We start from the raw sequence: 134,279 nt of genomic DNA, 5'->3' as shown, positions 1-134,279 counted from the left end.
TTTGTACTGTCTAGGTGTGGTTTTCCTTGGGGTTTGTTAAGCCTCATGAAAACCCAGGAGTTGATGATTTTTATAATATGTAGAAAATGTCACCTTTTTCTTTGGAAACCTTCTTTAATCCAACTTCATTCATTAAAATTTTCTCAACTAATTTTTATTGATATGATTTTAGGTGCACTGATCTTTTCTTCTACAGTATCCAATCTAAACCCCAACACATTTTTTTAATTTCAAAAATTTTATTTTTCAATTTGGTAATTTTCATTTGGATCTTTTTAGAATTTCTATTTCTCTCCTAAGATATCCCCTCTCTTCACACACTATACCCATCCTCTCCTGTAAATTATTTTAACACATTTATAAAGTTGCTTTAATGTCTTTGCCTTCTAATTTCAATAACAGGGTCATCTACAAGTCTGCATATAGTGGCTCTGCTTTCTTTTAATTATGGATCAAATATTCCTGTTTTCATGTCTTAATTGTTTATTGTTTTTTATACATTGTGTATAAAAGACAGTGATGATTGAGTGTAGTATTTTTGCTTTGTTTTCTACCTAAATTCTGTTCTTCACAGCTTCCTGTGTTCACCCCACTTTGCTAGGCCCATGTAAGAGAATAATTATATCCAAAGGTATTTTATACAAAAATCTCAAGAGCTCAGCTGCACCATTATTCTTGGGTATGTGTGTCCTATTCTGCTGAATTGTATAAGAACCTTTATATATAATCAACAAACCCTAAACACTAAACAGTCTCTTAACTAAGAGCTTAAGAGACAACTAACAGCTGCAAGCAGTGCTTCTCACTAAAATCCATGGGAAATGATAAACCTCAGTGACAAAAAAAAAGAGAAATTTAAAAGTTACATTCAATTGCATGCTTGAAACTAAGGACAGAAAATAACATAAAATTGATGTTAAAAGGCCTTTTTAATATTGTCATATTGAAAGAAACTTAAAAATGTTGAGCTAGTTGTTGACAATTAAAACTTCAGGACAATTAGAATCATTCACCTTCAAGATTTGGGAGTCTAACTGAATGCTTTAGTAAAACCTCTTTAAAATGTCCCACTATTTCATGGATTTGGTTCTTTATTGAAAGTCAAATTATGTCCTACAAGGATCCATGGACAGGCATAGAGAGATTCTATTTCCCATCAAATCAGAGACTATAACAGAGAAATGCCATGGCTCTTCTAAGCTCCCCTTCCCACAAAACGGGCAGAGACAAAACCACCCCCACCCCATGATTTTCAAAAACATTAATTCCAACCATCTACAACTAACTAGCCTCCTGGCCTTTTTGTTAGCATATAATTACTACTTAACTAGTTAGGAATTTTCTCACTTCTGCAATATAAAATTACTGCATTTAAATAAACATTTCTGAGCACCTACCACATGCTGCTAGGAATGTGAGGGTAAGTGGATGCCCTCAGTACATTTGAAGATTTCAGGACTCTCGTCTCAAGTTTACATCTGAACTTTCAACTCTTTGTAATCCACTCCTCTTCCACGCTCCCAATCCCCATTGCCCCCGTTGCCCATCCCCAGCAAGCCTTACTTCCCACTGGTGGCCGCCTCATGGGTCCCTGCCTCCTGCTTGACACTGGCTCCTTCCCCACCCTACAGGTGCTCCCTCTGAATTCAGAGACAGTCTAGCCCCCAGATCCAGGCCTTCAGGGAACATCTCCTCCTGATTACACCCAGATGAGGTCATTCCCAACCTCAGGTGCCCTCCGGTAAACACAAGTAACACACATCCCGTGCATTAGGCCTCCTAGTTCCTTGAACACACCCCAAAATGTAACACAGGAAGTCAGTGGCTTGTATCACCCATTCAGAACCAGACATTCTTTCTTAGTCCCTTAGTCTAGTCCTGCTTACTTCCTGTCCTGATTTTCTCTTAGGACAGAAAAGAAATGGGAACAGATCCCATATATCTCTCGTGTGAATTTCAGATGTAAAACAGAGGCTCTCTTAGATTATAATTTTGCAAGGCACTCTCCATTTCTAAATTTTGAGAAGTGGAATTGCCTAGTACTTGTGGTAAATTATTTAGGAAGACAGACACAAAAGAATCTCCCATCCCACATACCCTTTGCAACTAGAGCTTTCCACTACTGTCATAAAGCTACAGAGCCTCTCCGTATCTGCACTGGCCCTGTGACTTGATTTTACTAAAAGAATACAAAAGTGGAAATATGTGGCTACGCATGCCAGGCTTTCAAGACCTTGCAGCTTCTATTTCTATGTTCCCAGAACACTCCCTGTTGGAATGCTGCCTTGAGAATACAGTTCAATAAGGAGGGCTTAGCTAGTCACGTGGAGAAGCCACAAGAAGAATCAGGATGCTCCACTTGAAGCTCGACTGAACCCAGTCTTGAGCCAATCTGCCAACTGAATGTAACCACACGAGTAGCACGAGGCAGCAGAAGGACTACCGACTCAGCCCACAGAATCATGAAACAGAACTACATATGGGGATGGTTGTTACAGAGCAACGAAAACTGAAACAATATTTAAGACAAATATTTAAGGGACAAGACTCCCTGGATTTGAATCTCACCCTTCTACTTACCAGCTGTGTGACCTTAGACAAGTTAACCAAACAGTTATTTAGAGAGCTAGATGTCTACCCCTTCTTGGCAGTACTATAAATTTCACTTGGCACACAACTGCCCGACTAAATTTCCCAGCCTCTCTTAGTAATCATGTGATGAAAGAATGGGAACAGAATAAATATGTGTCTTTTCTTGGTCTGGACCTTAAGACATTGGACATCTTCATGCTCTCTTCCCTTTCTGAAGGGAGGGAACATGGATGTGCCCATAACCTAGCTCCAACCAAGCAAAGATGAAAACAACATCCAAAAAAAAAGTGGAAAAACAAGGTGAAAAGAGCAGGTTTCCTGAACGACCACATGGAACTGAACTGCCCACCTGCCTAGACTCACTAGACTACAGCAGGAAAGAAAGAAGCCTTTATTTTTTTATTTAAGAATAGTTGATAAACAATATTATACTAATTTCAAGTATATAACACAGTGGTTCAACAGTCACATATATTATTAAATCCTCATCCAAATTAGTGGAATTACTGTCTCTCAACACCAAAAGATGTTACAAAATCATTGGCTATGTTTTCCATGCTGCACTTCCATCCCTGTGACTAACTTATATTATGATTGAGACTTTTATGCCCCTCTAACTCCCTCACCCACCCATCCCAGCCCATCCCCCTTGATAACCACCAGATACTTCTCAGTGTCTCTGAGTCTATTGTTGTTTTGTTTATTTTGTTTTGGTTTTTGATTCCACTAATAAGTGAAATCATATGGTATTTGTCTTTCTCCACCTGGCCAATTTCACTTAGCATAATACCTTGTAGGTGCATCATGTTATTGGAAATGTCAGCATTTCTTTTAATGGATGAATAATATTCCATTGTGTGTATGTACCACATCTTCTTTATACATTCATCTATTGATAGACACTTTGGTTGCTTCCATATCTTGGCTATTGTAAAAAATACAGCAATAAACATAGGGGTACATATACCTTTTCCAATCAGAGTTTTTGTTTTCTTCAGGTAAATTCCTAAAAAGTGCAGTTACTGGGTCATATGTTACTTCTATATTTTGTTTTTGAGGAACCTCCATACTACTTTCCATAGGAACTGTACCAATTTAAGCTTCGGTGCTTTTTTAAGTTATAGTATTATTCAGTTTATTTATTAGCCTTTATCCTTACTAATTTACCCTCCATGCCTTAGTTTTAAATAATGTTTGAGGTCAATTTGAAATTGGTTTGATTTTTTTTCAGGAAGGTGAAGTGATAGAACATTATAAAACTATTAGGGTCTCTTTCAATATTCTCCTACAAGAAATATGTCTTGCTGAAACTGAACACTGTAAGATAATCTAAACAATGCTGTGCAAGAAAATGTCTTAAAATGTATTAGAAAGCACAATGTATTCAAGGCTATAAAAAATTTTTCTGCAGTTATGACCTCAATTGAAAAGTATTCGAAGACAGCACCCAAAGTATTCAACCTAATAGGGCTAAGATTAATTGCTCATGTTAGCAATGTTTATTTTTGAAGTGTGCCATCTCAATACTTGAGCAAATGAAGGTTCCTGTTTCAATTTGGATATTCAATATTTTTAAATTTATTAACAGCAAATGAGATAATTGATTTTTATCGGGATTAATATACCACTTAGCAACATAAAACATACTTACCTTTCTATTTTGTGGACCATTTCATTATCTTGGGGGTCCATGATGGAGATGACATGAATGAAGTAAGTTTTCCCTCACTGTTTTAACCCAATGGAGTTCATTTGAAGGTTAAATAACTACAAACACAGGACTAAGAAGCCAATATTTATGGGAGGGAATTAATCACAAGTGCCTTGTTTCAATATTCATGCTTGAAAGGACTTCTCTCTGAAATTTTCTCATTTAGAGCAGTCTTTATACGGCAGGAATTTCAGTAAACCTGTTGCAAGTTTTCAGCAGATGTGGAACAAGGCAAAATGTGACCCAACGTTAGCAGAGTCTGAAAAACCACAGAGCTGTACTATTTCACTCTAGCCTGCCAAAATTCATACTCGATGAATCATTACAAGTTTATAAAATAAAAATGGATGAAATATGCATATTTACAAGCCTACACAGTATTTTTTTTCACATTTGTATTGTTGTTACAGAATTGTGTTAAAACTGATGATAACAGGCCTGATAGAATAACCATTTAATTGAGAATAAAATAAAAACAAGCTCAGTTGTACATTTCTTCAAATTTATATGAGAGGACTTTTGCTGTTCTAAGGCTTGTTTTGGCTTTCCAAGATTGGTTAAATACAGGGCATAAGAGACATGGAAAAAAGACAATACCCAGTTCAAGGATATTAGGAATATTAGAATTTTTGTGAAGGGGAAGATATGATAATGGTAATTTATGTAAGATAATATGAATGTGTACTCAATAATAATCAGGCAACCTCTCTTTAGAATTGGATTGTGAGGCAAGTTTCAAAGACTAGCTGTTTTCTTCTGCCTACCAAAATGGGCTAGAACCACATCATGAACAGGATCTCTGACCACCACCCTTTCATCTCAGCCCCATCGTGTGATTGAGAGGTCTAAACAAATGATTATTAGAAGCTGAACAAATCAATATTGCTCCCTGTGCCAGATTCAGTTACCTGACTCTAAGATTCCTAATGCATCTCCCTCCCATGGATCTGACAATTAGCAGACCAGGTTTTGAGTTATAAATGTAGCCCTAAGGGAAAAGTTTTACCCTAAATTTTAACTCTTTCATATTACTTAATATTATAAAAGGCCAAATTATAGCTTTATTATGAGGAAACCTGAAAAATACCACTTTAACCAGTGACCAAAGTTAACATCACCAGTTATCAGGTAAACTGGCATCTTTTGCCTCCTAACATGATACACTGAGAACATCACAACCCTAGCTTTTATAATATTTCTACCAAAAATGCATAGCCTGAATATGACGCTGAGAAAGATTCAGACAAACCTAAAGTGAATAGCATTTTGCAGAACATTGGTCCATATTCTGCAAAAATTACATCTTGAAAGACAACTATAGGCTGAGGAACTGCCCAAACTCAAGGAGATTTCAAGAGACATGATGACTAAATGAAATGCATGATCTTAGGTTAGATCTTCTGTTTGGGGAGAAGAAGAAAGGGATTGCTATGAATAAATTTAATTATAGTTTGCAAATTATAAAATGGTATTATAAAGAAGTTATATCCTGGATTTGGTAACTATACTGTGGCTATAAATGAGAATGAGCTCATTCTTAAGAAATACATGCTTAAGTATTTAGGAGTAAAGGAATGCATCTGCAACATATTCTCGAAAGGTTCAGAAAATACTATGTGTGTATATAAAGAAAGATGACATGATAAAGCAAATGTGGCAAAATGTTCATGATTGGTGGATCTGGATTAAGAATTTATAGGAGTTCTTTGATTTATTCTTGCAACTCTTCATTAAATTTAAAGTTTTTTTTTTATTTTAAAATGCCTGAACTTAACTCTTAAAACACGAGGTTAATAAGACTGGAAAGATAAGAAAAGTTATCATTGTGCTCAGTACCCACTATCTTAGTTAATAACTTTGGTGAGTTCTAGAAACAACAAAAAAACAAGTGATGTTTATCTCTTAAATTATAAATACAGATTATTATAGCTATTCATTAAAAAGACAGTTTTAAGTATTCATGTACTTGTTTGAAAGGGATATTTTTCATTAACAGTAGTTTCATTAAAAATATATGAGGAATGAGAATGTTTTCAGTGGACATTACTAACAACCCAATATCCACAAAGCTAAACTTTGTGAGTCTGTACTATATATACTGTACTCCAAATACAAAGATCCATGGCTCCTCTACAAATTCATCTCTTCAGCGTTACTGGGCCCCCACTATGTATCAGCAACCATTTTACCTGCAGGCCAATTCAAAGCACAACTATACTTTCTAATACACTGCTACTTCCCAGATGCATATCTCCAAGCCAGACCTCTTTCTTGAGCCTCAATTCCACATGGGTCCCAGCCTACTGTGTATCTCACTTACATGTCTCACAGGCATCTTAATCTGTACCTGCACTGCTAATCTTCCCCTCCAAATGTGTGTATCATCCAGTCTTTCTCTGTTTCAGTAAATATTGAATACTTCTAGTTGAATCAGGAAGTGGTAACATGGAAGTCACCTCTGCATCTTCCACCTTCCTCACCACCTAAAGCCTACCTGTTATCAAGTCCTCTTGATCCTACCTCTAAATACATCTTTATCTATCTCCTTCTTAGAGAGGCAAGTGAGTCTAGTGGTTAAGATCATGAATTATGGAGTCAGATTATTTGGATTGGAATCCAAGCTCCAATACAGCTGTGTGTCCTTGAACAAGGTATTTTATCTCATTGTCCCTCAGTTTCCTTATCTGTAAAACTGGGACAAATAATGGTATCTATTTCATAGGAGTCTTACAGTAAATCCTCAACAAATGTTAAATATTACTTCTCCTTTGTCACCACTCCAAGTAACCATCATCTCTCAAAGTAGACCAGCCTTTATTGACCTCCCTGATTCTATAATTGTACCACTCTAACCAATACAACTAGAGGATCATTATCAAAAACATTGATAAAAGCACATCATTCCCCTGCTTAATGTGTTCCAGTGGCTTTCCACTTCCCTTAAATACAATCTAAATATTTTTCCAAAGACTACATGTTCCTGCCTGACCAAGCCTAGTATTTCTCCAGCCTCAGACACTGAAGACCACATGATGGGCAATCAGTTGACACAGTGCGATAAATTTTAGGTTAAAGAAAGAAACAAAGCCTCAGCCTGATATTAAATAATAAAAATATCATTTAAATATTAAAATCATAATGGTTACATATGAGAAATAGAATATTGTTTACAAATTTTCACAAAGGCATACAGCTCCACATCACCTTAGATCCACACATGAGTTTTCTTATATTTCTAATAAACTACAAAAGCCTAAATCATAACTGTAGATATCAGGAATGACAATCAAGGATGGATCTCTCAAATAGCTCATAACTGAATAAAGTAGAGGATTTTAAAAATCATAGGATGATTTTTCACTATAGGTGACTTTCTGTCAGATGCCAAGTGAAGGAACACATCACACACACAAAAAAAAGAAAAGTTAGCCTTTTGAACCAATTCCAAATCCATTCTGACAAAATCCAATTCAAACAGGTTCTACTACACAATTAGGTAAGTTTTTCTAATATACCCCAACAATACATAATTATTTTTTTCTAGGACCAGCAAAGAACATTATGTGCTGGTAAAAAAAAATCAATCTCTCAGCAACAGCCCTTTACTCTGTAGGTCACTCTCTAACAAATCCTGTCATTTCACTCTCAACATTAAAAATCTTGATATGCTAGGTTTCAAATAATAAATCAGGCTATTTGAGATTCTGATATCATTAAGATGCACCACTTAAAAATGATTTCAGTGACATAAAGTTGTCATTATCAGATCATCATGAAGAAATACTTTTATCTCTTTCCTCATTACAAAAACTTGTGAACACATTTCCTCTCACCAACAATTCTCCCTCTATCTCCTATATCAAATTTTTCCTTGTTATTATTAGGTCATTCCCATCACATTAAAACTATACTGTTATTCCTCTCTATAGCATCTTACTACACTGATGGACAGTGACTGCAATGGAGTGGGTGGGGGAGGACTTGATAATATGGAAGAATATTGAAATCACAGTGTTGCTCATGCAAAACCTTCATAACATTGTATATCAGACAGGAAAAAGATGGTGGTGTGAAAAGTGAGGCAGAAACCTTCTCCCAAAATTAAAAATAATATGAAAATACAGAAAATACAACTAATCCTGAAAAAGCAACCCAAAGCATGCAGAAAAGACTGACTACAGCTGGGGAAAAGAGAAGACCTCACAGAAAAGGGTAAAGTAGCAAAGCCACGATCAGGTGAGACCCAAGCCCTATTCCAACCCAGCTCACAGACAGAAGGAAAAAAAAACAGAGCATGGTGGGAGTAGAAGCCCAGGGCTGGGTGTTTAGCAAACCCAAATTACATAGTGCTCTGGAGATTAGTAGGGTTGGAAAGCAAAGACAGGCAGAATACTAAGAGAGACTGAGATTCCAACTGCTTGCGGAGAATAGGTACAAACAACCAACCTCTCAAGGACAAAAGAAAGGTGGGCACTTTAAAGACTTCCCAACAGCAAGAGAGCTACTAAAGGGGTAAAGATTACACAGAGCTTGATGCTCAGGAGAAAGGGCAGGTGGACAAAATCGTCTCAGCACATTCATCCCAGTATGTTGGGAACTATCAGGAGCTTCAGATGCTCCATCCCCCTGGCTGGCAATGCAGCCCTGAGTCCTCCCACTGAGATACACAGCCTGCTGCTCCTTCCTCCCAGCAGGCACCAGTCCACACACTAGCTGCCCCTGCCATTATGCCAAGCCAGCCACAGGGTAGCCCTGCCTACAGCAGCTACAGGAGCATAACACAGAGGCTCCTCCCTGTACCAATGGCCCACTGGACCTGGCAGTGGAGGCAGGCACTGCAGTCTGGAAAAAGGAAAGAGATCTTTCCTCCTGGGAAGTGCAAGTGCCACTCACCTGCAACCCCCAGCATTGTTATAGGTGCTGGGCAGCTCCAGAATGTAGAGTTTCTGGGCACCAAGGGTACTGCCTACACAGTTATTATTTCACAGAAATCATTAGAAAAATGAAACAGCAAAAAAAATTTTATGCAAACAAAAATAGAGCAGAAGACTCCAGAAAGAGAGCTAAGGGAAACAGAAATCACCAATTTTCTTTCAAAATAAAAACCATAAACATGCTCACAGAACTACACAAAAATATTCAAAACCTCAGGGAGGAATTCAAGAGAGAGAGGCTTTAAAAAATACAGTATCTGAAATGAAACATACAATGAAGAAATTTAAAAGTAGATTAGATGAGGTAGAGGAGATGGCAAATGAATAGAAATTAGAGAACAGGTAAACAATGAAGCTGAGGCACAGAGAGAAAAAAGGACCTCTAGGAATGAAAGAATAATAAGAGAACTGTGCACCCAATCTGAATGGATCAATATTTATATTATAGGGATAGCAGAAGAAGAGATATAAAAAGAGATAGAAAGTCTCTTTGAGGAAATAACTGCTGAAAACTTCCCCAGTCTGGGGAAGGAAATAGTCTCTCAGGTCACCTAAATACAGAAGTCTCCCAACACAAGGGACCCTAAGAAGACAACACAAACACATATAATAATTACAGTGGCAAAGATCAAAGACAAGGAGAGAGTATTAAAAGCAGCCAGAGAGAGAAAAAAGATCATGTATAAAGGAAAGCCCATCAGGCTATTATCAGACTTCTCAGCAGAAACCTTACAGGACAAAAGGGAATGACATGATATATTTAGTGCAATGAAACAGAAGGGCCTCAAACCAAAAATACTCTGCCCGGCAAGATTATCATTTAAATTTGAAGCAGGGATTAAACACTTTCCAGATAAGCAAGAGTTGAGGGAATTTACCTCCCAGAAACTGTCTCTACAGTGCATTTTAAAGGGACTGCTATAGATGGAAGTGGTCCTAAGGCTAAAGAGCTCCCACTAAAGAAAATAAAATCACAGTACAAGAAGTAAACCAATTAACTACTAAGCAAATGCAAAATTAAATCAATTACCCACAAAGTCAGGGATACACAAAGAGTACAGAATATGACACCAAACATACAAAGAGTAGAGGAGGAAGAAGAAGAACAGGGGGAAAAAAAGAACCCTTAGATTTTGTTTGAAATAGCATAACTAGATGAACTAAGTTAGATTGTTAGGTAGTAGAGAAGCTACCTTTGAGCCTTTGGTAACCACAAATCTAAGCCTGCAATGGCAATAATAACATATCTACCGATAATCACCCTAAACATAAATGGACTAAATATGCCAATCAAAAGACAAAAAATTACAGAATGTATAAATAAACAAGACTCATCTATATGCTGCCTACAAGAGACACACTTCAAACCCAAAGACATACACAGACTAAAAGTGAAGGGATGGAAAAAGATATTTCATGCAAATAATAGGGAGAAAAAAGTAGGATTAGCAGAACTTATGTCAGACAAAATATATTTCAAAACAAAGTAACAAGCAACAAGAAGAACAAGACATAATGATAAAGAGGACAGTCCAACAAGAGGATATAACTACTATATCAGGAGCACCTAAATAATGTGAAACAAATACTAACAAATACTAACAGAATTAAATGAGGTAATAGAATGCAATGCATTCATTTTAGGAGACTTCAACACACCACTCACTCCAAAAGACAGATCACCCAGACAGAAAATAAGTAAGGAGTCATAGGCACTGAACAATGCATTAGAACCAAAGGATATAACAAATATCTACACAACACACCACCCAAAAGCAGCAGGGTCATCCACCACCAACATACACCAACATACACTCTTCTCAAGTGCACATGGAACATTTTCCAGAACAGATCACATACTAGAACACAAAAAGAGCCTCAGTAAATTCAAAAAGACTGAAAATGTGCCAACAAGCTTCTCAGACCACAAAGGTATGAAACTACAAATAAATTATAGAAAGAAAAGAAAAAAGTCCACAAACACATGGAGGTTTTCACAACGCACTCCTAAATAATCAATGGATTAATGACCAAATTAAAACAGAGATCCAGCAATATATGGAGAAAAATGAAAGCAACAATTCAACAGCCCAAAACCTGTGGGATGCACTGAAAGTAGTTCTAAGATGAAAGTATATACCAACAGAGGCTTATCTCAAGAAAGAAGAACAATCCTAAATGAAGAGTCTAAACTCACAATTAATGAAACTAGAAAAAGGAGAACAAATGAGGTTCAAATTCAGTAGAAGAAGGGACATAACAAAAATCAGAGCAAAAATAGATAAAATGGAGAAGAATAAAACAATAGAATCAATGAAACCAGGAGCTGGTTCTTCAAGAAAATAAACAAAATAGATAAACCTCTGCCCAGACTTATCAAGACAAAAAATGAGTGTACACACATAACCAGAATCAGAAATGAGAATGGAAAAATCACTACAGACACCACGGAAATACAAAGGATTGTTACAGAATACTATGAAAAATTATATGCTAACAAATTTGATAACCTAGAAAAAATGGACAACTTTCTAGAAAAATACAACCTTCCAAGATTGACTCAGGAAGAAATAGAAGATCTGAACAGATGAATTACCAGCAATGAAATTGAATTCATAATCAAAAAAACTAGCTAAGAAGTGAACCCCTGGACCAGAAGGCTTCACATTTTACCCATTCTCCTTAAAGTTTTTCAAAAAGCAGAAGAGGAGGGAATACTTCCAAACTCATTCTATGAAGCCAGCATCACTCTAATACCAAAACCAAAGACACCACAAAAAAGAAAGTTACAGACCAATATCCCTGATTAACATAGAAGCAACTGTCTTCAAAAATATATTAGCAAACCAAATTCAAAAATACATCAAAATATCATCCATCATGATCAAGTGGGATTTATTCCAGGGATGCAAGGTTGGTATAACATTCGAAAATCCATTAACATCATCCACCACCAACATCCACCATCAACAAAAAGGAGAAAAATCATATGATCATCTCACAGATGCTGAAAAAGCATTTGACAAAATTCAACATCCATTGATAAAAACTCCCAACAAAATGGATACAGTGGGTAAGTGCCTCAATGTAATAAAGGCCAAATATGACAAACCCACAGTCAACATCATACTTAACAGTGAAAAGCCGAAAGCTTTTCCTCCAAAATCAGGAACAAGACAAGGATGCCGACTCTCCCCACTTTTATTCAACATAGTACTGGAGGTCCTAGCCATGGCAATCAGACACCACAAAGAAATAAAAGGCATCCAGATTGGTGAGGAAGAAGTTAAATTGTCACTGTTTGCAGATGACATGATATTGTACATAAGAAAACCCTGAAGAATCCTCCCAAAAACTACTAGAATTAATAACTGAATTCAGCAAGTTGCAGGATACAAAACTAATACACAGAAATCTGTTGCATTCCTGTATACTAATAATGAACTAGCAAAAAAGAGAAATCAGGAAAACAATTTCACTTTAATTACATCAATACGAATAAAATACCTAGTAATAAACCTAAACAAGGAAGTGAAAGACCTATAGTCTGAAAACTACAAGACACTCATGAGAGAAATTAAAGAAGACACCAATAAATGGAAATACATCTCATGTTCATGGATAGGAAAAATTAATATTGCCAAAATGACCATCCTGCCTAAAGCAATCTACAGATTACATACAATCCCTATCAAAATATCAACAGCATTCTTCAACAAACTAGAACAAATAGTTCTAAAACTCATATGGAACCACAAAAGACCCCAAACAGCCAAAGCAATCCTGAGAAGGAAGAATAAAGTTGGGGGGATTACACTCCCCGACTTAAGCTCTACTACAAAGCCACAGTAATCAAGACAATTTGGTATTGGCACAAGAACAAACCCATAGATCAATGGAACAGAATAGAGAGCCAAGATATCAATCCAAACATATATGGCCAATTAATATACGATAAAGGAGCTATGGATAAACAATGGAGAAATGACAGCCTCTTCAACAAACTGGTATCAGCAAAACACAGCTACATGTTAGAGAATGAAACTGGATTATTGTCTAACTCCATACACAAAAGTAAATTTGAAATGGATCAGAGATCTGAATGTAAGTCATGAAACCATAAAACTCATACAAGAAAACATAGGCAAAAATCTCTTAAATATAAAGATGAGCAACTTTTTCCTGAACACATCTCCTCAAGCAAGGGAAACAAAAGAAAAATGAACAAGTGGGACTCATCAAACTAAAACGTTTCTGTACAGTGAAGGACACCGTCATCAGAGCAAAAAGGCACCCTACAGTATGGGAGGGTATATTCCTAAATGACTTTTCCAATAAGGGGTTAACATCCAAAATAAATAAAGAGCTTGCATGCCTCAACACCCAAGAAACAAAATAACCCAATTAAAAAATGTATTTCTACAAAAAAGAAATACAGGTGGCCAACAGGCACACAAAAAGATGCTCCACATCGCTAATCATCAGGGAAATGCATGTTAAAAGCACAATGAGCTATCACCTCACTCAAGTTAGGATGACCAACAACCAAAAGACAAGAAACAACAAATGTTGGTGAGGATGCAGAAAAAGGGGAACTCTCCTACACTGTTGGTAGGAATGTAAATTAGTTCAACCATTGTGGAAAGCAATATGGAGTTTCCTCATAAAACTAAAAATAGAAATACCCTTTGACCTCATAAATCCAGTTCTAGGAATTACCAAAAGAAAACAAGATTCCTGATTCAAAAAGACATATGCACCTCTAGGTTTATCACAGCAGTATTTACAATAGCCAAAATATGGAAGCAAGTTAAGTGTCCATCAGCAGATGAATGGATAAAGAAGAAGTGGTACATATACACAATGGAATATTATTCAGCCATAAAAAGAAAAGAAATCCTGCCATTTGCAACAACATGGATGGAGCTAGAAGGTATTATACTCAGTCAAATAAGCCAGACAGAGAAACACAATTACCAAATCATTTCACTCATTTGTGGAGTATAACAACAAAGCAAAACTGAAGAAACAAAAAAGCAGCAGACTCACAGACTCCAAGAAGGGACTAGCAGTTACCAAAGGGAGGGGTTCAGGAGGTGGGTGGGGAAGGAAGGAGAAGGGGATCAAGAGGCATTATAATTAGCACTCACAATATTGATAGGTCACAAGGAAGGCAGTATAGCACAGAGAAGACAAGTAATGACTCTATAGCATCTTATTACACTGATGGACAGTGATTGCAATGGGGGGTCGGGGACTTAATGATATGGGTGAATGTTGAAACCACAATGTTACTCATATGAAATTTTCATAAGATTGTGTATCAATGATACCTTAATTTTTTAAAAATCACAATGACAAAACCAAGTATTGGCCGGATATGGAGAAAAGGGATTCCTTATTTATTGCTAGTGTATGAAAGTCAATATAACCACTTTAGAAAACAGTTTAGCAATATATACTGAAGGTGAAGAAACCACGCCCTTTGACCAAGTAGTTTCACTCTAGGTATATACTTATTAGAAGCATGAGCACATATATACTGAGACATCACAAGAATATTCAAAGCAGTACATATAAAGAGTCAAAAGCTGGAATCAATCTAAATGTCCATCAATAGAAGAATGCACAAGCACAGTAGTAGATTGATATAATGGAATACTATTCAACACATAAAAAGAATGAACTACTACTATACAATATAACATGGATGAACCTCACAGACAAAATGAGCAAAAGAAGCCAGACACAATATAGTACTGAATAGTACTATTTATATAACATTCAAAATCACTAGGCAATTGAGTCTATTTCTTAAGCTAGGTGATGGTTAGACATGTGTAGGATTGTAAAAAACTCATTCACTGATCCATACTTTTGTCTTACTAGGATATATTTACATAATAACATGTTTAAAAGGATTGTATAGCAATGATACCTTAATTTAAAAACAAAATTATGCTGCTATTCCTTCTTTTAAGGGAAAATAATCTCCAATTTCCCTGATCCTTCTCTTAAACCTGTCCAGTCAGGCTTCTGTTCCCATCAGCTCCACCAAAACCTCTCTTGTAAAGATCACTAGTGACCTTCACATTGCAAAATCCCAGTCAGTTGTTAGTCCTCCTCTTACTTAAACATCAACAGCATTGGGCACTGTTGCACACACCTTCTCTGGGAAACACGTCCTTACTTGGCCTCCTGGACCCCATACTCTCTTAGGTTCTTCCTTGAGGCACTCCCTTGCTCCTCTCAATCTCCTCTGCTCTTCTAACCTCAAGATTTTTCTCTTTCTTCAGGAAAGCAAGTCTACCTCTCTAGCCTTAGCTCTCCCCTGAAATCCAGAACTAGATACGTCCCTATTTGTCTCATAGGTAAACCATCTCCAGAACTGACATCTTGATCTTCCCTACCCCAAAATCTCCACTCACAGTCCCAGTGAATGAAAGTTCTGTATTTCTACTGCTCAGGACAAATTCTTTAGGTTCATCCTTCACTCCTCTTATCCTCTCATAACCTACATCCAATCCTTCAGATCACTGATAGACCCAGATATGACCTCTTTTCTCCAATTCATTTCTGGGCCAAGCCACCACCATATTTAGCTTAGGTGAAATTTCATATTTCACCTTATTTCACAACTGATATCCTTGCTTTCATCCTTCCCCCACTCCCAGTCTAAATCACAGAAGCCAGAATGACCCTTTTAAAATATACCCAATCATAGCACTGCTCTGCTCCGACCCTTCAGTGGCTCCCCACCACACTCAGCCAAAGTCCATACCATGACCTAAAAAGGCCCCACAGCCTGGCACTCTTCTTCTTCCAATGCTTTATCCCTCATTCACTCTGTTCTAGGCAAAATGAGCTCAAACAGTCCATGAATACCTTCACATTTAGGCCTTTGCCCTGGCTATCCCTCTATCTAAAATAGTCTTTCCCCACAAATCTGTTAAACAATTAGTCTTTGAAATATCCCCTCTTCTGGCCAATTATCCTTATCTTACTATATTTCTTCCTATTTTCCCTAGCACTTACTACCTATTAAGGTAATTTACATATTTACCATGTTCACTATTATTGACTCCCTCCCAATAGAATGTAAGCTCCACAATGGCAACAATGATTTTTATCTGATTTGTTTACCACAACATCCTCAGCACCTGGTAGGTATTCAATGAATATCTGTTGCAGAAATTAATAAATCCATGGTAAGCTATACCTCCAGCCATTTTTCTGAACCTACACTGTATATTTAAAACCATAAAAAACTGATTGTTACCAATGATTCTAAAAAGGTTCAAAGAACAAATATGATATGGTCTGCAGACTCAGGCGTGGACTTGAACTCCTGCTCCATCACCTCACTTACAAGCTCTGTGGCTTTGGGTCTGAGATTCCGTTTCTTTTAAGGGAAAATAATCTCCAATTTCCCTGATCCTTCTCTTAAACCTCTCCAGTCAGGTTTCTGTCCCCATCAGCTCCACCAAAACCTCTCTTGCAAAGATCACCAGTGACCTGGTATAAAAATGTAAATCATGATACCTCTCTGATTATCAAAAGGATTAAATGCAGTAAGTGTGGAAAATTTTTCACCACAGTGGCTAACATACAATAGTTGTCCATTAAATGGTAGAAGGTTCATCTATCTTTTCTCATTCCTCCTTGATTACAGGAAGAATTACTTGCTCTATCTAGCGAAGGCTGAGTAGGGCTGGTAAAGGATTTTACTTTCTGTGCCATTCTGCGGTAGATGCCTAGAGCCCTGGGTTGAGGACTTGGTGGCCACAGTCAGATTTAACTAGAAAGTGTGGCATGATGACTTTTTACCCAGGCATTGGAGGGGGGGATGGTGGCATCTGAGCAGAATCTACCATCCTGGATTCATGGCTTACCTTACTGCCTCACAGAAGAACCCTCTACTTCTTAAAATGCTCATTTGATTTTTTTTTTTAGCATAACCACAAGAGCAATGGTATAGTACCATTACTGTTCAATGATTTCTGAGGTTAAGGAAAGACAGTGGAAAATCTTTATTTCCCCAAAAGGCTTATCAAACCAAATGGGGTGTCACTTCATTTTGTAGCATCTGCTTCAGGCCTGGGTCTAAAACCACAGAAGGTTAGCTAATCAGGTTTCACAGATCCCATCTCAATCAGATTTTGAAGGCCCACATTTACTCTACAGGGAGCTTTCCCCAATGACAAAGAGAATTTCAACATTTTTTAAAAAGATCTTCAGTCCACAATAATTTAAGATTAAGCATTGTGTTGATTCCCATGTATAAGAGATACTAAGATTAAGTGCATGAGACAGATGTTAACTGAAGAACTTTAAAAATGGATATAATTATTCTCCTAAGATTTATGTTATTCATCAAGTTGACCATCAGATAACAGTATCTCTTATGGTTTCATGGCATAGAGCTTAATTTTTTTTAATATGTATTATGTCCAAAATATATTTTGGAGGAAGGAAGAGAGTGGGCAAAATAGTATTTGGTTTTTTTTAAGTAGTATCAAAGGCAGTCAACTTATCTCACAATATGCTTTTGTATCCAAAGTAGAAGGAAATAAACATTTCCCAATATGTGCCAAATTTACCTACTGGAAAAAAGAAAACAAAAATTAAACCAAACAAAAGGTTAAATGGCTCCTTTTGTATAACAAATCAAGAAACAAGTAGCTAAAGATAAAGTCACAAGATCCAAGCAATGAAGTTGTACACTTAGAGTTGCAATCCTGTTTTGGTTATGCAAAGGATAGCCATGAAAACCAACAGGAAAAGGTTATTAACAGACCTTGATTCAGGAAAGGATCAGCTGCAGAAATGATACACTAAGAAACAAAGAAGTACAGTGCTTTAACAACACCTTCAGTAAGAGCAAAGGCATACAGCTGATGACCTAAAGCAGAAGAGTTCAGAAACTGACTGGCTATCCCACACGGTTTACACAACCACTGCAAACAGCCAAAAGGAGACATGGCTTGTAGGGCACAGCACTGAACATTGCTACATGTTAAGGGCTCTTAAATAAAAGGCCAAAGATTATGATTGGAGGGTGAAAATTGAGTGTAGGGCACTCATGTACATGACTCACCATTCCTTCTTAACACAGCCCAGTAAACAGTGCAGTTTCTATAACCAGAGAGCCTGTGTGAATCCTAGCTCTGCCACTTCCTAGCTGTGTGAGCTTAATCTCTCAGGTACTTAGTTACTTCATCTGTAAAATGAGAATTTAATGGCTCCTATTTCAGAAAGCTTTAAGGATTAAATATATTAATACATGCCAACACAAAGTATGTACTGGGTTATTAGCCATTATTATTATTACTATTACTATTTTTTCCACTCCCATTCTTAACACCAATATCTGGAGTTTTCTCCCTCAACCTCATCCCCCATTCTCAGCCCCGTGGTTCTGTGGGCACCAAAAATGGAGGTTGACTGGCTTAAACCCATCAGCATCTCTGACTTAACCCAAGTCAGAGAGAAACCTGGTCCTTGTGCAGGAGACACGCATGCTCCTCCCTACCAGGCTAGGTGGCTGATTAGGTAAAGCTCACCTCTACTGTGGCTATGGAATGGCCTGGAGATGGCTGGTGCCCATGTAAACCCTGAGGAAGGGGCCCATCCAGAAGTAGGAGGCCAAAAATTGGTTCTAGTCAGCATTAAGCTCTACAACAACCAAATCCAAAGACAACCTCCCTGGAATGTTCAGTCACATGACCATGAACCCCTTTTAGCTTAAGCTAGTTTGGGTCCAATTTTGTTCTTTATATCTTTCATATATTTTTAACTATTTCTATAGAGATGCTATTTATATATTTATTTAAAAGACTAAAAGTTACTTTTTCATGAGGTCTCTCTGAAGTCTACAAAAGGGGCTTAAGTGGCTTGCATCTAGTTCTTAACCACGTGTCTTAGTCCATTTGGGCTGCTGTAATAGAATACCATAAACCGCTGTAACCAAAAGAATTTTACTCCTCACAGTTCTGGAGGCTGAGAAGTCCCAAATCAAGATGCCAGCATACTCGGTGTCTGGTGAGAGCCTGCTTCCTTTTTCATTGACTACTGTCTTCTTTCTGTGTCCTCACAGGGTGGAGGGGCAAAGGAATTCCCTGGGGAACTCTTTTACAAGGGTGCTTATCTCATTCGTGAGTGGTCCCTCCTCATGACCTAATCAGCTCCTAAAGGCACCCACTCCTAATCCCATCACACTGGTTTTCAACATATGAATTTTAAGAAGAAAAAAACATCCAGTCTTTAGCACCATGTAAAAACAAAAGCACAAATTTAGAGAAAATCAACTCAAATTATAATCACATATGCCCAGAATGCTACTCCATTTCACAGCTTTCTTGTCTCCAAAGGCACTGTCTCAAATATCACATGGCAAAACATAATTTATCCAAGACCTCCCTTTGTTATTTCAGATACTAGTCAGGGCTCTTTCAAGGGCAAGGGTCTTGCCTGAGAGTTTCAGCCCCAGGCAAGTTCTCTATGGATTCAGTGAGACTGAGAAATGACAAAGGAACATGCTTGGGGTAAAAGGGTTTATACCCGGCTTTATTCTCCCAGAAGGAGGTCAAACACCTACATGTCTGCATACAGCAATCTGCAGGTCCGTAATCCACCTATATCTCTGCCTCCACCCAGAGCACTGGACAGACCTCTTTATATAGTGACTCAATCTATAATAGCTTATTGCCTATGGGTGTGGAATCATTAGCCTAACAGTAGGCCAATTACACCATCAAGTAATTTAGGGTCAAGTGAGGATCCTGGCCATGGGAACTTCCATTTTCCCCATAGCAAGTAATGGAATTTCATCCCAAATTAATTAAAATCAAATAGGGAATGTTATGATTCATTCAAAAGGGAAATCAAGGGCTATTTTTAAATAACTGGATCCAAGTATTTAAATTATGTGATCAGGAATCTGTTTTTCCCTTTCAGCTGTTTTTCTTTAGCATAATGGTTAAAACCAGGAGCTGCAGAAGCAGGCTGCCAGACTTAGAATCCTACATTACCACTTTCTAGCTGTTTGATACTAACACCAAATCACCTGACTTCACTTAGCCTCTGCTTTTTAAATCGTGAAAATGAAAACAATAATAATGTTCACCTCATAGATTTTTAGGGGAAGATTAAATGAGTTGAGAAATTTAGACTATATTATCATTATCATTATTATCAGCATCAGGCAAGATCTTTCCACCCAATGGCAAAGATGGTCCAACAACAAGCTTAGGCAATCCTTAGTGAGACAAAATCTCTTTAGTGAGAGAAATGTAACCCTTAGTGAGTGGAAAAGAGCACCTGTTTCCAGAGAGTGTTAGTTCTCTAAGACACCTCCCCAGAGGTCATTCTCACTTACAAAACCTGGATCATGTGCCCACTCCTGCATTAGAATTAGTGAACAATTGTCCACAACAGAGCCCACTACACCCTGTGTCTTGCCAATGGGTTTCAGCCCCCGGCAAGTTCACTATGGATTCATTGTGACCAAAGAAATGACAGTAGAATGTTCTTGGAGTGAAAGGGTTATACCCAACTTTATTTCCACAGTGGCAGGTCAATCACTAAAATCCCATTCATTCAGAACGAGTCTGCATGGAGCAAACCAGTCTCTGCCTCTAGGCTCCTCTGTCTACACAGCCATCCTCTGGGCCTCTCTGCCTGCACAATCGTCCCATACAGCCATCCTCTGGGCCTCTGTCCTCGGTGCTGCCACCACTCCAACCTCTGCTCTGCTCTCCTGCAGCCTTGCAGCCATGCCACTCTGTCACCCAGAGCAGTGGGCAAAGCTCTTTGTAGAGTCAATAGCAATGTATTGCCCACACGTGTGTAGTGAGTTAGGCAGCCAGGGCCAGGTGAAAATTCTGGCCAGAGGAACTTTCATTTTATCCACACCCTAACTCTTCAAATAGTAAGTGTGGTAAAGTGAAGTTTCCTATGGCCAAGATGCTCACCTGAACCTAAACTACTTGATGATGTAACTGGCCTGCTGCTAGACCACTACTTATTTGCCTGTAGGCAATAAGCTATTATTGACTGAGTCACTATGTAAAGAGCTCTGCCCAGTGCTCTGAGCGGAGGCAGAGATGAAGGAGGATTACAGAACTGCAGACTACTGGATGCAGATGTAATTCTAGTGCTTGACCTATGACCAGGAGAACAAGCCAGGAAATAAACCCTTTCACCCCAAGAACATTCATTCCATGGTCATTCCTTGGTCTCACTGAATCCATAGTGAACTTGCCCAAGGCTGAAACCCATTGGCAAGACAATATAATTGTTGAATCACTATGTTGTACTTCTAAAACTGATATAATATTGTCTATCAACTATACTTCAATTAAAAACAAAAGATTCAAATACATTTTTTTTAAGTTTCTTCCAGATTCAATGACATTAAGGTTTAGAAAGTTTTAAGACATAATAATAAAAAGGACAATAGAAATAAGTCTTTGGGTATCTATAGAAGGGCAGACATTATCATAAAGGCTTCACATTAGAGATAACAAATAAATGATTGTAATTGCATTTGCTATGATTGGAATTAGCCATGAATGCTTTGAAGATGTGGGTAGTTTTGAAGGATCATCTTCTTTTTAATATGGAAGATGGAAATAAAGGTTGGATAAAAGAATGCATGTGAAATCTACAAAAAAAAAACCATTTCAAGCATATTGCCAATTTTCTCAATATAAAGTCATTAAAAATGATATTGTTTTATCACATAAAATTAAGTAAAAGGTAACCTTTAGACTTTTAGAGTAGACAAAAGAGGTACACATCTCGCAAAATCGATTAAATTTTCCAAAAAGTGAGGTAAAGTGCAAAATAATCTCCAAATACAGTATGATTGAAAGCACTAAAAGCAAATTAAAAACCACTATTTAACTCTGCTAAAGTATTCACAGTGCTTTTAATAAGAAGTTGGCACAACAAAAAAGGAAACTCATAAAATTGCTGGGAAAATAAACACTTTGCAAGAATTCTTGACAATAAGAGAAGAGTCTTTTCATGGACACCCAACCTGAAAGCCTGTGTGCTTTCACATGATGACTCCATCCCTCTGCCCACGGTTGCTGGGGTTACAATCGTGGAAGACTTTAATTCTCTTTTGTCCTGGGGATTTTAAATCTAAGATTTTTCTTTCCCCTAACTCTTCTCTTCCACTTATTCCACTGAGAGTTAGTCTCTAGATCTTCCCTCTCAGTCCCCATCATGCACAAACACTGAACTGAGGTTTGAGCTGTGGTCTCACTTAAGCCCTTGTAGTCTTTATGTCCCTCTCTCTTCTGATGCAGGGATTTCCAGATACCAATTAATTAGCAAACAGCTGTTTCAGAAATATGATCAGACACATTAAGTTTACAGAGTAGAACTGCATTTCCCTCTGGGTTTATTTCACCAACATGGAATTGGTTGGTAACCTGCAGGCTCTCGGAAGGATTCATTTTTGTGTTCAATCCAGTCACAACAACCGAAACGCCACCATGCATACAGGAGCCCCATGTCTCCTGCTGTTGTTGAGAGGCCCTTCAAGCCCCTGGTGTATTTTGTATATAACAGCAATGCATCTTAAGTAAAGGGCAAATACTGAGTTGTTCTTCTAGCAGAGCTGATTTACACCAGTATTTCTCACTCTCCCAATAGGTCCCACACACAAAAACAACCACAGGTTGTGGCACAGTCGGGAGCCCACAGAAATTCAGCCAGTAGCAGTGACGCTGTCGTGCTCTCCCACCCAACGATCACCCCACGACCTCAGGCTCCTTGAGCTCATGTCACTGACAAGTTGAAATGATCATCAGGATCTTTCTTTGACTCCAAGATGATTATTTCCATAGGCTAGTCCCAACTCCCTGGCCTTAATGGAGAACAATTCAGTACTACCTCAGTGTCAAACTTTTCTAGCTTCCAAACACACTTCTTAAATCTAGAAGATCAGGAATCATTGGAAAATTTCTTTCTGAACTGTTAGCTATCTCCAGGTTTTCTGGATAGAAGGAACTTGAAAGAAATCTCTGGGGTTTCTCTGGTGGAAAACAGAAAAAAAATAATCATCACCCACAGGACTCTTTATCTCAGACAAGGTTTTATACTCAGAGTGAAGATATGCAATAGTTAAGAACACACACACACACTTACTATAACTGGACAAATCAGCTTCTTCCTTCCCAGGATACAAAGGAGTCCCCATCTACATGATATTTGCAAGCAACCTACTTCTATCACAGTTACATGATTTGGCAAAGAAAGAAAAATCCTCCAAGCAAGAAAAAAAGAAAGCCATTTCTAGAACTGTAACAAAATCATATCCAGGAAAATGTGGCAGCTATATGATTATGATACGATATATGATAATAACATGGGAAATAGCCAGAGAGTGAGTGCAGGTGGCCTGAGAGATTAAAAAAACACAGAAACATAAATGTCCCTAATGGTAATGACTCACCCGCCCTTTGGGGAGAAGTAGTTCCTGTCCAAGTCAGTGGTAGGAATGCCTATTTTCAGCAGTGCCTGTAATTGATCTCTTGGTTTAGATCCAATGAGAGATGTGGGTCAGAACTCCTAAAACTATGCAGCCCTACCACCACTAGAAGTGACTTTCATGTTAGCCCCACAGAGGGCTTCCTCTGGAATAGGATGCCTTGTGACTGATGTGGGCATCTCAGAATCACCATAACCATAGCATGGTCCACATTCGTAAGACTGGAATCCAAACAATCTCCTATATAGAAGCTAATCCAAAATCTGAGTATCTGATCCAATTGCATTATTTTCCTCTGTAACTGCTAGTTTTCAAGCATGAAAGAACAAAATATAGAAAAGTCTGGTCTCTTTTATTAAAGGAACACTAAAAGTGGAAGCAATAAGAGAAGTAAAAATTTTATGCAAAAATGCTCTGTTGGTGTTTTGGAAAATTCATGTGAAGCCAAAACTCAGAGAACAAGAGGGAGCCAAGAAATTAAGATCTCTGGGAAAAAAGCAAGGAATACCACCCAAAAACATTACACCATGTACTGGTAAGTTTATGCAAACTTGGTCTTTGAGGTAAACCAAATAATTAATGGCTACAAAACCACCACTCAATTATTTCCATGGCCCATGATCCTAAAGCACAGGCATCTGGTAAAGAGTATTTTGGTAAATGGTCTCTGTACCATGTTTAAATTCATACCTATAAACCTTTGGCATTAAGGTACACTCTTGACCGTTCTACCTGGACAAGTAGTCACAGTTCTACGGCATCATGGACCTGTACAAACAATTATCGTTGTTTATTTTTTTTAAGACTCTGTTACTCTGGTTTAGGTCAGTCTTCTAACATTTAAGAAGATTTATTCTCACAAGACAACATGATCCACATAAACATCAGTCTACTTAAATATTTAACATTTTTATAATTTTCACTAGAATGTCTTAAATATTTTCCCAAAAATATTCTATATGGAGGTAGGTGGAGCCAAGATGGCAGCATGAGTAGAGCAGCGGAAATCTCCTCCCAAAACCACATATATTTATGAAAATATAACAAAGACAACTCTTCCTAGAATAGAGACCAGAGGATGCAGGACAACATCCAGACCACATCCACACCTGTGAGAACCCAGCGCCTTGCGAAGGGAATAACATACAAACCCTGGCCCGGCAGGTCCCGAGCACCCTCCCCCCAACTCCCGGTAGGAGGAGATGAGACGGAGCAGGGAGGGAGAGGGAGCCCAGGACTGCTAAACACCCAGCACCAGCCATCCACACCAGAATGCAGACACAGTGTATGCGTGGGGTTCTGGATACTAGGGAAACAGGACAACAAGACCTGTGAGTGGGTCCCTGAGGCCAGCGCCTGGGGACAAAGAAAAGCGAGTAGCTTTTTTTGTTTGTTTGTTTTTTTGCGAGTGGTTTTTGAAAGTCTTAAAGTGACAGGGACCCCAAAACCAGACGGAAGCATCCCGGGACACTTAGTCCAGCAACAGGGAATCTGGAGGTCTCTGGGCACTCTAACTCCCTGGGCAGCAGTAAGCATGGAGGCACCTCACGGAGATAAATAGCCTCCTGGCCACTCCCCCTTCAAACGTGGCTCCACCATATCCGAGCAGTAGCCCGAGGCAAGTCACGCCCACAGCAACAGTGGAGAAAATCTCCACAGAAGCCGGGCAGGAATCAGAAGCTCTGTCTGTGTGCAGCTCCCAGCACAAGCCACTAGAGGTTGCTGTTCTCCCAGGAGAGGAAGGCCACAAACCAACAAGAAGGAAAGTTCTTCTAGCTGTCACTCATGCCAGTTCTCCAAACTATCTCTATCACCATGAACAGGCAAAATTACAGGCAGACAAAGATCACAGAGACAACACCAGAGAAGGAGAGAGACATAACCAGTCTTCCTGAAAAAGAATTCAAAATAAAAATCATAAACATGCTGATGGAGATGCAGAGAAATATACAAGACCTAAGGGATGAAGTCCGGAGCATGATTACAGATGCCCGGAAAGAGATTACAGAAGTGAAAAACTCTGGAAGAATTTATGAGCAGAATGGATAAGATGCAAGAGGCCATTGATGGAATAGAAACCAGAGAAAAGGACACATAGAAGCTGACATAGAGATAAAAGGATCTCCATGAATGAAACAATATTAAGAGAACTGTGTGACCAATCCAAAAGGAACAATATACGTATTATAGGGGTACCAGGAAAAGAAAAAAGAGAAAAAGGGATAGAAAGTCTCTTTGAAGAAATAATTGCTGAAAACTTCCACAACTGGGGGAGGAAATAATCGAACAAACCATGGAAATACACAGAACTCCCAAGAGAAAACACCCAAGGAGGACAACACCAAGTCACATAATAATTAAAATGGCAAAGATCAAGGACAAGGAAAGAGTTTTAAAGGCAGCTAGAGAGAAAAAGGTCACCTATAAAGGAAAACCAATCAGGCTATCATCAGACTTCTCGACAGAAACCTTACAGGCCAGAAGAGAATGGCATGATATATTTAATGTAATGAAGCAGAAGGGCCTTGAACCAAGGATACTGTATCCAGCACGATTATCATCTAAATATGATGGAGGAATTAAACAATTCCCAGACAAGCAAAAGTTGAGGGAATTGGCCTCCCACAAACCACCTCTACAGGGCATCTTACAGGGACTGCTCCAGATGGGAGCACTCCTAAAAAGAGCACAGAACAAAACACCCAACATATGAAGAATGGAGGAGGAGGAACAAGAAGGGAGAGAAGAAAAGAATCTCCAGACAGTGTATATAACGGCTCAATAAGCGAGCTAAGTTACGCAGTAAGATACTAAAGAGGCTAACCTTGAACCTTTGGTAACCATGAATCTAAAGCCTGCAAAGGCAATAAGTACATATCTTTCAATAGTCACCCTAAATGTAAATGGACTGAATGCACCAATCGAAAGACGAATAGTAATAGAATGAATAAAAAAGCAAGACCCATCTATATGCTGCTTACAAGAAACGCACCTTAAACCCAAAGACATGCACAGACTAAAAGCCAAGGGATGGAAAAACATATTTCAGGCAAACAACAGAGAGAAGAAAGCAGGGTATGCGGTACTAATATCAGACAAGATAGACATCAAAACAAAGAAAGTAACAAGAGATAAAGAAGGACACTACATAATGATAAAGGACTCAGTCCAACAAGAGGATATAACCATTCTAAATATATATGCACCCAACACAGGAGCACCAGCATATGTGAAACAAATACTAACAGAACTAAAGGGGGAAATAGAATGCAATGCATTCATTTTAGGAGACTTACACGCCACTCACCCCTAAGGATAGATTCACCGGGCAGAAAATAAGTAAGGACACGGAGGCACTGAAAAACATACTAGAACAGATGGACCTAACAGACATCTATAGAACTCTACATCCAAAAGCAACAGGACATACATTCTTCTCAAGTGCACATGGAACATTCTCCAGAATAGACCATATACTAGCCCACAAAAAGAGCCTCAGTAAATTCCAAAATATTGAAATTCTACCAACCAATTTTTCAGACCTCAAAGGCATAAAACTAGAAATAAATTCTACAAAGAAAACAAAAAGGCTCACAAACACATGGAGGCTTAACAACATGCTCCTAAATAATCAATGGATCAACAAATAAATTAAAATAGAGATCAAGGAATATATATAAACAAATGACAACAACAACACAAAGCTCCAACTTCTATGGGACGCAGTGAAAGCAGTCTTAAGAGAAAAGTATATAGCGATCCAGGCACACTTGAAGAAGGAAGAACAATCCCAAATGATAGTCTAACATCACAATTATTGAAACTGGAAAAAGAAGAACAAATGAGGCCTAAAGTCAGCAGGAGGGACATAATAAAGATCAGAGAAGAAATAAACAAAATTGAGAAGAATAAAACAGTAGCAAAAATCAATGAAACCAAGAGCTGGTCCTTTGAGAAAATAAAATAGATAAGCCTCTAGCCAAACTTACTAAGAGAAAAAGAGAATCAACACAAATCAGCAGAATCAGAAATGAGAACAGAAAAATCACGACAGACTCCACAGAAATGCAAAGAATTATTAAAGACTGCTATGAAAACCTACATGCTAACAAGCTGGAAAAACTAGAAGAAATGGACAACTTCCTAGAAAAATACAACCTTCCAAGACTGACCAAGGAAGAAACACAAAAGGTAAACAAACCAATTATGAGCAAAGAAATTGAAACGGTAATCAAAAAACTACCCAAGAACAAAAACCCCGGGATGGACGGATTTACCTCGGAATTTTATCAGACACACAGAGAAGACATAATACCCATTCTCCTTAAAGTTTTCCAAAAAATAGAAGAGGAGGGAATACTCCCAAACTCATTCTATGAAGCCAACATCACCCTAATACCAAAACCAGGCAAAGACCCCACCAAAAAAGAAAATTACAGACCAATATCCCTGACGAATGTAGATGCAAAAATACTCAATAAAATATTAGCAAACCGAATTCAAAAATATATCAAAAGGATCATACACCATGACCAAGTGGGATTCATCCCAGGGATGCAAGGATGGTACAACATTCGAAAATCCATCAACATCATCCACCACATCAACAAAAAGAAAGACAAAAACCACATCATTATCATCTCCATAGATGCTGAAAAAGCATTTGACAAAATACAACATCCACTCATGATAAAAACTCTCAGCAAAATGGGTATAGACGGCAAGTACCTCAACATAATAAAGGCCATATATGATAAACCCACAGCCAACATTATACTGAACAGCGAGAAGCTGAAGCTTTTCCTCTGAGATTGGGAACAAGACAGGATGCCCACTCTCCCCACTGTTATTTAACATAGTACTGGAGGTCCTAGCCATGGCAATCAGACAAAACAAAGAAATACAAGGAATCCAGATTGGTAAAGAAGAAATTAAACTGTCACTATTTGCAGATGACATGATATTGTACATAAAAAACCCTAAAGACTCCACTCCAAAACTACTAGAACTGATATCAGAATACAGCAAAGTTGCAGGATACAAAATTAACACACAGAAATCTGTGGCTTTCGTATACACTAACAATGAGCCAATAGAAAGAGAAATAAGGAAAACAATTCCATTCACAATTGAATCAAAAAGAATAAAATAGCTAGGAATAAACCTAACCAAAGAAGTAAAAGACTTATACTCTGAAAACTACAAGTCACTCTTAAGAGAAATTAAAGGGGACACTAACAAATGGAAACTCATCCCATGCTCATGGCTAGGAAGAATTAATATCATCACAATGGATATCCTGCCCAAAGCAATATACAGATTTGATGCAATCCCTATCAAATTACCAGCAACATTCTTCAATGAACTGGAACAAATAGCTCAAAAATTCATATGGAAATACCAAAGACCCCGAATAGCCGAAGCAATCCTAAAGTAGGGGGGATCTCACTCCCCAACTTCAAGCTCTACTATAAAGCCATAGTAATCAAGACAATTTGGTTCTGGCACAAGAACAGAGCCACAGACCAGTGGAACAGACTAGAAACTCCAGACATTAACCCAAACATATATGGTCAATTAATATTTGATAAAGGAGCCATGGACATACAATGGCAAAACGACAGTCTCTTCAACGATGATGCTGGCAAAACTGAACAGCTACATGTAGGAGAATAAAACTGGATAATTGTCTAACCCCATACACAAAAGTAAATTCAAAATGAATCAAAGACCTGAATGTAAGTCATGAAACCATAAAACTCTTAGAAAAAAAATAGGTAAAAACCTCTTAGACATAAACATGAGTGACCTCTTCTTGAACATATCTCCCCAGGCAAGGAAAGCAACAGCAAAAATGAACAAGGGGGACTATATTAAGCTGGAAAGCTTCTGTACAGCAAAAGACACCATCAATACAACAAAAAGGTACCCTACAGTATGGGAGAATATATTTGTAAATGACAGGTCGCATAAAGGCTTGATGTCCAAAATATATAAAGAGCTCACATGCCTCAACAAACAAAACACAAATAACCCAATTAAAAAATGGGCAGAGGAACTGAACCAACAGTTTACCAAAAAAGAAATTCAGATGGCCAACAGACACATGAAAAGATGTTCCACATCGCTAATTATCAGAGAAATGCAAATTAAAACCACAATGAGGTATCACCTCACACCAGTAAGGATGGCTACCATCCAAAAGACAAACAACAACAAATGTTGGCGAGGTTGTGGATAAAGGGGAACCCCCCTACACTGCTGGTGGGAATGTAAATTAGTTCAACCATTGTGGAAAGCAGTATGGAGGTTCCTCAAAATGCTCAAAACAGACTTACCATTTGACCCAGGAATTCCACTCCTTGGAATTTACCCTAAGAATGCAGCACTCAAGTTTGAAAAAGACAGATGCACCCCTATGTTTATCGCAGCACTATTTACAATAGCCAAGAATTGGAAGCAACCTAAGTGTCCATCAGTAGAAGAATGGATAAAGAAGATGTGCTACATATACACAATGGAATATTATTCAGCCATAAGAAGAAAACAAATCCTACCATTTGCAACAACATGGATGGAGCTAGAGGGTATTATGCTCAGTGAAATAAGCCAAGCGGAGAAAGAGAAATACCAAATGGTTTCACTCATCTGTGGAATATAAGAACAAAGGAAAAACTGAAGGAATGAAACAGCAGCAGAATCACAGAACCCAAGAATGGACTAACAGGTACCAAAGGGAAAGGGACTGGGGAGGATGGGTGGGTAGGGAGGGATAAGGTGGGGGAAGAACAAAGGGGGTATTATGATTAGCATGCATAGTGGGGGTGTGGGAGAAAGGGGAGGGCTGTGCAACACAGAGAAGACAATTAGTGATTATACAACATTTTGCTATGCTGATGGACAGTGACTGTAATGGGGTTTGCGGGGGGGACTTGGTATAGGGGAGAGCCTAGTAAACATAATATTCTTCATGTAATTGTAGATTAATGATAACAAAAAAAAGAGAAAGAAAAGGGGAGTTACTCCCTGATAGGATAAAACTAACTGTAAATCACCAATTAATGCATGCTTTAAATATCCTTAATTTTGATCATTTAAATCATTTAAGGGTGTCAGATGATCAGCTATGGAAGTACATTTTTCTGATAATATTCCTTTCTCTTAAAAAAAAAAGCAGTTCCTCTGTCATGATCTCCAATAAGTTCTTCACAATGGTATAAAGGGCATATCAAAGTGTGGGCAAAGGGTTTGTTTATGTTTATACAGAGGATCAAAGCCTAATTTGGCTACCCAGAAAATGAATTAAGATACGATATGAAGGAGAACTTCCAAGATCAACATTCTCTGGAAGAGTAATTCCAGAAGATGATCATCAAAAAACTTCAACAAAGATCCTGGTGCTGTTGCAGTTGTAGCTGCATTCATCCCACTGGTTCCTGGACTTGCCATTGGAATGAAGAAGGAGATATCTAAGCTGGCCTGTGCATACAGTAAAACAACAAATTTGACTGGATCTATACCATTGGAACTCAACCAAGAATTAGGAGAAGTGCATGTTGCAGCACTCCAAAATTTCACTACTATAGACTATCTACTGTTAAAAGAACATATGGGATGTGAACAGTTTCCAGGAATGTGTTGTTTTAATTTGTCTGATTTTTCTCAAAATATTCAAATTCAATTAGACAATATCCATCATATCATTGATAAGTTTTCACAAAAGCCTAGGGTGCCTAACTGGTTTTCTTGGTTTCACTGTATATGGCTGGTAATTGTAGGTCTGCTTTTGTTATGTAGCTGTATTCCTATTATGTTAATGTGTGTATGCAATTTAATTAGTAGTTTAAAACCTATACATGCTTATGTTACTCTACAAGAAGATATGTCAAAGAAATAATCAATCTTCCCATGTTTTCTTCCGTCTGCTACTTCTATAGCTTTTCTTCTTCCTTCCTAATTACAACCCTTTAGTAGAATTCGTGCCTCATATCGAAAATTACCAAGTATCATAATTCTTCCAAGTGGTAAAGATACCTCAAGACAAATGCTGGGCATAGAAGCCACAGGGCATAAATCTGCAAAAAAGTAAAAAGCTAACCTTTTCGAACAATATTGCTTCTCTCTCACTTGCCAACTTTACATTTCCCTGTATGGCCCCGAAAGATAACTGGTTAGCCAGAGACAGGTAAGATTCCTCAAGGGAGGGACAACCTAAGACAGGCACAGTCGCAGGGGGCCCATCAGGTGAGAAATTGGGGATCAACAGAGGTGAGGCTTAGAACCTCACCCCCCCTGTTTTGAGAGAAATCTTCTGCATCTGTGGATGTTTTGTTGCCCTTGTCTAGCTTGGATTAATGCTTAGTCTATAGGCACACACCTGATCATCTACATTTGCCCTCTTACAGCACTAAACTATGTTTTCCACCTTTATCTTGCATCTACCTACCACTTCAGCATTTTATTAAAAATAATAATAATAATAATAAGGGAGAAATGTGGGATTCACATATAAATCAAGTATAAAAAATCAAACAAATAATCATAATTGACCTGATTGTTTATAGTTCATAATGCGTGATCAAAACCGAAAGTTTCTGTGATGACTGCCCTTGCACTGTTCACCATGTAAGAACTTATTCACTATGTAAGAACTTGTTCACCATGTAAAAACTTGTTCGTTATGCTTCAGAAGATTGGAGACGGTTGAGAATTAGGCATGGGGTTGATTAATGATTGTGCATTGAGTCACTTATACAGAATTTTATTGTTGTTAACAACCATATGATCAATAAATATGAGAGATGCCCTCTCAAAAAAAAAAATATTCTATATGGGCTGGGTGAAGGGGATGGTAAAAAGTGATGAAACAAGGTTGAGAAATAATATCCAACATTCTCAACAGTCATGACCTATCTTTGCATACAACCCAATCTTGCAGATGTACCATTCCTTTAAGTTAGAGATAAAGGACTCGTAGCTGGCTGCTTTAAGTCTCTTAGAAGTCTCAATTTGCAGTCCACATAGCAGTCAACATGGATTTAAATATGTACCCATGAGGGTACAAGGTTTAGGTTACTTTTATGCCCATGACTCATTTATATCATGATTGAGATTCTGCACCTTTTTATCCCCTTCTTCTATTTCATCCACCCACCACCCACAACCTCCCCCATGGTAGCCACCCATGGTAATCGCTTCTCAGTGACTGTTCATTTTGTTTAGTTTCATTTTTAGATTCCACATGTAAGTGAAATCATATGGTATGTGTCCCTCTCTGCCTGGCTTATTAGCATAATACTCTCTAAGCCAGTCCAAGTTGTTGCAAATGGCAGGATTTCTTTCTTCCTTAGACTGAATAATATTCCATTGTATATATGCCCAGCATCTTCTTTATCTATTCATCTATTGATGAGCACTTAGGTTGCTTCTATATCTTGGCTTTTGCAAATAATGCAGCAGTAAACATAGGGGTGCATATATCTTTTTGATCAACCAATCCCATTTCTCAGTTTCTTCCTAGGCCAAGGGCTCAGTGGGCTGGGGCATACTTATAGCGTCAGAACATAGGCTCGGCAGCCATGGTTAAGACCTCCGTGTATGAACGGGATGTTTACTCATACAACATTTCCTGTCTGATCTCAGGAACAAGGTTAAAGTCAGAACCCCCTCAGAGTTCTACCAAACACACATCATCACATTGTGCTCAAAGTGGTCTTGTTCATCTGTAGGAAGGGGTTCTTGACACTATCAATCACTCCTTCACCTGCGGATTTGTTTGGCTGCCAACATCACACTTGTGCCTTTTTTCTAGAAGAAAAATACAAGTTTTCAAGTTGCAACTTTATCGTCATATATTCCAGGTATTTCAGGTAGACTAAAAATAAAATTTATTAATCACATGAAGTCATAGGTGCTTTCAAATGCTCAGAATGGGATTAACCATAAACAGTTCAATTTTTTTATTGCTACCTCAACCTCAACTAAACTATCTCTATTTATCTAAACGATCTCTAAACTATTCAGGCTATTCACCAATACTTGGTTCTCCCTTTCCTGGCATATGGTAGAATTGTACTTCTGACCCTGTAGATCCTAGCCTGGGCAGTGACGCACTGTGCCAATGGATATGAGCAGAAATGGAACCTCCAGAGGAAGCTTTAAGAGCCAATGTCACTTTACCACATGAATTTCTTCCTCTGCATCAGTGATTGTCAGTGTTCACAGTGTGGCCGTTCCACCCGCCTAGATCCCTCAATGAAAAAGGCAAAATACACAGGATAGATACAAAGGAAACAAGAAATACATGTGACTTTAAATCGTTTATATCGTTGAGCTTTGTTTCAGCAACACAATCTGGTACGCGTACACCACCATCTGAAACACCATCCTTTATAGGAAAGAAATATTGGTACACTAAGCACTATGGCAAATGTTACTATAAGCCAGAACAGAAGAGTTTTGGGGCTGTATGTGTTATACAGAAGCACATGTATGTGTGTGCATAATTGATAGCCACCTATTAAAACACTTCTCTTTCCACCCACTCCACCAAGAAAACCTTCTCAAATCAATTGGATAATCTGCATTTTTATAGTACATACTTGAAAATCTCAAAGAAACATGAAGATCCCCCCATCAAAAAAGTACTTGACCCATTTTTAAAAATCTTTTGTAGGGTTCCACTTCTTTCCTATGACCAAGTACATTAATCAAACACAGGGCTTCAAAGGGGCTTCATTTTGAGCAACCCAACAGACAAATAAATTAGCTGCAGGGGGCTCCTTTGTAGTTGAAGAGGGCCAGACTGGGGTTAGGAGTAAATCAAAAAGAGAACCATCATGCGAAAGCAGCATTTGGGGACCTGAAACAAACAAATAAAGCTGTCCCACATACTTTCATTTCCCAGAGTGAGTGTGAGCCAAGCATATGTGTGTTTATTCACTAATAAGAAGATGCAAACATCCCACATCTGATTGATTTCTTATGTGCTACAACTATAAAGATGCTTGTTTCTGGAATACACATTCGAACCCTGTGTTCAAATGTGGCAGCTTATAACACACATAGCACACCTATGATCTACAAGAATGTTTCCCTTTGAAACAAAAAAAACCCAGGAAGGTTTTTCTCCTTTATTGCAGGGATGAATTGCTTAAGGTTTCTCATTTAAGTATGTGCAGAACTGTCCATGTTTAATTCGCAGACCTTTTAACTGGTGCCTCAGTGAGGGATGATGTCATATGTTATCCTACAACGGCTGGTGTGGTTCTTCCTGCTCATTTAACCCATTCCCTCTGTTTCTGCGGCAGACAGCGCTCCCCAGTTTCCATCCTTTCGTCGGCTTCTTCTCAGCCAGCCACAAGCCAACAACCTTCCCGGCCGCGGATGGAACGGGAAGTCTGACAGCTCGAGTCTGCAGGGGGACCCCTAGTGTTTTCCCACTCCATGGCCTGGCAGCGTTCCCCAGAAGTACAAACACACACACAGAGCTCCCGTTGTTGCAGCCTTCCCCAGCCCACTGATCCTAATATGGAATGCAGCAGGAAACCCATGATTTCCTGATACTCGGCAAGCTGGAGGAAGCAAGGGGAAAACTCCATTAAAAAGCCCAGCTTTCCTCCATGTTAGATATGAAGTGGAAAATGGGGAAGATTTAGCAAAATTCCACCGTGTCTTCAGCCAGGCTGAAGAGGGGAAGAGCAGAGTGAAACCCTCAAGCTGTTGACATTTCTAAGTTGCCAGGAAGCTCCTAGAATTCGGTGAAAATGAGGGTTTCTTAACTCAAACTGATAGGAAAAAGGGAGAGACCCTCTTATTCCACCAAGAGTGTCACATTTCTTTACCAGTATGGTGAGCAAGAGGGCATGGGCCGGCTGCCTGGGACAGGTCTGTCTGAGGCCGGGCGCCCAGAGCAAGTCAGAGTGATCTGAAGCCCGCCGCGCGCTCCTCGCCGCTCCGGGGGCTCCGGGAAAGCAGGAGAGGCAAGAGCAGCTGAGCGGTCCCCGCAGCTGGAGCCCTGCCGCAGGCATGAACTGCAAGGAGGGAAGTGCCAGCAGCTGCGGCTGCGGCCGCACGGAGGAGAAGAAGATGCTGAAGTGTGTGGTGGTGGGGGACGGCGCTGTGGGCAAGACCTGCCTGTTGATGAGCTACGCCAATGATGCCTTCCCTGAGGAGTACGTGCCCACTGTGTTTGACCACTACGCAGGTAAGAGCAGGCGAACGAGCTGTCCCTGCATAGGGGGTGAACGATGCGGGGGGAACGCCCCGATTTCAGAGGGGCCTGGCTTATGTCTAAGGTCAGTACTGGGTGTGAGCCTGGCAGAGGCCAGGTAGTTTAACATAACCTACAACCAAGGTGTGCTGGAACTATTCGGATAATCTGTACATCAGTTTGTATTGTAACACTTTTTCCTCCTTATACAAATGAATCCCACTAGGAAATACCCCAAACTCTCCTGAAGGCTTCAGGCCAGAGATTTTTACCCAACATTCTCTTGAAGATACATCAACTTTTTATTGTGAATATTTTAAAATGTACTGTGATTGCATCACAATCTTTTTCACACACACACACAAAAAATCACCACTAACCATACAACTGGTGAAAGAAGTGTTTCTGCCACTTTTCATATATTTACTTCATGCTATTCATAAATAAAAATGTCAAGATTAACAAAGATTAGACACTCATTTTTCTATAACAACTGATACTATACTACCGCACTTTCATTTTCCTGGGGTCATAGATGAGGAGAAAGTATTAAAAGGTTTTTAAGTATCTATTAGGCAATCTGTATCCTGAATTAAAAGAAATACTTTTAGTTAATATGATTTTGAAGTAAACATAGAAATAAAAATAAAATTTGAATCATTTTAGCTATGTCCAGAAACGACAAAATTGGGCATAAGATATTTCAGGGCACAACAGTTAAAATACTATAGTCACAATTTAATTTTTTCAGTTTTATTTCTTAGAGCGTTCCAGAGTTTGTAGGCATATTTGTCAGTGGGAAAGCTTATTTCAATTTTTCCATTTTGACTCTAACTTTTCTCTTAATTTCTAAAACAGATCTTACTAAGTATCCAAAAAGCAAGCTCATGAAATTCTTCAAGTAAGTGTACAGTAGCCTAAATTTTATAACTTTTTTGAACATAGTGATAAGTTATCAGAGATTTGAGATTTTATAAGAGGAAAACTTCTCTTCCTTCACCTCAGCTTTGGGTCTGGTTCAGCAAAGGGGAAATGGCCCCACAGGAAACTTGTGTGAGTGAAGACTTTGCTATGTGGCCATTTGAAATCCCCGTTCGGTAGGAAGTAGCTTCTTTTCCAGAGCTAAACAATCACGTAAGTCCCCTCCTCCTACATTTACATGATTTATGACAATATTACATAGCAGACAAGGAGAGAACCACAGTGAAAATAGCATCCATTTCCCAGGAAGTTTTTCTGTATTTGTAGAAATTAAGAGCAAACTGTAATTCTAGTCCCCTTAAGGTTTTCTGGAAATATGATGACTATGCCCAGAGAACATTTTAATGGGAACAGAATAAAGAGAAGAACAGGTAGACTTTCACCCTGAGGAAAAAAACTATAAAATTACAGGGCCTGTGATGTAAGAAAGTTAACTAGGATACTTGATCTTTAAACATCTTAGTAAAGGCTATTTATCCCACACCCTCTTTCTACTAGGAAAGGGTAACTGGCTGGTACCTAATTTCAAAAACTTTTAGATCAGAGGTAGAACGCAATGTCTACTAAGGGGAGAGGCCTCAAGTGCTTCTGAAAATCATGTACCCCAATCCCCAACTATTGGATGAACCAGTTACAGTGTAGTATAGGGAAGAAAGGATAAAACCATCTTCAGAGGTAAAGTCAGCCTATTAAAAACACACTAGAGATGAACAAGGGTGGAATCGCTGCTAGATTCCACTTGGATCAAGTAAGTTTATATTTCGATGGTGTACACGCTTACTGTTATTTGAGCATCAAAGCACCTGAAAGATTTGGCTACTCTGTGATTTTAGTTATCAAGAAAGCACAGCCACTGCCTCCAAAGCAATACTCTGCACACAGTAGGCACTCCCAAAAACTGGCTTGGATTTACACTTTGTGCCTTTTTAAGTACACCAGCTTCTCATGTGCTTTCAGTTAGGTTATAAAGGAAATGAAGACATGAACCATGTATGTCGAGGATCATAATGAAGTGAGCATTTCCATTAGTAGAGAGATCTTCTCCATCGCAAAGACTCATCCAGCTCCTTCTATACCACCTGCCCCACATATACACTGATTGAATATAAATCCTTATACAGTCATGAGAATCTGGCAATCAATTGTAAAAAATCTAATGCTCTCCTCGCATGTAGAGAAGTACCCAGTATTCAGTCCCTGCATCCTACTGGCCCATTCTAAAACAACCTGCAGCTGGATTACTTAGTATACAGAAAACTGCCATTCAAGTCAAAGAGAGCCTATCCCTTAAAGGTTTTTCCCTTATAGCTGTCCACCTCAGGAAAGTAGAGATATAATAGGAAGGATGGAAGTACAGCAGACTTCCCAAGGTGGTAAGCTCTGAAGCTAGACAGCCCAGTTCTACTAATGGAACTGCTATTACTGTGGCCTTGAGCAAACTATTTAACCTCTCTGTCCCTCAAGTATCACAAATGGAAAAACGGACAACAGAAACATTAGGATTGCTTGTGAGAACAAAAAAATACATATACATCTAGTTGTTAGAACGGTGCCTCAACACATAATAAGTGTTGAGAACGTGGTAACTATTTTTATTAGGAATAGAGTCTCTATACTTGCACACAGCTATGAAAGGAAATAAAAATGTAATTAATAAAGACAACAAGGAAAATTATAATTCCAAGAGTATCTCCAAGTGGAGGATGTGATGGAGTATATATATTGTCCTTCTAATATAGTTACCATGTGTACTGATAATTAACAAATATGTTTACATAAAGTAATAATAGTAGGATGTTAACTTGGAAGGGGAAATACTAGTTTTGCATGAGTGAGTAGAAAAATCAACAACCAACTAGAAAAATCATTTAAAGGTTTATGACTCTTACTTTTCCTTCCTTCTACCTACCACAATCCAAAAGTATATCTCCTCCATGCAGCTTTCCTTAACTCCACACAGGGAGTTCCTTGCTCCACCTTTAACACATCTCCAGAAATGTGTTTACATTTCTGGAACACAACTTCCTCCATTGTATGACAATTCGTCTGTTTCTTCATTTTCCCTTTTTCACTGTGCCTGGAGATCTAAGGGTAAGTGCATGGTCTTTTCAAATCCAGTGCTCACCTCTCAATCTTCATCTGGCTTGATGTTTTGGAGTTTTTTTATGGTTTATTACTCTTTCTTAAAACACTTTCTTTGATTGATTTCTGGGATACCACATTCTCCTGATTTTTATTCTCCTCACTAGCAAATCTCTTGCCATCTCCTCTGCTGCCTTCTGCATATCTTCCCAATCGCTATATGTTGGCATACCTCTTAGTGTTTAGCCACTAAGACCCCTTCTCTATTTACACTCATGCCTTTGTTAATTGAATCTAGTCTCATGGCTTTAAATGCTATTTATATACTATGACTCCCAAATTTATATCTCTATCCCCAAAATCCCCCAGACCCAGACCCTAACTGTCTGTCCATTTAGGTAAATAACAGACATCTCAAACTTAACCAGTCCAAAACAGAATTTATTAACTTCCCCCATCTCCTCCTCCTCTAGTCTTTCCCATATAAACACATGACCACGATATAAGCACGTATCCCCCTAGTCGCTCAGAACAAAAACTTAGGTGTCCCTGACACCTTTCTTCCTTTGACAATATCCCACCTCCGTCCTCATTCAGACCATTAGTTATTCTCTCTTCCTACCACCAGTCAGCTCAAGATTTAAAATACATCTAGAACTTCATCATTTCTCACCACCTGCATGGTTTTTACTCTTGTCCAAGCCACTATCATTTCTCTTCCAAACCACTGTAATCACGTCCCCATTCCCTGCTTCCTGTCTTGCCCCTATAGTCAATTCTTCACACACTGGCAGGGGGACTGTCTACAGCCCCAAATCCTCCAATCCACTCATACTCATACCCTATCATGTATCATGGTCTACCAAGCACTCCATGACATGGTCCCTGTTATCTCTCCAACCTCATCCCCCTAACTGTCCTCTTCAGTATTTCTGCTCTAGCCACTCCAGCCACCTTGACATTCCTCAAACACACCAAACTTCTTCCCTTAAAGACTGCAGTTGTCTTCCTCCAGCCTGACACTATTTCTGCAAATCCTCTTCAGCTTCAATTGACCACATTATTTAACACATTCACACACACACAAACCAAACACACACATGCACAGAAGCACTCTTTAACCTCTTATCCCACTACATCTTTCTCCATAATACTTAGCACTACCTGACATTACACTTATTTACTTATCACTTTTATCCCACACTGGAATGTAAACTCCATGAGGACAAGGACTGTGCCTGTTTACTGCTCTATCCCCAGCTTCTAATACAGAGCCCAACATACATAGACTCTCTCAGTAATCACTGAATAAATGAATAATATGTCCTAATCTTCTCAGTTTCTCCAGTGCTTATTTAATTCCTCGTCCATTTAAACTTTGATGAAAAATGAACAAATTGTGAGCCTAATGGATATCTCCATAGGAATGAATATATAAAAATCTTTATTAAATTTATTTTAACTCTTCTGTTCACATTTTAAGTAATCACTTTATCTTACTGGAATTGTCATACAGTATTGAATTTTCTTGACCTAACTGTTCAATGCCACATCTATCGAATAATCTAACTCTACAATGTATAAATTTCATTTAGAAACTGATGGTATGTACTCAGATTCCTCCATCTGCATTACACCCAAATCCTACCTGAACTTTGGGTGGCCCACTCAAATACTTAGCATTCTTACATAAAGACCCTTTTCCAGAGTGACCCCAAGCTCAGCTAGGGCCAGGACTAAAAACTGGGGGCAGTGAGATAAAGACAGATAGACTCACTCATGCTTTTTACAAGTGTGCCTAAGAAGCATCTCTGAACCCTGCTTCCTACTCTCTGCCAGGATGACTCAAGATGTCCTAACAACCTTTAGAGCTTTTACAACTACATTTCTTCTTCCATCCTATCTTTATCTTATCTTTAGCTTTGGGTTTTATAACAGCCCCCTCACTGATAAAGTATTGTCATTAATGATTCACATGACATGTGAGATAAGGATAACACTTCCATTTTGAGTTTAGATTATATGTTGAGTTAGATCATATCAATGGTTTGTACGTTTATGTGCATGGGTTTGTAATATAAACCCACTCAAGTAGAAACCTGTATTGATTTTGTTTGCAGCTCTTCTATCCCCCATCTCTCCCAGAGTTTGTTGAAAATCACCTATGTTTGGAAACTCATCTTAAGCCACTGTTTGCACACCCAGGCTGCCTCTGCAGGAAATTAACACAATTCATGGAGAGGAGGAAAACTCTAGTAGCTCTATCAGCTATGTGAGCTGTAAAAGGAAGTTGTTTTCACAGAGAGCTCAAAGGCAGTTCTAACTTTTCTGCCTAATTAAATGGTGATCAGTCCGAGGTAGATTCAGCCAAAACTTTAATGGCCAGAGGAGAGGGGATCTATGAGCAATCCACAGGGGGTAAAATAACATAACATAATAGAGAATAAAAACAAAGCTTCAGGCCCATAAAGGGTTGTGACATAGTTCTGCCCATTTGGGGATATTTACTCAGGAGTTTCTCTTTTGCTCTTTCTGATGATACCTGAGGGTCTCCGGAGAATAAGAAAGATTCACTTCTTTGTAAGCCAGGAAGAAACCCAATGGAACTCTCACAGGACTATGAAACAAACCCCAGCAGGCATTTAACCCACAGACAAAAATATAAGAAGTTTACGAAAAAGGAGTAAGCATGAACCATTTGAATCACTCACTCTGTTCCTTCTAAATGCAGTGATGCTCAAAAACCCAGTTTCATAGCTATCCAACTCCCAGGACCTCTTCTGAGGCAGTGTGATACGTCTGGTGCTTTTTCTGGACTCTCAGAGGTCACTCCATAGGTGCAGTGACAGGAATTATATGTACAGTTCCTTCCACAGCCTATACTGCAGTGCTTCTGAGAGCAAGTACATTCAAAGGTTTCAGGGGTAGAAGCCGTACTCAGAAAGCCAAAGCACACTGCAGAAATGCTGAATGGTGAGCTGTATCTCTCAGGAGTCAAGACAGAAGAACTGAAGAGAGAAACAGAAAATTAAGTGTGTGTGATCAGCATGACCCAAGAAAAGCCATGCTCCCAGGACTAGAAAGTGTATCTGCAGTGCATCACCCTTCTGCATTCCCCCTTTATCTGGCGAAACACGAAGACCGGCAACCAATTCAGGCTGTGGTGCACGGGTCCATGACAGAGCCTTCTAGTCCCACACAGCCTGGCTCCCTCCTCGCTGTCCAGGCTAGGAAATCCTTCATTAATTTTACCACTAACTTCCCACTGAGGCTGGGCTTTGGGTAAACAATATTTTATTTCTAGGAGAGTTTTTCAAAATCGGCCATCTCTCCCTCTTCTTGTGGGGCAAATAGCAAATGTGGCTCAGAGATGGTCAGTACCATAGATGTCTGCATTGTGGATATAGTCGGCCTGTTCTACAAAAGCAGCCTGAAGGTGAGCAACAAACATAATGCCTCTCAGAAAAGGACAGGTAAAAAAACTCAACAGAAACCATCTCCCTCAACAATCCTGAGCACAAGATCCTAAGGATCTTTGGAGGCCCTACCCTCTGTATGAGGACATAGGTTGTGATGAGGCTGAAAACTACTTTCCCACAAACAATAATCCATGCCACCCCCTGGATCAGTAGCAGAATCCTAACAGTTAATTTTCCAGGTATAGCAGAGTCAGGATAAATTCCATCATGAATTCAATGTGGACCAACTGTGAGTCACACAGTAGCCTGGCATCATGCTTACATACTCTGAGTATACCAACTTTGTGATTACACCAAATTTTCACAAAACAGAAGGACCTGACTTGTGTATTCACTCAGCATTTGGTTTTGGTTTACAGAACTGCTTTTATTGATGATGTTCTTCATTCCCAATCTCAGTATGAATTTGATTATAAGCCATGTGTGATCCAACAAGCAGTGTGGTAGTATTAATTATGAAACTCAAATGCCTCTAGAATATGCACTGAAAACAGCAAAAACAGCTATACAATTACATAGTCCTTGCTGTGACTCAGGCATATTTGAGATATTTCCATACACAGATTCATTGCTTCCTCACAGTGATCCCATGAGGTGCTGTTATTTTCCCAACTTTACTGATGAGGAAGGAAATCAAGACGTGAAGATAATAACCAATTTGCCCAAGGTTAAATAACTTGTCACAGAGTAAGTAGAAGCAATGAAACAGTAAATATGAGTGTGTAGAGGTGTATAGCTAATAACATGAATGAAAAATCACTGTTAGTGAGGGTATACTAACCTCCTATAACAAACAAACCTGAGCATTTAAAGGATTAATACCGTGGCTGGCTGTTCCTTGCTAATATTATGGCCCTGGGCAGATATGCAAGTCAATGGGCCTGCTTTCCTCAGTCATTCAGGGACCCAGGCTCCTTCCATCTTATGACTTATACTTTAGGAGTGCACATTTATCTGCCTACAAACCTAATGAGAAAACATACGGAGAAACTTGAATGGAAAGTTTTATGGGCCAGGTCTGGAAGTGACAGGCATCATTTCCAGTCACACCCCATAGACTTGTAACTTAGTCACAAGACCACACCTCAGTCTAAGGGAGGCTGAGAAATAAAATCCACCTATGTGCCTAAAAGAGGGAAGAATGGATTTTGATGGAAACTAGCCATCTCTGCCTGCATCAAACTCTCCAGCCACTAAATATCCTTGCACACTTTTTCCCACATGTAAACCAAACTCACTCTTTTCACAAGAGGGACAGCCCAGAGTCCCGTACTGCCACTGTACCAGGCCAAAGGCTACCTTCTGCAGGTAAGGAACAGTCTTTTCCACTCGATGGCTACACTGCTCCTTGTGGTCCAAGAGAAAATGTATTTTCTGCCCCATAGACACAATTCCCCCTTAAACAATAGTAGGACAGGGTAGAACAGATACTCAAGCCCCCTCTCAAGAAAGGAAAGAATAGGAGACACATAGCAATAACAGAATCCCTATGGCAGACACTGGGAAGACCCCTGCCCTGGCAGTGGGGGAAGTTTTGGGAATGCACCCTGATGCTGCTCTCTGGGAAGAATTCCCCTGTCCATTATTCTCGACTCTCCCTGACCAGGGTCTCTGAGAGGTTCTCCTTCCTCGCCCATCATCCTCCATGATGCACATCTGGGCTGTGCCTCAGGGAATATGTCTTTCTTGGAGCCTACACAAATCTCACAGCCTCTTTCTTGCTTGTGCAATTTGGGGGCTCAAGTGCTGTTGTGCAGTCTTGATCATATTTAGTCCACATTTTCAAGTATTTCTTCAGACATACAACTCTCTCAAAAACTTTCATGGCTTCTGCTAAGTTCCATTATCAGTAACTATATCCAAGACCAGAATGTCTTTCCTAGACATGCTTCTTAAACATACTTTGTTTGCTTCCTCTAGCCAATGCCTTTTACTCTCAGATTAGCAATAATTTACCTAGAGGCCACATGAGGCAGTAGGCAGGCTTAGACATGAGGGCAGCACCCTGGATCTTATCTTTGACACAGAGCTGATTCTCCTGTTTAAACAGAGAAATGGACATTTGTTGCTCACCTCCTTTTTTAATTGTGTCTTATGTTTGCGGATCCAAAAATAACCAGTTTTACAATTCCATAAGGCCATTAACATCTCTGTTTAAAAAGCAACCAACTCAGCTCTTTTCTTTCTTATAACACCTCCATAACCACAGTAAATAACAACATACAATAACACCCCCGTTTTTCTCAATCTTTTCTTTGAGCACCATAGACTCTGTAGGCACTAGGTTTACTTTCCAGGTTTCACAGACAGTAGTTTGGAAAATATTTTTCCAAGTATAACACAGATCTTCATCTTTCTAGTCTGTTCTGTTTCCTTACCACCTGCCCACTTAACTGTGGGCTAAGCCAACAGCACACTCTTTAGGTTCTTGTAATGATGGCATTCACACTAAATAGTCTAGGATGCCGTAACATAGACTTGAACATACAATTGTTAGAATTCTATTTCTTTACTTATATAACAGACCTGGGCAATTGTTCAGGTTGGTTGGATGGTTCTGCTCCACCTGTTCATTCAGGGATTTTTTTTTCCACCTTGTGACTCTACTGCCTAGGGCTTTGTAGTGCTCTGGATCTAAACAGTAGAAGATGAATGAAGATGGAGAAATGAGGGCAATGAATGGTGGTGTGGGCCAGGTCCACAAGTAGCATGCATCACTTCTGTCCACATGTTTTGAGAGAAGTTAGACCCTAGGACACACGTAACTGCAGAAGAAGTTAGCTATCTGCCCAAAGAAAAGGTGAGCAGATTTTAATGGGCATATAGTAATCTTACCACAATCACTGTTGAAATTTCTTACATCAAATATAATAGACCCATATAGACAATATAAATTGCCCTAAGCATCATATTTATTTAGATGTTTATTCAACTATAAATCACACACCTATATTTCCCAAATTTGACTGGTCATCAGAAAAATCTGCTTGTTAAAAATGCAGATCTTTCCATCCATGTCAGAGCTGCTATAACAGACCCACTAAGAGAAAGAGCTGTATACATAAATTTCAACAAGCATCCTAGGTATTTATTAGATGGAACTTACAAAGCTACCGTTTTGTATTTCAAAACCATTGGGATATTTTACATTCATATAGCTCAATCTAATATAATTTAGCAAGTTCAGAAGATGCTTTTTAGGTTATAAAACTGCCTATATGTCAAGTTAAGAGGAATAATTCTGTAATCAATCATCAATAAGTAAAAAGCAATTTAAAAATAGGATGCACTTACATAATTTCTTGACATGGAAGTTTCTAATGGGGGAAACTGTATAAAACAGAAAGGACCTTTAGAGCCTCTCAGAAACAGCTAAAAAATTCCTAAACGAGGAACCAGATTGTTCTCAAAAAAAGATCTGTTCCCATGGCTGGGACACAAAGATCCTGGAAGAGAAAACACAAGACTGAGAATCACCAAGTGTTGGAAGAGGGCTAGTGTGAGGTGGGGAGAGAAGCCTCAGAGACTCAGAACAGATATCAGAGGGAATTGTGAAACAGCAGGAAGGAGATTAACAGGCAAACTTGGGTGCACCGTGTACCAGCTGCTGGGAGAAAAACCCCGGAGTGACTGGCAAAGCGGCAGTAAGTGTGAATTGCTGTTTACTGAGCCTGCTGTCTATAAAACAATGACTGAAAGACCTCTGGAAGGGTCACTGAGGGAAATTAGAGGACACCTACTCTCATGGGAAGAAGCAAAGGAGCCTTAAAAAACAGGAAAGAGCCTGGGATCCTCGGGGTGGTTTTGGTGCGGCTGTCTTGGATGCTATTATTGTTCTTCCATATCCACCCAGCCCTAGGATTATGAAATGAACATAAACATCTGTTTTCTCTCTGCAAATCCTTCTGCTCTTCTTCACAGACCTAACATTGGGAGAAAAGGAGAAAAAAAAAAAAAGGAAAACCTCCTAGACTGAAACTTCTCAGGGTTCAAAAAAGCTTCTACTTGGACTAGAATCTGGTTCCTGAAAGAGATAGTATGTCAATTCTGAGAGGGGCATAAATTTCCTAAGTGGGACTCAGGCAACCTTATCTGAACAGCCAATTGACAAGCAAGCACTCCTGCAAGCGGGGACCAAGCCTTCCATTCAAGTCTCTCCAGCTGTCTGAATACAAATTAGTAAATCAGGCCCCAAAATGTGATTCTACTTGCCAACACGAGAGAAACAATGCTGGGCCCAAGCAGAATGCACCATAATGAGCAGAATTGCTTCCTAATTCTTTTGAAGTATTTACAGTTAATTAATAAAAACCTTAATTAGCTTGTGTTAATTAGCTAAATATTTAAATGTGCCAAGTCCTGTGTTACCTTTGCTATCTTCACTGAGCCTCACATTACCTCTACGTAGTTAAGTATCTTCATTTCATAGACAAGAAACCTGAAATGCAGAGAAGTAACTTACCCAGTATCACATGGCTAGGAAGTGGCAGAAATAGGATTCAAATCTCTCAACTCAAACATTACCTCTCAGTGAGGCCATACCACCTTAATTAAATTGGGCTTCCTTTCAAAACCTGTTTATTTCTTCTATAGTTTTTATACTATTTCTTTATTTAATTGTCCAATTCTTATCTCCCTCTAGAATGCACACTTCATGAAGGCAAAGTTCCTTCTGTCTTGTTTACTCTTGTGTCCCTAATGCCTGGGAATGAGCCTAAAACACAACAGACTCCCAGAAATGTCCACTGAATAACTGAATGAATGAATGAGTGACATCCACAAGTCTTATATTCTTAACCACTGCAATAAACTCAAGTTAGCGCCCTGTGTGAACATTGAGGATAATTTTCTATGTTGAAAGTTGATCCTCCCACATCCTAAAAGGACATATCCTAAATATCATGATTATACATTCAGAAGTATTGTATCAGTTTGGTTTAAGACTTACAAAACAATTTTATTTTTCTAAGAAAAAAATCCCAAGAGGTTTTGTTTCCAAATTTCGAACTTGTGAGTTCTGAGTGACTTAACTCGGCATAAAGTTGTTTTCCTAATTATATTAAGGATTTCTGTTTTATCTGTTTTTTAGATACTATATACTAGAGGCAAAAAGAAAATTTTAATTCCTTAAAGTAAGTGCTGTATAACTTTTTTAAAATAGTTAGATTAAGAGGAAAAACAGTAAGTCAGTCTTCTTAATGTATCCTAGGTGTAAACCTCCTAAAAATTAGGAATGATGCTTATAAAATGCAACCATTCATTTGCTGAAAAGTGCACTAAATTTCAGCTGGTCTGCTTGTAAGAAATACAATAAACATGTTCATATATACTAATAATGGGGCACTTTACACTCATCAAATAAGAGTTATTAGGAGAAAAATGGCTATGCACTCTCTCTCTTCAAGACTCCTCTGTGCTCATGTTGGAGAAGCTTTAACTATGAGCCCTAAATGCTTCCTCACTCTACCAAAATAAATTCCATACGGTATTTGCAATAGTTCAAGCTAGCATATAAGAGTCTTAGGAGGAATACACCCAAACTCATTGTATGAAGCCAACATCACCCTAATACCAAAACCAGGCAAAGACCCCACCAAAAAAGAAAATTACAGACCAATATCCCTGATTAACATAGATGCAAAAATACTCAACAAAATATTAGCAAACCGAATTCAAAAATACCTCAAGAGGATCATACACCATGACCAAGTGGGATTCATCTCAGGGATGCAAGGGTGATACAACATTAAAAAATCCATCAACATCATCCACCACATAAACAAAAAGGACAAAAATCACATGATCATCTCCATAGATGCTGAAAAAGCATTCAACAAAATTCAACGTCCATTCATGATAAAAATTCTCAGCAAAATGGGGATAGAGGGCAAGTACCTCAACATAATAAACACCATATAAGATAAACCCACAGCCAACATCATACTGAACAGCGAGAAGCTGAAAGCTTTTCCTCTAAGATCAAGAACAAGACACGGATGCCCACTCTCCCCATGGTTATTCAACATAGTACTGGAGGTCCTAGCGATGGCAATTAGACAAAACAAAGAAATACAAGGAATCCAGATTGGTAAAGAAGAAGTCAAACTGTCACTATTTGCAGATGACATGATATTGTACATAAAAAACCCTAAAGACTGCACTCCAAAACTACTAGAACTAATATTGGAATTCAGCAAAGTTGCAGGATACAAATACACAGAAATCTGTGGCTTTCCTATACACTAACAATGAACTAACAGAAAGAGAAATCAGGAAAACAATTCCATTCACAATTGTATCAAAAAGAATAAAATACCTAGGAATAAACCTAACCAAGGAAGTGTAAGACCTATACCCTGAAAACTACAAGACACTCTTAAGAGAAATTAAAGAGGACACTAAAAAATGGACACTCATCCCATGCCCTTGGCTAGGAAGAATTAATATCATCAAAATGGCCATCCCGCCCAAAGCAATATACAGATTCAATTAAATCCCTATCCAATTACCAACAGCATTCTTCAACGAACTAGAACAAATAGTCCTAAAATTCATATGAAAACACCAAAGACCCTGAATAGCCAAAGCAATCCTGAGAAGGAAGAATAAAGTTGGGGGGATCTCGCTCCCCAACCTCAAGCTCTACTACAAAGCCACAGTAGTCAAGACAATTTGGTACTGGCTCAAGAACAGACCCTTGGACCAGTGGAACAGAATACAGACTCCAGACATTAACCCAAACATATATGGCCAATTAATATACAACAAAGGAGCCATGGACATACAATGGGGAAATGACAGCCTCTTCAACAGTTGGTGTTGACAAAACTGGACAGCTACATGTAAGAGAATGAAACTGATCACTGTATAACCCCATACACAAAAGTAAATTTGAAATGGATCAAAGACCTGAATGTAAGTCATGAAACCATAAAAATCTTAGAAAAAAACATAGGCAAAAATCTCTTGGACATAAACATGAGTGACTTCTTCATGAACATATCTCCCCAGGCAAGGGAAACAAAAGCAAAAATGAACAAGTGGGACTATATCAAGATGAAAAGCTTCTGCACAGCAAAGGACACCATCAATAGAACAAAAAGGCATCCTACAGTATGGGAGAATATATTCATAAATGACAGATCTGATAAACGGTTGGCATCCAAAATATAGAAAGAGCTCACACACCTCAACAAACAAAAAGCAAATAATCCAATTAAAAAATGGCCAGAGGAGCTGAACAGACAGTTCTCCAATGAAGAAATTCAGATGGCCAACAGACACATGAAAAGATGCTCCACATCGCTAGTCATCAGAGAAATGCAAATTAAAACCACAATGAGATATCACCTCACACCAGTAAGGATGGCCACCATCCAAAAGACAAACAACAACAAATGTTGGCGAGGTTGTGGAGAAAGGGGAACTCTCCTGCACTGCTTCTGGGAATGTAAATTAGTTCAACCATTGTGGAAAGCAGTGTGGATGTTCCTCAAAAAGCTCAAAATAGAAATACCATTTGACCCAGGAATTCCACTTCTAGGAATTTACCCTAAGAATACAGAAGCCCAGCTTGAAAAAGACAGATGCACCCCTATGTTTATGACAGCACTATTTACAATAGCCAAGAAATAGAAGCAACCTAAGTGTCCATCAGTAGATGAATGGATAAAGAAGATGTGGTACATATACACAATGGAGTATTATTCAGCCATAAGAAGAAAACAAATCCTACCATTCACAACATGGATGGAGCTAGAGGGTATTATGCTCAGTGAAATAAGCCAGGCAGAGAAAGACAACTACCAAATGATTTCACTCATCTGTGGAGTATAAGAACAAAGCAAAAACTGAAGGAACAAAACAGTAGTAGAATCACAGAACCCAAGAATGGACTAATAGTTACCAAAGGGAAAGGTACTGGGAAGGATGGGTGGGAAGGGAGGGATAAGTGGGGGGGGAACAAAGGGGGCCTTACTATTAGCATGTATAATGTGGGGAGGAGGCACGGGGAGGGCTGTACAACACAGAGAAGACAAGTAGTGATTCTACAGCATCTTACTACGCTGATGGACAGTGACTGTAATGGGGGTTGTGGGGGGGACTTGGTGAAGGGGGGAGCCTAGTAAACATGATGTTCCTCATGTAATTGTAGATTAACGATACCAAAAAAAAAGACTGTTAAGAATTTTCAGTAGTAAACATTTTTAACTAAACTTTTCAAGAAACAACAAATGAATGTTAAAGAGTAAGTGTCATTATTAGGTACAAAGTTTGCTGTACAGGTTTTACCCTATTTGTTTCATTCTTTACCTTCTTAATAATTCTCCACATGAAGCCCTTCCTTTGGATGAACTGAATCCATCAGGCTGCAGATCAAAGCCATTTCCTCTCATTCAAGTTCAGCAAAGATGGAGAAATCTTCTTTATCATTCTTAGAATAATGGCTCTTAATGTATTTGAAGAACCAGGAAATTTTCATCCTTATCAACCCTCAGACAATACACTCAGATCTTTCTAACACCCTTCTACATATTGACCTACTGTTTCCCCATTTTTAACACACAGCTTCTCATGAATTCACTTAATTCAACTATAAGCACCATGCATTTCAAGTTGACAACTGGCACACAATAGCTTGTATAATTTTTTGGTAGAAATGGTCAACATGGTTAGGTGAAATCCTAACAGTATGTAAAAGTCTAGACTAATAATCTTTCCAATCACTTCTATCTTTAGGGGTTTTTTCCCCTTGTTATTTAAATTAAGTTAGGTTAACCTGACTAAATATAGAGGACTGAGGTCACCAATATGAAAGCACTACATTTCTCTCCTACATTTTAATAATCTCTCTTAAATTATCCCCAGGTTTAACTACATTTTAACATTGTATTTTAAGACTTTCAAAAGACAGTATTTCTTCGAATCACAGAATTAACATAATTATAGGTTCTTCATATAGATCCAAGGCACCACATATGTCACATTGAAAAGCACTCAATCTTGGCTCTGCAGGTCGACACGTAATTTGGTCTTATGGGAGACATTTTCATCCCTGTGGTCACCGGAGAGGACTGTTTTATAGTGCTGAAAACTCCATCACACACCAGATGTGCTGGTCGTACTCAGGTCCAGTATGTAGTAGGTTACACATCATCTGAGTGACTTGCACACTTCATTGACTTCCTACCAGTTAACACATGAAAATCTTCAGGGTAGTGCACATCAGCCAAACATCCTATTTAGCAGCCTCACCAATTACCACAGATTGAATTCCAGTTTCCCAAAAGATGTTCTATTCCAGGGTAATCTAGTGATCTAGAACTCATTGGATTTTTCTGGACAGAGGGAGAAATCTTAGGCTCCAAGCTATAAGCAAACCCTAAAGTATCTAAGGGATCATGAGTTATTTTGGGCCCTATGACATCTTCAACTAACCTTTAGTACAGTAATTTATACAGAAGAAATTATTTCACAGTGTATCTAATTCCATAGGTAGGTTCTAGAGTGAATTCCAAAGTTTCAATTTGTGTCCAAATGTTTAGGGCTTCTGGTGAGGGGAAGGAGGGAGAAGGGGTCAGGAATATAAATTATGAGATGCATAAATCTCAAAGCATCCACATACCATTTGGGAAAACACGTTTTCTTTGCATCCAACATCACAAGGATCTAGTAAACCCACAATTGTGTTCCTTTCTGATTTCTTTGCTGCCTCAGCTTTCACATCCTCACCATCTCATGAACAGTTTAGAAGGCTGTTCCCTGTGAAATAAGGAAGAGAATTTCCAGTCCATTGACAGAGACACTTAGCTCCAATGTCACTGCCAACATCTGGTCACTCCCACAATCCCTGCAATTAACTCAGAGCCTAGAGAAAAAGAACACCAAGAGCATTTTGAGGATAAGAAGGATCAGTCCACAAAATGATCCATTTGTCCATTGAAAGTTGTTGGCATTTTTCTAATTATTTTTAAATGGACACCAACAGCCCTTAAACAAAGTAAATGAAAGTGGTGACTTCAGAAGATTTACTGCACATTTTTTTCTGTTCATGTTCTTTACATCAATAATCTGCCATTGAAAGATATATGACATACTCAAGAAAGAGCCTCATAAGAATTTTGTTCTCAGTCTTTTCTCCTACTTCTTTTTTTAAAGAACCCGAAACTTCCTTTTGTGTGGGCATTATGAGTTTTCCCCCCCATCTAAAGCACCTCAGTCTGATGAATTCTACATGAAAGGAAATGCACATCTTCTAAGAGAAAGGGAGTGGCCTGTTAACTTGACAAGCAGCTCCTAATAAGCCAAATTTCATGCTAATACTATTTAAATTGTATCCTTTGAAAAAAATACTTAAGAAATATTTAATGGAATCCGTGAGAATGATGAAATTCAGCTATGGGAACTGCACTGTGATGCAGGAGGGAGGAAGGACGGCCCATTTCCAACTTAGTGAATCAATCAGTGATTCAGAAGGACTAACGCAGGCCTATGCCCTGAGCAATGTCTATCAAATCTACGGAAAGAGAAAATTAAGTAAAAGTTTTCTCTATCAATCTTAAAGGACAAAGTTCTTTCAGCCCCAAACTCTGGGTACTTTTCCCACTGTTATCCTCCTCTATTGTTCTCCAAATTTCTGTTCTTTCCTCATTTTAAAATTAAGTCTCAAGAACAAGAAAATTCTTAAACTCTAGGGATGAAGACAAGCACAGGAAATACCTGGTCCTTAGAATCCCTCACTGGATACTCCTCCGTCTCACTCCCCAGGAAAGGTGCTATCTGAAGAAGGATCTGCCTGGAGTTCTGTTTCAGTAAATCAGAGTAGGTAGGCATGAAACATGAGAGCTGGATATTCTTAGAAAAGATCCAGTGTTCCCTGAATTGTAAAAGGCTTCCCAAATTCCTTCTACCCTCATATACACTATCGCTCAATGACTAAAGGGCAGAAACTGGCATGTTTTACTAAAGAATCTGGCATTATGCCCTAGCTCTAAATATCTTTATTGTTGTGCTCAGCCTCCTGAGACAGTAAGATCACCCAAGCTTTCCTACTCCTCCTTCTCTTTTGTCTCTCAGCTGTGTGAATATCCCCCTTAAAATAGCTGCTTTTCTCCCCTCTGCCAGGCTGCTCCTCCTAATGAAGCAGGCTCTTTCCCCTGTCACGCATGGGCTTATAGTTGGTACCAGATTTTAAATGCTGATTATATTTCTAACAGCAGAGAATGGTGATATTGGATATAGCACCTCTTCCACTGTCAGGAGCAAAATGGACACCCTAGTGATGAAAACTGCATTATACATTCTCCCATGGATATGCCCAACGAGATCACCTCACAACTACAAAAGCAGGGATTTAGACTAGATAGGCTTAAATATGATGTTGCTGTAAATTTCCCAAGTGGCTCCGACATCTCCCCCTTCAAAGAATCTGAGATGATTTCAGTTCAGTGGACCGACTTCTGAACAGGAGCAGCCTGGTACTGTGTTGGGTCTGAATGTCCAGAGAACAAAGGGCAAAGGAATGCAACTTCCTTAAAAGGTGTCTTCTCACTTCTGTGTATGGAGAACAAAAAGGAGCTGGGGAGGAGAGAGGGAACCAGAACAGCTCCTCCTGCTCCGAGCTCCCTTACCACTGTTGAATGGCAAGGGACAAGAATGAGGAGAAGCAGAATCTGGGGCCTATGGGCAGATAAGTGGACCTTAGATGTGCTTCTCATGGAATTCAGAGCTGAATGCCATTTGTGAAGAGGTTCTATCTTGGAGGTACTTCCTCCAAGTTTTATCACACTGTTGGATATAGCTGAAAAGCAGGAAATCTGGACTATTCATTGCTACAGCAATACCTAGTCATCCAAGGAAAAGATCATTACTGTCCCACCTGTCCGTCTCTAGGGCACCATTGCACCTTCTCTGCACTAAACTCCCAGCATTAACAGACACTTCCCCATAGTATCATAGATCACTTTTCTCTCATCTCTACCCAAGCTCTACATGACATTTTTAGCAATTTCCCTACTCTGCCATCATCCTAGGTGATCCACAGAGGTACATAGAAGGAGGGAGCACATCCCATCCAGTGAATTGATTATTTCCCCACAGCCTTATTTTATCACCCCTGAATCAGTGTTTTCCCCACAGGGAGATTACTATCTGCAAACTTTCCAGTGAAAGGTGTGAAATATTTGTAAAGGCAAAACTTCCATACCTATTTTATTAGCTCAGTGCTGGCAGCAATGTTTTAAATATGAGTATTCCAACATTGAATTTCATGGACAACTCTGAAAGACTGAAATAAGTTTAATCTAACTCCTTGTTTACAGACTGTGTGTGTGTGAGAGAGAGGGAGAGACACACACACACACAGAGACACAGAGAAACAGAGATGCAAAGACAGACACAGAGAAACTCAGCTCTCTTGGTAGAAAAAAGAAAGAAGGATATAAATTAATATATTCCTCAGAGCAATAAATATATTACCCTTACACAACTTTGCTTTTCCAAAATAGGTTTCTATCTCATCCCCATAAATTGCCTTCAATATGTTTTGTTTGTTTTTAAGAAAAGATGCTATAATCCATAGAAGCTCTTTAAAAACTCCTAGTCTCATTTCATAGTCCAATTTTGCTCTACCCAGATAGCCTCTTAGAAATGCCTTGAGCAAATGTATTACCACTGTAACTCTAACATGTAATTTTGCATTGATGCAAGTAACCTGTTTTCTTCATAACACAATACTGTACATGCAATTAAACTCTATTAGCTAAATATCCCCAAGAAGACAAATTATATAATGTACATGAAAGCATTTTGTGTGCCAGGAAACACTAGCAAATATTATTGTTTCTTATTACTAATAAATTACTTGTTAAATGTGCCATGTGTGTAGAATGGCATAAGATGTGATTAGCCATGAAGTACAGCAAAAGCATAAAACCACATCCTCTTTCCTCAGGACTGCATCTCTAAGAATGCAGTTAATCCTCATTTGTTCTTTCCCACATGCATAAGCGGTATCAATGCTTGACTGCCAGAAACATGGCTCAGAACCAGTCTCTGCTTTGTGTACTGTTACTGGTGCACACAGCCTGCCTATTCCTTTTATGGGTGGAAATGCCTCAGGACTGTTGGCACTATCTTGGCAACAGGTGTGTGTGTTTGGTGGTAGGGGGTGAGGGGGGCCCTTCCATAGCCCAGATCACCCAGCTGTAGTCCCAGAAGAATCGTTTCTAATCAAGCATGTAAATCCATTTTTATGACCTTAAAAGGATTCACAATAAGAACATTTGGATATTAAAACACTCTATTCTAAAGACATAATAATAATTATACTGTTTACTGTTGAAAATATACCTCAAACAAATTATTGCCTAGTGAAAATTCCAGGCTTACTTTATACCAAACTCAGAGTAGTTGGTAAGTGCAATTAGTCACTACTAGGATAGATGCAGAACTTGGTTGTCTGGAAGATTGTGCTTGCTTCTTCCCTGATTTCCCCAGCATTCTCAGCACCCTTGTCCCATACCCGTACCCTGATGGCCTCTTACTAACTCCCAGCCTTGTTCCTCAGCCCCTTAGTCCCCATCACAATTTTGGAAGTGACTGAGATCCATCTCTAAGGAAAAGCTTTTTTCCAATCGTATCCAACTATGATTTAAACAACCCCTATCATTTACACAACTATCATTTGTACATTTTTATGCTATAATTGAAAGCTGGTGGAGGAGGAAAATTTTCCCTTGGAGCAATATAAATTACCTCTAATTTTCCAGGAGAAGGTTGTATTTATTACCAAAGAAAGAGGAAAAATAATTAACTTGTAATAATCTCATCCCTATTCCCATAAATATTGAAATTTTTCACTTCTCAAGTTATTTCAACTCTAAAATGCCTATTGAGTTTGTAAAGATCAATTTAATACTTTTATATTTACTTCTGTAAGAACACTAATATTTCATTCAAACTTCTGATAGGAGCATGATTGCATAAACCCAGTTTTCCTCTCTTCCTGAAAAATATCCAAAAGAAAAAAATGGAAAACAAAAATACAACCTATATTTTCAGTAAAACTAGGATGTATATTGCAAAGCATTTTGAAAAGGATACCAAAAATAGCAGAATTCACAGAAGAAACAGGGGAGAAGGTAGAAGGAAACTGAGAAGGCAGATCCTTGTAGCAGAGTCTGAAAAACTGCTAATAAAAATTTCTTTTTAAGTGAGGGACACATCTAGAAGGGAAAAGAACTATATCCCATGTATACAAGAGAGTGCGGAAAAGAGAATCACCTAATGGTTTCAGAGGCCTCCACAGACCTGGTTCAGATCACAGAAGCTAAGAACCTCCTTAAGAATCCTACAGACAAGCCATGTGCAAGAGAGGTTTATTCTAAGTATTTAAGAATAGCTTAGTATTATAAAATCTACTAATAAAACTCACCATATAAATAAATCTAAGGAGAAAACAATATGATCAGCTTCATGGATATTGAAAAGCACTATAAAATTAATCATTAACTTTTGATTTAATAATATACCAATAGCGACATAGGGAATTGATGGTATGATAGCCTTAAAAGATGACCATGGCGAATTCCTCCCCTCCCTCTGTAAAGAGGTGGTAAGGTTATTCCCTTACCCCCAAATCTGAACTGGTCCTGCAACTGTCTTGACAAAAAGAATGAAGGGAAATTGATTTTCTAGCATATGGGAGTCCAGGATTTCCTTCCTTTTAGAACACACTGTCAAAGCTGTGAAGCCCAAATTACATGGAAAGACCAAAATGAAGAACTAAGGCATCTGCTCCACAGCCCCAGCTGGGCTCCCAAACAGTGCAACACCAGCTGCCGCCATAGGAGCAGGCTATCTCAGCAGCTCCAACCTATTAAGCCCCCAGACATCTGCAGCCCAAAGTGACATTTTATAAAGCAGAAAAACTGTCCAGCCAAGTCCAGTCAACCCACAGAAACATGAGATAATAAAATGGTTATTGCGTTGTCACTAAATTTTGTTGTGCCTTCTTATGCAGCAATACACAACTTAAACGCATGCGTATTTTGTTCCTGTATCTATCTCAGTCCAAAAGCCAGTATCATGCTTAATGGAGAAAGGCTAAATGTATTCCTACTAAAGTCAAAACTAAGGCAAGGGCTCCCATATTACCACTATTAATCAACATTTTGCAGGAAGAACAAAAGGATGCACTTGGACAAGAGAAAAATATTGGAGGTTTTTTTTTTTTTTAAGGTTTACTCTCTTGCTCTCTCCATTCATTCTGGTCTCTGCTATTTCTTGAAAGTGAAATCTCCCCTTTAGAGATTTTGCTCTTGCTGCTCCCACTGCCTGGCACTTGTGCCTCAAAAGCCATATGACTGGCTTGCTCACTTCCTTTGGGGATCTGCTCAGGTGCCACTTTATCAGCAAGGTCTTCACCAGTCACACTACATAATAATTAACTACTCTGCTTACCTGCTTTATTTTTGTGTAAAATTTATCATGACCTAATACCTTGCACACACATATGTATACAATCACACACCAGGTTTCTTTATCATCTGTCTCTTAAGATGAGGGGCATTTAGAATAATGCTCTGCACTCCATAAGTATCTTTGGAGTGAATGAATGAAAGCTTACAAGGATACAATGCATTCACTTTCTAGTAATTTTTACATGTTGGCTCTTTCTTAATTATGACAATTATTTGTATCCCCCTCTACCTTCTCCCTCTGATTTTATGAGCCCTTTATGTTGTATATTAAAACTACTTATGAATAACCACAGAAAAGCCAACCAGCTCCATATTTCAACCCAACCATCTTGCTGGGTGACATTAACAGCTAGTCAAATTAATCAAAACTACTTTCTTTCTAACATGCTATGCTTGAACTATTGTTTTTCCTAGTAATGTGGACAAAGAACTAGTCACACTTTTGCAAAATTTCATCTTATAATTATGTTGCATAGCCGTGTTAGGAATGGATGCACACACATGTAAACAGTCAAGATGTGCTCTGGACCAAGCATACCTAAATTAAACACTTGGCTCTGTCATTAAGCTGTTTGATCTTGGCCAAAGCTGTAGTTTCTTCATTCATAAAATGAAGAGGATTCATTTCACCTAGGATACATGAGGATTAAGTAAGTCAATGTGTCAATATATGTATCAAGGTTAAATAAATGTCAAAATGGCTTTTGCTATTGTTTTTGTTCATGAGGGAGAAATACTTGATCTAACTTCTTTTTCCTTCTGTAACATCTGATCTCATAGACTATGTTTTCCCTAAGGTCAATTTCTAAGGTGCAAGGAAAAGCACACCACAAAATGTCCACAGACTAACCCCATACAGATTCGATTATAGGTTGGCTTCATTTATAAGACAATGAAATGAGGATGGGTATTACAGACATACATTTACGACGATCTCTTCATAAAGAAAGCAGACAATCAGGGCATTTGGGTGGTCAGGACATTAACATGCCTGAGGCAGTGAATGTTACAATAGGGTCCCTGCTAGATGTGCATTTTATGTTTTCTTGGTAAAGCCTCTCCACACTGTGTGTTTCATCAAATTATTTTCAGCCAGAGAATCATTAATACCACCCTAGAGTAAATGCTTATATTTTGGGCATTCAAGCATACTTTCTTCCTCTCTGATACTTGTTTTTCACAAGTGCTTATTAAGTTTAAATTCAGGATAGGAAAAGCTTTCTTACTTTCCCAAAACCATACTTTCCTGATAAAATAAAGAAGGATTTAGGCAACAGCACAAGGAAGAAAAGCATACCATGGTTCCTGGGAAGTGGCCCAGGGCACCAGACACAGAACGCTGGGCTGTTCTTAGAGGCACCTCACTGGCGGAGGCCGGCCAGCGTATGAAGCCCACAGCTGGTGCACCGTCGACCCCTGCAGGCGCTCTTCTCTGCACAGTCTAGATCCAAACTCAATAAACCATAGTTGGCTTAAAATTAAGTCAGATTATCATGTTTCTTGTATAATGCTGAGAGGAAATAATACATAAAACATGAGTTTTTTAATCATAGTAATTACATAAATGTCTATATTTTTCAAATAGTGAGCCTTACCTGTTTGACTGAATGATAAAACTGGGATCATCCTGACCCACTTTCACAATAGAGTTTACCCCCAACCCCATCTGAAGGATTGGGAAACAATGAGCTTCTTGGTTGCACCATCTCTTAAAACATATTTTCATAAGTTTTCTTAATGCTTCAAAAGGTGAGGCCAGTAGCCAAAGGACAGGTGAGCCATTCCAAGTTGAGGAAAATGTGATCATGAATAGTAGTCTATAAAAGAACTTGGAATGTTACCTGAGAATTAAAAAAAAAAAAAAAGGGGTGCTTTGTGTTCTCAAACTAGTTAGGAGAGTGGTTTTTGAGTTCATACAAAGTGAGACATGAAATAAGTAACTTCTTGCCTAATCCCTAGTTTCATCCATAGAAGAGTTAAATACCTACTTCATGGATGTGTTGTAAGGAATAAATAATGCACACAAAACATCTAACAAGTATTTAATACATGGAAATATTATTACATATTTTATGATAACTTAAAATTAATACCATTACTGGAAAAGTATTATGTTTATTTCTGTCTGACCTCTTACATGCTCTAACCAATGCACCTTCCCTGGAACTCCACAGTCTTGTGGGAAGAGACACTTTCAAAGAATTCCTCCACTTCTCAGTCCATTCCCAATACTCTAATCATTAGCAAAAGTGAAGGTAGTAGCCAGTCACAGAAGACAGCATATGGTATGGTTTCATTTACAGGGAATGCCCAGAATAGACAAATCCATAAAGACAGAAAGTAGATCGGTGGTTTCCAGGGACTGGTGAAAGGAGTGAGTGGGAGTGGCTGCTAATGGAACAAGGTTTCTTTTTAGAGTGATAAAAATAATTTAAAATGAACTGTGATGATGATTACACAACTCTGTAATTATACTAAAAGAAAAATAGGATTGTACACTTTAAAGGGATGAAATGTATGGTGCATGAATTACATCTCAATTTAAAAAGCTGTAAAAAAAATAATTGGGAACAGAAAGAAAAAAGTGAAGGTAGTAATGTGATCTCTTTGCTTATAAAAGTTCAACTGAAATTGGATAATAGCTAATAACTGAAATAACATGAGGGAGACTTAGTTTCTAACCCCTATAAAAATTCATCAAAGTTCTCAGTTCCTGAATGTGTATGCCTATTTAATAGAGTGACAAATGGCTACTAGGCCAAATCATTATTCAGCTGCCCTCACCTCCACTCCTCCTGTCAGATTCATTCACCATCTTTTCCCAGGATTAAGACACTTTTAACCAGCCAGTCTTCTCTCTTTCAACTCACTCTCTATACTGCCACAGGAAGATTTTCCAAACAAAGAAAAAATCTGTGCACATCAATCCTCTACTTAATATCTTTCACTGACCCCCAACCAGTTCCAGATTAGAAATCTCTAGAAAGGCTTAAAATGCCTCCATTATCTGTGCTCTAACTCCTCTTGTCAACCACATCCCCCCACCACCACCACCTTATGTGAACCCTGAGATTGGGCCAAGCTGACCTATAAGTATTCCCCATACTCATTTCCATGTTTGTACAAATCACATGCATGTCCAACCACCCTTGTCCACTTGGAAGACTCCTGTATTTTATTTAAAAGACACAGTTTAAACTTCACCTCCTTCTTGAAATCTTTATTTCTCTAGTTCTACTAGGTGATTCCTATTCTATTCCTTCGTTCATCTATTTATTCAACAGATATCTACCGGGCATCTGCTGCGGGTCAAGCACACAGCACTTGTATGTCCCTTTATTATACCAGGCCTCACACAGCTCTAACTTCACATTTCTGTCTCCTTCCACTAGACCACACCCCCCATCTTTGCATCCCTGCCCCAAGTGTACTGTCTGACACAGTGTAGGTGCTTAATGATTACTTGGATAAATGAAAAAAGGGAACCAATGAGATGATCTGAATATTGTCAACATTACTTACAAACCACCCTCTCACTTTAGTGTAAAATACCTGATATCAAGGAGGTATGTTGTGCTGGTACTGGTAACAGTAATGCCAATTTCATGGATGTTCATATCTAAAGTTGTTGGAAATGTAATACACATATATACATGTACACACACAAATTTATTTATACTTTCACATTTGAACATGAAAGATTAAGAGATTAAATAAGCCACTCAAGTAAGATGAGTTTTCTCACTTCTGACTTTTTACATATTTTTCTAAGAAATAAACATGAACTTGTACATGTGGAAAGAAAAGTGAAGTTCACTGTCCCCACAGATCCTCATCCACACTATTATACAAATAACTGTTTTTCTTTAATCATAATTTCTCTTGTAAACTGCAAACCGGCATTCCCAGCTATTCACCAAACATATCCACAGAGGAATGATGACTATGAAGGAAATTAGTTGCCCTTCTTTTGATTTTAGAATATTTAAAAACCAGTAAACTTAGAAATTTTGTGATCCCAAAATACTATTATGTTTCCTGACAAATATAATTGTCTAATTCTGTCTAATCTAATCTCCTGGGGTTTCTATATTAATACAAAAGCATTTACCACTTTGGTAACTATCTCTTTACTAACATACTAAACTAGGTTCATAGGCTGCTTCTTTTGTGATTATCAAAAGGCATATCAAAACTATTACTAGTTCCAGAATATGATACAGTCAACAAGAAAATTCACCTGTCCTCCTCAGCAATATAGGAAATAAAAGATAACTAAACCACTCTAGATTAAGTGCTATATTTTAACCTTATTGGACCCTGACTTGAAAGAAAAAGCTACTGAATACATTTTGTGGGCAATTAAAGTATGTTAATATGGAATAATTTATATTATATTAGGGAATTAATGTTAATTTTCTTATATAATAGTGGTATTGTGGATATATGGGAGAATGCCCTCATTTTGGGAGATGCTGCTCAAGTGTTATGGGAAAAATGTCACCATATCTGCAACTCACTTTCAAATGGTCTAGGGGGAAAAATGTGTGTATATATATGGAAAAATAAAGCACATGTGGCAAAAATCTTAACATTGTTGAATCTAGGTCAGGGATAAGGATGTTCACTATCATTCTTTGAACTTTTCGGTGTATTTCAAATTTTTCAAAACAAAGAACTGAGATAAAAATCTTCTTTGAAAGAAGATTTTTTTGAGTAACTGTGCCCTGTGCTGCAACACATGCTTTTTCAAATTGAGATGGTCATTTGGTACAGGTAAGCAAGTCTGCTGTTGGAAATGATACAATAGAGATGGCAGTGCTTGTTTCTTTATTAACTCTGGAACTGTGTTTCAATCAAAAGATTAAATTCTCTAATTCTACTCTGATACCTACCCAGACTTGAAGTCAGAATTATTTTCTCCCAGAGAAGAAATACCAAAGTGCACATTTATTACTTTCTTTAATAACTACTCTTTTTTGCTTGGATAAATATTTCCCCAGGAGAAGAATGTGCATATAGGACACATGGAAGAAATTCTCCCTTCATAAATACATTTCTTCATTATTTCAATGGTCTGAAAGCAAACACAGCTCTCACAAGTTTAAACTGTTTCTGCACTTTTCTACATATATCAGATCTTCCCTTCTATATCCATTCTCCTTCCTCTGACTCCAGAATGGCTTTTAAATGGCCAGCAAGTTCTAAGAAAGGCTGCAGGTTCTAAGAGGATGCAAGTTTCATGAATCACTTGACACAGTACTTTTGCTTTGAATAAAGCCTTGTCAACAAAACCTGCTATGTTAAACAGCTGGGGTCGTAAATGACCCAGCTGAATGCCTTCTAGAATATTCTTTTCAAAGTCTATATGTGGCATGGAATGTTTTCTAGTTACCAAAAGGCAGTGGAGTGTCCAAAATTCTGTCTTAGTAGGAAGGAGTTTGAAACATACACACACACACACACACACACATATGTATATATACTGCAGGACATGTTATTTTAATAAACCTTGAGTTGACAGAAGAGGTTTCATGAGATATAGTGTACCTATAAAAATAAGAGAAAATATGAGCAAGAGAAAAAAATCAGTTTCTATATCATTAAGAGCAGGCTTGGCACTAGCAAGAAACAAGATGATGTAGCCTAGAAAGCATGATCTGGCAAAATATTAACTGGCTCAGCTTATCTCATGAGAAAATAAAACTTAAAAACTTAAACATTTTTTTTTTTAGTTTCCAAAGTACTCCACACAACATTATAAATGTCAAAGCAATGCCAGTCCCAGCAAAAATTTAATTTTAAATGATAAAACACATCTGCTCTTGAGTGTCATCATTATTTCCCAAATCCTCCTGGTTTCCCTCTTAGGCCAATAGCAGGAGAGTGGGGTGTGACATGGCATTCTGTTAGCTAGCAGTCAAAAATTCCAATTACACACTTGTTAAGTTTCAGTTTAATTATGACTCCAAAGGGTAGTTTCTTGCTCAGTTTTCCAAATAACATTTAAATATGGTAGAAACAAGAGCTATGACTGAGAAATGCTGACAAAAATTTAGATATATCTTTTGTAAGTCAGGTTTTATTATAAACTTCTATTGTATTTGAAGCGTAGGCTAAATTAATTGGTGTGTATCATCGGACCATCTCCATCACACCTGGTCTTGTTATCACAGCACAGTGAGATCAAGGGATTTTTCACATGCTTCTCATTCTTTAGCAAGTACAGCTTAGGTGTGAAAGGAATTTTCTTTGCCACTTAAGCCTGGCTGTTCTCCCACCCTGCTCATCCTGCTGGTCCCACAGCTGCCAAGTGCCAGCGAGACACAGACCATATTCAATGTACTTTGCATTCGCCCTCATGGGTTCACCTCCCGGCCTTGGTTTCCACCAGCCGCAGAGTGTGGCCTAATGTGACAAACCTTTCACGTAGGGAAAAAAATTTTCTTGGTAACTCATAAGTAAGAGATGAGGGAGAAAAACTGTAGAGTTCAGGTATATTTAGAAGGTTGATGTCAAATCAATCTTATAAGTGTTATTAAAGGTAACTCCAGTATTATGCTTGCTTGTTTTTTTCTTTGTTTTCCTTAGGCACAGAAAGAAATATGTAGCTCCAGCCAGACCACTTTTAGGAAGCTGTGGAAATTGTTAAAGCAACAGCCATCATCAGCATGGTATAAAATTAACTTTTCAAAAATCAGGGTCCAGGGAAGCCTTGATGTGTGCTTTTAGTCACACTTAGGATGACACTGCCATCAGCCCAGAGGTTACGGAGCACTGCTCATGCTTCAAGAACTGTTCTGAGGACTTTCACATACATCTGTACCTTTTCGTGGTGACTCTGGAAAACAACTGGTTTCTATATTTCTGGAGATGTGCAAATGTAACACAATTAAGGAACATGCCCATAATCACATCATGTATGAGCAAAAGGAAGAGCTGGCACGCTATCATAAACATAAAACCACACGGCCCTATCACACCCAGGCGGGGGCCCAAACCCAGCCCAGGGTCTTTCTAGGTCATTACACACTGCTACGCATAGCTTATTTGAATACATAACAAATCATTTTAAAGTGGAAACAGAAATGCGAGTACCTCTAACAAATTTGACCCATGTTATGAGAGAAACACTGGGGGAGACTCGTCGAATTTCTGTGGTTCCAGTGTTATTGTAGAACAGTAGAATTAAGCAGTCCAAATACTTCTACTGACTGCTTTGGGAAACTAACATGGCTGCAAGTTTTTTCTGAAAGTTGCTTTGACTAGAACCACTAATTTAGTTGTCAGAACATGACTTGACTGGCCCCCTGACTTGACAAGGGCCTTTTCTCTATTTCAGGAGTTACGAGAATCAAGTCAGGGTGCCTTGCCTATAATTTTGTGATGGTCAGTGCTGTGTACTTGCAGGCCAGAAACACATCAAAACAGATTTTTCTCAAGATGAGTAGAGGAAGGGAAAGAGAAGTTTCCTTACCAACTTCCTGTGATATTTTTTGGACTTAAGGACAGCAGAAAGGGGAGGCTATCTCACAAGTTGTCTCTATGCTAAAAGACCAGAGATGAAATTCTGAAGAACTAAACTAGGAACCTTTGTGGCTATCTGAATCTCACTCTCCAAACTCAGAGATAATGGCCCTGACCTGCATTTCCTTTACGGTAACAAAAGTTTGTATTTTATTCTGTATGATATGTACTGTGTAAATATGGTAGAATGACAAAATGAATAATTTGTAATATTGAAAACAGGGCCTTTGAAAAACCCTAAAGGAGCTGGGTTTGGTTAATAGGAAGAAGCAAAGGCTGGGAGACGACTGGTGGTTAAACAAAAACATAAAAAGTTTTAATAATATGAGTATATGAACATACTTTCTGGAAAAATCTAAGTTTTGTTGTGCTTAAAAGAAAAAAGTAAAGATCTCATCCTTTTCTAACATGTATTTATTACTGCTATCAAAACCATTAAATATTTTTGGCATGAAATATTACTATATTAGTTGCTGCACAGAGCTATTTGGATGAAAATCTTCCCCATTCCTTTAGGAATTATAGGTTAATTCCTGCAAAGCCTGTTACACCAACAATATAACAAATTCTTGCTGGTTGATTGATCTCAGAGAAAAAAAAATGATATGGCTGAAAATGTGAAGGGCTCCAGGGAGAAGAGAAATAATGAGTAAATAGAAAGATATTGAAATATTTACATTGAATACACAGCAGAAGCAGTAAGGGAGGGAGTAGATGATCAATGCCCAGCTCAAGATGTCAGGAAAAACAATCAACACCACAAACCACCTTATCATCTTGTTATTAAGTCACACAGGGGATAGTTCATAATTCTTACTGGCTTTACAAAACAAGTAAAAATATAATGAAATCAAGTTACATCAGGATTTTCCCCATGAAGTTAGATTTTTCAAGGAAAAGTATTCAACTCATTCAATGTAACTAAGACATTTATAATGGGATTCCACTGTATTTGTTTTCCACTTGAGATAATGGTTCCATAAGATTGAAACTATATTTTGCTAAGAATGTTTTCTACAGTGGACTAAGAAACTGAAAGCTTTTGATTTCAAATTCAACCCATGGCTAGTCCTCTCCCAGTATTTCCCTTGCTTTCTTCCCAGAAGCTCACAAGAAATAATGGCTAATATAATATAACCCAGATACGGAAGGCATTGCCCAGGAAAGTGGCTCACAAAATGCTACTCAGAGACAGGTCTTGCAAAATGGGAGGCCATGCCATACATGCAAGTGGGCTCCACAGTCACTGGAGGTCTGCATTTTAAAAATGTGGACTTTAAACAGTGAGTCAAAAATGCAGTGCCATCCTAATACTATTAATCATCTGTCCTCTAAGCTTTATGGGAAAGCAAGGACCAAAAATTGTTTGCATCCTCCCAAATGTCTGACAGTAGTCCTAAATACTTGAGAGGAAGAGATTTCTAATGTCCCATCAACAATATGCCAGCATTATTTTTATATTTTAAACTAATACTTGCACCCCCTGTCTCTGGGCACACATTCCAGAAGAATGACTTGCCAGTAGTTTTTGGTGACTTCAAGGAGGATTTAGGATTTCTTGGTATAAAGGAAAGCAAGAACAAGCAAAAGACGCTCACATTAACTACATTTACGTGCTTTCTGCAGCTTTGCAGATGACAAGGACATCAATATCCAGTTAACTCTGCAGAGCAGTTAGTTACATTGTTAAGAGCTTAAGAGGAAAAAGTGCAGGCTGGCACCCAGGGCCAAGTGTGAAATCAGCCTCAGTCCTGCAGGGTGTCTGCAGGAACAGAACCCCTGTAGGCACTGGTTGATCTAGCTGCTAAATGTCAAGCTAATTTAGATTCAGGACAGGAGATTCCATGGTATAAAGGAAAATGAAATAAATGCTGTAAGGATACCATTTTGAAAGACCACATTATCCTCAAGTGAATTAAAGGCTTATCGTGGAACCACCAGTGCCTCTCAAAATTTTCCACCGAATGCCATCTTTGGTAGAAATGACTACCCGTCAGTCCTTTGGTGCTAAGCCCACAGGAAGGTGAGCAACTTGGAACTGGGGGCATTGGGGGAGAGGAAGAACCAAGTCAGGGCGCATAGCCAGCAGTATAGAAAGGAGGAAATTTCTTTGAAGTTCCACGCTTTGTCTTTAATATCCTTATGAATTTAGCATTCTATCCCATAATATATCCTTCTTTGTTTTAATAAGAACATGAAACACTGTTTTATCAGGAGTTGATGTTGCAAGAAGAAGCGCCCCTTTTCTCTCTGTGCCTTGTTACTCAAACCCAGTTCGAGGAGGCGGACCCAGAAGTCAGCAATCACCAGGTGTTTCTGTGCCATGGTTCTCTTCCAATAGGCCATTGGGAGGAAAATCCAAACCAAATACAACTGTCCACAGACTGATATAAGCAGTTATACTGTACAGTTATATATGGGAACGTAAAATGAAACGGCCATAATTATTTACTACATGCAGTATTTTTATATAAATGAAAAACTGACAAATGATTCAAAAATAAAGGTTCTGTTTCCTATTGAATTTTACAGTTCAAATGAACAAAGGGCATATACTGTATCATTCCCATCACCAAATACAAGGAACCCACTGGATTCTGGGGACATGGGAATGTACATTGTGAGCATAGGAATATTCAGAATGATAGGTGGCCAAATGCAGAACTAAAGCACTTGGACCTTCTTAATTTTTTTTAAATTTAACTAAAAACTAATTAAAGAAAAACTCCCAAGGAAAAAAGGTGATAAAATACACCTTCAGACTCTCCCCACTCAGATTAAACAAGGTCTTCTAAAAGCTAAGAAAGAAAAGCATTTCTCCTGTATGTCCCAAGAAAACCCAGATGGCATCAGTAACTGGTCTCCAAACTGCAGTGATCCTCCCACCAGCACCAAGGCGAGCTCCTCCTATTCCCTTGCTCTTTGGAACAACATGCTGGCAGAAAACTTGGTATTTCTGATGCACAAGCAAAGAATTTGACCCAATGACCCATGTCATATTCTGCCTAAATAGTAAGGACAGCCTGAAATGTATTGCCATGAAACCTCCCAGCAACTGAGGGAGGCTGGACTCATGACTTCTTTAAACATGATGTGGGAAACTCAACAACAACAGTAACTCCTCTGAAGTGGGGATCTTTTGAATCTTGCTGGGAAAGCCACAGACTCTTTTCCAAAACAAATAACAGGCATTTACACGGTTACACTAAAGCCCTGACATAATGCTAAAGGAGTAACATCATGACAACGCATTTTACAAGTGATACTATTTTACATTTAGCATAAAGAATAAAACTGATTAACTGATCAATTACTGACAAAAACCTGATCCACAATCTAACATCAGGTCACTGAATAACTGAAAACCAAATGCTTCATCACCTCAATCACATCTATGGAAATACTAAATGCAGGGTTGCTTCTACCTAGTCCTAAAGAACTGTGTCTGCCTGAAGGTACTGAAGCAACTTTTTCCTTTACTTTTTTTTTTTTGGTATCATTAATACACAATTATATGAGCAACACTGTAGTTACTAGATTTCCCCATTACCAAATCCCCACCACATATACCATTACAGTCACTGTCCATCCGCATAGTAAGATGCTATAGAGTCACTGCTTGTCTTCTCTGTGCTATACTGCCTTCTCCGTGCCCACCCCCTTCATTATGTGTGCTAATCACAATGCCCTTTTTCCCCTTTATCCCTCCCTTAGCAGCCATCCTCTCCAGTCCCTTTCCATTTGGTAATTGTTAGTCCATTCTTGGGTTCTGTGAGTCTGCTGCTGTTTTGTTCCTTCAGTTTTTGCTTTGTTCTTATACTCCACAGATGAGTGAAATCATTTTATACTTGTCTTTCTCCATCTGGCTTATTTCACTGAGCATAATACCCTCTAGCCCCATCCATGTTGTTGCAAATGGTAGGATTTGTTTTCTTCTTATGGTTGAATAATATTCCATTGTGTATATGTACCACATCTTCTTTGTCCATTCATCTACTGATGCACACTTAGGTTGCTTCTATTTCTTGGCTATTGTAAATAGTGCTGCAATAAATATAGAGGTACATATGTCTTTTTGAAACTGGGCTCCTGCATTTTTAGGGTAAATTCCTAGAAGTGGAATTCCTGGGTCAAATGGTATTTCTATTTTGAGCTTTTTGAGAACCTCCATACTGCTTTCCACAATGGCTGAACTAATTTACATTCCCACCAGCAGTGTAAAAGGGTTCCCCTTTCTCCTCATCCTCATCAGCATTTGTTGTTGTTTGTCTTTTGGATGTTGGCCATCCTAACTGGATGAGGTGATATCTCATTGTGGTTTTAATTTGCATTTCTCTGATGATTAGCAATGTGGATGCATCTTTTCATGTGCCTGTTGGCCATCTGGATTTCTTCTCTGGAGAAATATCTGTTCAGATCCTCTGCCCATTTTTTAATTCAGTTATTTGCTTTTTGTTTGTTGAGGTGTGTGAGCTTTTTGTATATTTTGGATGTCAACCCCTTATTGGATATCTCATTTATGAATATATTCTCCCATACTGTAGGATACCTTTTTGTTCTACTGATTGTGTCCTTTGCTGTACAGAAGCTTTTTAGTTTGTTATAGTCCCACTTGGTCATTTTTGCTTTTGTTTCCCTTGCCCATGGAGATATGTTTTTGAAGAAGTTGTTCATGTGTATGTTCAAGAGAGTTTTGCTATGTTTTCTTCTAAGAGTTTTATGGTTTCATGACTTACTGAAGCAACTTTTGGTACTGAGTTTCTCAGCATTACTTTGCCTTACTTTTGCATCATCACAGCATAAACTCAATAACAGAAAAAAAGTTCAAGATCAGTTTTGCTTCATTGAAAAGAAAAGCAAAAGACTATTAGCTACACTAATACACAAGGTATTTTATTTTGAAAGATATACATTCTTTAAACTGTCCAAATCTGATCTAAGTGCAGACCAGTGTATCAATCTGGGATGGTGATTTCTTTGTGGGTAAATGTTTACAAACTGAAGGGCCTGGGAAATGTCTAAAATTTATCAGCACCAATGGCAGGGACCTCATAGAAGATGCCCACTGTCACACACAGTAGCTCAGACCATCAGACACATCAAAAAGGAGTGGTTAGAGCCCAGGCTTTGAATTCAGACAGACATGGATTCTAGCTCTCATTTTGTCACCTATTAACCATGTAGCTAATGTTACTATTGGGTGATTTATGACCTTTTCATAAACCCAAAGGAAACCCCATAGTTAGCACAAGGATTCCCAATGTTTCAAAGACCCAGCTTAGGAGTGTCTCATGCTCCCTCCCCCAACCCTCGCTCTCTGCTGGCAACAACCCAGGGAACTGGCCCAGACTCCAGGGAAGGGCTCCTGCCCGTGGTCTCTCACCCCTTTCCAACTGCTCACTCACCCCTCCTCCCTTCTCAAGTTCTTACTTCTCACCACTCATCTCTAAGCCCCACCCTTCACCCTGGGCTTTAGAAGATTTCTTTTAAGTCTCTCCTCTCCCATTTCATGTGTAAACACAACATGCAATAAAATATCAAGTCTCGAGTGGTCAGGAAAGTTGGCCTTCATAACAAGCCAGTGACAGCAAGAACCGGTTAAGTTTTCAGAGGTTTTCTTCAGAATCTCTACAAAAACCTCATAGTGAGTAAAGCTGAACTTTAAAATCAGATGAGCCCACATTCTAACCCAGATCTGACTCATTACTACAGTGTTCTTGGAAAAGTCATGACCTGAGATTCCTTTCTCTTTAACAGTTAAAATGAGCAATTAAATCAGATAATTCCCATAGAGCACTTCACACAGTGTCTACATGGCAAGTATGCAGTGAAGATTACCTACTAGTACCCTGTTATGTCCCTTCTATTTCTTGTACCTAGCTTTTCTCTGAGCACTAGGATTCAAGATACATTTTTCAAAAAATTTTTTCTGTAACAGTATATAGAGTAAGAAAACTCTGCTATTTGTTTATATTCATTTAGAAGAATTCAGCCTCTGGGCCAGCCTACAAACGTAAACAGTGAAGGGGCAGAGAGAATTTATTGTAAATTGCAAATTCAGCTTGACAAACTTCAGATCATAAATATTACAGGTTTATCAGAGAACTTGAGAGTCAGCACTCAGTAGAAATAGACTAATCAATTCCTTTTAACTATTCCCTGGGTTCCTACCCAGCATCATGCCACAGGTCTGGAGACAGAATTGGAAGGGGACACTGAGCAAGGTTGTGGTCAGAAAGAAGTGAAGCTTATAAGGGGGACTCCCAGAAGATGAGGATCTTGGCCCATCCTGTTAGATGAGATTCTCGCAGTGTAGACACTCAGGATCATGTTGGCCCCTTAGACTGCCAGCAAGTCTCTTGTGTAGGCTTGGAAGGTCGCATCCTGTGGCCGGTACATAGTTTCAGAGCAGCTTCTCCAGTGGCAGCTGGCTGCTCACCACATATCTGAATTTCCAAAACATGAAATCTGAAATAAAAACCTTTGCCTTTTGCAGACGGTACCCTCTTTTTCTCATTCTTCTCCCCTCTTTCCAGTAGGCCTAGAATCTTGTGTGTTCTAGTGAGTAGGTGAAAAAAATAAATAAATCAAGAAGGGAACAAATGGTGAAAATTTTCACTGCATTATTATCTTGGAAGAGATTACATAAGCTTCTATTGGCAAATGCAAACTATCTTTTTTCCCATTTATAAAAGTGAATTGTCTCTTTCTCATATTTGATTATGTCCCTAGATAGAAATCACCATAGAAGTCACTGGTAGATCTTTCTTTTGTCTTCTTGTCACCTACAAGTTATGTGCAAAATGAGATAGATTCCTTATATAGAATATCCTTATAGCACCCAATACAGTATCTCATAACAAATCATGATGTGGATCATTGACTAAGTATGTTTATATTTTGATTAGTGCATTGACTAAGTATGTTTATATTTTGATTAGTGCATTGAAACATGGGAATATTTTCTTTCATGTTATATTGATTCTAAAAATTCAAATATGGGCAAAATTTTGATAATCTATGTCAAGGTAATTGTGGTTAAATTAAGTGAACCATTTGTAAAGCTAAGAAAATAATAAACTATTTCAGTTTGGGAACTCAATGACTTACATACTTTAAATCTGAGTGAGATTTCCCTCAATAATAGTATTATGCAAAAAGGATTTGCTCCCTCCCGTCCATCCCATGGCCAGATTCACTGTTTATTACTGCTCTTTTTCATTTTAGCTCCCTTTGTCACTATAAGGTCATCAGAAAAACAGTCCATATTTTGCTATTTTAAGTATATATCAGAGTCAGAAGAGTGATAGGACTTTGGCCTCTGATAATGCTCTTTCTTCTGCAATTATATAAACTCAATACTGATTTCCATTTCCTAACATTGCTCTTTCCTCTGTTCACCATTCATTCCTTTGAAAAACATTGATCGTCATGCAGCAACGACAGTGAACGGGCAGACATAGCGCCTCTCTCACTGCAAGTTACAGGGGCAGTCCTCACTTCAGACGAAGCTGTAGGCATGACTCACACCATGTGTCAGCCCTGCCTTCTCAAACTGGCTCTCCTCAGAGAAATTTCTTTTCACAGTTCCAGAACAGCTGCCAGCAGCACCTGAAATACCCTCCTTACCCTTTCACTGCTAGCCAGAGAGAATCCATTCCCCTATAGCTCAAACAAAAGACCTGGAAAGGAGTCCTGTTGAGTCAAGTGACTGACGTGGGTCATGTGTCAGCTCCCAAGCAAACAATGTGATCAGGGATATGGAATATGTGATGGGCTTACATTAATCACTGCTCATCCTTGCAATGAGTCAGAGCCCACTGCCTAATGCTGAGAAGCTCAGAAAACTTCTAGAAACACAAGGAAAGGTATGAAATTAATGCTGGAAGGAACAAGATATCTCCACTATACTGTCTGTCCTTAACAGAGCTAATATCCTCTGAAGAATTGGCTGGATGAAGGGAACTCACCAACTCGGAACATGCATGAATCATTTCTGGTTCATGAAGACTAACCAGTGTGTAGCCCTAAGGATCTTCCCATAGCAACAGGATGCAGGCTGATTGTTCTGTTAAACTACCACTAAGCAGGAACCATATGCTCAAAACTGCAGCCTCTGATAGTGATTTGGAGGTGAAGCTTTTCATGTCCAATTAGCCAACACTTGATTTCATGCAGTGCCGAAGAATTCACCTTTATAAAGTTCATAAAGTTTCATATAAATTCAACAAGAGCTGTTGAAAATTAAAGTGCTTGAAGGGATGTTAGTTTCCTCAGTTAATCATGGTTTACTTTTCCCCATGTAGATCTGGTTACAGAAAACTGCAAATACAATTGGTCCTTGAACAACACAGTTTGAACTACACAGGTCCACTTATACACAGATTTTTTTCAGTAAACATACTGGAAAAAATTTTGGACATTTGTGACAACTTGAAAAAACATTTTCTTTTCTATAGCTTCCTTTATTGTAGGAATACAGACATAATATACAAAATATGTGTTAAACTGACTTTATGTTATCGTTGAAGCTTCCAGTCAACAGTAGGCTATTAGCAGATAAGTTTGCAGGGAGTCAAAAGTTATCCTGGAGTTTCGACTGCATGGTGGTCAGTGCTCCTAACCCCCGCATTGTCCAAGGGTCAACGACTGTTGGCTCCACTCAAACCTGACATGAGTAGAAATTTTCCTTCTCTACCTTATTTACAACATTGAATAGTGTATTTAATTCTAACCTCATATGATACATCTCGTTATCAATCTAAGGCTCCAAGTCAGTGAGCATTTCTTAATCATGGCTGCACAATGGACACACTTGGGGTGCTTTAGAATATATCTATGCATAGGTCTCAGCCCTAGACATTCTATTATCATTGGCCCAGGGTACAGCTGAGAACCACTGATCTAAGTAGAACCTTGTTGGTGAAGATGCGTCTCCTAGGAAACATGCCCAATTTGCATATGCAACTAATTTAAATGCTGTAGTCAATCCATTAAAAAAAAAACAGTTAAAATTGATTTAGGATTATATCAAGTTCAGAAATAGGAAGAAATGTTCTCTAGATAAGCAGCAAGTCACCTATCCATGCATGCTTTTGCCCCCACTGCAATAGTCACATCTCCACATCTCTACTGCCATCAACTGGTCTAAATCACCATCATCTTCCTGAGCTACTGCATCGGCTCCCAAATCTGTTTTGCCTGCTGTCACACAGCAGTCAGAATTAGCTTCTTAAAATATAAATTAGACTATGTCACTTCCTTCTCAAAAACCTTCAAAGTGTTCTCTTTACAAAGATCCATAGGAAAGAGTTTTTTAGAGTCTCAGTTCTAGGAATAGCTCTGTTTCTCTTGAGTAACCACTTGTTGTTTTGCTACCATATTCCATAAGTCATTCAATTTTGATTCTATAATGATTCTATAGATCATTAACCAGTTAGGCTACCTTCTTTGCTTTGACTGATAAGAAACTTAGAACTAAATGTGTGACCACCCCCTGGTCTCAACCCCTGCCAGCACCAGACCAAACTCTCATAATATGTATTTTGCATTCTAACCTCACTCTAGTTTTATCTAACCAATCCTCCCTTCATTTTCCCTCTGCTCAATTTTAATTATAATATATTTGTAAATCACCTCAAATATTCTCTGGAACTAAGTAAATAAATTAAATGACGACAAGTAAGTTATTCAAGGAGAGGGAAAGAATACCTATGTGATGAGTTATGTGTCAGGAGATTCAATAAATACCACCTCCTTTCTATGCTTAAGAGAAAGAAGACTCATACAGAAGGGAGCCAGAATAGGTTTAGGCACATGGCTAACACCACCCAAAGCATCGGAAAACAAAGGCCTGTGAATCCAGATCCTGGAGGGAAAGGGCAAAAGGCTGAGCAATGCATGCGTCCCAGCGGCTGCCCGGATGCACCAATCAGATCATTCTCCAGTCTCTCCACTCCCCTGGGGGGCAGTCAGGCCAAGAGTGTGTTAACACTAAGTGATACTCTTCACATGGAAACATGAAGCCAAGGGAAAAGATGTCCCTGCTCCCCAAACATCACTGACTTCCAAGTATTTATTTCAGCTGATAGATACTTTATAACACACAGTTACTGTATTAGTTTCCTATTGCTGCTGTAAGAAATCACCACAGGCTTATTATCTTATATTTCTAGAGGTCAAAAATGTATCTCACAAGGCTACAATCAAAGTGTAGGCAGAGCTGAATTTCTACAAACTCTAGGGGATTTCTGCCTTTTCCAGCTTCTAGAGGCTGCCCTCATTCCTTGATTCGTGGAGCCCTTCACATCACTCCAACCTTTTCTCCCGTTCTGCATCTCCTCTGACTCTCCAGCCTCCCACTTTCCCTTATAAGGACACCTGTGACTACACGGAGCCTGTCAATTAATCCAGGATAATCTCCCCAACTCAAAAAAATCTTTAACTTAATCCTATCTGCAAAATTCCTTTTGTCACATAAGGTAACATAGTCACAAGTCTGGGGAATTAGAGGGTAGGTGCCTTTGGGAAACCATTATTCTGATTACCATTGTTACACAAAATAATTAGGTGTCTGTAGATATGCCAAGAATGGACTTGGGATGTGCTTAAAGCCATATCAGGAACTGTCTCCAGTATCTGGTACCACCTATTCAAACCAATTCATGTATTCAAACAGTTCAGTCCAAGGACATGATACAAAATGATTTTCACCCTGGAAAATTAGTCCAGGGATATATTTCTAAAGCTGATTAACCCTACCCCCTCTTCCCTCCCCAACTCCCATTCCCAGAAATGCAGCAGCCTCAGAGCAGCACATGAAAATGGAATAAGAAGCATCTCTTAAGACAGAATGTGAAGATGAGAGAGTATTTGACAGAGAAATTAGGAAATTCCTATAACTGTTTAAGAAGGACTTGGCTGGATTTTAGACAATTATTTTAGCCCTGTTGCTAACTCTAGGTTTTTTATATATATTTGTTTATTCCTCTTGCTCTTCCTTGCTCTTGAACAAGAATTTAAGGCATCTTTAATTCTCCAGGTGAAAGCCCTCCAGAATCCAGGGTAGAGCAGTACAAAGGCACATCCCATAGACTCTTATTAATCAGGAGTATCCAGTTGTCATTTGCTCTGAATGCCAACTCCTGCTTCCCTCATCTGCTAAAAATACACTCACCTGAATATTTTAAATCATTTGGTTAATATTTCCTTCCACTGGGCTAGGCAACTTACCCCTTCTTACCTATCTCTGCTTTCCTTCAGACATTTCTTTTTTTTTTTTTTTTTTTTTTTTGAGAGGGCATCTCTCATATTTATTGATCAAATGGTTGTTAACAACAATAAAATTCAGTATAGGGGGGTCAATGCTCAATGTACAATCATTAATCCATCTCAAGCCTAATTCTCGTCAGTCTCCAATCTTCTGAAGCATAACGAACAAGTTCTTACATGGTGAACGAATTCTTACAGAGTGAATAAATTCTTACATGGTGAACAGTACAAGGGCAGTCATCACAGAAACTTTCGGTTTTGATCATGCAATATGACCTATAAACCATCAGGTCAAATATGAATATTCATTTGATTTTTGTACTTGATTTATATGTTGATCCCACATTTCTCCTATTATTATTATTATTTTTATTTTTAATAAAATGCTGAAGTGGTAGGTAGATGCAAGATAAAGGTAGAAAACATAGTTTAGTGCTGTAAGAAGGCAAATGTAGATGATCAGATGATCAGGTGTGTGCCTATGGACTAAGTATTAATCCAGGCTAGACAAGGGCAGCAAGACATCCACGGATGCAGAAGATTTCTCTCAAAGCAGGGGGGGTGAGGTTCTGAGCCTCACCTCTGTTGATCCCCAAATTCTCACCTGATGGCCCCCCTGCGACTGTGCCTGTCTTAGGTTGTTCCTCCCTTGAGGAATCTTACCCGTCTCTGGCTAACCAGTCATCTTCCGGGGCCATACAGGGAAATGTAAAGTTGGTAAGTGAGAGAGAAGCCATATTGTTTGCAAAGGTTAGCTTTTTACTTCTTTGCATATTTATGCACTGTGGCTTCTATGCCCAGCACTTGTCTCGAGGTATCTTTACCACCTGGAGGAATTATGATACTCGGTAAATTCGATATGAGGCACGAATTCTATTTAAAGTTTGTAATTAGGAAGGAAGAAGAAAAGCTATAGATGTAGCATATGAAGGAAACTTGGGAGGATTGATTATTTCTTTGACATATCTTCTTGTATAGTACCTTAAGTATGTATAGGTTTTAAACTACTAACTAATTTGCACACACATATTGACATAATAGGAATACGGTGACATAAACAAAGCAAATCTATAATTACCAGCCATCTCCAGTGAAGCCAAGAAAACCATTTAGGCACCCTAGGCATTTGTGAAAATTTATCTATGATATGATGGATATTTTCCAACTGTACTTGAACCATCAGACAAATTAAAGCAGCCCATTTCTGGGATCTGTTCACATCCCATATGTTCTTTTAACCATAGATAGTCTATAGTCATGAGATTTTGGGGTGCTACAACTTGCACCCCTCCCAACTCCTGGTTGAGTTCCAACAGTACAGATCCAGTCAAATTCGTTGTCTCACTGTATGCACATGCCAGCCTAGACATCTCCCTCCTCCTTCTTATGGCAAGTCCAGGAGATGGTGGGCTGGATGCAGCCACAACCGCAGCATCGTCCGGATCCCTGTGGAGGCTTTTTGATGATCATCCCCCGGCACGAGTCCTCCAGAGAGTGCTGATGCCGGAAGCTCCTCCTCATATCGTATCTTAGTTCATTTTCTGGGTATCCAAGCTAGGCCTTGATCTTCTGCGTAGAAACAAACAGACCCTTTGCCCACACTTTGACATGCCCTCTATACCACTGTGCAGAACTCATTGGAGGTCAGCACACAGTAACTGCTTTTTTTTTTTTTTTTAATTAAGAGAAAGGAATATTATCAGAAAAGAGTACATCCATAGCTGATCATCTGACACCCTTTAAGTGATCAACATTAAGGATATTTAAAGCATGCGTTGATCTTTGATTTACCAATAGTTTTATCCTGTTAAGGAGTAATCCCCCTTTTCTTTCTTTCTTTCTTTTTTTTTTTTTTTAAATTTTTAATCTACACTTACCTGAAGAATACTATGTTTACTATGCTCTCCCCTATATCAGGTCCCCCCTAACAACCACATTACGGTTACTGTCCATCAGCTTAGCAAAATGTTGTAGAGTCACTACTTGTCCTCTCTGTGTTGTGCAGCCCACCCTCCCCTTTCTCCCTCCCCCCCATGCATGCTAATCTTAATACCACCCTTCTTCTTCCCCCCCCTTATCCCTCCCTGCCCACCCATCCTCCCCAGTTCCTTTCCCTTTGGTACCTGTTAGTCCATTTTTGGGTTCTGTAATTCCGCTGCTGTTTTGTTCCTTCAGTTTTTCCTTTGTTCCTATACTCCTCAGATGAGTGAAATCATTTGGTATTTCTCTTTCTCCGCTTGGCTTATTTCACTGAGCATAATACTCTCCAGCTCCATCCATGTTGCTGCAAATGGTTGGATTTTTCCACTTCTTATGGCTGAGTAGTATTCCATTGTGTATATGTACCACACCTTCTTTATCCACTCATCTACAGATGGACATTTAGGTTGCTTCCAATTCTTGGCTATTGTAAATAGTGCTGCGATAAACATAGGAGTGCATCTGTCTTTCTCAAACTTGATTGCTGCGTTCTTAGGGTAAATTCCTAGGAGTGGAATTCCTGGGTCAAATGGTAGGTCTGTTTTGAGCATTTTGATGCACCTCCATACTGCTTTCCACAATGGTTGAACTAATTTACATTCCCACCAGCAGTGTAGGAGGGTTCCCCTTTCTCCACAGCCTCGCCAACATTTGTTGTTGTTTGTCTTTTGGATGGCAGCTATCCTTACTGGTGTGAGGTGATACCTCATTGTAGTTTTAATTTGCATTTCTCTGATAATTAGCGATGTGGAGCATCTTTTCATGTGTCTCTTGGCCATCTGTATTTCTTTTTTGGAGAACTGTCTGTTCAGTTCCTCTGCCCATTTTTTAATTGGGTTATTTGTTTTTTGTTTGTTGAGGCGTGTGAGCTCTTTATATATTCTGGACGTCAAGCCTTTATCAGATCTGTCATTTTCAAATATATTCTCCCATACTGTAGGGTTCCTTTTTGTTCTATTGATGGTGTCTTTCGCTGTACAGAAGCTTTTCAGCTTAATGTAGTCCCACTTGCTCATTTTTGCTGTTGTTTTCCTTGCCCGGGGAGATATGTTCAAGAAGAGATCACTCATGTTTATGTCTAAGAGGTTTTTGCCTATGTTTTTTTCCAAGAGTTTAATGGTTTCGTGACTTACATTCAGGTCTTTGATCCATTTTGAGTTTACCTTTGTATATGGGGTTAGACAATGGTCCAGTTTCATTCTCCTACATGTAGCTGTCCAGTTTTGCCAGCACCATCTGTTGAAGAGACTGTCATTTTGCCATTGTATGTCCATGGCTCCTTTATCAAATATTAATTGACCATATATGTTTGGGTTAATTTCTGGGGTCTCTAATCTGTTCCACTGGTCTGTGGCTCTGTTCTTGTGCCAGTACCAAATTGTCTTGATTACTATGGCTTTGTAGTAGAGCTTGAAGTTGGGGAGTGAGATCCCCCCTACTTTATTCTTCTTTTTCAGGATTGCTTTGGCTATTCGGGGTCTTTGGTGTTTCCATATGAATTTTTGAATTATTTGTTCCAATTCATTGAAGAATGTTGCTGGTAATTTGAGAGGGATTGCATCAAATTTGTATATTGCTTTCGGCAGGATGGCCATTTTGACGATATTAATTCTTCCTAGCCATGAGCATGGGATGAGTTTCCATTTATTAGTGTCCCCTTTAATTTCTCTTAAGAGTGACTTGTAGTTTTCAGAGTATAAGTCTTTCACTTCCTTGGTTAGGTTTATTCCTAGGTATTTTATTCTTTTTGATGCAATGGTGAATGGAATTGTTTTCCTGATTTCTCTTTCTATTGATTCGTTGTTAGTGTATAGGAAAGCTACAGATTTCTGTGTGTTGATTTTGTATCCTGCAACTTTGCTGTATTCCGATATCAGTTCTAGTAGTTTTGGAGTGGAGTCTTTAGGGTTTTTTATGTACAGTATCATATCATCTGCAAATAGTGACAGTTTAACTTCTTCTTTACCAATCTGGATTCCTTGTATTTCTTTGTTTTGTCTGATTGCCGTGGCTAGGACCTCCAGTACTATGTTAAATAACAGTGGGGAGAGTGGGCATCCCTGTCTGGTTCCCGATCTCAGTGGAAATGCTTTCAGCTTCTCGCTGTTCAGTATAATGCTGGCTGTGGGTTTATCATATATGGCCTTTATTATGTTGAGGTACTTGCCCTCTATTCCCATTTTGCTGAGAGTTTTTATCATGAATGGATGTTGAATTTTGTCAAATGCTTTTTCAGCATCTATGGAGATGATCATGTGGTTTTTGTCTTTCTTTTTGTTGATGTGGTGGATGATGTTGATGGATTTTCGAATGTTGTACCATCCTTGCATCCCTGGGATGAACCCCACTTGGTCATGGTGTATGATCCTTTTGATATACTGTTGAATTCTGTTTGCTAATATTTTATTGAGTATTTTTGCATCTACGTTCATCAGGGATATTGGTCTGTAATTTTCTTTTTTGGTGGGGTCTTTGCCTGGTTTTGGTATTAGGGTGATGTTGGCTTCATAGAATGAGTTTGGGAGTATTCCCTCTTCTTCTATTTTGTGGAACACTTTAAGGAGAATGGGTATTATGTCTTCTCTGTGTGTCTGATAAAATTCCGAGGTAAATCCGTCCGGCCCCGGGGTTTTGTTCTTGGGTAGTTTTTTGATTACTGTTTCAATTTCTTTGCTTGTAATTGGTTTGTTTAACTTTTGTGTTTCTTCCTTGGTCAGTCTTGGGAGGTTGTATTTTTCTAGGAAGTTGTCCATTTCTTCTAGGTTTTCCAGCTTGTTGGCATATAGGTTTTCATAGTAGTCTTTAATAATTCTTTGTATTTCTGTGGAGTCTGTCGTGATTTTTCCATTCTCATTTCTGATTATGTTGATTTGTGTTGACTCTCTTTTTCTCTTAATAAGTTGGGCTAGAGGCTTATCTATTTTGTTTATTTTCTCAAAGAACCAGCTCTTGGTTTCGTTGATTTTTGCTATTGTTTTATTCTTCTCAATTTTGTTTATTTCTTCTCTGATCTTTATTATGTCCCTCCTTCTGCTGACTTTAGGCCTCATTTGTTCTTCTTTTTCCAGTTTTAATAATTGTGATGTTAGACTATTCATTTGGGATTGTTCTTCCTTCTTCAAGTGTGCCTGGATTGCTATATACTTTCCTCTTAAGACTGCTTTCGCTGCATCCCACAGAAGTTGGGGCTTAGTGTTGTTGTTGTCATTTGTTTCTATATATTCCTTGATCTCTATTTTGATTTGTTCATTGATCCATTGATTATTTAGTAGCATGTTGTTAAGCCTCCATGTGTTTGTGAGCCTTTTTGTTTTCTTTGTAGAATTTATTTCTACTTTCATACCTTTGTGGTCTGAAAAATTGGTTGGTAGAATTTCAATATTGTGGAATTTACTGAGGCTCTTTTTGTGAGCTAGTATGTGGTCTATTCTGGAGAATGTTCCATGTGCACTTGAGAAGAATGTATATCCTGTTGCTTTTGGATGTAAAGTTCTATAGATGTCTATTAGGTCCATCTGTTCTAGTGTGTTGTTCAGTGCCTGTGTGTCTTTACTTATTTTCTGCCCGGTGGATCTATCCTTTGGGGTGAGTGGTGTGTTGAAGTCTCCTACAATGAATGCATTGCAGTCTATTTCCCTCTTTAGTTCTGTTAGTATTTGCTTCACATATGCTGGTGCTCCTGTATTGGGTGCATATATATTTAGAATGGTTATATCCTCTTGTTGGACTAAGCCCTTTATCATTATGTAGTGGCCTTCTTTATCTCTTGTTACTTTCTTTGTTTTGAAGTCTATTTTGTCTGATATTAGTACTGCAACCCCTGCTTTCTTCTCACTGTTGTTTGCCTGAAATATGTTTTTCCATCCCTTGACTTTTAGTCTATGCTTATCTTTGGGTTTAAGGTGAGTTTCTTGTAAGCAGCATATAGATGGGTCTTGCTTTTTTATCCATTCTATTACTCTATGTCTTTTGATTGGTGCATTAAGTCCATTTACATTTAGGGTGACTATTGAAAGATATGTACTTATTGCCATTGCAGGCTTTAGATTCGTGGTTACCAAAGGTTCAAGGTTAGCTTCTTTAGTATCTTACTGCCTAACTTAGCTCGCTTATTGAGCTGTTATATACACTGTCTGGAGAGTCTTTTCTTCTCTCCCTTCTTATTCCTCCTCCTCCCTTCTTCATATGTTGTGTGTTTTGTTCTGTGCTCTTTTTAGGGGTGCTCCCATCTAGAGCAGTCCCTGTAGGATGCCCTGTAGAGGTGGTTTGTGGGAAGCAAATTCCCTCAGCTTTTGCTTGTCTGGGAATTGTTTGATCCCACCATCATATTTAAATGATAGTCGTGCTGGATACAGTATCCTTGGTTCAAGGTCCTTCTGTTTCATTGCATTAAGTATATCATGCCATTCTCTTCTGGCCTGTAGGGTTTCTGTTGAGAAGTCTGATGTTAGCCTGATTGGTTTTCCTTTATAGGTGACCTTTTTCTCTCTAGCTGCCTTTAAAACTCTTTCCTTGTCCTTGATCCTTGCCATTTTAATTATTATGTGTCTTGGTGTTGTCCTCCTTGGATCCTTTCTGTTGGGGGTTCTGTATAATTCCATGGTCTGTTCGATTATTTCCTCCCCCAGTTTGGGGAAGTTTTCAGCAATTATTTCTTCAAAGACACTTTCTATCCCTTTTCCTCTTTCTTCCTCTTCTGGTATCCCTATAATACGAATGTTTTTCCTTTTGTATTGGTCACATATTTCTCTTAGTGTTGTTTCATTCCTGGAGATCCTTTTATCTCTCTCTATGTCAGCTTCTATACGTTCCTGTTCTCTGGCTTCTATTCCTTCAATGGCCTCTTGCATCTTATCCATTCTGCTTATAAATCCTTCCAGGGATTGTTTCACTTCTGTGATCTCTTTCCTGACATCTGTGATCTCCTTCCGGCCTTCATCCCACTGCTCTTGCATTTTTCTCTGCATCTCATCCCACTGCTCTTGCATTTTTCTCTGCATCTCATCCCATTGCTCTTGCATTTTTTTCTGCATCTCTGTCAGCATGTTCATGATTTTTATTTTGAATTCTTTTTCAGGAGGACTAGTTAGGTCTGTCTCCTTCTCAGGTGTTGTCTCTGTGATCTTTGTCTGCCTGTAGTTTTGCCTTTTCATGGTGATAGAGATAGTCTGCAGAGCTGGTACAAGTGACCGCTGGAAGAGCTTCCCTTCTTGTTGGTTTGTAGCCTTTTCCTGGGAGAATAGCGACCTCTAGTGGCTTGTGCTGGGCAGCTGTGCGCAGACAGGGCTTCTGCTTCCTGCCCAGTTGCTTTGGGGTTTATCTCCACTGTTGCTGTGGGCTTGGCCTGGCTGGGGCTGTTCCTCCAAAATGGTGGAGCCCCGTTAGAGGGGGAGCAGCCAGGAGACTATTTATCTCCGTAAGGGGCCTCTGTGCTCCCTGCTGCCCAGGGGGTTAGAGTGCCCAGAGATCCCCAGATTCCCTGCTTCTGGTCTAAGTGACCTGTCCTGCCCCTTTAAGATTTCCAAAAAGCACTCTCCAAACCAAAACAACAACAGCAACAATGAGAGAGGGAACAGAAAGGAAAAAAAAAAGAAAAAACACGCGATTTTTTTTTTTTTTTCCTCAGGTGCCGGTCCCAGGCACCCGCGCACTGGTCCTGCTGCCCTGTCTCCCTAGCACCAGGGTCCCTGTCCTTTCAAGGCTTCCAAAAAGCACCCACCCACCGGTCCCGCAGGGAAGGAACGCTCAATATTCTTGGTCCTCAGGCACTGGTCCCACGCACCCGCTCACCAGTCCCGCCGCCCTGCCTCCCTAGCACCGGGGTCCCTGTCCCTTCAAGGCTTCCAAAAAGCACTTGGCAAAAAGAGAGAAAAAAAAAAGGGGAAAAACGCGCGATTTCTTCTGTCCTCAGGTGCTGGTCTCAGGCACCCACCCACCGGTCCCACAGGGAAAAATGCGGGATATTCTTTGTCCTCAGGTGCCGGTCCCAGGCACCCGCTCACCAGTCCCGCCGCCCTGCCTCCCTAGCACCGGGGTCCCTGTCCCTTTTAGGCTTCCAAAAAGCACTCGCAGAAAAGAGAAAAAAAAAAGGGGAAAAACGCGCGATTTCCTCTGTCCTCAAGTGCCGGTCTCAGGCACCCGCCCACCGGTCCCGCAGGGAAAAACGGGGGATATTCTTTGTCCTCAGGCGCCGGTCCCAGCCACCCGCTCACCAGTCCCGCCACCGTGCCTCCCTAGCACTGGGGTCCCCGTCCCTTCAAGGCTTCCAAAAAGCGCTTGCCAAAAAGAGAAAAAAAAAAAAAAAGGGGAAAAACGCGCGACCTCCTCCGTCCTCAGGCACCGGTCCCAGGCACCCGCCCCCAGGTCTCGCAGGGAGAAACGCGGGATATTCTTTGTCCTCCGGCGCCGTTCCCAGGCACCTCCTCACCGGTCCCGCCACCCTGCCTCCCCAGCAACGGGGGCCCGTCCCTCTAAGGCTTCCAAAAAGCGCTCGCCAAAAAAAAAAACTGCTCCGGTTTCTCTCCACCCGCCGGGAGCCGGGGGGAGGGGCGCTCGGGTCCCGCCGGGCCGGGGCTTGTATCTTACCCCCTTCACAAGGCGCTGGGTTCTTGCAGGTGTGGATGTGGTCTGGATGTTGTCCTGTGTCCTGTGGTCTCTATTTTAGGAAGATTTTTCTTTGTTATATTTTCATAGCTCTATGTGTTTTTGGGAGGAGATTTCCACTGCTCTACTCACGCCACCATCTTGGCTCCCCGTGTCCCTCTTTTTTTTTTTTAATGCTTCATAACACTGCTCCCTTACTCTTCCTAGAATATATAAGGACAACTAGTTACAAATGCCATACCATACCTCATGGAGAGCCAGAAAACCTAATCTTGGAATGAACTCTAAAAGAGAAAATTTTTGCTGAGCATTGAAGTGTTAGCCAATGTGATTTTTTTTTTATTTTTTTAAAGCTCTTTAAATTAGTCTCAAGAGGTATGGTTAATGTTCATTTTATTCTCACTAATTCTGTATTTTTTTTTTAAATCTGGAACAATATTCTCAAGATGGTGGCATGAGTAGGGTGGCAGAAATCTCCTCCCAAAACCATATATATTTTGAAAATACAGCAAATGCAACTATTCCTAAAAGAGTGACCAGAAGATACAGTACAGGAGCCAGACTACATCTGCAAGAACCCAACATCTCTGGGAAAAGGGTAAGATACAAAGCCATGACTCTGTGGGACCCAAGCACTCCCCCCATCCCAGCTCACCGGTGGAAGGAAAAGAATCAGAGTGGGCAGGGAGTGGAAGCACAGGACTGCTAAATAACCAGCCCTAGTAATCTGCACTGCGAGCACAGACACACATTGCATGGTGCACTGGATGTTAGAGAAGCTGAAAGCAAAATCCAAGATTAAGACTGCCAACAGGTTCTCATACCCGGCTGCCCTGGGACAAAAGAAAGCAGGTGCTTTAAAAGTCTTAAAGGGACAAAGGTTTAACAGGTGAACAAAATCGTCCTGGCACACTCAGACCAGCAGGCTGGGAACTTTAAGGAACTTGAGGCGCCCTAACCCCCTGGATGACAGCTTAGCTCTGAACCCCCTTACAGCAATAAGCAGCCTGCTGTTCCTTCCCTTGCTTCCCCCAGTGGCACTGCAAGTAAACTGGCTGATGTGCCACTGCTGAGGAACAGCCAGGGAGCAGCCCCACCCACAGCAACCACACAGCTTAACACAGAGGCTTCTCCCTGTGCACAGCTAAATTGCCCAGACCCAGAGGGTGCTCCCTGTGCATGGTTGACCAGGACAGACAGCAGAGACTGGCGCAGAGCCCAGAAGGCACAAAGGGGCTCTATTCTCATGGCAGAAGACACGCCATTCACCTGCAACACTCACCACAGCCCTCAGCTATCTTGAGGACCACCCTGCCCATGGCAGCTCAGAGGATTAACCCAGAGGCTGCTCCTTGCATGCGGTTGACAGGCACAGACAGTGGAGATGGGCACAGAGACCAGGAGGCACAAAGGGACTTTGCTCTTGTGGTAGAACACATGCAGCTGGCCTGCAATTCCCACCATTGCCCTAGACCATCTCAAAGGCCGCCCAACCCATGGCAGCTTAAGGGATTAATCCAGAGGCTACTCCCTGTGTGCAGTTAATGGCACAGACAGGGGAGATGGGCAAGGCTACCAGCAAGCAAGAAGGGACTTTGTTCTCCCAGCTGAAACATGTGCCACTCACCAGTGACCACTCCCATCACCATGAAAAGGCAGAAGACCCTTGTTCAGTCCAAAATCCCTCAAATACCAGAGAGAGAGCTTCGTGACACTGAAATCACCAATCTTCCTGAAAATGAATTCAAAATAAAAGTCATAAGAATGCTGATGGAGCAATAGAGAAATATTCAAGAGCTAAGGGATGAATTCAGGAGGGAGATAACAGAAATGAAACAAACAATGGAAGTATTTAGGAGCAGACTGGATGAGGTGGAAGAGAGTGTTCATGGAACAGAAATCAGAGAACAGGAATACAGAGAAGCTGAGGCAGAAAGAGAAAAAAGGATCTCTAGGAATGAAAGAATATTAAGAGAACTGTGTGACCAATCCAAATGGAACAATATTTGCATTATAGGGGTACCAGAAGAAGAAGAGAGAGAAAAAGGGATAGAAAGTGTCATTGAAGAAATAATTGGTGACAACTTTCCCAATCTGGGAAAGGAAATACTCTCTCAGACCATGGAAGTCCACAGATCTTCCAACACAAGGAACCCAAGGAGGACAACACCAAGACATACTATAATTAAAATGGCAAAGATCGAAGACAAGGAAAGAGTATTAAAAGCAGCCACAGAGAGTAAAAAGATCACCTACAAAGGGAAACCCATCGGGCTATCATCAGACTTCTCAGAAGAAACCTTACAGGCCAGAAGGAAGTGGCATGATATATTCAATGTAATGAAATCATTTAAATTTGAAGGAGGGATTAAACAATTCTCAGATAAGCAAAAATTGAGGGAATTTACCTCCCACAAACCATATCTACAGTATATTTTAAAGGGACTGCCCTAGATGGAAGTATGCCTAAAGCTAAATAGCTGTCAACAGAGAAAATAAAACTACAGCAAAGAAAGTAGACAAACCAAATACTAACTAAATGCAAAATAAAATCAGCTATCCACATATCAGTCAAGAAAAACACAAAGATTATAGAATAAAACACCTAATGTATATAGAGTGGAGGAGAAAGAAAAAGAAGGGAGAGAAATAGAGAATCATCAAGCTGTGATTATAATAGCATAATAAGAGAATAAAGTTAGATGGTTAGATAGTAAAGAAGCAGCCCTTGAACCTTTGGTAACCATGAATCCAAAGCCTGCAATGGCAATAAGTACATACCCATCGATAATCACCCTAAATGTCAATGGACTGAATGCACCAATCAAAAGACACAGAGTAATAGAATGGATAAAAAAGCAAGACCCATCTATACGCTGCCTACAAGAGACTCACTTCAAACTCAAAAACATACACAGACTAAAAGTGAAGGGATAGAAAAAGATATTTCAGGCATATAGTATGAAGAAAAAAGGTGTTGCAGTACTAGTATCAGACAAAATAGACTTCAAAACAAAAAAAGTAACAAGAGATAAAGAAGGACATTACATAATGATAAAGGGCTCAGTACAACAAGTGGATATAACCATTATAAATATCTATGCACCCAACACAGGAGCAACAACATATGTGAAACAAATACTAACAGAGTTAAAGATGGAAATAGAATGCAATGCATTCATTTTAGGAGACTTCAACACACCACTCACTCCAAAGTACAGATCCCAGAGACAGAAAATAAGAAAGGACACAGAGGCACTGAACAACACACTAGAACAGATGGACCTAACAGACATCTACAGAACTCTATACCCAAAAGCAGCAGGATGTACATTCTTCTCAAGTGCACATGGAACATTCTCCAGAATAGACCACATACTAGGCCACGAAAAGAGCCTCAGTAAATTCAAAAAGATTGAAATTGTACCATCCAACTTCTCAGATCACAAAGGTATGAAACTAGAAATAAAAAAAAGAAAAGAAAAAAGCCCACAAACACACGTAGGCTTAACAACACACTACTAAATAATCAGTAGATCGATGATCAAATTAAAACAGAGATCAAGCAATATATGGAGACAATGTAAACAACACCCCAATACCCCAACTTCTGTGGGATGCAGTGGAGGCAATTCTAAGAGAAAAATATACAGCAATCCAGGCCTGCTTAAAGAAGGAAGATCAATCCCAAAGAGGGTAAATTCACAATTACTAAAACTGGAAAAAGAAGAACAAATGAAGCCCAAAGTCAACAGAAGGAGGGACATAATAAAGATCAGAGAAGAAATAAATAAAATTGGTAAGAATAAACCGATAGAAAAAAACTAATGAAAACAAAAGCTGGCTCTTTGAGAAAATAAACAAAATAGATAAACCTATAGCCAGACTTATCAAGAAAAAAAAGAGAATTTACACACATAAAAAGAATCAGAAATGAGAAAGGAAATATCACTAAGGACAACACAGAAATACAAAGAATTATTAGAGAATACTATGAAAAACTATATGCTAACAAACTGGATAACCTAGAAGAAATGGGCAACTTCCTAGGAAAAAACAACCTTCCAAGACTGACCCAGGAAGAAAAAGAAAAGCTAAACAGACCAATTAGCAGCAATGAAATTGAATCAGTAATCAAAAAACAACCCAAGAACTAAAGTACCGGACCAGATGGATTTACCACTGAATTTTATCAGACATTCAGAGAAGACATAATACCCATTCTCCTTAAAGTTTTCCAAAAAATAGAAGAGGAGGAATACTTTCAAACTCATTCTATGAAGCCTGTACCACTCTAATACCAAAACCAGGCAAAGACACCACAAAAAAGGAAAATTACAGATCAATAACCCTGGTGAACATAGAAGTAAAAATACTAAACAAAATATTAGCAGACCAAATTCAAAAATACATCAAGAGGATCATACACCATGATCAAGTAGAATTCATCCCAGGGATGCAAGGATGGTACAACATTCGAAAATCCATCAACATCATCCACCACATCAACAAAAAGAAGGACAAAAACCACATGATCATCTCCATAGATGCTGAAAAAGCATTCCACAAAATTCAACATCCATTCATGATAAAAACTCTCAACAAAATGGGTATAGAGGACAGGTACCTCAACATAATAAAGGCCATATTCAACAAACCCATAGCCAACACTATACCTAACAGTGAGAAGCTGAGAGCTTTTACCCTAAGACCGGGAACAAGAAAGCAATGCCCACTCTCCCCACTTTTACTCAACATAGTACTGGAGGTCCTAGCCATGGCAATCAGACAACACAAAGAAATAAAAGGCATCCAGATTGGTGAGGAAGAACTTAAACTGTCCCTGTTTGCATATGACATGATACTGTACATAAAAACCCTAAAGACTCCACTCCAAAACTATTAGAACTAATAACAGAATTCAGCAAAAGTTGCAGGATACAAAATTAATACACAGATATCTGTAGCATTCTGTGTATAGGAGTGCCTATACACTAACCATGAACTAGCAAAAGAGAAATTAAGAAAACAATTCCATTCATAATTATATCAAAAAGAAAAAAATATTTAGAAATAAACCTAACCAAGGAAGTAAAAGACCTATACCCTGAAAACTACAAGACACTCTTGAGAGAAATAAAAGAGGACACTAACAAATGGAAACTTATCCCATGCTCTTGGCTAGGAAGAATTAATATTGTCAAAATGGCCATCCTGCCTAAAGCAATCTACAGATTCAATGCAATCCCTATCAAAATACTGACAGCATTCTTCAACAAACTGGAACAAATAGTTCTAAAATTCATATGGAATCACAAAAGACCCCAAATAGCCAAAGCAATCCTGAAAAGGAAGAATAAAGCAGGGGGATCTCACTCCCCAACTTCAAGCTCTATTACAAAGCCACAGTAATCAAGACAATTTGGTACTGGCACAAGAACAGAGCCACAGACCAGTGGAACAGAATAGAGATTCCAGGTATTAACCCAAGCATATATGGTCAATTAATATACAACAAAGGAGCCATGGATATACAATGGGGAAATGACAGCCTCTTCAACAACTGGTGTTGGCAAAACTGGACAGCTACATGTAAGAGAATGAAACTGGATTACTGTCTAACTCCATACACAAAAGTAAACTTGAAATGGATCAAAGACCTGAATGTAAGTCATGAAACCATAAAACTCTTAGAAGAAAACATAGACAAAACTCCCTTGAATATAAACATGAATAACTTCTTCATGAACATATCTCCCCAGGCAAGGGAAACAAAAGTAAAAATGAACAAGTGGGACTATATCAAACTAAAAAGCTTCTGTACAGCAAAGGACACCATCAGTAGAACAAAAAGGCATCCTACACTATGGGAGAATATATTCTATAAATGACATATCCGATAAGGGGTTGACATCCAAAATATACAAAGAGCTCACACACCTCAACAAACAAGAAGCAAATGACTGAATTAAAAAATGGCCAGAGGATCTGAACAGACACTTCTCCAAAGAAGAAATTCAGATGGCCAACAGGCACATGAAAAGATGCTCCACATCACTAATCATCAGAGAAATGCAAATTAAAACCACATTGAGATATCACCTCACACCAGTTAGGACAAACAACTGTCCAAAAGACAAACAACAACAAATGTTGGTGAGGATGTGAAGAAAGGGGAACCATCATCCACTTCTGGTGGGAATGTAAATAAGTTCAATCATTGTGGGAAGAGGTATGGAGGTTCCTCAGAAAACCAAAAATAGAAATACCATTTGACCCAGGAATTTCATTCCTAGTCATTTACCTAAGAATGCAGGAGCCCAGTTTCAAAAAGACATATGCACCCCTATGTTTATCACAGCACTATTTATAATAGCCACGAAATGGAAGCAACCTAAGTGTCCAACAGTAGATGAATGGATAAAGAAGAGATGGTACATATACACAATGGAATATTATTCAGCCATAAGAAGAAAACATAATCCTATCATTTGCAACAACATGAATGGTGCTAGAGGGTATTATGCTCAGTGAAATAAGCCAGGCAGAGAAAGACAAGTATCAAATGATTTCACTCATCTGTGGAGGATAAGAACAAAGCAAAAAATGAAGGAACAAAACAGCAGCAGAATCACAGAACCCAAGAATGGACTAACAGTTACCAAAGGGAAAGGGACTGGGGAGGATGGGTGGGACGGAAGGGAGAAGGGGAATAAGGGGCATTACAATTAGCACACATAACATGAGGGCGGGCACGGGGAAGGCAGGATAGCACAGAGAAGACAAGTAGTGATTCTATAGCATCGTACTACACTGATGGACAGTGACTGTAATGGGGTATGTAGTGGGGACTTGATAGTGGGGTGAATCTAGTAACCACAATGTTGCTCATGTAATTTTATATTAGTGATATGAAAATAAAAAATAATACAAATCTGGAACATAATTAGTAGATGTGCTTTGCTATTTTTCTCTCCGCTTCTTGGCTGGGGAGTCAGATTTGGAAGCAGAGTCTACAGCTCAAGCACCACCTTCCCCAGAGCTCCCGGGCAGCATGGCAGTTAGAGTGACAGAGGAGCCAGTCCCTGGCAGAGGCTGGGGCCTAGTGTTTAGGCTGCTCCCCACAGGGCACTGAAATAGACAACCTCAATGGCTGCCTTATGTCACACAACACCTAATCAGGCCTGTCTCAACCCAGTGCTGGGAACTAGCCAAATATTCCATCACTGTCTACCTTGGAGTGTGCCCAAGCCATTGACTCAACAGCTTTCCTTGTTTCCTAGAACTGATCAGTTCCAATTCCACAACTGTGTCTCGTGACTTCCACACTAGGAAGTATCACCAGGACCTTCTGCTGTGATTTCCCGAGTGCCAGGAAAGCTGCACGAACTCCCTTCCAACCTATCGGATGCTCCTGAGATCCCTAGTAGAGACTTATCAGTTTGATATGATCCTCTTTAAAATGCATACCCTCCTTGCAGGGGAGGATAAATTTTAAGCTACCCATTCATTCAACAAACACCCCTTTATTGAATACCCATTATTTTCAAGACACTATTCTGGGCCCTAGAAGTTTGTCTATGCCTATAGGCAGTTCAGAGTCAGTCAGTTATTAATCACTGTAGACTCTCAACATGTGGGGAAAACAAAGGACAGATTTTAATAAGGGAGATGAGGAAAGTGGCATACCAATTACTGGGCCAGAGAAGGGAAAAAAAAGGGTGTGGGGAGCTCACCCACAGAAGATAAATTTGTCTGACTTCACTCGCTTCTCCTAAAGCCATGTCCACACAGGCCCTTGTGGTGGACAGACAGACAGACCACAATAGGAGGTACTTCCTCAGGTCCCGAGGCACACTTTTTTATACAGGTCACAGAACTTGAGAAAGACACTCAAGAAATCCCCATATAAAAGAAAGCACATGGGCTTTTATTATGCTTCGAGTTGCTGGGTATCATCTAGAGAAATACTGAAATAAATTACTGAGAAAATCAGCCCTTTTCATGGTCTCATTTGCCCAAATTGCTTGTCTCCCTCCGTTTACTCAGGCTCTCAGGTTTTGAGGTCAATTTCCCCTCAGTGATGACCCAGGGGAGTGAGACAACATTTTCCACGACTCATGATTACTTGTTTATAATTTCATCTTTTTACAGTCCTTTTTTGGCCAAAGTCCCTTCCAGGCCTCAAATCCCCACTGAGGAAACTGGCAGACTCCCAGGAGGCTTTGCTCTGTATAGCGCTGATCACATGACTGTGCCCCACCCCTTGATTTCTGCAGCCCAGTGAGGGGACAGGTAAGAGTGAGCCCCCAGCTGCTGCCCAGACCAGGTCCTTCCTGCACTTCTGTTGTACAGTGTGCTCCCACTTTGTATATATCTGTCAACCGCCTGAGGGGCTCAAAGAAGCCGCATTTGCGGAGAGGATGAAAGTCTCACCACTTGAAGTGTGGCCTACAGACCAGCAGCAAAGGCGCCACCTAGAATCTAATTAGAAATCCAATTCTCAAGCCCCGCCCAGACCAACTAAATCAGAATCCGCACTTTAACGAGAACCACCATTCCCCACATGCCTGTTGTTCAGATGCACCTCTCTATGACAGCGGGAGATGAGAACGAGTCTAGCTCTGCTCTCCCTTGTCTCACGCTCCCGCTCCATGTGCTCTTTTCTAGCTACATCTGGACCTGAAGAAGGGGCTCTTGCCTTGACTTCACCAAGAATACCTCCTCCAACGTTTACAGAAGGATGCTCTATGTCACTAATTAACAAGGCATTTGCAGACCTTAGCACCTTTATTCATCCACCTCATGCTTCTAAAGCATATGTCCTCTGTCCCTTACTTGCCATGTTATATGTCATTGGTGCTGGCATTAGTTCTCACCTAATAAACAGTGACTAAAAGTATTCTTTTATTTATTATCTACTTGTTGAATCCTTATAATGGGCCAAATACTATCCTAGACACTTGTCTTCTAGCTAAGAGCTTGTAAATCAGACTGCGCATCCTACCACATAGCCCTACCACACAGTCAGAGTTTTCCAGAGAAACAGAGCAAATAGGATGCAAATGTAGAATAAGAGAGATTTATTAAAAAGAATTGATGCACATGATTTTGAAGCCTAGGAGGTCCAAATCTGCAGTGTGAACAGCAGGCTCAAGACCTAGGAAAGCTAGTGGTACAGATGGAGTCCAAAGGCAGTAGGCTGGAGAATTCTCTGTCACTCAGGGGAGGGTCAGTCTGCTCCTTCTATTCAGGCCTCCAACTGGTTTAGATGAGGCCTATCCACATTGCAAAGGACAATCCGCTTTACTATTGATTAAAATGTTAACTTCATCCAAAACCACCCTCACAGACACCCCCAAGATGTTTGGCCAAATATCTAGATACCCCATAGACCGTCAAATAAAATTAACCATCATAGCCCTTACTACAAATTCATGACGAGGTGGGAGAGAGGCACGAGAGCTGCACTAGACAGGGGTTGGTGTAGCCTTCCTGACAATGCCAGCACTTCAGTCTTCTGTGGTGTCCCCAGTCTACCCTTTTCCCTTCACCTGAGACCTCACAGAGGACAGGCCTCTGTGGTATAAAATTCCATGCAGAAAAGACCAAGCCAGGCAGAAGTGACAAGAGACGTTTGTCCTGCTCCACCCAGTCCCAGGCATTCTTGACAGCTATCCAAAGCTGAGCCCAGGCCCAGGCCCATGTGCATTTCTGCTACAGCCAGCAGCTCAAACTGGGAGTTAACAATCCTCCAGATTGGGTTTGGGTTTTCCCAGTTTGAGGGTCATAAGTCAATAATGAGAGAAGTAGAAAGAGGACACAGGTCAGAGAGCTCTCTGGGTGACCAGGTCAGTTTAGGGCAACCCTAGAAATGTCACAGAAGCTCTGGGCTAGGCCCAAATAGCCCAGCTATCTAGATGGAACCAGCTCCTGAAATCTGCTCTGGAGTGGGGCCCACACTGGGCTTCCAAAGATTGATTCCAATTAGATCAACCCACTCCCTCCCCAAGCCCCTTTCCTTCCTCTCCTTCTTTATCACTCCCACTCCCTATCGTGTCCCCAGCAAATCTGACATTTTTTTACTTCTCTTTGGTGGTGTGATTTCTCTGCCATTCCCAGCACAGCCACTGAGTACCACTCTTCCACAGCTCCACTGCCACACCAGGTCCTGAACACCTAACTTCACAAGGAGAGTGCTGGCCTAGGGAAGATGATTCCCCACCCCTCCATATTCACAAAGTCCCGATCCTGCATCCACACGGCTTCCACCGGCACCACTTCATTTTGCTTCTTATCAATTAGTGATGACTCAAAAGGGTCATCATCTTATCTCTATTCCCTTTTCTAACCTTGAGCCTTTAACCTTCTGGCCTCATAGAGATTGCTGTTCCAACTACCCATGCTGTCCTTGACAATGTGGTAGTTTAAACTACTGAGTGTCCATGGGTTCCAAGAGAAAGACACGATACATCCTAAGAGTTTGAAAAATGACCTCTTGACCTGTAAAACAAAGAGATGCATTACAAATGTGTCAGGGGTATAAGAAAGAGTATTAAATTATGAATGTTTACTCTATTTCCCTACCCCCATTTCTACCCCTTCTCCCACTTCTGCTAGGGAGAGAAAGTGCCTTTGGTATTCAGCTTTGCTCTCCTCCAGAGTCCAAGGGAAGAGTGCCAGTCAAGCCCTAGGCTTTCTTGTGTTGGCAGAAAGACTAGAATATTTGTAGGTGTGCTGGTGAAGAATGGAGGGAGGGGCAAAGCTTCAAGGCTGTTGGCTAGCTATGAAAAATACTGAGAAGATGATTTTAAGAAGTAGTGCTGTGGTTTATGATTTCAATCCCCCTTGGGTGTCTTTATCTCTTAATGATGGTCAAAATGATTTATAAAGACTTTTGGTTGTTAGTGTTATGTATCCTTGAATGTGAAACCACACTAAGAATGTGAACGTCAAACCACATTGAGACAGTATCTCACTGTTCCCCCACGTTACACGTTTGTTGCATTTTTAATCCTTTAAAATGCACAGAAACTCTACTAGGTTAATTATACCTTAGCTAAAACCTGACACAAAAGCATTAGCGAAGCCAAGAATAAGAATTCACAGCCTCAGATTGTTAATCCATTGACCCAGTTGATTTCAGGTGCCAGCCCTTGCATGGGACCTCTTTCTAGCTCTGAATAAAATAGTGCCTAATTATGATGGTGGCAATGTTCAGTGTATCCCTTTACTGGCTATGACCCTCTCCTTAACAGGACTGGCTGGCTAGCCATGCACTCTCTGACGCTGATAAGCATCCTCAAACTTCTACTTTTGTTTTTAGACAATGGGGAAAAATATGTGAATGGGGACATAAAAGTGGTAAGCAATACTTTATACAAACTCTGAGAAAATACATAACAAGAAAGTTACAAGATGTCTCACAGATATTTACTGCAGAAAGGATCCAAGAACTGTTTTCTCCAACTGTCATATATACATCCTCCTTTGATCATATTAAATATTAATATTTCTGGACAGTTATTAAAAAAGTAAAATTAAAGCTGGAAAAACCCTTATTTTGGTTGGAGATACCAAAGTAAATGAAATAAATAAAGGGAAAAAAACCCACAAACATAAAATTCCAGGATCCTGACTAAACAAATAGGCAGATGACTAAATACCATAAGACAACCACCATGCACAAAAGTAGAAAACAGAGAAAGATCACTTAATGTTCTCCAAATTATCTTGTAATACTTGGTAGAGAAGTTATTTAGAGCAGAAACACGCACTCTAAATATTCTCTAGGCTGTTTTGTCTCACTATGCCTAGACATCCTCAATAAAGGGCTATATTTAGCATGAATTTACTGTGTTGTCTTTACAGCTCATATACTTATACTTCTTTTTGTTTACAACTAATATATTTTGGCAGATCCCAGCATCTTCAAATGTGCACTATTTTCTTGGTATCTTCAAAAAGGAAGGATAGGTAGACATTAGTAGTTCATCATAATTCTCTGAGAAAGATGAGCTGCCCTTCACTGCACAGTTTATAAGCCTCCATTGCAGCAGACATCACAGGTTCCTACTTGTAAAAAATATAAGCTTGCTCCTACAGTCTAAAATAAATCTGAATAAGCCTAAGACAAAATCAGAGAGTGACCTAGAGGAAATGGCAGAATTTAAATGATGGGAGACAACTTACATGACATTTAATCAATTTGTATTCAACAGTGATAATAACAACACAGTAACCAAAATTGCTGAGCACCCAACTACCATTTTTTTTCCTGATTTACACATTCATGATGACAAAGTATGGAAAAAATGAAAAAGTGTTTCCTAAAAATATTTTTACATATACAATGTAGAATTTTATCTCCTACTGTCTAGACATTACACCGTCAAGTATTTTACCTCATTTCTCATAATTCTTTAAAGGGTTACATTGTAAGGTTGCTCCACAACTGATGAAGACCAATCCCCCAACACTGAACATCTAGGTTGTTTCTTTATTATAAACACTTGGGTGATGAACAATCTTACATGTATGTACTGTTGTGCACTTGCATTATTTTTTCTAGGGATACATTGCAGAAATAGCATTGCTGAGTCAGAGGTAGACTCGTATTTAGGCTTTTGATCTCTGTTGCCAAATGGCTTGTCAGTAAACTTCCAGCCATGTATGAGCAGCCTTGTCTTCTTGGCTTATTCACCAACACTGAGTATCATTCTCTTCTTCCTTGTCAATTTGATAGGCTAGAGATTGTTTTATTTAACTTGAATATTTTTTACTCCAATATTCATTAGCCTTTAATGTATTTTTAATTGTCTATATTCTTTTTTCTTTTCTTTTAGATAATTACTCTTATTGATTAGAATGCACCCTTACGTATCAAAGATAATAAACCTTCTTTTACTCTCTTATATTGTAACCATATTTCCCAGTACATTTACCTTTCTCTTTTTAAAGTCAAATATCAGTCATTTTCCTCATGGTTTTCTTCACACATTTTTATATTTTCAAAGGTTTTTTTTTAGTTCCACATAATGACAAACTATCTAAATACAATACACTGAATACTTCATCGTTTCCCATGGCCACTTATACAATAAATCCTTACATATGCAACATAGGCTCTGTGGCTGAGATTCCTGTTCTGCTTCACTGATCCTTGTACTGGTATTATGCTGCTTTAATTGGTCTAACTTTATAATATACATTAACATCCATTAACACAGTCATCCTGTCATTCTTTTTAATTATTAGCTATTCCCACCAATTTTCCATATAACTGGTAATCACTCTATATTCCCAATTCAAAAATCCTATTAGAATTACTTCAAACTTATTAAACTGGGAAGATATAACATCTTCATAATACAGAGCTTCCCACTCAAGACCATGATCTGTTTTTCCATTTTTCTTCTTTTATGTAGCTCAGCAAAGTGTTTTTCTTCATAAAGGTCTTGCACATTACTAGATACTTTACAGGGGGGTTTTTTTTGTTATTGTGAAAAGGATATTTTCCATCATATTTTCTAACTAGTTATAGCTGGTACCTGATAGAACTTTTATGAGCCTAATAATTCTTTGGAAACTCTTGACAGGAACATACTATTCCACTTTTGTCATCACCTAGGTGTTTGAATTTCCTTAGTGACTATTTCTGGACAAGGAGGGGAGAGTGCTGTTACACACAAATGGCCTTGTTTCTGTGTTATGTGTCAGATATGATTTTAAAAACCTGTGTAGAATTCTATAAATTTTAGATTTTTTTCCTATATATTACCTCATCTAATATTCACCAAGCCTGTCTAAAGAGGATTGGATACTCTAGCATAAGAATTATTATTAGTCTCATCTTAAAGATGAGAAAACTGAGGTTCAGATCTTAATAACTCTCTTGGAGAACTTGTCAAAAATGCAGACCTCTGGGCCCCATCCAGACCTATTTCCTAAAAATCTTCAGGGTCGGGTGTGAAGCCAGGGAATCTGTGTAGCCACCCTGGGTAGCTGCCACGAAACAATTAGACCACTAGGTCTAAAGGCTAAAATTTAAAGTTTCTACCTCTACACTAGGTATTTATTCTACTCTTCCTTAATGTCAGATCAATTATTGTGAGTTTCTTGCAATTCATGAATATATCTGAAGGAGCTGATTTTTTTTTAAGTATCTCTTTATATAGAGGATCCGGCAAAAAGCATGTTCTGGTTTGCAACCACAAGCCTCCATCTGCAAGCTTCACTTACAACTTGGTCACTTCGTCCCAAAGTCTTAATTAAAAAAGAGCTCCCTTGTATTCTGTGGCCAGCGCCAGGCTGCAGGGCTACAATGGCTCCCACAGTCCCGTGGGCCTCAGGACATCTTGGCAGGGGTTCTGCCCCAGTGACCTAGAGTCTGGCAGCTCCGTAGCTGGTGACAGTGCCTGGAAAAGTGGAAGAGTGTCCTGAGCACTGTCTGAGATCCCACCCAGCAAAACCACATCTCCACAGCATCTTCCCACAATGAAGAGACCAGCTCTGGTGCAGGATGTCATTGCTGGTGACCCCATCTTGCCATTTAGTATCCAGAAAATCTCAGATGGACCCTTGGGAAATGTCAAAGACTCAGCTACAGAAAACAGATGCCTCAAAAAAAAACAAAAAAACCTTCCATCTGCGTGGAGTTTAATGCTCTTTTCAGTCACTCAACCACTACTTACTGAGCTACATGCCAGACCCATGCTAGGCTCTGGGATGCGAGAATAAATAATACACAGCATTTTAAGGCACAGCGGGCAAGTAAGCATGGCAAGAGGCCTGAGGTATTGTGGGGAATAAGTGAAGAATCGGGGAAGTGAGTTTCCCAAGCTGACAAGTGTGGGGAAAGGATTCCAACACTTCTTTTCCAGAATCCCAGAGGGAACGGCTTAAACAAAGGCATCATGAGTGTAACAGACAAGAAGTTTGGATCACAGGAGGGGGAAAATTAAAGACAGCTTATAAGTTAAACCAGTGTCCAGATGACAAGGACTTTGTACTGGCTCGGAAGGTATTTGGGTTTTCTCTTGGAGATGACCAAGAGCCACAGCTGCATGAACTGCGGGGGCAGCGAGGACGGATCCTGCAGAGCTGCGTGCGCATTAGGAGCCTTTGGCCCTTGACAACGCTGGGGCTGAGAGGCTACATGGGCTACAAGGATGATAAGGAGAAGCAAGATTCTAGAGATACTTAGTAGGCAGAATTGGCAGGATGTGGAGCTCAAATCAATGCTGAGGCAGGAAGCATGAGGCCACGCAGGGCTCTGAAATTCCCGGATGTGGACGCCGTGGAACTGCGGCTCCGTGTTTGGCTTAGCTCATCCGCAGCCGGTCCCCAAGTCCCAGAACTGAGCAAGCTCCCTCCTCTCCTTCTCCTCCTCTCTTCGGTCATCAAACAAGCACTGACAAGGCAGAATTTTCTTGAACACCCACCCCACACCCAAAACCGAGGCAACTTCACTCTGGCAAGTAAGCAAGTTAAGAAAAGTGAGACTTAGGGACCGTGACTTGCTCAAGGTCCCAGGGTTCATTCTCAGTGAGTCCAGGACTCCAGCCAGTTCTGCCGCCTTAAAATCCCGGGTGGTTACAACTTGAAACAGCTACAAACCAAATTCCCTGTCACAACAGGCATACCTAAAGGAGAAAAGAAAGGTCCTCAGGGATGGGAGATGATTGGCAGATATGTGTTACCCTATTCAAATGGAACTCGCATTATTGTAGGACAAATATCCAGACCTAACAAAAGGAAGCCCTCAGAGTCCTAAGAGATTCTCAAGAAGCCTGTTTAGTTTTCTCCTCAGCCTTTGCTTTATACAGAAACAGGACGTCATTAACAGCACATCAAATAAGAGACTTCCCCACGCAATTTTTCTTTCACACACACACACACACACACACACACACACAGAATAGGGGAAGATGGGGGTGGTGCCCACTGCTCGCGAAACAAGAAGCATTCTTTGTAAAGAAGGGAACAGCGCCGGCTGAGGCAGTCAGGGTAGATGGGTGAGAAAGGTTTCAAGCTGCATTAAGAAAAGCGTGTATGTTGGAAGGATGAAATTCTACCAGGAAGGAATTCACAACCATCAGAAAAATAAGTTAGGAAAACTGACTATTTCTAGTTTCACACTGTTTTCTAACTGATTTTAATTTGAGGTGACTCTCACTACAGATGCTTCTGAATTGGTCCCTATAAAATGAACATACACCTTTGTGAGGCTTAAACCAGATCACAAACACACACAAGCAGCTTCTAAGAATGGACACTGAGGCTAGATGAGTCACTGTCCCTGACAGGATCTTCCAGAAAGAAGAAAGAGTAGGGCGTGAGGGTCAGTTCAGAGAAGGGAGACGTCAGTGGATGCTGCCGAAGATATCCAGTCAGCAAGCATGCTGAGGGTCAGAATTGAGAATTTTCATTTAAACTTTCCATTTCTTTCAGCCCCCTGGACACAGACAAACTGTTGTGATGATTACCCCCAACTTTTGAACAGTTTATAAAGAGTTTTTACCCCCCTTTAGGGTAAACATGACTTGTTCATTTTCTGGTTGAGAGAAAAACTTACTGACTTGTTCAGTATCTCACCAAATAAGTAGCAAAGTATGGACTTGAATTCAGACAGAAGAAAAATTGACTGAAACTTGGTTATAAGGCCAAGAGCATGTAAAATCCTTTCAGTATCTGGTTTAACACCCTCCTCCCCACAAGGACAAATAATCTAGGGGAATATACCGTTGTTTGATTATGCTAATAACTAATAAAAGTTTAGACTTTCTGAAGTTGCATGTTAACTTGTAAATTTTTGTTGGGTTAATTTGCTGTTGTGTAAAGAGCAAGTAATTCCTGTTTAGTAGAAAAGAGAAAAACCAAAGGTTACTTGTTCCACAGGACAACAACCAGTTTTCTATTGAACCTGGCCATCTTAAATATTTTGCTTTTTAAGTACCTATAAATGCCCAGTTCTTCAAAATGGTCTTTGAACAAGATTTATCATCTTACTGGTTCTCTCACTAATGAGTTAAAAAATCTTTAACATGTCCTCATCCTATATTTGCATGAGAGCCATGTTTTTAATTTTCTTAAAATTCTAATTCTTAATATGTCTAAAATCTAGCGTTTCTTCCTCAAAAATGGCACCTTTATGGTACCACATCCACACAACTAGCCATGTCTGCTTCGTCCTACCTGCCAAAGAGAATATATTCAACATAAGTGATGCAGACAGCTGGCTATGTGCTGGGAACGTGGGGGCTTCCTCCTAACTGACTGGGCATTTCCACCATTCGATTTTTGGGATTCATCATATATCCATCATATTGACTTCAAAAGGCTGCTCATAACAGATGAGATGGCCTGCTCACCACCCAACACGGAAGGGGCTTTGAACCAAGTTCCTACTGCTGCTGATGGGCTAGACTGACGATGCTCTGAGCTGACTTACAGGAATAACCAACACTTCCTCATCCAGGTTTGCCAACGACAGTTTTGTGAGGTGACTGAAAGCTGAGGGGAGTAGGTTCGGGTCCTGGGACATTTTCTGTCTGGGTGACACTACCCAACTCTCAAGAGAGCAAACCCATGGCTGAGACTTCATTAGCACCTCACTCCAACTCACAAAATTAACCACTCCAATACGCACAACAAAGAAACACAAGGAAGCAAAAGGTTTAATGGGTCTGGAGAAGGATTTCATTTTACATACTTAACAGGTCACTGACTTTTCATACTTTGTTGAGAGAGCCATCTGAGCCATTAGCAGATCATTTGACCCACTCCCTTTAAAACCTCTCTAAGCTCAGAAAACAACTCAAGAAGCTCCAAGAATAGAAGGTGATCTGGGATTTGAGCCTGACCACTGTCTGCCAGGCAGATTTGCTGGCTGCAGCCTTCCCAGCAGCTAGTGTCTTGCCAGAGAGCTTCAAGCTTGCAGCTCTGCACATTTTAAAGGACTTTCTTCTGCCCGCGTTGCCCCCAGTGCTCCATCTCCATTTCCGTACTGCGTGTTCAGCATCTGCTATATACATGCCAGGAACTGTGCTGTGCACTGTGCGGGATATGGGGCATGGAAATTCTGTTCTCCAGGGTCTTCCTGTCAGTGGGAGCTGTAAGACATGTATCTAAATAGCTATCCTTTAGGGTAGAAAGTGGCCAGTAATTCACAAATATTATGAATTTTTGTGCCAGTTAATGTGACTGAGTATACAGTGGAGAGCAAGGCAGATGGGCCCTTGTCCTTAAAAGAAATTCAATAGACATTTGTTGAAGGCAGAAAGGCAGTCATTGTTAAGCCCCTACTATAGGCTGGGCTGTGTGCCAGACATTTTCTCATTTAATTTCCTCCTCACAAGGACTCTCTTTGATAGTGATGTGATCCTCTTTTTTAAAAAATAAAAAAAGAGGGATTCAGAGATGTTAGGAGACTTTCCCAAGGTCATTAAGATAGTGAACAGCAAAGACAGAATTCAAATGCAGAACCATCTGACTTAAAAGATCCTGCTCCTTCAACCTCACTACATTTACCGTTCTCATTTTGGAGCATATCTTCTTTCTGTACAGTTGTGACTGATTCATTTCCAAATTAAGGCACCTCATAGGATACGGGTTGGCAAACAATAAGGCATCCACTGCTAGTCCACTATAAGGACTCACAAAACCATTTACAACCCCCACATTATGTGAATAACGCTTGGATCTGTCTCTGGTTGTCCCTTGATGTTCTCTAGCATCAACTGTTGTGATCCACTTACATTCCTTCTGATAAAATAGAAGAAAAAAAGAGCCGAGAAGAAAGAATAAAAGTGTTTTCCAGAGATGGGAACCCAGCTCTGCCCCCCTTCCTTTAGGATTCCTCCATGAGGGCTGGCCACATACACAGAACAGCCAACCACCCCACAGAGAGCTGAAACCGACACGACTTCCACCCCAAAAATGTCATCCTTCTTCCTCCCACTATTTTGCCTAAACCTAAGGAAATTATTTTAATTCCTTCTCTTTCACTTTCTTTGTGGAAAAAAGGAATTTGGAACTTTCTTAACAAAGCCTTCATAATATCTAAACTAGTGACTCAGAGCAGTCCGCCCCTTCATGCCCACCTCTTCAGCGCCATTTCCCAAAGTGCACCCTGGGTAGCCCGAAAATCACGCTCTGTCCCTCCGCCAGCGCCCCTGGGTAATCCTGGGCATCCTTGGCACTCAGCATAGACACATTCTCCACAAAACCCTGGGCCCTCCTGCACTGCGTGCACTTATTGCAGCAGCGCCCCGCCCCCCTGCGTGTTCCCACACCCACCAGCACGTGCATGCATACCACCCACGCACAGTACTCCCTGGGCTGCGTGCCGCCCACCCCTCCGCGCTGCCCCTCGTGTAGCATTGCACATGCGCCCGCTTTGCCAACAAACCCTTCCCCTCCAATGCTCCGTGACAGGAGGAATGTGTCTGGTCTTTGTACTCCCAAACTCTGAGTGCGGTCCAGAAACCCAGTAACTCCCTGAGGAAGGCAAGCGACAAGAAAGAGAAGACTGTGCCCAGCCTCAGCCCGCAGCCCAAACTTGTTGGGCTGGTGTTCATTGGGCCTGGTACAGTCAAAGCTGCCAAGGGAGGACAGGATGAGGCCTGAGGAAAAGCAGGCTGGAGGGACTGGTTGTTCTCTGAGAAAACTGGAGCAGGAGCTTCAGGGCTCCAGTGACAAAGGTCAAGCCATTGCCTAGGAATATTTGCATTACCCAGTGGGGCTGTGAGTATGACTCGGCTTATGGTACTTGCTTCACAGATGGCCCTGGGCCTGTAGGTCGTGGGAGACGGCCCAAGGGGGTCTCCAAAGCAGCTGCCCTGACCAGCATGTACTGGGCTCACGCGAGGCAGGAAATTCCATGCTGTAATGGTTGGACCCATTTTCTTCATTCCTGATCCGTGACTAGGTAGTGAATTGGTCATTAAAGAAACCGTTTAGGCCATCAGGAATATCTGACTGGTTCAAAGCACACAGGAAGAGGAAAATGTAACAGGGCAAAGCTCTAGGCTCAGCAGTCTCACCATCATTTCCATTGCTACCCTGAGGACTGAAAGGAAGTAAAAATGTTTAAAAACCCCCTCTTCTGTCAGCTTTGTCACCAGGATTGGATGGAGCTGGATTCACCACTTAAAGTTACACACTTAAAAGCTCATCTAAGTAGCTGTATCCATGTTACCAAGCTGCACGCATTGATCTGAGTAGACTGGAAAAAATTGCCGCTAGTGTCTGAGGGAGTCAGTGCTTTTAAATAAATGCCTTTCAAAGAATGAGCCATTTAGAAGTACTTTGCATACATGTAGCCCATGAACCTGAAAACAAAAGGAAAATCAGTACTGAATCAGCAACTCTGAGAAGCAGACGGAGAATTCGGCTAGGCTAGCGTATGTAGGAGATGTGATGATAAAGGTAGTGCTATTCAATCTTCATTTCCTGCACAACTAATAGTAGGAGGAAGCAAAACTCATCTTTACATTTGTACATTTTTAAATAAACTAAAGAAAAATAACATCCTTCTTCATATTTTACTCCCTTTTTCTAAAAGAGCTTATTTTGGGGGAAGTTTAAATGTTCCCTTTCCATTCACCAAGAGAATTGCATTACTCTTGCATTTGATCTGGGCAATCTCTGTTTAGTTTCAAATTGAGACTTTATTTCATTTCCAGACATGCACAGAGTGGTTGGTGTCTCTCTATTACCTCTCACTTTCAGAAACACTTGTTTAGTAAGGCAGGAAGCCTGCTGGGTAAATCAAATTGTCTACCTTTCACTCTATATACATCCTTCAGGTATGAGAAACTGAATCTGTACATCTCTTTCTGCAACTATGGTCCAAAATTGTAATGAATCAGTTGAGCTGAAGCACAGGAATGTTTAATAAAAAAACAATTTAAAACAAATTTTTAAGCCCTTCTTAAAAACTTTTTAAGTCCTTCTTCTTTCATTATTAGCTCTGCAGAAATGATAAAATATGCTGGTGTGTTAATATTCATTTACATGGTTTCATTAACATGTCCAAGACAGATAAAAACAAAGAGACACTTCTAACAGAGCAGTTGCTTACAGAATTCTCTATCCTGAAAGGTGGCTCAAACCAAAGAAGAAAGTAACATAACCAAGAAAGAACCTAGTGTCCCCTTCCTTCAAGAGCTTCATATTCTAGCCTAATAAAAATCAATGAGCAGCCCACAGAGTACCCTAGTGGCACCAATAATAGCCATCTCAGTTGAGAAATTTGGACTTGGCTCAGCCCATCTGCTCTCACTGCAGCCCAAAGTTGCCTTTCATTTGGAAAGCATGCTGTCAACTTGGTTTAGAATATACATGGGTGAGGCATATGCTGAGTCTTGCTGCCCGGGGAGATGTCGGCATGGAATGGGAAATCTCTTGATTAAAGCTTGCATTTATGGACTCTCCTCTTCTCTTCTCCCCTAGTTACTGTGACAGTGGGAGGCAAGCAACACTTGCTCGGACTGTATGACACTGCAGGACAGGTACATTTTTATTATCTTGGTTCATTAAGGGTTTGGGAGTTGGGAGAATGATCAGTTTGACTAGCTCTGTGGGGACTAACAGTACAGGTATTATCTCTTCTTTCAAAGCAAATTTATTTCTACCTAAATGACAAAAGCACATTAGTTATCTTGTAAATTATTTATAATCACAAAAAAAAATAAAGCAATACATTATTCAAGGTGTTGTTAGGTAAATAATGACTCATTCATTGACGACTATCAATAACAAAATAATACATTTGACCAAGAGTTTCAATTTCTTCCTAGCTACACCAATTCTAGATCCAGGATTAATGAGTCAATTTCATTAATTTTAGTTTCACCCATATTCTTTCTTCATGTTATGTTCTTTACCCACCCTTTATTTGAATTGCCTAACAAGGTGTGGAAAGTTCCAAAAAGATATAAGGGGTTGGGGAGCGGGAGGGAGGAAGAAGATGGATTAAGGTCTGAAAGGAATAAAAGCCAGGATCCTGGATGTTTTCCAAAAGTGAGGGTCAACTCCTGAATAACTGAGGATTGATTCTAAATTCTCTTAAGACTCTTGAAGCATTCTCTATCAGAGATGAATCTTCAAGTTGCAGAACTTGGTCACCCAGAAATATAAGGCAATGGACTAGAACCATGGACACCTAATCAGTGTCACATGCTCTACTTGGGTGAACATGCCACCTCATTTTTCATTTTTTGTATCCCAAAGTCCACTGTGAAAAGTTTCTAATGTTACAAGTTCATGAGTTGGAGGGGAAGTGCTTAAGCAGTTGATGGCTGCAGCCCAATTTCTTTGATAGAGCTTTTGTTACCATATGTCTTGCATCATTTATTTAGATCAAAATCAGCAGATTGTTCAGTCTGTTCAAATTCATACATCTTAAGTCCCTTGGAGTGAACATTAGACCATGCTCTTTCCCACTATGAGTGTCCTGGTAATTATTTGTAGTTACATACTTGTCTAGGCCTTTTTACACAGTTATCTGAAGATATGTCTTTTTGCTAATTTGAAAGCTCTATACTAGAGAAAAAAAATTAATGGAATTTGTTTTGGGGATTTCTGTGTGTTTTTGCAAGGACCACTGTATAAATGCCTGTGGGGCATCAGAGACCCATGTTGGGCAGACCTCGACAGTGGGAATCCTGGAAAATCTAGCACCACACTCAAGGCTCTTAAGAGTATCCAATTCCTCCTGTTTGGCAGATGACCAGCTACTCTCAGGAACTGGGGAGTAGAGGAGGCCCCTGACATCAATACCAAGACACACACAGCTAGGAAAGGATATGCCCAGGTACCCAAATGGGGAGATCAGTTTGTCTCCTCCAAGCTAAGGTACGAGGGCCTCACTGCAGCTCATGCTTGATGATCCCCCCACCAAAAAGCATTCCAACAAATGGAGATACACTGCTTTTGGGGCCGGGGTTGCCTACTCTCATTTTCAATCACATAGTCATTAGTGTGTCCCATTCAGCAGAACCTCACAGCCTGAAGGAGGGAGGAGTTAGTATCCTTTTCCCCCATAGTCAAATTTGATAAATACAGTCCAGTTTGAAAATTCAGTGCAGCAAGCACTATTGCCTGACTCAAAACTCTATTTCCCTTGCCTTCTGAAAAAGTTCTTTGTGCCCCTCAGGCCCATCCAGTAATCCCCTGTTCTATAACAATCCTTGACAGTTGTTAGCTTCTGTGCATTAATTGCTCCCAGAGCAACCTCCCCAGACCTCTGTTTAATTTCAAACCTAATACAACTGTTTAAAAGCTCTTGTAGAGTTTAATTACTCTTTCCCCCTGCTCTGTCCTCTTTAGGAAAATTTTGAATAACATTAGTATAGGAGTTGAAGCTCTAAGGTGGTGTAAAAATATCTTTAAACTCCAAATTGAAGAAACCACAATGACCCAAGCCTCTGACACAAGAGAAGGTGATGAGCACTGATGACATATAACAAATGGGTCATAGATAAGCTCCAACATGACTTTCACTTTAATTCTGTCCACCAGCTACTTTGAAAGCTCAGAGGTGGACAAGATTCATAGAGGAGCATACAGCATGGGGAAAAAGAATCAGAACACATCTTGTTCTTCTAGGCCTAAAATTCTATGATTAGGTCCTTAAAAAGATGACTTGAAGAACGCCTAGAAGACCTGGAGTAATTTAGCAGAATGATTTGAGGCTAAACCCAGGGAAGACTTTTCAGCAGTAAAGGATTGCTAGATACTGGAATATCTAAAAGGTGGCAGGTAATTCATTTTGTAGAATAGTTGTCTTCAAACTTAAGTAGGCATCAAACTCACCGCTGGCCCTGTTAAAATCCAGCCCCTGGGCCCCACCCCAGATTCTACAGTTCTGATATGGGACCCAAGAATTTGCATTTCTAAAAGGTTTTCTGGCAGTCTATTCCCCATCTTTTGAGAACCACTGTTCTAGAACTTTGCCACTCAAAATGGTCCACTGACCAGCAGCATTGGCATCACTGGGGTGGAGGGGGGGGCTTTTAGAAATGCAGATTCTCAGGCCCCATCCCCAGCCTACTGAATCTGAAAATTCATCTTCAGAAGATCCCCAGGTGATCTGTATGCACAGGACAATTTGAGAAACACTGCTCTAGAAGTCTGTAGTGGCGGAAGCATTGCTCCTAACATCAGGAGGAAATGCAGCAGAACATTTCCATTACCTGATATGATTCCCACCAGTCTACAGCTCTGCCAGTAGGCTCTGTAACAAATTTAATTTAGGAGCATTGTCCCAAAATTTCCATTCCCAGACTCAGGTAGGATAATCCACCCTCCTCAGTTATATGCTAGCAAATGTTGCTGAGGTCACATGACTAAGGAACATCTATAACTAATTCAAAAACACTCATTTGGCCAGATTTACTAACAAGAAAGAGAAGTAATCTCAAAACCAATTGATTGACCCTTGAACCACAAAAAGGAAATAAGTCTCTGAACTGAGCTATAGAGTTCCACATTGTGTGAATAATCAGATTTTCTTACATGAATAAGCCAAGGAACAGTGCCCCTTGTCTTTTTCTTGATCCTGCCTGTGGATTAGAGTTGACCAAGACCGCTTCAGGATGCACATTCTGAAAAGTTAAGTGATAGGAACTTATTTCTACCATCAAGGTCAACACTGGACAAACGCATTTGAACTGGCCACTTCCACTTTCTGTACCGAGTCAGCACTGGGCATCACTTCAGCCCCAGCAGCCCCACCTGCGGCACACTCCTGGCACTCCCCAGGCCAGCCAGACATTTGCTAAGCACAGTTTATGATGAAGTCGCATGCATGCACTGCCAGTACGTAGCAGCTGCTATTTAATATTAGCTCCTTCCCAACCCCCTGAAACAAACTAATATTTGGACTTGAATAGAATCCTTTGAAAACAAAGAGTCTTCAGAACTCTGGATCATCTGCTTAGGTAGAATTCCAAAAATGTATGTTAGGCAGGGAAGTGAGAGTGTTTTCACAGGGTGCCTGTGAACATTACCCCTCTGCTCACACTGGGGAGGCAATTAGGCCAGACCGGTAAGCCAAATCTGTTTAGGTCGGGCCAGTTCATACTGTATGGCACATGCCCCCAGTAATGGACTACTGAAAGTCTCTCTGAAAGGGATTTCTAGGGCTGAGATCTTTGGCTCAGCTACAAAGAGTCCCAGAGCTGACTTTTCCATGATGTCCTTGCAAGCCAGCTTGTTGGGAGTGTGTCAGGAGAGACCAAGGAGAGTAGGACACTGGAATGGGGATGGTGCGGCAAAGCCTGGGCATTCGCCAGCTGAGGACTGCCCAGCTGAGAGAGGGAGGTCATGGCTCAGAGCCAGGCATCCTCCCACCCTGCTGCCAGCCACCTACAGTGGAGCCAGCCACAGCACTGAGATGTCTGGCCTCCTTATTTCAGTGGACCCGCATCTACACAAGTAATGTGGGCAGAGCCCTGCTCAGACTGTGGCCTCTCAGGCAAACTCCAAGACGGGTGTATCTCAAAGGCAACATTTGCACAATGGCAGCAGCACTGCCAGGGAGGAATGAGATGCTCCCAGAGTCAGGAGCCTGGTTTCTCAACAGGATAAAACCCCTAAGTTCTGTGCACACAAGCTTCCCAGTGTTGGGGCTGTCTGCATATGGGCAAGCACAGAACAGTATCTGTCCCAGCCCACAGCAGCTCAGCTGTCACCAGGGACCGCAGGAGTGTGGGAGCAGAAAGGCCATCAGCTGCAGCCCTCACTCGGCCAGGACTGTACACCGCATGTCTTCACCTGGCACTGATTTCTGAGGTTCCTTTTCCTCCAAGGGCTGCAGAGGCATGAAGCCAGGCAGGAAGGCAAGAACAGCTGGGGTTCATTAATGGCAATCCAGGGTTCACTTGAAAGGACACAAGTCTTCCTCTTTGCTATTGGCTGACCCAGCAGGGCCATCGGGAGCACAGAATCTGGCATCGACCATCTATGGAAAGTTTGCCGAAAACCTCAAAACAAATGCTTTTCCTCAATGAGCAATTCAACCTTCCTCGCTCACATGCATCTTAATAAGCGTACAACTTAGAAGTGTACAACTTGGAGAATTAAGAAGTTTGCCCACAGGACAAGTTATTGGTTAAGAGTAACCTTAGGATGTGATTTTACCTCTCCCCAAATTATAAAAAATGGGACTGTAGGGATATTGATGGAGGGGTGTAATCAGAGTATACTTTGGGGTCTCAGTACTACTCCGCGTAGAGAAAGTTAATTTCAGATTCAGCCCTAGTGTGCAACAAGGCTAAGGACACATACAGCTGTTGTTGACCTGGGATAGTGGATGTCCTCTTGGCCACTAAAGCACTTACTGTGTTCAAGACCCTGCTCTAAGTGATCTCCAAAGACCAACACATTCTATTCTCTTCACAACCCTCCAAGGCCAGCACTATAATCTTCCTCATTTGACAGGTAAGGAAAGGGGGGCAAGAAGAACTTATGCAAGGTCGCAGGATGGTCACAGGCAGGGCTGAGGTTTGAACCCAGAGACTGTGTCTCCCTAATATGCTCCCACCATATGTGTTGCCCGAATTTTCTGAACTAACCTGACAGATGTGAGTACTTATGAGAGAAAATGGAAATGATACTTGTGCTGAAAATTTGGGATAAATGTTACTAAACCCAGAAGTTCTTAGAGGCAAAATTCTATTTCCAATCTAATGTGGATACAGGGGTGGAGGAAGTGGTCCATGCAACCTTCCTTGCCACGCAAGGTGTGGGCCCTGGACCAGCAGCACCTAGAAACTTGTTAGAAATGCAGATTCTCAGGCTTCATCCCAGACTTGCTACTGAATAAGAATCTGCACTTGTTAGTAAGATTCCCCAGGGGACCCAAATGGACATAAAGGCTGAGAAAGCCTGGTCCAGTAGTTTTACTTAATCACGACCTGTACCATCGTGATGTGGCTGTTCCGGACGTATCTGGAAGCCAGGAAGTTGGCCCATTTGAATGCTAAGGCTGTCCCTGAACTTTTCTCCTTAAACAGTCCACTCATGGTCATCCCAGAGCACCAGATTTGCCTTCAAACCAAATACTCTCCTGCCTTCAGAGTAAAGTTGGGCAGAAAGTACTCAAAAGCCTACCTTGCCCCAAATCCTCCCTTACCCCCCATGCCACTCCCACCCAGCTTCTTTGTCCATTTTAGTTTTCCAAAGCCACATTAGAGTCACTCCTTTAGATTAAGAGATTGTCTCTTAAAGAAGCACTCCAGCACTGGTCTTCCATTCTCGATTTAAACATTGTGAGGGGTTTCAAATACCAGCCAGACCACTTATTCACTCCTCATAGCCTCTTTGATCACCTCAACACATGGTCATCCAACTAGTCTCAAAAGGTGCTCCACTGCGAGAAAAAAATGACTTATCAGCTGATATAAATCCAAATCCCCCAGCCTCTCACTGCCCAGCCCTCAGTCCCAAGGGAAACACTTGCTTTTATTAATCCTGAACCCCAAGCCGTGTTTCGTCACTGAAACCAGTGACAAACGGGGCTAACGTGAGTGCAGCCAGCACAGGTGTGAGCCTTCTTGAAAAGTATGCTTGCTCTATAGTCCCACCAGATCACTCCAACCTGTCCAGACTTTGGTTTCTGTCTTGCCAGTGGGTTTCAGTCCCAGGCAAGTTCACCCTTGATTCGTGAGATCGAAAAATGACAATGGAATGTTCTTGGGGTAAAAGCATTTATACCCAGCTTTATTCTCAGTGTCAGGTCAAGTGCTAGAATCCGTCCACCTCACAGCAAGTCTGCATTACAGCAAGCTGATCTCTGCCTCTCAGTCTCTGTCCTCAGCGCTGCCCCCACTCCAGCCTCTGCTTCCCTGTAGCTGTGCAGCCCAGACCACTGGGCAGAGCTCTTCACACAGAGTCGATAACAAATAACGTATTGCCCATACGTGTGCAGTGAGCAAGCTGACCAGGGTCAGTTGAGAATCCTGGTCATTGAAACTTTCATTTTCTCTACAGTTCCTTAAACTATAAAATTAGGTGGGGGGGAAGGAAAGCACAGTAACCTGTGGTTTTGAAACTTGAGCTGCAACAGAGTCACGTGGAGGGCTTGCCCAGACACAGATGGCACAGCCCCTCCCCCAGGACCTCAGCTTCAAGGAGGCCGGGCAGGGCCTGAAAATATGCCTTCCTAACCAGCTCCCGGTAACACCATCCTTGAAATGGTATTTTTCCAATTCAGTCAAATAAATATTCTACATTATTCTGTTATCAGAGAGCAAAAAAAGAGCAAAACACACTGCACCTGTCTCACTCTCACAAAAACTGAATTGTTTCCCATATTTTCATTTTCTTTCCCCAAACTGGATTGCCAATTCCTATTCACCTTATATAGCATCCTTAACGGTGCTACACATTCAGCTGGCAATTAATAAATATTTTTAAATGGAATTACACAACAAGACTGAGGTTTCCACAGAAGAGAGGTCTGGGACAGGGAACAGGAGAAAGCCCAGCGAAGGGCGCAGGTGGCATCCCTCAGCTGGAAGGCTTGCCCGCTTGCCAAACACCCAGCTCCTCTCCCTTTCCTTCTTTCCATCGGACCCGCAAACCATGGTCTTCCTAACTTTTCCATATAAGCAGAATTCCTCTAATAGCTTCTGGGAAAAGAATCAAACATGATCCTTTCAGACTCCCAGTTGTTTGCTCCTACCGCATCTCTTTGTGACATTTCTTCGTGTGTGGGGGGGGGGAGGTGGTGAGAGGAGGCCTTTGAGGTTTTAAATAGACAGTATCTGCTGCCATCTGGTGGAAATTTCTAGCAGATGCAGGCCATGAAATACAAACCCACACGGCCTAACACTGCCTTTCTTAGATCCCTGGGTAAAGCATGAGTCTATATTAAGATTCCTAGATAGCTGAAATCTCAAGAAGATGCTTATTGTGTCACTTAAAATTCTGAGCTGAGGGAAAAAAAAGGCTCACAATTCGAGTTAGAGCTTGTTTCAGGCTAAATATTCCACCCTGGTATTTAATAGCTCTGCAACATTGGTCTGTTACTGAACTTCTCTAAACCCTAACTTCCTCTTTTATAAATGTGGGTGCTGATGGCATCATCATTCCAGTGCTATTATGAGTCTTCAACAAGATAATGCTTGAAACAATGCCTGGGTATTTAGCCCTTGATACATCCTCCGGTTCATGGTGAAGATGAAGATAAGGCAATTCAGCTGTTCTCAAGTCCGTGCCAACTGCAAACCAATTAAATCAGAATACCCAAATACCCAGGCCCACTCTCCAGAGATTCTGATTTCATTGGCCCCAGAGTGTGGGGAAGAAGCAGGTGGTCAGCTAACAGAACTTCAGGATGGCCCTTAAAGCTCCCAAGGTGATCCTAATGACAACTCTGCTGTAAATGACCCACAGGAAAACCACGCGTTCATTTGCAGGTTACTGCAGACCCAGCATCCAAGCAGTCAACAGCATTTATGGAGTATTGGCTGTAGACAGAGTATACAAGTGGGGAGCGAGAAAAAAACGAACACAGTCCCTGATCTAGTTATGAAAATCCAGATGGGAGGATGGAGTGGTAGAGTGCAAGTGGTATGATGGTGTGAACAGTCACAGATTACAGCCTGGGAAGGAGAGTGCTTGGCCTGTGGGCCTCACAGCTGCTCCATAAGGAAAAGCGCCAGATAGGAAACAGAGAGGCAGAGAGACCATGGAAGAGGCTTGGCTTACAGGGCTAGTTGTGTAAAAAGGACATAATAGTGACAAAAGATGAACTGTCCTCTTTCCCACCACACTGCCCACCCCCAACCAACACACAGATTAGGCACAACTCAGCTGAGATGCAACCACTAGGCCTGGCCCAGGATGACCAACGTTTACTCATTGCACCCAAGCAATCCACCCAAATTCCACTTATTTGCTTTAATGGAACTGTAGTAAATGAGCCACAAAAACTGAATTTTAAAATGTTTTTAAGTTTTCTTTAGGATTTTTCAGCATCATTGCCATCTTACATTGCATTTTGTTTAGGTAATTAAAAGCCTTGCTTAAGTTTTAGTAGTATTAGCAATAGTAATAGTTGCAGCCATGTGAACTGAGCCTGTGTGCCAGCTAAGTTCACATGGCTGCAGTAGCTAAACAATAGATCTGTGCGTGCCGCCCACCAGAGTTGACCACACTTAACACTCTAAGGGACTTCCTTTCAGTCACATGTGTCTTGCCTGAGGGTCTCAGCCCCAAGCAAGTTTGCTGTGGGCAAGTTTTCTTAGATCCCTGGGTAAAGCATGAGTCTATATTAAGATTCCTAGATAGCTGAAATCTCAAGAAGATACTTATTCTGTCACTTAAAATTCTTAGCTGAGGGGAAAAAAAGGTTCACAATTCAGAGTTAGAGTTTGTTTCAGGCTAAATATTCCACCCTGGTATTTAATAGCTCTGCAACATTGGTCCATTACTGAACTTCTCTAAACCCTAATGTGAGACTGAGAAATGACAACAGAACATTCTTGGGGTAAAAGGGTTTATACCCAGCTTTATTCTCACGGTGGCAGGTCAAGTACTAGAATCACGTCCACATCCAACAGTCTGTAGATCTGTAACCACCTCCGTCTCCGCCTCCGCCCAGAGTACTGGGCAGAGCACTTTATATAGTGACTCGGTCAGTAAACGCTCATTGCCTAGGGTGTGGAAGCAGCAGCCTAGCAGTAGGCCAGTTACATCAGCAAGCAGTTTAGGGTGAGGTGAGGATCCTGGCCATAGGAACTTCCATTTTCCCCAAAATATGTATACATGTTTATGTGTACTCCTTATAAAGACAGTATTAGAGACAATAGAAAGATAGCAAGGTTGCTATTTTAAAATATCCATGACATATTAGGTTTTTTTAAGTGGCACAACAATATGAACTATATAATCAATTTACCTTTCTTAAAGTAAACATGTATTTACATAGGTAAATATAAAATACTTGGAAGGATACTGTTAAGTAATGGCTCCCTCTGGGAAGAAAGGAAAAACTACTAGTGATCAGATAGGGGGTGAATACTAATTCCTTTCTACTATATGTCATTTTTGAATTATTACAGTGAGCTTATATGAGATTTATAATTTTTTTAAATGTTAGGAAGAGTAGTCAGGACCCTAATAAATGAGTTGATATGTTGCCCATGTCTGTGTACACATGTATGTGATAAATATGGACAGATTGCTTTGGTTGTTTGCCCCATGCATGTATTATGTGTACATGTGTATAATATGTATACATATGTGAAGTGTGTGTATGAGTACATATGTCACATTGTAGTGTGTGAGGGCATGTATGTAATGTAGTATGTACATATGTGTAATATAAATACACATAAAATTACTTTTTGCTTATGTTACTAAATTCTATGAATATATAAAATCTCCTATCACAATAGCAGATTTTACCTTAAACCTACTAAAACATTTTACATACCATAAAAGAGACTTTGAGATATTTTCCCGAAGTTGAGATGAGCCAGTGTTGTATTTTGTCTTTATCATCGCCCCCCAAAACAGAACATGCAGACACGCCTCCTGCAGCAGGGAACTCTCCAACCATGACTCTTCCATTTATATTCTGGTCTGCACGTAAATTTTGGGGGAGAAAACAATCTGGCATTTTATTTATTAGGCCACACTATGACCTCTAGGTAAACTTGGAAACAAATCCCAAATTCTAAGCTCTAAACCCTCTCAAAATATATTTCTTCAAATATTGTAGCGCATGATTGGCAACAACTCTTTGCTTTGCATTTTAGTTAGCTTATTCTAAATTAAATTTCTACAAAATTTTTTAAATCATATATGGACAGATTTCTGTGCCTTGGCCAATGGCCCGCTCGTTTGTCTATATTCAATACAACACAATTCCAAAGTGACAGGAGAAATTGTAATAATCCTTAGTGAATGAGACACAGTAAATGGGTACACTTTATGGTATGTAAATTATCTCACTAAAGCTGTTAAAAATATTTTTTAAGCTCCTCTTAGACCAATTCATAATCTCTATACACAACAAAAAAGGGTTTTTCTGACTGATGGCTCCTTTATTTCTAGTACTATGTAAAGGGAACCACCGGACTCCAGGGCAGGGGCAGGAACTGGTCGGGGCCCCGCAGTGGAATCTTGCCTGTGTCACTCCGTGGAGCCACAGGAGACCCTCTTACCCGGGCTGTTCAAACTCTCTGCTCTTCCTGCAGGAGGACTACAACCAGCTGAGGCCGCTCTCCTATCCCAACACTGATGTGTTTTTGATCTGCTTCTCTGTCGTAAATCCTGCCTCTTACCACAACGTCCAGGAGGAATGGGTCCCAGAGCTGAAGGACTGCATGCCTCACGTGCCTTACGTCCTCATAGGGACCCAGGTTAAAAGGCTGGTGATGGCAGGGTGGGGTGGGTGGGGCGGGACACAGCAAAAAAGGAAAGACCTTCTAGAAATTTCTTGAATTTTCTCTTCTACCAAACACCTGAGTATCTGAGATGTATCTGTCCCATAAACAGCCATTCTTAAGATCTATATGATTATTTAGCCCATAGTTGACAAGACAACAGCTATTTAATAGTAAGCAGGAAGTTTTGATGCGGCCTTTAAAAATTAATCTCTCAGCTTTTTATTATCAAATGAAGTTATTTTTTAAATATACACCCTCCTCCAGCCCTGAACCAGAGGAATAAGGTGGGGATGTCTATTACACTTTTACCTAAAATTTCCTGTATCTGAAATCCACAATTGTTTGAAAGTTACAAAATAGGTGTGAATGTCAAAATGGCCACAGAATCAGAATGGGAGCATTATGACAGAAACTCCTCCACAACACCCCCAGAGAAGGAAGACAGATTCTCTCTCCTCCATTTCCTTTGAGCACCTTGATCTTCCAGATCCTAGAAAAGTTAAAACCAATATACCACATAAACAAACCAGCGACTTGTAAAAGCCTCTAACATATCTTGAAAGCTAATAAACTCCATAATTTGAATTTCTAATGGTAAGCAGAAATGTATTAAAGATTGTTCCAACTTTTCATAGTTTTAAAGAATTTTGTTCTTTGATATGTTAAAACCTAAATCACTATCCAAAGGCAGAGTAGTAACACTGAAGGGCTTTCTTGCCTCTCTATTTCTCACCTTACATTCTGCTTGACAAAGAGTAATTTTAAAAATAAATAAATGAAAAAAATATTTCCTAGAGGAGATGTGGATAATCAAAATTCATAAAACATAGTACAGTTCATGCTTCTGCTCTGAAAGATAATTATGCATTGGTTTAAATGAAATCTTTTGCCTTGATTCCTGATGACAGTGTTTGACATTATTGGTGGAGCCCGAGTCCCTGATTCCAAAATATGTGATGGCACATCAAACATCTTTGTGTGATTTAAGCCTGTTTTATAACTGATGGGCACTATGTTGAACAATTAAGGCCAAAAAAAGAAAAATCACACAAATTAGTAAAGCTCAGCAATGTGGTTATAAATGGGACCCTGATATATGAATATATGGTTTTTCTTTAAAACACAAGCCTTTATGTGCCCACATTAACACTCATTCATGTACACATAGGCTCACAAACACAGTGAGATTTTAAAGCAACCAAAGTATTTAATTAAATTATCAAAGCTAATCTAAACATATATGCTATTTTCAAAGTCGTTCTATCTGTGAAAACATTAATGCTTATTCCTTCAGCAAGTCCTTTGGAAATTCCTCTTCAGGACTTGCCTCCAGAGCCTGCAGCAGTCATTAGACTATCCTCACAGGGGGCATATCTTCATCCCTTTGAGGGTGAATATTTGGTTTGGAAAAGTAAAAAAAAAAAAAAGTGTATTCAGAGTCAGGAAATAAACTATTTTAAAAAATGAGTAATAACTTGGGCTCAAATAGCTCAAATAAGGCATCTCTGCAAGGTAATAAGGCTGATTGATCATCTTTTATCTATACTTGGGGGTCCCAAAATTAACAGAAAATACCAAAAACACCTGAAACTGCCACAGAATCATTGAAGTTCTCTGCTTACAGGGTGATTGCTTTAAAGGGAATGCACGTGGAAAATCTGATATTTACATTTACAAAGAAATCACTTTATTAGACATAATATGGGCATCCATATGTGCTTCTGTAAAAAAAATATGGCCACTTCATATTTTGTTAAGTGGGAAAAACATCTCTACTACAGCAGATCTTTGAACAACATAAGTTTGAACTGTGTGGTAACATTTACATGCAGATTTTTTCCGATAAACATATTTGAAAAATGTTTTAAGATTTGTGAAAATTTGAAAAAACATCTTCCTTCCCCTAGCTTACTTTAAGATTACAGTATACAACACTTAACAAAAAATACATGTTAATCACACTGTTCATGTTATCAGTAAGGCTTCTTCTGATCAGCAATAAGTCAATAGTTAAGTTTTGGGGAATCAAAAGTTATATGTGGATTTTCAACTGCATGGGGGAGTCAGTACCCCTAACCCTGCACTGGGTCAACTGTGCATCACAGTTTAAAGTATCTGGTAAGTTCTGAAAAAAATAAATGAGTTCATCCCATCTGTATTTTTTACCAGATTGATCTCCGCGATGACCCCAAAACCTTGGCCCGCTTGCTGTATATGAAAGAGAAACCTCTCACTTATGAGCATGGTGTGAAGCTTGCAAAGGCGGTACAGTCAGATTTGAATTTAATTTTAAATGTATGCTGAGGGGAGTTTGGTGTATGCTGTGGGATGGGTAAGCTATGTAGGCTTTTGCTTTAAAGTGCAGTGTGTTCAGAATCTTCTCTGCTTTGTACCCCTCTCTCTGTTCCAGTAAGGCTGGAGGGGACCATTTGGTTAGTGTTCTTGTCAACCAGTACTGTCTGTTTCTCGTTAAGAATGAAACTTGGTGAATTTAAACAGCTAAAGCACTTATCATTTGTATTAGCATCCTTCAGAAAATCCACATGCCAAATTTAGTATGAATAAAGGAAGTCATTAGATATATATTTGTATATCTCACTGCTTATTATCAGTGTAATTCACTTAAATGACCCCATAAAAGGCATTTTGTGATTTACTTGCAAGAAACTTTGATTAGCATCTTGCAGGGTTATATTTGTTCGATATTTCTCACCATGTAATGAATGGCCCTTTAGAGAGGCTAGATTACGTTACAAACAACCTCTAGAACACTAACATAGACGGAAAGATAACTAATTGGAGAATACAAGTGGCTACTTGACAGATATGAGCAACTTGCTCACATTTGGAGCTGTTTCCACAGACCTTTCTTCATTCTTGCAAGTTGAACATTCAACATAAATAGTGATTTTGTTGGGGAAATTATTTAGAGCAAATTACCACCAAGATGTGTGCAAAAGCAGACACTAAAATGGACACAAGAGGGTGAGGTCATTTGTGATGGAGGAGGCTTACAAATCATTTCCGTGACCTAGTCCACTTCCTTGCTGATTGAGGCACAAACCCAATGACCCTGCAAAATGCATCCTCAGGCAGAGTCAGGAGTCATTCTTTGAAACCAGTCAAGAATAATATTAAGTATAAATTCTCCATGAATTGAAATGGACCTATTTCTTTTACTAAAACTTTCTTATAGGCACCAAAACTAAGTGATACCCTCAAATAGAAATGAACCAAATAAAACTGTTTTTGTGGATGCGATACATGAGAACATCTCACAAATACTTAAGAGACTAAACACTTCCTACCTCTATGAATAGTAATATCGGAACTACCAGAAGGAGCCATTCATCAAGTTTTTAGAATACTAAGCACTTCATAAGCTCTGTCTCATTTCTGCCTCATGTCAACCCTGTTAAGAAGATAGCATTTGTCTCTTAACAGATGAGGCAACAGAGTCTTAGGAAGATAAACATGTTTGATTCACACAACTGATAGTAACAGTCAAACAAGTCTAACCGAGCTCTGTGGACATCACCCCTGTGTCCCTGACTGTTGTGTAAACTATCTCCTCCAACCATTTATTTTTCCTCCTGTAAAATGGGTGTGTGCCTATAGGTTCTTCTACCTTTTCCTCAGACAGTCAGCTTAAATTCTCTCGCTAAGGTACATAAACACATAGCTTTATAAATAATTGTATATGATACCTAGCTACACGCTTTTCACAACAAGGAGGCCTAGAAGGCTCAGCACCAGCTTTTTTTGCAGGAGCTTGGTCTCGGTGTCCCTTGCTTCTGTCCTGTCTCCCACCATCATCCTGTCAGCAACCTAGCCTGACTTCCCATTTGGGACGTTGTTTCTCCCCTCTGAAAGAAATCGTTCCAAAGCCTCCCATCTCATTTCATACTTATTTTAGGAACAATGGCTGAGATCATCACTTTATTGCCTTTTTGCCAGTTTCTCCTAGCAACTGCTCTCAGATACAGAGAGAATTATGTTTAGCTAACAAAATCCAATTTAGAAGAAAACCAAGCAAGAGTTTAACTTGTTTCATCACAACTCATGTAATTATAGAGACGCTTTAAGTCTCTCCGCTCCCTGACTTTGCTGTCAAGTAGTTTATAAAAGCAGCTAGCATTTATGCAGTGTTCGTAGTGTGCTTTGTGCCAAGCACTTTACATGCCCTATCTTAATTAATCCTCACAGCAACCCCCTGAGGTGTGTATACTATTATTCCTGCTGTCCTAGAGGAAACTGAGGCTCAGAGAGGCTGAGGTCACCCAGCTAGGAAGTGGCAGAGCTAGGATATGAAACTGTGCTATAACCACCACTCTCTTCTGCTTCCCTCCTAAAATCTGAAGAGAAACCCTTAGGTTTGGGGCTTCTTTTTTTATATATACTGAAGTCCTGTATTTTAATGTGTATATTCTCACTAGAGCTTAAATGCTGTGCGAGTTCAGATTTTTCAGAATCCGATTCCCTTTGTTCAATATTTTTCATTTTCCAAAGCATTTTTCATCGATCTCTTTTTGGTCTCAAAGGGCATTTTTCATATCATACAGATTTACAATTCTCTACAGCCAAAGTCACCCGTGTGTACATAAATATTTTGGAAAAATTTGTAATACATATTCATTGTTATCCTTTCACTTGTTTTACCCTCCCTCTTCTTTTCATTATTGTGTTTTTTAATCCTCTGCCTACTTTTCCCATGCTTTACTCCTCTGTGTATGTCCATACTGCTACTGGATTTATTTGACAATAATTGGTTGGACACCTAATATGTACCAGATGCTATGTTACATTTCAGCCCAAGGTTACTCTTTTCCCAACTCCACTTGATACCCCCTAAACATGATTTTCTAAGTTCAGAATTCCTAAAACATTTCTTGATAAAACACTTAACCATTTTTTCCTTCTTTGGACCCTGGCCTCTTTCGTGCCCCCTCCTGCTTAGCAACCTTCTCCACCCTGTGCCTTCCTTTATTATTGTCCTCTTTGTCTTAGCACCTGTTTGCTGTAGGGTTTTTAACATGCTCCAATGGGGTTTAAAGCAGCAAAATTGCTGCAATAATCATGTAATTAAGGTTCAGTCACATTAATCAACTGGAGTCTTTAATGCTGTCCTCTTGACTGTGAAAGTGGCCATCACCCCTCCTGTTTTATGTGTCGGCATTTCCTCTATCTCCCCTGGTCACTGAACATCAGCCGCTTCACCGCAGGGTGCAGAGATGAGTGAGAGACAGCCCTGTCCTCAAGAGGCACAGAGGCCAAAAGAGGGGACAGCAAAAGCACACCAACTGAATGCATCTGACCGCAAACATGCACAGAGTACCCAGGAAGCGGAGAGGAGGGGCTGGCGGACATATTCAGGGGAGAAGGATTGAGAAACAATTTCCTGGAGCAATTAATATCTGAACCAGGTTTGAAGCTAAGGACAAGTTTGTCAGTAGATTAAGTTAGGGAACTGAAGGGAAAAAAGTTCCAAATAGGGAGACTGGTACCTGCAAAGGTATCCTTTAAAACACAGGGAGCAGCACCCCTGGGAAGTGATGGGCCAAATTTACCCACAAATGTTTTGACCAGTCCACACAGGTATTTTTAATGTGATTTAAATTATGGCCAACATTGAACAATTTGGAAACTTCACATAAATATTCACATTTCTGGCTTCTCAAACCATCAGAAGGTCTGGCAACACTAGGCCAGCATTTGCTTATCAGCTGCAACCTTTAATCAGTCTTCTAGACAAAGTATGTACCCTTCAGTTTGCCACAACCCCCACCCATCCCTATCAACCGAACTCAAGCAGCGCACTCATATTATCCACCTGTGAGCTGGTCATCTTTGCTTTATAGTGTTGAGAAAAATCAGCAGCAAACCCACCCAGCCTAGAAACACTTCTCCCCTTTAGTGATTTGACCATAATGCTGATTTATTGAGATGAAATTTCTTTCACAAGTATTAGATTCTTTTTCCTCTCCTTGGTGCACAAATTGCCCTTTCTGTGTACCTTTCCTAATTCTTAAATAAGAAATAAAAAACTTCTCTGTTATTTGCTGATTCCTTACACACCTGCTTACTGTGTACTCTAACATCTTTTTTCTCCATTCACAGGAAATACCTTACTTTCACCCCCTCTTCTCTCATCCTCACAGAGTTCATAACAACATCTCCATTTGTTCATTAGTTTTGTTCTTTCAGCCACATTTCTTTACATTTCCTAGAGGTAGCCCAACAGAGCAGTTAAAACTACAGCTCAGGAGACAGAAATTCAAATCCCTGAAATTTGCTTAGCCATGTGGCCTTATGGAGGTTACCTAACTTCTCTGGGCCTCAGTTTTCTAAGCTACAGATGAGGATGGTTGTAGACCTACCTCACAGAGTTCCTATGAGGAGTCAGTGAGCCAGTGAGCCCTGAGGTCAAGTTCAGCAGGCCTAGTCATCAGTCTGGGTGCTATCCCAGATGTGTCTGCAGCTACGAAGACCTCTTCACTTTTATTCCTTCAGTCACACTCTCTCCTGTTCTGTAGCAGCTCTCACCTCCACAAGGATGACTTGGAGGCAGCACTAGGGTTCCTTCTACTTGCTTAGTTATTGTGGGTTTGCTTGCTGTTTCTTTGGTTTTTAATTTCTTCTTTTCAGATTCTTGTATGTTCTGTCCACCTCTGATAAACTTCCCAGCTTTGGGGAAATACCTTTTAGTTACTATAGAGTTATTAGAAAAAATGTTTTCTTAGTTTATATTCCTCAATCTCTATTTTTTCTTGAAAATAAATCATTTCAGTAAAGTATATTTCAGATGGCTAACATGTGTATCTAAATAAGGATCCAAGAATCCTGAGCCTTTGCGGAGTGGTTCTAAGGCTTGACTGGTCAAGTCACTTTGTTCGAAGAGCCAGATGAAGTTGCTTATATAAGAAAAGCCATGTTTCCTTTGGACAGTTTTCCTTTTTGCATCTTTAAGGGCACAAATGGCTTTTTTAGCAACCCCTGTAACATGGCTCTGTCTTTTCCTTGAACCAGCATGAATTCTCCTCTCTGACCCTCAGAATACTTGATATATGGTTAACAATACTCATCTCATTACTGAGCTCTGTTTCTCACACATATTTTCTAAATTACACCCAAAATCTATCTGCCACTTTTCTGGGAACTATCAGTACAAAATAATGTTATATTAACCCAGTTATACAATAATGCCTTAACCTACTATTTCATTGTCTTCAGAAATGTCTGAAGTGGGAAAGACAAGTTTGGGTCCCTCCTACAGTATCAAAAGGAAAGTTCTGACATGCTGTTAGCAGCCCTCTGGGGGAAAGAAAGAGCGCACTTGCCCATCTCACAGAACCAGACAGCTCAGAACCCCACATGTGGGCAGAGCTCAGCACAGCTCCCCTGTAATTTCCAGAATCAACTGAGGCTTGTGATCATTAGTGAGGAGGTATTCCACTGGAATAGAACAGCCTCACAGCACTTCATGGGAATATTTTCAGGATGACTGACAGAGCTGGCACATTATTCAAGTGGTGTGCTTTTCGCATGTTCATATCAAGTCTGGGCCATAATCCCAAAATGTAACGGATGACATTTCATGACATTATTAGGAAAATTTTCTCTACCATTAATTCTTCTCTTGCATCCAATTGTTTTTTTTTCCAATTGTGTTTAATCATATAAAAAAACCATTTTCTAGTGCAAAGGCCAAATCATGGTCAAAATGAAACCATAAAATCTTTCTCTGGGTATTTTCCATTTGGTCACAAAGGAACCATTCTTTACAAGAGCAACAAATGCATAATATCTTGCCCAAACCAGAACAATTTATGTCATGCTTAGTTTTCATGTCTGCAGGTTTCAAATGAGTGGACCACCTCATCTCATTCCTTGTCGACTTGACCAGCCTCTCTCAGAGTTGAATGATAAGGGTCACAGCCACTGCCATGGAACACGTAGAAGAACACACAGCAAGAGACCCAGATTCTAGGCCCAGTTCTTTCACTTTCTAGTTGGATGTCCCGAAACAATTCATTTTACCTTCTTGGGCTTTTCTCACACTATTTAAGCTAAACCACAAGTTCTTTTAGTCCACATGTTGCAAACTGGCTGGTTGCTGCCAAACATCCCACATCACTGTCTTGCTTGGCCTACAGTATATTTTAAAAATTGGTAATTATTAACCCAAAAGCCAACAGTCCAATTCCTCTTGAAAAATACAAAGATGGGCAACAGTGAACCAACATTCCCATATGGCAACACTTGTCTAAAGCTGAGTAAGACCGGCAGCCCCAGAGGGAACATGAGCCTCGCTGTCCCCGGCGATCCCACCTCTCCCTACTGATGCCTCCTACCCTGCTCTATCATCTACTTAAGCTACTGACCCTGTAGGAGGCATGTGATTTTGCTGCCCTGCTTTAGTCATTTATCTGCTGTGCTTCCCAGGAGCTCACCATCTAGCCAACCTCTTCAGAATCTGCTTTAATTTTTCAGTTATTCTTATCATGTGATGCATATAATAGAAGTGTTTCTCCAGGTGCTCTTAATAATAAAAGGCTCACAATCACATTGTTGGCTCATACTGAACTCATGAGCAGTTAAAACCCCAAGTCTTCCTCTCATGAACTAGCTCATGAATTTGACTACCAAACTTGGTCTGCTCTGATCTGCAGTTTTTTAAGTGAGAATTTATGTTCTGGCCTGCATTTCTATATTTCTCAAAGAGATTTTGTGATTATCAAACACACCATAGTATAAAATCATCAAAAGTTTGAAGTAAAGCCCTAAACAAGTACAGAATATTTTTTTACTTATTTTTTATTAAGGTATGATTAATATACAGTCTTATGAAGGTGTCACATGAAAACACAATGTGCTTACTACATTTACCCGAATTATCAAGTCCCCACCCATACCCCAATGCAGTCACTGTCCATCAGCGTAGTAAGAAGCCACAGATCCACTATGTGCCTTCTCTGTGCTATACTGTTCTCCCCACAAGCACAGAATATTTTATCATTGCCATACACATAAAGTGTATAGTAACAGGGAGGGTGTCTCTGTTCATAAATGTATTTTATAATTTTTATTTTTACATATTTTGGGTTTCTTAACTGCTTAAAAAATGCCTTTTAAAGTGTGTTAAAACATACAGGACATGCAGATGACCAACAGACACAAGAAAAGATGTTCAACATCATTAATCATCAGGGAAATGCCAATCAGACCCACAGTGACATAGCACCTCTCACCACTCAGAATGGCTAATATCAAAAAGATAAGAAATAACCAATGTTGGTGAGAATATGGAGGAAAGAGAACCCTTGTGCACTGTTGATGGGAATGTAAACCGAAGCAACCACTATGGAAAACAAAATGGAGCTTCCTCAAAAAATTAAAAATAGAAATACCATACAATCCAGTAATTCCACTTCTGGATATTTACCCAAAGAAGACAATTTGAAAAGATATATGCACACTATGTTTATTGTAGCATTATTTATAACAGCCGAGATATAGAAGCAACTTAAGTATCCATCAATAGATGGATAAAGCTGTGAGATTATATACATATATATATATAGAGAGAGAGAGAGAGAGAGAACATATTTACATATTATATATATATATATATATATATATATACATATAGAATAGAATATTAGCCATAAAAGAGAATGAAATCCTACCTTTCAAGACAACATGGTTAGACCTAGAGGATATTATGCTAAGTGAAATAAGGCAGACAGACCAAGACAAATATCATAGGATTTCACTTATATGTGGAGCCTAATAAAGAGAACAGATGAACAAACAAACAAACAAAACAGACAAAGATCGTAAGTACAGAGAACACACTGGTGGTTGCTGTAAGGGAGAGGGGATGGGGGGCAAGCAAATAGGTGAAGGGGATAAAGAGGTACAAACTTTCAATTATAAAATAAGTCATGCGGATGAGCAATAGAGCATAGGGAATAGTTGCTAATATTGTAATAACTTTGTATGGTGACAGTAACTACACTTACTGGGGTAAGCATTTCATAATATATATAATTATCAAATCACCATGTTATATATCTGAAACTCATATAATATTGTGTGTCAACTAATATCAGAAAGTAAAACATATAAAAATTAGGAGAGCAGACGCGAATTGAAATGCAAAAGGAAAAAAACAAACTCCAAACCAACCCCCTGGCTGTTTGTGGGAGCCGCAGGGGTAGCACCTGGCTGGGCAGAGGGCTGACCCTGTGCCTTTCTCTTTTTCCTCTCATGCCTTTCTCTCTTTTGTGTTTAAGATTGGAGCACAGTGCTATTTGGAATGCTCGGCCCTGACCCAGAAAGGCCTCAAAGCAGTTTTTGATGAAGCAATCCTCACCATTTTCCACCCCAAGAAAAAGAAGAAATGCCGCCCGGAGTGTCACAGCTGCTGTTCAGTTCTCTGAAGTTGCTTGAGACCCCCACCCCACCCCGTTTAAGGGTGAGACCAAGCTCTGCGACCGAGCTCAAGCCAATGAGGAGGCCATGCCAGAGAGAAGCCCCTCCACCCAGAGGCTCTTGCGCCCAATGAGCCCTTCCACGCACAGACACACTCGTCAGCCCACTGCCACGTCCTCCCCACCAGTCAGAGCATCCACGTTGAACACACTGCAAGAACGCTGAGCCCAGATCCAGCCAGTGTCGCTGCTGAGCATGATGGAAACAAAGTCAAAGGCCATCTTGCGTTTTGCTTCTCCCTGTCCAAGACCATGAAGCTGATAGGAAATCACCACAGAAAACCAAAAGAGGAACCCAATTCCTGTATTGGTGGCCTTAATATCTTTTACAAAACATGGGAATACAATACTAACCTTTTTTTCTGAATCTACTGTTCTTCCTATGTGTCCTACAGTCATTTGTATTATTTTAAGAAATTTACTAATTAACCAGTTTACTCAGGCCTCACAAATCCATACCAAATTAGCTTAAAGACAAAAGGTTTTATATTCATTTCTATTTTCAGCATGTTTCTACCAAGGCTATTAGAACCAAGACATACCTCTGAATGCCCGACAACAAGAAGATACAAGAAAACATTGAAACTTGGAAACTTACAGAGCCATGATTTTTTTACCTTGTTGAAAGAAATGAGGGCATGAATTGTTGCACGTCCACATTTTTGCATAAGATTCACCCTAGAAATGCTTACATTGATAGGAAGCCTTATTTTTTCCATATTATACTGTCACAGCAACTTACAAAAATGAACTGTGTTTAAGAAAGTAGTACTTCTGCTTTTCAATCAAATTGATTGCAGGGAGAATATGTCTGGCTTATCTTTTAAAATATTCTTATTCAGCAAAGTGAACTTTTTTTTAAGTATAGTTTTTTTATTGAAATATAGTTGATATACAATATTATATTGGTTTCAAGTGCACAACACAGTGATTCAACAGTTACCTACATTATTAAATCCTCACCCTAGTGCAGTTACTACCTGTCAACATAGATATTACAGAATCATTGGCTATATTCTCCATGCTGCACTTCTGTCCCCATAACCAATTTATATTATATTGAGATTTTTGTGCTTCTTTATCTCCCTCAGCCACCCCACGCACCCGCCCCAACCCTCCCTCATGATAACCAACAGTCCTTCCTCAGTGTCTGTGAGTCTACTGCTGTTTTGTTCATGTTGTTTTGTTTTTAGATTCTACATATAAGTAAAATCATATGATATTTGTCTATCTCCGCCTGGCCTATTTTGCTGAGCATAATACTCTCTGGGTCCATCTCCCTCCCTTCCCTATTGCATGCCCATTTCCTCCCTTGACTTCATACTTTCTCCCATGCCCAATCTGATCTATAAACAGGACCTGGCCATGGGGTAGGAAAAACCAAATGTTTTAAAGTCCCCAAAGGTTAAGCAAAGAGCCTCAGGTTTCCATTTGCTTCAACTGAAAGTGTTCCTCAGCCTGCTCCATGTAAGCTCCTATTCCATGCGAATGATATTTTCCAAGCACAACTGGACTAAAATATCACCTCTCCCTATTTCCTATACTCATTATCCCAAATGTGTAGTTAAGGGCTAGATTTCTGTGTAACCATACACTGGATCCCTGCTTCCAAAATGATGTGCTTCTTAGAACAGGGACTTTGGCCTTGGGGAAGGAAGTAAAAGCCCCCGGTAAGGAATTGTGCACCCTTTCTATGTGAGTCTTCCAAACATCTGGAGATTGTTGCACCACAGAGTGTCACTTCCTAGCTTCTAATTAGTGACTATGAAAGCTTCTAATTAGTCTTATTTGCTTATAATTACTCTGCAAACACCCAGGTAGGCACTTCATGTTTTATTTCAATTGCATAAGCAAAGTGCCTCTTTGCAGCATGAAATTACACCAATTCTGGCTTGAGAATTTCCAGATTCACACTTCTGTTGAGAAAATACAATCTTTCTAGTCCCTTCTGCTCCTAGAAGAATCACATAAAAGAAGAAGTATATGCTGTGTGTCTTTTCTGTTAATACCTTCCATGACTCCCCCTCAGTTCTTCGGGTTTTGTTTGTTTAGAATTTCTGAAATGTGTTTTCCCTTCTCTCACATTTCAAGTTCTATTTCCCTTCCTCCTCATCTAGTTAAACACATACACATACCAACCTAAAAGAAAACGGGAGTTTTGTAAGTCAAAGCTTGACATTTAGAGAAAACAGGACTTTCTGCCTTTGTAAATGGAAATCAATTGTATATAAACTCAAAGTCTGCAGAGCTTATGAATTCATCCTTTACAAACAGTTATGAGCATTTAGCCTTGTAATAAATGAAGTGCTGTTAGCCAGCTTTGTTACATTATTGCATAGTTACATCTTGCTAAAGGGCCACTCCTCACTTCTCATTGATGTGGATGAAAAATTGAGAGCAGTATATTTGCTGTACCAAGGGCAATTTTCCAGACGTGTGCACTCAATGGGCAAATGGTTCCCCAGGCTGTCACCTTCCTAATGGACCACAGGGATTAACTTGTTCATGGTGGGAAGATCACTCTCTCACCTGCAACCAGAATCTGGGAAGAGACTCTTAGTGTCTGTGTGGAGCACAGGCTCCCAGAGGTCTTAGAAGCCAATGACTGAATAAAATCATGAAGAATAAGGCAACCTAAATGAGTCAATGTCATTCCACCAAATTAATCATGTATTCCCTGTTACATGGCAAAAAGTAGTTCATTTCACTAAGAAATGTTTTCTGCCATAGACTGAATAAAACTATATTCTGAAACCAAAGATAAGAAGAAACAGAAATCTGAAAGATCCTTTAATAGTCAATACCATCTTCCAAAGTCAAGAAGGGACAGCTAATCTCCAACTGAAGATAGAGTCTTAACTTTTCAGAGCTAGAAGAAGCCTCAGAAACTGTAGTCCACTGTACAGATGAGAAAACTCAAGCCCAGATGGGTTAAAAGAGATGTGTTGTGGGAGAGCTAGGATAGATCTCAGGTGTCCTCTTACCATCCAGTGCCCTTCACCTCTATACTATAATCTATTTCCTATCACACATACTAAGTTGGAGTCTTATGAGGTGGATGACTGGAGTTGCATCTGTTTATCCTATAGATCCTAGCCACATTCCAACACATTAGTTAGGCCACTATAAATTAAATAATCCATCAAACTGGTAATAACCTAGAGACAAAATATTTGATCTACAGTATGCCTGGAATCCACAGTGTACAATATCATAAATCCCAGTGTAATTGCACAGTATATAGCAATGCAATATAAAATGGCTTAAATCAGTAGCTAGTTCGACAGATTTTTTTTTCAGTCAGATTGTTGATTGGTTGATTGGTAGAATTAATGGATTCCTTGGACTATCTTGGAAACCCAATAGAACTAACACACAAGTCAAAGCCATGTCAACAGTAAGAAATCTGGGCTGGTCTTTGCTAAGATGAGTTATACTCAAAGAACAATTACTGAATGCAATAATTACAGCAACCCTAAACCAGGAAGCACTAAACTGGGAAATCAAAAGACAAGTTATACACATGTGACAAGAAGGGAGATGTGGTCCTGAGATTTCAATAACAATGTATCTGATCATGATATGCAAAGAACCATTTGGAAGATTTCTGGTCCATAAGAGAAATGCCAGATGAAGTGGATGTGACCATACATAATTTTCATGGAATCACCAATAAGGAAATAATATTTAAATGGTAGTAAGGGAGCAATCATACCATGCTCACAATTTTAGGAGAAAATAAAGTTAAACCCACAATTTGAAGCCAATGAAAATGTCATTATTTGGAGTGTAATAACCTTGCAAAGTAGAGAGTCTTCAAGAAGAAATATTTGACTGGAGGTAAGCCTTTACAGGTGAAGTATTGCATTCATAAAGGCAAACTCATCAATGAGACCAAGGTGACAGAAGATTTTTTGCATTAAAGGAATGTGGCACCATGCTGGAAATGATTGTCTAACCATTTATGTCATCATTTTTAAATTCACTCCAATGTTTAGATGCCAGAATGCAAAATGTGCAGTCTCCCTCAACAGACAGAACCATAGGTCACCAGCTAGTCTCTGAAGAGCCATTGAGTAGGCCGCCCAGGTACCAATAAGGAAATACAGCAAAATATTTTCATTTCAAGGAACATTAGGAACAGAAAGGAAAAGAGAAGCTCAGGGAAGCCAAGTTACTTACAAAGGAAGTTAGGTACTGTTAAAAAGGAAACATTTAGAGAATGGAGAGAAAACTAAAACCAAATACAAGGCAAAAATATACACTCAACAATTTTCCCAGAGAATTGAAAACTTCTGCCTGGTTTCTAGAGGCATAGGGAAGAAAGGAGGACTATTCGTATGAAAAGCAGGCCGTCTGTCTGGGTCTAAGCAGAGTCAGCCAGCAGGGTCAGTCTTAATAATCCCGGATAATTCCACTTCATGATTCCTTATAAAATGGATGGCATGCTGGGCATCCCCCTTGGGGTTTTCAATAGCAACGCGGGCCATCACCCTTGAACCTTCTCTGCTAACATAGAAGGGAGAATCAAGTGAAACTTACGAAGAGATATGAGTGAACAAATTATTTTGAAAGTTTCCTGAGGCCCAAACATGACTTAAAATCTGAAAAGGATGATTTTGGGATATCCGGAAAGAACCTCAGTTACTTGTATGAATGATAGTTACTTATCTTCCATGGAATATCTCTAAGTAGAAAGATTGCACTTAAAATACACAACAGCAATAACGAAGTGAAAATATGAGCAAAAGCAACAATGCATGGTGCTTCCGTGGTCAACAAGGACCAGAAAGGAAATTCAAGACCCAACATGTACCTATAGGCCCTTCAGGCATCAGGGGCTGAGATTGGCTCTTTGGAGATCCCTGTAGGATGGGGGAGGGATGATGAATCAAGGAGGGTCTGGCTCATCTGTGAATTTGACGGGATGCCAGTTCCACAACAGTCCTTGGCTTTTCACTTCCACAACAGGAAATTAAAAGCTTCATCTTGGTTGCAATCTATTCTTTTTCTCCTTAGGAGATATTATGTCAAAATTCAGAGCCCTTTTGTGTGTGTATGTTTTAAACGTGTTCTACCCTGGTAATTTCATTTTGTTCTGAAATCTGCAGTGGCTTAGAAACTTCATGATTCTATATAGCTGGAGTCATTTTGTTACATTTTTAGCCATGTCCTCCAAGCCTCCCAACATATGCAGTTATCTTTGATCAACAGGATCTGATCTGTGATTTAGGGGAATATGATGTCTGGGGCAATTTGAGGAGAAGGTCCCTAAGGCCCAGAACTGAGTCTCACAGAGAAGACACAGTAGCACACTTAGCCTCCTAGTGACCCTGCACAAGTCAATCTTTTGAATTTATGTTAATTCTTTGGAGAAAAAATAGAAATATTTTCATGGCAGGGCAATATGTGTGGGGCAGCTTTGTAAATACACACCTAAAATTACCACCACCTGCCATTTTTTTAAAACAATTATTTAAAGCAATCAGATGTTTTTCTCCTGGAGGAGTCATGGCAGGAAAGGTTATGATTTCTACATTCTTCTCATCACCTGGCTTACATTGTTTTTGCTCCGAATAAGCAGTACTTGCTGTTTAAGTACATCTCGGCAGAATTTCATCCCAGTAGAAACAGTCCATGTTCCTCCGCATGTAATCTCTAAGAGGAGATGATGGTCAGGGCTGTCCTGCTGGCCTGCTCACGGGCTGGCCTTCTTACAATCCACTTCTTATGTATGGTTATTCGATGTACCCTTTTCATAGTGAATGGCATATTATTTCACGTACTCTTTAACCTTGCATTTGTTTTGTGCCATTTTCTAACTTTTAAGTCATTAAAATATATTTTTCCTACTCTCATTTCAATCCAAGGCTGTCTCCATTAGACTCTCAAGAAAACCGCCTCTCTGAGGCCTCTGCTGCAATGGGAAATGGTCCAGCCATTCGCTACCCAAACAATAGCCCATCAGCTTCACCTGACAGCTCTCAGGACTAGAGGCTCTCAGGCCCAGTCCAGACCTACC

At 39.8% G+C, this 134,279-nt stretch overlaps 1 protein-coding gene across 2 annotated transcripts; it reads left to right on the top strand.

Moving 5' to 3' along the window:
* The first annotated feature begins 35,278 nt into the window (after positions 1–35,278).
* On the top strand, positions 35,279–133,256 carry RHOJ (ras homolog family member J). 2 transcript variants are annotated; one of them, XM_017654450.3, is made up of 5 exons: positions 35,279–35,945; positions 106,813–106,871; positions 117,573–117,737; positions 119,934–120,059; positions 128,060–133,256. In XM_017654450.3, exons 1-5 carry the CDS (start codon positions 35,768–35,770, stop codon positions 128,204–128,206), a joined length of 675 nt encoding a protein of 224 aa, XP_017509939.1. In that variant the 5' UTR covers positions 35,279–35,767; the 3' UTR covers positions 128,207–133,256. The 2 variants fall into 2 exon arrangements, with proteins under 2 accessions (XP_017509939.1, XP_017509940.1); XM_017654451.3 differs by having other exon boundaries at positions 35,284–35,945; positions 119,934–120,029.
* Positions 133,257–134,279: the final 1,023 nt, after the last annotated feature.

Source organism: Manis javanica, chromosome 8 (genome assembly GCF_040802235.1).
Source record: "Manis javanica isolate MJ-LG chromosome 8, MJ_LKY, whole genome shotgun sequence".
Taxonomy (NCBI): Eukaryota; Metazoa; Chordata; class Mammalia; order Pholidota; family Manidae; genus Manis; species Manis javanica.
This window is presented reverse-complemented; position numbering and strand designations above follow the sequence as displayed.

Coding starts and splice junctions, on each gene's coding strand:
- RHOJ (XM_017654450.3), top strand. CDS start 35,768: ATGAACTGCAAGGAGGGAAGTGCCAGCAGCTGCGGCTGCGGCCGCACG. Junction 35,946..106,812: donor TGTGTTTGACCACTACGCAG/GTAAGAGCAGGC, acceptor CTTCTCCCCTAG/TTACTGTGACAGTGGGAGGC. Junction 117,738..119,933: donor ACGTCCTCATAGGGACCCAG/GTTAAAAGGCTG, acceptor ATTTTTTACCAG/ATTGATCTCCGCGATGACCC.